Source organism: Podarcis melisellensis (genome assembly GCF_964234715.1).
Source record: "Podarcis melisellensis genome assembly, chromosome: 11".
NCBI classification, from domain to species: Eukaryota; Metazoa; Chordata; class Lepidosauria; order Squamata; family Lacertidae; genus Podarcis; species Podarcis melisellensis.
Window position 1 is genome coordinate 6,124,514 of NC_138543.1, and position 121,896 is coordinate 6,246,409.

At 42.7% G+C, this 121,896-nt stretch overlaps 2 long non-coding RNA genes across 3 annotated transcripts; both read right to left on the minus strand.

Annotated features, from left to right (window-relative positions):
- Positions 1 to 37,329: 37,329 nt before the first annotated feature.
- On the minus strand, positions 37,330 to 110,947 carry LOC309380741. Of its 2 annotated transcripts, XR_014173097.1 has the most exons (5): positions 110,730 to 110,947; positions 81,705 to 81,805; positions 68,857 to 68,979; positions 51,944 to 52,033; positions 37,330 to 37,437 (listed from the first exon to the last, which is right to left on the minus strand). It is a non-coding gene; the product is annotated as an uncharacterized lncRNA (long non-coding RNA). The 2 variants fall into 2 exon arrangements; XR_014173098.1 differs by lacking the exon at positions 110,730 to 110,947 and having other exon boundaries at positions 81,705 to 82,422.
- Positions 110,948 to 111,543: 596 nt separating this feature from the next.
- LOC309380765 lies at positions 111,544 to 118,338 on the minus strand. Its single transcript, XR_014173122.1, has 3 exons — positions 118,073 to 118,338; positions 116,107 to 116,148; positions 111,544 to 111,625 (listed from the first exon to the last, which is right to left on the minus strand). It is a non-coding gene; the product is annotated as an uncharacterized lncRNA (long non-coding RNA).
- Between the last annotated feature and the right edge of the window lie 3,558 nt (positions 118,339 to 121,896).

The following is a 121,896-nucleotide window of genomic DNA, read 5'->3' on the forward strand; positions in this document are numbered from 1 at the left end:
GGGAGGAATCAAGAAGAAAGCAAGCCAATGTCATCGTGGACTTATTAGCTCTGCAGAAAAGGAATCTGATTCAGAAATACAAGGAAACATCATAGGGAGTTTCACAGAGCAACCTCCACATCCAGTGCCCTGTGCCAAATTGCTGTGGCCGGAACATAACATGGGAGGAGCAGCTTTTAATAAAACCCCCCTACCCCTCCCATTGACTACGACAGCTACAGGGCTGGAGTAGCTCCAGGCCTATTTGGGGAAGGTTATGCGGGACTGAGGCATTTAGCATCTCGCAGATCCACAGCCTCCCACAACAAACCACTGACATACCCCATTTCTACCTCCACTGCCAGGCCAGCTGTGGTGGCAGAACTTGCCAACGATGAACTTGTTTACTATTTACTTGTTAAGAAGCAACTCAGCTGAGGCAAATAAGATTGCTATTTGGTCCAACAACACTTCTGAGATATGGACATTTGCCCCATGTATATCTCAAAGTATGCATGACATTCACAAGTGCAACATTATGCCTAATAACAGTAGACTTAGTTCTTCTTCCTCAGTTCTACTGTTAAACCATAGGTTTTGCAGATTAAATACTGTGATTTACGGTATTAAAAACTGTGACTTACAGTTTTCTAGGTGTCTTATTAGAATTAGATTACATTCATATTGGTCTAGGGTTTATAGACTTACTGAAGGGCTTTTCTCCAGCCAGTTAGCCAAATATATCACTGACCTTCTAAGAGGAGCTAGATATACAATCTCTATGCATGTTGAAACCAACTAACCTGTTCATAAGACAACTTGGGCAGGGGGATTTCTTCATTCATCTAAGGAGGAGGCCTCTAGCCCAGGACATCACTCTGTTCCCATGGATATCTGGTTGGCCACTGTGGGAACAGAATGGTGAACTAAAGAGGCCTTTGGTTGAATCCAGCTGAGCTATTGTGTCTCCCATGCTACTTAAACATCCATAGTGAAAGAGGTCACTTGGAAATTTGGAATCTATTGTCACTACCATGTGGATGACAGAGAGCTATATTTCTCTATTTCATCCCAGTCCAATGAGGCTGGGGATATTCTCAGCTGATGATTTGAATCGCTAAAGCACTGAATATACAGTACTAGCATGGGAGGCATTTACTTAATCTGGAGTAGGGGCTGCACTCCTCCAATGGCTGCATGTGTGCAGGGGCTCCATGCATTCAGGACACTCAGCTGCAACCAGGGCACTCAGTGGCATAAGTGTCGTGGTCGTATGGTGCCCCTGCACATGAGCAGCTGCTCATACATTGAAAGTGTGGGCGTGCTTGCAAAAAAACAAACACATATAACAGAGAAGCTGGAAGAAGGAGACACAAAACTGGGGACTAGGTAAAAGCATGGTCCTGTTTCAATGGCCTACATAATAATATTCAGTGCTTTTTCCCCTAAAAAAAATGTTTAGGGATACTCTCAATTTTCCTACTCATATTAAAACACTGCCCCTCAATGAGGCCAAACTTAGATTCACAAAATGTTTAGGGGTATATGTATACGTATCCCAGCGACCCCCCCAGAAAAAAGCACTGGGGATATTGAATGAATAGGGTTAATTGGTTTGATGTGGTCAAGTAAAAGGAAGTTTAGAGAAGACCAAAGTATTTTTAGTCAGCAATGGTGATCTGCCAATGGGAATACAATGTTTTGGGCAGGACTGCACTGCTACGATGCAGGGGCTTCTGGAAGCAGCTTTGCTCCTGAGTTTTCAGGATTAGCTGTGGTCAAGAGTGCCTTTGCCAGCTGTGACTGGTGTGCCAAGTGCCTGAAGAAAGCAAATCTGGCCATGGTTACCCATCCCTTAATTACATCAAGCTGAGACCCTAGGATTGCATTGTTTGCACTGGCTTTTAGTGCGTTTCTGGGCTTAGGATCAGGGTGTCTAAAGAACTGCCTCCTATTCCTACCACACGAGTCTGCTTTTGATCTAAGGTCATCTGGAGAGGTCCTGTTATGTGGCTGGCAGGAGCTGGCTCTGCAGGGCCTCCCAAGCAGCTGGCCCTTTGGCTGCCTCACAGATGTAGTTCCAAGTAAGGCTAAAAACACTTCTGCCCTGAGAACCTTTTTGGTTTGGGTGATATGTGAGGGCAAATCTTGTTTTAAAAATTGCTGCTTTGCATGTCTTAGATAAACAGATTTCTTTTAGTTGTGTTTTACTTATTTGTTGTGTGTTGGTTGTTGACTTGAACAGTTTGTGAGGGACTCATGTGCAGTAAGAAAGGCAAGATATAAAATACTTTAAATAAATAAATAATTCAAATGGATGGCCCATTTATAACAAACGATAATTGCCCTTTTATTATCACCTCATTTCCTGCAGTTACACCTCCCTGAGGAGAAAATTACTTTTCATCTCCCATTTATTTTCCAGAACAAAATTTGCTTACAAGAATGGACAACTGAAGAGCCCAAGAAATTTTCCACTGAGAAAGCAGAACATCATTGACTGTTGCCTTTAATTCAATACTACCAGAAAGCAAGATATGTATTTTGCATACTCAGGACTTAATTTTATACAGTGGGTTTTGTGAGCTGCTGTATATTAAATTATGGTTATTTTTTATCAAATAAAACATATTCCAAGACATATAAAACTTTTTTTGCTGTAATGTAAGAGATTCATTTTTGATTATCTAAAAGTTTCCAGTCCAGCTCTCAGAACTGGAGAGGTGTGTTAAGATTTGTAATTATTACTTTTTATGTAATTGTGTGATTTCTGTAAATATAGTCAACACAGCTGCTTGCATTTTGGGGCCCTCTTTGAGAATAACTCTTGGAAGCTGCTAAGATGAGCTCCTGCACATCAACATTTACCACTGAGCTTATTTCTGTTATGATGGCAATTGCTGCAAATAAAGACTAATCAGCCATTTATTTTTATTTTTTGGGAAAGTTGAACAGGAAGATCTATCTTTTTCCACAAAGAGGTTTGGATACCAGAGGGAGATTGGTTTAATGGCTTCAGGCATTTCTGTGGAATGAGAATAGTTTCTCTTGGGTTGCAATATTAGACTGCATACTTGCGGTCACCTTGACCCTTGAAATGAGTGATTTACTATGTTGGCTTTTATTACACAACCATTTCAGGGGAATAAATTACGGGCTCCTATGCTGTATTAATATTATTGTGACATAGCTACTGTTGCAGCCCTTTTGTCAACATCTTCTGCACAATGCCTGCCAGGCTAGATATGGGGCTATTGGCTAAATGCGCACTGATGCCATCATGAAAGGTCATCACCACCAGCAGCACTTTTTTACTAGTAATAGGCTGTTTACTTAGCACCAGTTTTAAGCTCAGCTCCTGCTGGGAACATGAATATGTAGGCTTTTGAATGAGAACAGGTGCTAGCAAGGAAAGATCCATATCAGTATTCGTGTACAATCAAAAATAGCTATAAAGCATGTCCGTGACCTCATTTCACCGACCCGGTTTGCTTGCCAGGTTTTTCTGGGTGTGAATCTAATCTACTCATATTATGATGGCAAAAGCTGAAAATAAAGACTGACTGACTTCTGGGTGGTGTTAATGCTTTGGCATTTAAGCAAGGATAATTTATAGACAGGCGCTCTGTCATCATCATTGTAGAGTAGACAGTCTATATTCAGCAACCGGTTGGCTTTTCCCTGTTCTAAATTTTTCTAACATGGCAAGAAGGGACCAGTCTAGTAGGGTGGATCAGTTTTAGCTATGAGGGCATAGACTCTGCCCATAAACACTTACGAAGGAGCAGCTCACCCACTGGAAGGGGCACTGCTGTTGTCCCCGCACAGCCCTGACCTCGCCACTACCTCACCCTTCGCCCTCCTGGTACGCGGCAGCAATGCCCTCGGCAGCAGACTAGCTGCCTCACTGGGAAAGCGACTTCTGCACTTACACAGCAATAGAATTATTAGCTTTTCTTTCATTTTCTTACAACATTTTTTTGCCACCCAATTACAGTACGCTCCCTGGGAGGTGCAAAACTTTTTTTTTTTTTAGAAAACAGCAACAGTGAACCATACAATATAAAATATATAACATCCAATTTAAAACCAGCTTAAACAACATCCGAATAAACCAGGCTGCAACCAGCAGCACCCAAGGTCTAAAGCACACTCAGGCATGTTTTTAAAATTGAAAAGCTGGGGGAAGTCACAGAATTGTAGAGTTGGAAGGGGCCAGGCATTGAAAACACCACAAGGTAAACCACTTAGAAGTTTTATTATGATCAAGCAATATATAGATTTTAATAAATAAATAACTAGGTGCTGTGCGAGCTTCTCAGGAGGGCGTTCCACAACTGGGACACCCATACTTTAAAAGGCTGCTCTTTAATAGCCACCTACCTCAACAAATCTGGTGGGGCACCTGGAGGAGAGCCTCTGAAGATGACCTTTGGGTTTGTCATAGGATTCCTGCTTATTCATATTTGATTTAAAATGTGACAATTACTTTAAAGAGATATCTTTATATACTCCCTTGCCCTAGTTCTCTTCCCGCTTCTAAGCCAGTAGCCAGCAACCCTGATCTTATCCTTCCCATTTATTTGAAGGCTTTATAGATGACTTCATCCAAAACCTTCTCTCCTCATCAGGACCTCCCTACTTCTTGTGGGCAACTACAGAGCTGTTGTGTTCTTTCCATGTCTTCTAGGGCTGTGCTGAAACCTGTCTTCCATTTTCCCAAAACTCTTCTGCCCCTGCTAAAGAAACTTCAATTTTTCTGCCACTTTCTGTTACAATTTATTTGTAATTTTGGTGGGTGCTGGTTTCAACTTACCTTATTGTTGTGAGGTAGATGTGGGTGTGTCTGTGCAGTTTACTCAGCTGTCTGCACTTCCTGATTTGAAAAGCCCTCATGATGTCTTCCGCTGAAGTGGTTTTTTTTCCCCAATTTTTTTCTCGACTCCCCCAGGCTGAGTTTCAATGTATACCATTGTAACAGTTTTCCAAAACTATTTTCACATGTAATTTACTTAATCCGTTAACATCTTTCTTTCCTTTCATTTTAACTTTAAACATATTATTCTATAACATCACTTATCTAAATCCTAGGCCAATCTGCTACTTGCAAGTATTTCTATTTAAATTATCTTAGCATATTTAGTTAAATAGTCTTTAAATTTCTTCCATTCCTCCTGGTACTCCTCCTCCTTCTGGTCACAGACTCTTCCGGTCAGGTCGGCTAGCTCCGAAAAATCCAGCATCTTCATCTGCCATTCCTCCACTGTTGGTACTTCTTGTAATTTCCAATATTTGGCCAGCAAAATTCTAGCAGCAGTTGTGGCATACAAAAACAATCTAGCATCTTTCTCGGGCAGTTCCAAACCTAGTCTTCCCCTGAGTTTTAAATAAAGTACAAGAAGCCAAGGAAGACTGCCACAGATTGCCTGAGATTGGTGCACTCACTCACTCACTCACTCACTCACTTACTTACTCACTTGCTTACTGTCTATATCTATCTATCTATCTATCTATCTATCTATCTATCTATCTATCTATCATCTATCTATCTATCTATCTATCTATCTATCTATCTATCTATTTATCTATCCATCCATCCATCCATCCATCCATCTATCTATCATCTATCTATCTGTATATCACCATCTATCTTCATATCCATACTGATTTCTTTAAAATTAAAAGAACACTCCATTTTTACAAACAAACAAACAAAAATGAAAACCAGCTATCCGCCACACTATGGGCAGCCTCTCATAGCAAACCTTCTTTTGCTTTCCAGAAATCCAGTCCAAGATCTCCCCCGCTTGAAAACGTTTGAATACCATTGCTTTTCTCATTAATTGCTGGATAATGTTGCTGTTGTCTTTAAAAAGAGGAGGCATTTTAAGGCAAGAGCACTACTGCAGAGCGAATCTGCCTCCTGTAATTTCAGGTTTGGTGTCCTGGCTGCTTACTCTGTTTGCAGTGCTGTGCTTACCATTTTATTCTCTTTACAAATGACCCTTTAACCAATCAAAAATCTTGTTCTGGTAGTCCGAACACTCCTTAGTTTTTAACTAGGGACTAATAAGCACAAATGGAATGTCTACAAAAGGATCCATCGCAGTCCGACCTTTTAATTCCACCGTCTCATATAAAGGGAATGATCTCTAATGTCCACTTGACATAATGCAAAACCCCACAGGGCACAAAGTCATCTCTTCAGTCAGCCTAGCAGTTTCTTGGTAGTCTGCCAGCTGAAGACCACATATACCATGGGTAGGCAAACTAAGGCCCAGGGGCCGGATCCAGCCCAATCGCCTTCTCAATCCGGCCCGCGGACGGTCCAGGAATCAGTGTGTTTTTACATGAGTAGAATGTGTCCTTTTATTTAAAATGTATCTCTGGGTTATTTGTGGTGCCTGCCTGGTGTTTTTACATGAGTAGAATGTGTGCTTTTATTTAAAATGCATCTCTGGGTTATTTGTGGGGCATAGGAATTCGTTCATTTTTTATTTATTTGTTAAATATAGTCCGGCCCCCCACAAGGTCTGAGGGACAGTGGACCGGCCCCCTGCTGAAAAAAGTTTGCTGACCCCGAAATACATTGGATCTCCCAGGCTTCAGTTTGCAGTAAATGACCAAACTTTCCCCTCATGCATTCACAGGTCATAAAGCAGTTTGATAATGGAACAACATTCTTACATAGAAATGTATATTACACTTACATAACTCCATAATACAGTATTGCTCCTTCTCCACAAGACCCAAGCTTTTCCTTCCCTGAGAATTCAGTCAGAAGTATCAGGAAAACTGAATTAATTACAGGGTAAGCCAGAGGTGAGGGGAGCTCAATCTTCACCGATGGCTGTTGGAGCCACATATGACAGTTTGGCAACTTTTCCTTTACCTTCAGCACTTTGCTCTTCTCCTCTGAGTATGCTTTGTTTCCTGTTGGGGAATCGTGACTCTCCAACTTCCATCATTCCTGACTATTGCATATGCTTCAGTTTCTATATATTGGAGAACTTGTGGCCTTCTGCATGTTGTTGGACTCCAACTTCCATCATCTTTGACCATCAGCCATACTAGCTTAGGCTGATGGGACTTGAATTGCAGGCAGTTGGAATAGATGACCCTCAATATACCTTCCATCTCTATGATTCCATGCAGGTGGGTTGGTTATACGAATTTAAGGAAAGCCATGTTAGATCAGACTAGTGGTCCTTCAACTCCAGCATGCGGCTTCCCACAGTATCCTGCTATATGGGAAGCCGGGAAGCTGTTGCTCCAAAGCCACTGGCAATTGCAGCCTTTTGGCTTCTGAACCTGAAGGCTGCATGTGGCCGTCATGTGGAGTAGTCATCAAAGGAAGGGGAGCTACTTCCACACCTAACATTTCTTGTAGCATGTCTGTGCAGAACTGTGGCCACCTTCACAACAATGCAGATGACAGTACAACCTCTTCCTTTGTCGTTCATCACCACTTCAGTTAAGTGTTACTGTCCTGACAAAACTTCTCTGTGCCACGGCATTCACTTCCTCAGCACAGAAAAGTTAAACAACGGAGTACGTTGGGGCATAAGCTCTTCAACCATTGAGATATTGAATTCTGATCTTTAATAAACCAACACTGATTTGCCGCACTGCTCCTGTTTGCTTAGTTAAGCTCCACTGGCATAAGAAAAGGTTCACATAATTTAATCAGATTGCCTTTTTCATTTTATTTTTATTAATGCAGAAAGCAGGCACTGAGCACCATGATTACTTGCTGTTCTCACAACTAGAACATTCTTTCCCTATCAAACTAGCGATGGATGGGGCGGGGAGCAATGAAGCACACAGGGCTTTAAATAAATAATTGAAGTTGCATCTCCTCCCACACAGACCTGCCCTGGGTGTTAAGATTTGCAAGGAAAGCCCTGATGGCAATACTCCTGAAATGTGAAGTTTGTGGGGTTGTTGCATGGAAGAGGGCCTTCTCTGTGGTGGGCCCCAAGCTGTGAAAATAACTCCCTTCTGAGATGCACTTGGCTCTATCTATGCAAGCTTCTTGATGATGGTCAATATGTATCTTTTTTGCCATGCAAAAAGCCAGAGGCTTTTATTTATTTATTTAGAAGCACTACAGCCTCCAACCATAGAGGTGCAGCATAGCAGACACGGCTAGTAGCCATGAGTAGTCCTCTCCTCCATGATGTCTTGTGACCTACCTTGGAGGTATGACCTGTCTCTTAAAGTTGGCATTGATAGAATAGGATCTGTCTGGAAGGGAGCAAGGAAATGAGCTCTAGGCAGGGGCAACGTGCAGAGAGAGGTGAGAAAAGGTTTGGGGGGAAGGTGGGGGGAAGTCAGGGCAAATAGTTTCTTCCCCTATGCCCACTGAGCTTCTTCAGCTTTTCCCAAGCAGTGTTCTCCAGATGTCTCTCCCCCCCCGATCTCCCCCCATTTCACTGAGTCCGCACAAGACGTACTGCTCTCTGTCTCAAGTCGTTAATGACATTTTACAGAGTCGCTGTAAATAATTCAGTTCCAACGTTAATAATGCACACCAGCGGAAGAAAGGAATTAAAAGGGATAGCCAAAAGGGAGAAGGTAAGTGTTCAATAAGGATAAGAAACAAAGCTGAGAGATAAAGGAAAGCTTCCCCCTGACAGCAGGATCACCAAAGAAACAGAATCAAGAGAATGAAACTGCCAGATGGAGGGGGAAAGTGCCATTGCTTTCTCTATGGAAGAAAATCCAAGAGAGATTGCATAGCCTGAAGTTCATTCATTCAGTGTGGGCCGTATATCTATATGCATGTGTGGGTGGGTGGGTGTGTACAGTGGGTGTGGGTAAAAAAGGTATGAAGAAAGCATACGTGGAATTGAAGTAGTTGGCCAGTGGATTATGGATACAGAATCATCTGTGGGCTAAACTGGGGGCCTTTTTAGTGACAATGCTTTAAATTGTGTGAATATTTCACAATGGCAAGTAGAAGCCATTGGGATGACGAGAACTGGGACGATGCAGTGCAGTGAGGAGGAGTTTATCCCCACCCCACAGTCCTGGCAAAAAATCACCCAAAGCTACCATTTGCATTAGGAGAGACTCTCCCATTGGTGCCCGTGGGAGCTTCCTTCCTGATGCAAATAAGAACTCTGGAAAATGGGATTTCCACTGAGAATTACGATAAGCGCTAGAGGAAAGGGTTTGACCCTCCTTTCCCACCTCCGGCAGATCCAGCCCTGAACAGCTCCCCACTCTCCATGACAGCTGTTTGTGACTGTAAAACCATTCATTCAATTTAAAGCAACACATTTCACAACACATGTAGCTGGGCCCTCTGTGTGATCCCAGTTCTAACTGTACACATCGAAAGTATTTTTGCTCCTTAGAAAATATTTTGAACTCTTACATGCACTCTAGTCAACCTCCAACACAAATGCCTTCATTTAGAAATACCGTGTTTAAATTAGTAACATCAAATAGTTTCATATCACTGTAAGGGTAGTTTGCAAGCTGACACTGCACACACAAAATATAAATACAGTGTTACCTTGGTTTTCAAATGTCTCCATTGACAAAAGTTTCAGTTTTTGAATGCTGTAAACCCAGAAGTAAATGCTTTGGCTTTCAAACAAACCTCAGAAGATGAACATGCCACATGGCTTCCGTACTGAGTTTTCCATATTGAGTTTTAGGTATTAAGGCTTATGTTTTGAGTTTTTGAACATTTCAGTACTTGAACAGTCTTCCAGAATGGATTACATTTGAAAAGCGAGGTACCACTATATTGGTTTGTTTAAGGAAATAATTTCCAGCCAGTATGAGCATATCTATCAGCAGACATAGGTCTCGTTTGCCCATAATGCTAAGTCATGGTTTATTTAACAAATCATGAGTTAACCATGAGCTATCCCAGAAATGATCAAATCATGCCTTGTTTCTTTAAAGTTTGGTTTGCTTTCCAACTCATCTTGGAACCCTAACCCTTTGTGGCTTGGTGAGTGGTCTGAGGTGGGATGGCCAAGCAAACCATGGTTAACGAAAAGTGATTGGTTCACACATGACACCAAGCCATAGTAAAAACAAAGCAAGGTTTGTAAGCCAACAATAAACCATTGTTTGTTGGCAGGAAACAAACCATAGTTAAGCTGCTAAACAGGGTTCATGCATAAGTCTAAACCCTGGTTTAATAATCCACAGTTTAATAAAGCATGTATTAGCATTATATGTGAACCAGTCTACATACTACTGCCATAACTTAGATGTGTTTGTTTTTAAGTAACCTGTACCTTCATGGCTTCTTAGATGTTATTCCCATGGATTTCAATGGGACTCGCTCCCAAAAAAGTGTACATAGGATCATTGTATTAAAGAAGCTCCGTAATTTCTTTATTGCTACTTTATGTGACTCAGTAGGACACAGTCAGTGCATTTGTGCTTATAGGCTCAATTCATTTCCCCAAACAAAACAGTATTGAGTTTTCTCCAAACTCTGCTCTGAACATCCATTAGCAATTAGCATAAGCCATTATGTCAAACAAATATTTAATTTAGCATCCTTCCTGTTGGATAGCTCTCTTTTTCCCACACACATGAAGCCTTTTTTAAACATCCTAGGCACAAATATTCTTTGTTGGGAATTTTTAGATGTGTCACTGCCTTTTACCCCCTGAGGAAAATCTCTGTACTACATCACATGTGAACTCATGACAATATGATGTGACATGATCTAGTCTCTTAATTCCTCGGTTGTCTGGCTGGAGAAGCTGATTCCTCAGTTGCATATGTTTCTGGCGAATAAAACTTAGAGCAGGAATGAGGGATCTCTGGCCCTACAGATGTTTTTGGATAAACCCCATCAGCCTCAGCCTCCCAGGTCAACAATAAGGAATCATGGGAGATGGAATCCAAGAACATCTGAGCAGCCACAAGTTCTCCATCTCTGATGGAGCCTGGCTTCATTATACTTTCAACACAGAGGTAGCCATGTGTAGTCTGTTGGCAATTCCCAAACTCCGAGAGATGGAAAGCTGGAGGGGATTGTGGGCAAACAAACAGAGAAGCAGGAGCCCCTGGTCCCTTGATCAGGCCGTTGTTTATCTTTGCTTATCTTATCTCTCCCTTCCTGACTAATTTTTCCTGGTCCTCCCATCTCAGCCCCCAGGAACAATTAGCTGCTGAAAGGGAGAATAGATAAGCAGAGTTCAGTGTAAATAAATACACTGATAAGATCAAGGTATCCAAATACCAATGGCCTGAATGTATCACTTCATTTCCATTTCTGTTAGAGGTGTGTGTGCGCACATGTGTGTGTTAGACCAACTGTCTAAAACCCAAATTAGGCAGCTTGTTGGCTGTACATGGGAGTTTCACTTTGCCCTGCCAGTTTAAACTTGCATTTTACATAATGGAGTGTGAACTTCTCAGTCAGCTTGAGTAGTTGTGCTAACCTTTTTGTAGAGGTTATATTATAAAGCTAGCCCATTGTGTAATGGGTGCAATTATTCTGAACACACCTGGATATTATTGTCTAGCATTTAAAAGGATTCATGTGCCATCGTAATGATTTTGTGCTATGTATTGGATGAGATCCAGTGTTGCACAAATAGAAAATGATTGTACAACAGGCTTGTACAACTTCTAGTCACACTTTTTTTTCCCTACCAAAAAGTGAAGCTGAAGGGTTGGGGGATTCTTTAGAGTAGATTTTGGTTGATGTGGGGAAGAGGCTGTTGGGAGAGGAATAAAGAACTAAAACTATTGCTGTGCTTGTTGATTTCCATTATACAAAGGACAGACATAACTAGATATTACCCACCTTTAGCTTTTTGTGTCCGCCCTCGTACTTGTTTTTTTTGGGAAACCCCATTTTATTTTGTACACTGATAGCTTTCTTACAATTCTTATATTCATAGAATAAAATTGTTTTGTGAGATGATATCTATCTTTTAAGGTAAAGGTAAAGGACCCCTGAACAGTTCAGTCAAAGGCAACTATGGGGTTGTGGCGCTCACCTCGCTTTCAGGCCAAGGGAACCAGCGTTTGTCCATAGACAGCTTTCTGGGTCATGTGGCCAGTGTGACTAAACTGCTTCTGGCACAACGGAACACCATGATAGAAACAAGAGCGCACAGAAACGCTGTTTACCTTCCCGCCACAGCGGTACCTATTTATCTACTTGCACTGGGATGCTTTCGAACTGCTAGGTTGGCAGGAGCTGGAACAGAGTAACGGGAGCTCACCCTGTCACAGAGATTCTATATCAATATATATAACAGATAGATTAGTTATTAGATACAAATATTAAAAGTCACTGTTGTTCAAGTCATTTGCTAAACTGCACTGGACAATTCAGCTGTCTCGATGCATTATCCTTTGACAACTGCTTGAGCTTCTCATTTCTTTTTTTTCCTTTTTTTTACCTTTATAATATTAGCATGGTAGTTTTCCTATCTTTTTCACCAATGTAGTATGCAATGAATAGACTGGAAAAATAAGACCTCGCTTAACCCATAACCCTGCCAAAATAATAAGAGATTTGTAAATGTTGTAAACTACCCTAGGATCCCAAATTAGTGGACAACAATTCAGAAATTTGTCTGAGCATATGCAATTTGGAAAGAATGCCTATAATTTAAATAACAGTACAACACATCTTACCATAGTGTTGAAGACTGTGACCAAATGACCTGTGTCCTTGCTTGGTCTGCCTTCCAGGTGTTCACATATGATAGGTATCTTCAAGGCCCTCTCTGATCTCCCTTCTTATGGTTCTTTATCTTTACAGCGGACTTGGACCAGACAGCCCTTCAAAGAGATTATTTCTTCAAATGGAGGACCAACCAATCTCCAAATAGAAGATTGTCCTCTGTAAAGCAAGGGCATATTGTCATCATGGAGGGTAGATACAGATCTTCCAGCTGGATTCTTTCTCCTCGTTGAACGTGTTAAGTTTTACAGATGTGCAACTAACCTTCAACTGCATTCTCAAATCGGATTTGAAGAGACTCTTCGTTTCAGCAGCAGCATCCAATACTCAGCAGGGCATTGAATGGGTGGTTAAACCACCTTCAGATCTCCCACCTTGAACTATTCACGTGATACATCCATGGATATGAACACCAACTCACATCAGCTCCAGCCAGCATGGCCAATGATCAGGGGTGATGGGATTGTCACCCAGCAACATCTGGCGGGCCATAGGTTCCCATCCCTGCTATCAAAACCAAAAACAGACTGAGATAGCATAACTATTTAAAATGCCTGGGCACACCTGAAATCAAAAGGATTGTAATTTATCCACCAATTCTACCTCTTTGGGTGGACTTTGCATAGTTGGGGTGCTACCACAAAAAGGGCCTCTTTTTTTGTACAAACACAAACTGCCACCACTCAGGAAGGCACTTGGAGAAGGTCTTAAGACACAGGCAGGCTGATATGGAAAAAGGCGTTTCTTTCAGGATCCTTGCCAGGAAACTATTATCAGATTTTAGCTTTCCCTGTAGATTCATTCATTGACACCTTATGCTGGCAATGAATAGCTTCATACAATTCAAAAATGTGCATAATGCAAATCAAGTCCATGTTGCTTGTTACCTGGCTCTTTAATTAATTTGTTGCACTACTTTTATTCCGTCACATTTTCTAGCAAAAAAAGTGATAGTGCCCTTCCAGTAATTGCATTTGAATCCAAAGTCATTATAGAACATGACTTAGGCATAAGGAGGAAAGGTGGTTTTTTAAAAAATGCAAACAAGGTAAATCTTTAAAAAGCTTCCAAAGAGTATTGGAGCCAAGGAGCCCTTTTACCATCCATGGGCAGTTCCTTTAACAAAAGATGCTCTTAAGTGATGCTGGCTTCTCATTTGTCAGTTCAGAGATTTCTCTTGTCTCCTCTGCTCTGCGTGCTGTATAATTTAAGGTGACTCATTGCACTGCAAAGTTCACCTTCCGTTATAATGTTTTCTTTCGTAAGCACTCTCCAGCAAGTGCTGTAGTGTAAACATGAGTAGCTACGCAGGCGAACATTTATTAAATACTGATGAATATTTCAATACCTAAGGGAGAGCAATTCACAGCTCAATCATTCAGGCCATTTTAAGTGCAGCAGAAGACAATTCCACTACATCTTCCATTAATATTTTATTGCCCATTTTATTCTGTTTACCTTTTTGGTTAATATATAATTTAAACCTCTTCTAACCCAAAAAAGGAGGGGGAGAGGGAGAAGTGCAAGGAGAGAACAACTGTTAGCCTGCTTTTAACAAACCTCTGGTGAGAGCTTCCACTTCATTTAAAATTCATTGCAAAGAATTGTATTTAATACTGGTAACGCAAACCTCAGGTATTCAAGTCAAACTTGGAAGCAAGTATTGTACAGCAGTCTACACTCTTCCATGGGCTGTGTAGAGACATCAAACCATGACTAGCAGCCATTACGCACAAAACACACACACACACCAGAGCCTGCAAAGGGTTATTGCATCCTGACCTAGAGGGAAGATGGCATTCCAACCTGGAATGGAACATTATGTCTTGCCCTAGAGAAAGAAAGCCCTTCTGACTGACCCAACAGCCACACACTCACAAACAAACAGCAAGGGATTGGTCACACAGCAGGTGGGGTTCTCCCAGATCCTCTCTGGTGCATACAACACACACAACACTGCAAAAATAGATCAATTTCAGCATGGAATATTATTTGTCCTCCTTAACAGAAACAGGTCAGATAAAAGCATCCATCCTCCAGATATTCTTTTGAGTGCACCATACACTGTTTAGATAAAAATGTATTCTATACAGATACTTATCCTTTGGGCTATCCTTTTGGAAGATCTAACTACTAGATGAGACAGTACTAGATATAAAGAATAGGGTAGTTCACAAGACTATGGAAGATGGCTATCCTTGTTTGAAATAAACTACACTCTCCAATAAATATATCTTGTTAGAAACATGATTGACAAACATCAGTCCATCTATATTGCTAACATACATGCCCATGGAGTGACAGAGTTACGCTATAAGCAGCTAATGAGCATGAATCTGGAGTTAAACCACTTAAAACTAATATTTGCTTAAAGCTATCCTTAAAGCAATGGATGAGTATATCAATTATGGTTTTTCTTTGTTTCTCTTAGGGGTGTGTATAGACTTTGAGATTTGCCTGTATCTGTGTGTGTGTTTTTTTAAAAAAAATTCTGATCTGTTTCACAGTTGCTCTTTACTCTGTCCACCGCAATCTATGTTTCTGGTTCCTAGCCGCTTTGTATAAAATAGTGCCCTTGTCTCTATAATTGGGAATCTAAAAAAGACCTTAACTTTCCTCTTTTGTCCCAAGTGGGTCAAATTTACAGACACAGGAACCCCTCCGGAGTGGACTGCCAATTGGAAGACGAAAAGGGATGCATGTAAATGGAATGCATGTTCCTTCACAATCCCTTAAATGACATGTGTATCTTTTTCAACTTGTTATAAATAAAAGATGACGGAATGGTGTGTATTCCTATTTGCACATTTAAAAATAAATAAATATTGCAGCTTTGCGCCAGTCCTCCTTTCTAGTGGCTGTGTCCCCTGATAGGATTTACAGGCCCAGGCCTTTAAATAGGCCTTTGCATCTCGTCAATAGTCCTTTTAACATGAGGCCATCACAGAACTGCCTGTGGTGTTCTGAAGAGCTCCATTATTTGTGGTTCTCATCTTTGTGCTGGAATAGATCAACATAATTTTTAAAGAATAGCTTTTAGTGAAGCTTTGAACTTTCCCCTGATGTTCACTTTTTGGAACACACTTTTTTTTCTGGAAAATTGAATCCTAAAATTTGGAGAAGTGGAAATTTTGAAGGACAGCTGTGTTTCGGTTTGTACAGTGCATACCCCTCAACCAAAACATCCCAATTTTTGTGTGCAAGAGCACAGCAGCCATTTGGGGCACTGTGATCTTGTGCTGAAAAAGTGCTTTTTAGAGGGCTGTGATCTCAGGCCGTGCCCACAAATATGTGAGAGCATAGCACCACCCAAAGCACCTTTTTTGAGGCCACAATATCACATTGGGTCACGTGAATCACCTTGGAGAGCAGCCCAGAAGATGTGTGGCCTGGTTTTTGGCCTGGACACGTTGGAAGGCATGATGGTGGTTCATGAAATATAAATGATCAGATTCACATTACAACGTGAGCTGCATTATTTTTCTCTTGCCCCAAAGGCTCCCCATATGAGCCAGTTGCGCATACTGCTATGGGTTCATGGTTCTACTTCCAGCAGCTTTAGACAAATATATTTTACAAATGGTCTCTGTGGATAATATTCAGCCTTCCCCAGCGCTACTTTAGGCATAGTAGCTATTCAAAGTGTATCTGATGAAGGTGTCTAAGAAGATGCAGAAAGCTGTTTATGAATACAAAGATAATTTTACCATGATTTCACACAAGTATTGTTTACATATCTAGCTTTTACTGATCACTTTGAAAGCATATTCATCCCTCTCTCCCAGTACTATAAGCTAGGCAGCTCCATAATACTGCCAATTTTCCCCTCCCCACCTTTGATTTTCTCTCTATTGATGAGGGACTGGTGAGTCCTTTTATTTAAAATTTGCATTGAGTGAACAAAGGCCTTGATTTTGCTTCTTTCACCCACACATTTTAAAAGATATGAATAGTTTCACTGAATTCTATGGGGCTATTCAAAAAGCAAATCATAAAAACGAATCATATACACAAGTGTATGAAGGGCCCGTGTCTAATGTAACAGTCATTCAAGGCAGACGGGGAAAATATCACAGTGCCAATGACTGAGAAATCTATTATGCAAAGGCAATTCTACCTTTGCTGAGCTCTGGCGAATTGTTACCTTTTCTTTTCAGCTGCTGTATAAAGACATAAACAAGGTTTCAGCACAAAATGAAGAAAGAAGAACAAACCTGAAGAGTGTCTAAGCAAAAAGAAAAGCTATCCTTTGTTGTTAGGGAAATGCAGCATTAATTATGATGTCAAAATCAGGTTGCCTACTACTAGATCTGCCTACTAAAATATGTAAAACACAAGGGCAGTTTTTCTTCCTTGAAAAACAGGGCTACACTCTCCCCCCACAAAACCAGTAATCTCTGTACCCCACCCTGATGGTTGGCTGAGTCTCCCAGGAGTTCATTCTCAGTATCTGCTTGACCAGTCAGTTCCCAACCTGCACTCTCATGCAATAACTGTATATACAGTACCTACAGTGGCTCCAGCAGAGGAAAACATATGTTTTCTTCAGGCAATTCCTTCCCTCACAGGTGGGGCATTGTGCTAAACACTCCCCCATTAAATCTTCTTCCCCTTGTCTTGTTAACATTCAGGAGTCCTTCAAGACACAGCCGTTACTATAGAGATAGAGTGGTCCTAATAAATGCCACTGACCAATCCAGCAGCAGCATTTAACAATAGCATTGTTCTAATGAACCCCCCCCCATCCAATCCTGTTACATCATTTCCCAATCTTAGCCTGTTGCCCATTCAGAGAACAAAGCAGCTTGATTACAGTTGGCCTGCATTTTTATGTGGAGGTTGGGTTCCAAGGGTAATGTGTATATATGAAAATCATGTACAGCCAAACCTGCATTAAACTTGGAGCAGCCCCATGGCTAGCCAACCTTCCTTCTATAGAGAGGATCCCTACCAGTCCCAGACTCAGCACACTGAGTGAGCCTTTCCCAGAAAGCAAGGTTGAGTGGGGCTATATGGATACCCTTTTCATAATCGTCCCTCTAAAATAAGATAATAATTTGAAGGCTGCTGGATATGGCAGATAGTGGTTAAAAGTATTCAGATGTTCTTTCTAGGTTCCTCATCTGACCCTGGACCCATAACTTGATAGCCCTTCAGTTGAAAACAAGGAAGGAGAGTGAGAACTGAAACCAGAGAAACCAAGAACCAAGAGCCAATGTAATACACATTTGCACTGTATGTGAAGATAAAGCTACGTAGCAGATAAATATCTAAGTTAGGAAAACTGCGACAGCTGAAGTCAAGGGGGGGTTGGAATTTCCTAATGTGAGGGAAGATACAGTACGTGAAGGAGAAGATAAACATCTAACATAAACAAATGAAACAATCCCCCCCCTGGAATTCTAGTCCACTGGAAAATTATCATGCAAAGCTGGACTGTGTTTAAAATAAACAAACTTGGGAGCAGATGCTAATCCCAGAATCATTTAATGTTCCTTCTCATAAACAATCCCAGACCACCTATTTATAAGTCGCTTTCAATGTCTTTAATGTTGCCTGCAGGAACAATGCCCTCTTCTGAGGACTTGCAGTCATGAGCCTTGTCACTCACATGCGTTTCCTTGAAACTGGACAAAGGCTGTCAGAGATGGGGGTTGTTTTGGCTTAGAAGCTCCTACGCTTCATTATGACATCGAAAATCATTAGCAGCAGTAGATTTGCTGCATCTTTTAATATGGGGGTTCTTTGCTTTTAATAGCTATTTGTTAGAAATTCAAGTGCTGAGCGAAAATTTCATCTCACAATTCCTGTAACTCACAGTTCCAGGAATGGGAGGAGCCATAATTTTTGTTGGAGGAGCAGGCTTCATGGGGTTTTTTTGGGGGGGGGGGAAGAGAACCTTAATTAGTTAAGTTTTTTAATTGATTTACTTGATTTAGGGGGAGCAGTTGCCCCCCTGCCCCACGACTATGCCCATGGTTCCAGGCTCTCCACAAGACTAGCATTTATTTTAAACATACAAAGGGAGATGACATCCGCAATCTTACCTTGAGAACTTTCTCTTTCTCAAAACCTTAGAGAAATACTGTTGCATTACAGTGTCATAGGAGAAGACTCAGCAGCATTCCTATATCTATGTTAACCGTTATACAAGAATTTGTTAACACAATGGACTGAGATTCTTCCTTAAAATGGCCAACAGACTAAAATGACTCTGAAATTGTATGGATAAGTAAGGTTAGTGCTATGGTTAGTACTATAAGGTTAGTACTATGGTTAAGAAAGCCCAACAGAGACTCCATCTCCTCAGAGTATTGTGAAAGAAGGATGTCAATCAACATTTGATGATCTCCTTCTACCGGTCAACAATAGAAAGTGTCCTTTCATACTGCATCATGGTGTGGTACGCTGGTTTGACAGAGGGTGCCTACAGGGTGCCTACAGAGGGTGGTGAATACAGCACAAGATATTATGGGCTGTCCCGTGAATCCGCGGGATGGAATAGCGGAAGAACGTTGCCTCAGGAGAGTGAGGAAAATTCTCAGGGATGATTCACACCCTGGCTGGCACTTTCTTGATCTACTGCCTGCATGATTAGTTGCACCAACAGGGTAAAGAACAGCTTCTATCTGTGGGCTGTTAGGCTGCTGAATGAAAAGAACAGGGCAGCTGTCTTTCGGGTTTGGTGGGTGTGCGTCAGTAAACGAGGGGAATTAAGACTAAGAGAGCTGAGTGGGGGGTGCTCGTGTAATCACACTGTATACAAGTTGTACAAGTGACAATAAAGTTTTTCATCATTGTCAGTATCGCCCTTGAGCCAGTGCCACCAACTGGACTCATCCACTCAGCCCCGACTGGGCTAGGCAAGCTGGGTAGCACTTCCAGAGACCACATTCTGCACAGGAACAGGTCAAAGTGCTGTGGACTCACAGCTTAGAGTTGTGAGCACCGGATTCACTCCAACAAGAAGACAATCATCACACAGCAGAGTATAGCAGAGTATAAACGACTCGGAGAGCAGCTCTGTAGAATATCTTCTTTATTCTATCTACAACTACTATACAACTATATACAGAGCTTAATGAGGTCTAAGCATAAATGAATGCTGCACTACACTGAGTGTCTGCAGCTGCTCTTAGCAGCAACCTTATCTCTACACACGATCTGTAACACTCAGTCTCTCTCTCTCCAACACACTGACTGACTGACTGACTGACTCTTTGATGTGGTGCTGGAGCAGAATAAGTAGAGAGCAGAACACCGCCCCTCTTCTCTGGACAATCAGCAGACTCCTCAGGAGATTCTTGGATATGGGAGGGGTGAAATCTCCTCAATCATTTCATTTCATCATATCACAATAAACTGAATTACCTGAACCAATAGTTAAAGACAAGAGCAATGGTCCCCAAACTGTGGTCCACCAGCTTCATTCAAGCAGCCCACACAAAGGATGACAAGCACCATACTTCCAAGTGGAGAAGCAGGATGAAAGCTCAATCTGATCTGAAAAACACTGCACCCAGCAATGGTTTGCCCAGTGGGCCAAAGCCACAGGAATAGCCTCCTGGCAGTGGTGTCCTTGTTGACTACTGACAGGAGCAGGGCGGTGGTGAAGTTGGGGCTGTGTGGCAGTTCTGACAGGAGCACCAGTTGTGCTCAGCTGGTGTGCCACACAGCCCCAATCTCACTGCCACCTTGACCCTCCGCCTTTTGATCATCAGCAGCAATACTATAAGTCTGGCTCCACCCCACTGAGAAAGCCACTCCTGATTACACCCAGCTTAATAAAACTTCACTCCTGAAAACAAACACTTCAATCACATGAGTAAAGCACTCTGGGTAATGAGTTATTGTGTGCTTTTCCCACCATAAGTAAGTGCCTGACTGAGACCCATTGAAATTTTAAAAGGCTGGGAAGGAGCTTTAAGAATCACTGGACTCTCAATCTGATAAGGTCGCCTTTAGGAGAATGCAAAGAATTAGTATGTATGACTGATATAGCGCTTCATGTCTCTCCTCTTATTAATATATACAGTAAGCTTGTAAGGGCACGCGGGTGGCGCTCTGGGTGAAACCAATGAGCCTAGGACTTGCCGATCAGAAGGTTGGCGGTTCAAATCCCTGCGACGGGGTGAGCTCCCGTTGCTCGGTCCCTGCTCCTGCCAACCTAGCAGTTCGAAAGCACATCAAAGTGCAAGTAGATAAATAGGTACCACTCTGGCGGGAAGGTAAACGGCGTTTCTGTGTGCTGCTCTGGTTCGCCAGAAGCAGCTTAGTCATGCTGGCCACATGATCCAGAAGCTGTCTGCAAATAAATGCCAGCTCCCTCGGCCTATAGAGGGAGATGAGAATGCAACCCCAGAGTAGGTCACGACTGGACCTAATGGTCAGGGGTCCCTTTACTTGTAAGGTGGGCCAGTATTTTTGTAAATAGAGAGTCAAGATGAAGGAATTCATGGCTGAGATGAGATTTGTATGGAAGAGTTTTCATCTGGCTCTTATAGGCTGCTATAAGAATATACACTTACTTGGGAGTAAGTTCTAATGGGTCGGACTTCCTTTTAAGTAGATATACAAAGGGTTGGGCCACACAGCACATCCCTTGACACAGGCAGCCTCAGAAACTGTAGCCCAGTTTCAGGAAGACTGGTCTGAATGGTCTTGGGATCTTTGCTGGAACTGAAGGAAGAACAACCACCCTCATGCAATCTCTGTCCTATAGCAGTTCCCATCGATTAAAGATCAAGATGCATTTTGAATGTTTACTCCAAATATTCTAGTTTGGCAGAGTTTTAAATAACTGAGTTGGAAAAGGAATGTTTGCTAAGTCTGTTTTATGACATTAAGTGTTGTGTGATAACAGTAATTGAGTTACCCTCTTGAACTGGAGCAGGATATAAAATGTAATTCAGGTTATTTGTATTCTTTTCCTATGTTTTTGAGTAAGAAGGGGTACCAAACAAATCATGTCCATTTTTTGAACTGAATTATGGAAATGGAAATTATACACCCAATTCAGATATGAACGTGGCCTAAGTCTGGTTTTGAGTGCAAACGTTCTTTTCTCTCTCTCTTTTATTTTGAGAAAACAGATATAAACATATGATGTGTACATGCAGGCAATAATCAACCAAGGTTCTAAACAAACTGAATGGTGCTCAGTTTATAATATAGCCAAGGTTTACAAATTTGCTCCATTGGCTACAATATGGCCTCCTTACCTAAGGCTCCTTGCTGATCTCATTAGGGAAGAATGTTAGCCACCAGGGGTGCCAACTTGAATAAAATAAGCCCCACCTTGCATAATCGATCACATGACATGGTGCACACACAGCATTTTTAATTATGTTTTTATATTTTGCTGGAAGCCGCCCAGAGTGGCTGGGGAAACCCAGCCAGATGGGCGGGTATAAATTATTATTATTATTATTATTATTATTATTATTATTATTATTATTATTGAAATGCTCATCAACTTTGTGGGAGTTGACCCCCCTCAAATATATTATGGGGGGGGCAAAGAACCCTCAGCCCCTAGGAGTTGGGTCCTATGTTAGCAACTCATGGACTAAATAGTTATAACAACCTGACAAGCCCAATTTGTGTGAAACCACCCCCCCCATCCCTGGACAGGGTGGCAAATGTGGTGACCCATGATGTCACTGGACTACAACTCTCATCAGCCCCTGTTAGCATGGCCAAGAATCTGGGAAGATAGAACTTGCAGTCCAACAACCTCTGGAGGACACCATATTGGCTACTCATAGTGTAGCCAAGAAGAAGGCTCATGTCCCAAGGCCAATCAAGAAGTGTAGCCAAGAAGTGTTGGCTATTTGCAGTATGGTAGCACTGCAGAGAGCTTGCTGGGGAGACCATGCATTAAAAAGGGACTCAAAAATAACTCAAACAAGGTTTTAATTAAAACAACTCCTTATACACTAAATACATTAACAACAAACCAGACCCAACCACCAACCCATCCCCCAGGGTAATGGGAGAGCTAGGTGCTGCTCCTTATATACTACACCCAAATGCTGACACACCTTAATCAAATACAACTCAGCAGCACATGCTATGTTTCACAGCTGTAAAGCTGGGTCTCATTATCTTGCTCTGGCCCCTTAAAGACATACACATCGGGTGGAACAATGATGAACCTTTACATTTAAAGAAACCATTCAACAAGAAGAAGGCTCATGTCCCAAGGCCAATCAAGAAGCAACAACTCCAAAAATTGTCCTCTGCTATGACCTGCTAAGCTCACATCACCTCAATGATGCTGCAGCTAAAATCAAAGTGGAGGTCTACCCATAAGCATGCATCACTGCTGGCTGTACAGCCATGGTAAACAGGACAGCCAGCTAGCTGTTTACCCATCTCCTTCCCAGGAAAGGCACATCCAGCCTTCAGTCTGTAACTGGGGAAGAGCAGAACTCATGACTGATAGTTTCTTGCTACTGTTCTGTTGGGTTGCTGTCCACTGTCCTGATCTAAAAATCCTCTCTCTTGTTCAGTCACGTTAGTAGCTGTCAGGTGGTGGTCAAAGAGGTAAAACCATCCTGCTATACTCAAGGTCCAATGTAAAGATGGTACACAGCACCGTCAAGGACTCACAGAAAGCAAAGGACCTTTCCCCAAATAGTTCTCGAGAAAGCTTGCAAATACTGAGCAAGCTCTGAATTGAGCTGAAGGAGGTTCTCTCATCACAAATTTTGAATGTAGGAACTTCAAACGGAATAATAAAAATGCCTAGCTAAGAATTGCTTTGGTGGATCTGACTGAGGGTCTGCTTTGTGCATTGCTCTGGTTCGGGAAAGGTGACAATTGTCTTATGTTGTTGATCCCACATGGTATTCGGAATATGGAAGCCCCATGTTTCGCGAATTATAATTGATAGCTGATGATTAGATATTGGGGAGGAATTCAATTCAGATCGCATTTTAAGGCAAACCACACTTTCTGAGACAATAAGCAAACAGTCACCCTTTGAAATTTGCACTTTTTCGCACTGCAGTGCTCCAGTCTATGAAATGTGCACAAAAATGAATATACTAAAGTATGCATTCAAATGTATGCATTAGTGCAAACAACATTCAGAAATGCATCAGGGAAAATTACTTAGCAAAAATGTATATCAGGCAAAATTGGATGCAAAAATTCACACAAAAATGCTGGTGAATTTTGAAGAATTTTAGAAATCCACAAACTGATATGGAAATGTGGAGAACTGAACTAAAAAAAAGAGAGAAACTGAGAGAAACTGAAATGGACACATTCACCCATCCTTAACCAGTGCCTTACCAAGTGACAGACTGTCCTCTGTGGATTTGGTGAATACTTTTTGGAAAAGCCATATAACCTTGTATTAAGGCAGTTGGGCTTTTATTTATATTGGGATATGCCATTACTTTCTGTTTTGCTTGAGGGTTTGTTATATCCTGGTTAACTGCAAATGCTGCATTCATCTTAATGACTTAAGCTTCTGCTCTAAATTAGTTGTGTTAATAATCTCAAATCCTGTGGATAGTAGGGAGGTTATTTAGTGAATTCAGCTTGATGGGCAAGTACAGGAAAGGCTGTCGTGCTCCAGTGCTCCTGTTATCTATTGCATTTTCTGTTTGCCACTCATACAGACAGGGGAATTTACAGCCAATGCTAATTTGGGTAACATCTGAAGCCTTCTCTGACAAGGTAAGTTCAAATTATGTAGTGATCCCTTCTCATACAGAGACCTTGTTAGGTAGATTAGCGGTAGAAGGGCTCTGTGTGACAGCTTGTTTGCTAAAGGTGAGTCAGGTTCATTTCCAATCCAGGCAGATTATATCATCATTTAAAGAAAACCATATGTATATAATGATGTCTCTTTAAAAAAAATGTCAGAAAGTTCATGTAATATTCCTTCCTTGGTTTTCTTTGCTGTTGACTTCTGAAGGAGAACAGCGGCAAGCATGTACCTTGGAGTGAGACAGCTAATTTTGTTATGGATGAACACAGTGTTGTGACAAAACAGTGGCACAGCTGTCATAACAGCTGTCACACATTAATCATGACACTGACAAATAGCATAATTACTTTATCTGGTATTCCTAGCATGCATTCTCAGTATGTGCTGCTTCAGTGTAGGCGTATCAACCATGCTTTAATTAAAAAGACATCAATATAGGTTAGACAGACAAGGGCTAAAAAACAGGGATATGAAATGGAAATGATACTATTTATAGAATTTTTATTTTATTTTTTAAATAAGAAGTTATCCAAAGAACAGTTGTTTAGCAGAGGATGTAATTTGTATTGCTTGCTTCTGATTGAGTCTTCCTTATGAATGTGTAAGCTATTTGCATGCTGAGCTCCGTTCCCTGGTGTGTTTCCAACCCACAATGCGTTATTGAGCAGGTGGCTACATGTACCTTAAATTATCACACCACTCCTGCAGTGTTTTTAATATTTTTCATAGTAGCAGAGAATTCAAACTGACATCTGTATCTATGGAAATGGTTTGGTGGATTTCTGTTGGACAGGAATTTGAAGGCCTATTCGGATGGAAACGCATGTGTGGTTTTAATTTAAAAGAAAATTATCTAGGGGTAGGGGAACACATCATTGAGATGTGGGATGCCCTGTGTGACTTGCTCTCTCACGAACTATGGGACCCAAAGTTCCTTAGTTCCTCCTAATAACTTCTAAGGACAAGCATGAGGAGCAAATATTTTATTTATATATTTATAATTTAGTCAATTTTTATCCCATCTTCCCCAAAGGAAGATAGGGAAGCCCTAAAGGTAAAAGACTCCTGACAGTTAAGTCCGGCAGTTTTTCCCGGTCATGTGGCCAGCATGACTAAGCCGCTTCTGGCGCAACAGAACACCGAAACCAGAGCAGCACACGGAAATGCTGTTTACCTTCCCGCCGGAGCAGTACCTATTTATCTACTCACAGTTTTTTGGCGTGCTTTCGAACTGCTAGGTTGGCAGGAGCTGGGACTGAGCAACGGGCGCTCACCCCATTGCAGGGATTCAAACCACCAACCTTCCGATCGGCAAGCCTAAGAGGCTCAGTGATTTAGACCACTGCGCCACCCGTGTCCCGACTCTGGGCAGCTTCCAGCTTCCAACATGTGTAAAAACATAATAAAACATTAAACACTTTCAAAAAATCTCTATACAGAATTGCCTTCAGACGACCCACGGGTCTGATAACTCCATACGCTCCAACATTTCTCCAATGGAAATTGGAAAAGTGGGACATTCCAGGTTCAAATCCGAAACCAGGACAGTTTCTCTTACTCAGGGACGTGCCTGGAAAATAGGGACTCTTGGAGGGTCTGCAAATGGCCTGGCAGGCTGACCAAGTTGAAGGCTGAGGGTTGAAGGCATATGTTGTGGCAGCACATTGATAGCATATGGGAGGGGCAAACATCATAATTACCAGGGACGCTGAGATCCCAGTGGCAGTAAGAACTAATAATGCTTCTGAAAGAGTTTACAGGCCCAATACCATGTATGACTAAATGAGTTTGGCCTCGGGAATCTAGAGCATGTTAAAGAATTGACGCTAGAATTCAGACAAATGTCATTGTACTTCTGTATAATTAATATACACGCCTGCCGTACTGCTATGTCTGGCTATAAATACAAAACAAGCAGCCAAGGAACTTAAACAATGAGAACTAAAAGAAGCTAAAAAAACACACCAATCAATCCTCCAGTTAAAAAAACAAATAAACGGGCAAGGCATCGCTAAAGTCTGACTCCGAAAATGCACTAACTGGAGAGCCAGAGTGACAGAAATGGCAATCTGTAAAGTAATATGGTCTATTTGTGTCACTCCAGAAATAAAATAGAAATATTTCTTTCATGACTTATGAGACCCTATGGGATGGTATTGTGGGGTGACATGGCCCTGGGCAGGGGGACGAGATATCACAAATTCATAAATAATTTGCAGGATGCATTGTTGATTTTCTTTTCCACTTAAGAGATACAGAGAGAAAACAAACAAACATGCAATGGTCTTTCACATGTAATTAATTCACATCGGGAATCCCCTCTGTGTGTTTCAACTTGAGGGTTGTTGTTTTTTTACTTTCAACACTTTCTACATCAAAATCGGTTAAGCCTTGTAATGGACTGAATTACTTATTGAATATCCAGGGGTATTTCCTGAGTTGCAGCGAAGCTGACTCACTGAAATATTAATGAACCAATTTCCATGGACTAGGTCTCATTATCTCACTGGTTACCACTGCAAAACATTCTTGCAGACAGGGCCCTTATGGCTGCTAGCAAGGGGATTTGATCAGCCCTTGTGTTTTTATGTATATTATTAATACACTTTTTTATTTAAAGAAACTGTAGATCTGGGGGTTTTTTTTGGGGGGGGGGTTATAACAAGTTCTGTGTTTTGGACCTACCTAGTTGCTGCAACATTCCATCCTCAAATAAGAAAAGGAGGAGGAAATGGTTTCTCTCCTCACTAATCCAGCTAAGTAGATCTGCTTGTTAAAACACCGGTCTTTAGGTTGCCCACTTGCACATGGACAAAAAAGTGGACAAAAGAGGGTATGGCTTTGCATGAAATTTGCATATGCAAATCTGTGTGTGCAGATGCATGCCTAGGTGTAGATGGCAGATAAATAGATAAAGTATGCAAATTTAGAAATAAGTACCATAATGTAAATAGGAATACCGTACATCTCACCAGAGTAGAGATACTGTGACCAGGTGAACTGCATGCCTGCTCACTCTGAGATATATATCTCTAATCCAGTACAGTGGTACCTTGGGTTACGAACTTAGCTCGTTCCGGAGGTCCGTTCTTAACCCGAAACCATTCTTAACCTGAGGTACCATTTTAGCTAATGGGGCCTCCTGCTGCTGCCACCATGCCGCCGCTGCACGATTTCTGTTCTCATCCTGTGGCAAAGTTCGCAACCCGGAGCAACTACCTCTGGGTTAGTAGAGTTTGTAACCCAAAGCATTTGTAACCTGAAGTACCACTGTATTAAACAATAGTTACTTCACCCCTCCCCAAATTCCATGTTTTTGTCTTGGATGGGAGCTGAAGTTCAAGTTTTGGTCCCTCTACTCTCCAGAAGACAGCTGTTAACTTGGTATTTGCTGCTGTGTAAAGGCCAAACCGGGAACCACAGAGGGCTTTTCTCAAAAAGCTTGAGAGGAAATGGGATCCATCCCAGTGTATTCTATACCCTGCATTGGAAAGGCCAGAGTCTTTCATAAGGCAGCACAAACACTAACTCTATCTGCTAACCAAATTCACAACCTGCATATCCGCTCTAGCAGTTTCAAGAGCTTTTTGCTATGAGCCTCCAAAGTGAGTCAGGCAGATCCGTTCTGCTCTCCATTTGTGATTATCTTTGACATTTACAATAATAATTTTGAGCCTTGAACAGGCACCACTTAAATAAATAAAGAACCGTGTTTTCAGCGTTGCGCTTTGGTGTCTTGTATTTAGGGATGCCTGGGGGATTTTGCTCTTTGTGAAGTCTGAGATGAGATGACATCATCTCCCCCTCCCCCTGCAACTCAGAATGTAGCCGTCTATGGGATTTGGCACTTCTATGAATGTTGCAAAATGCTCCTAAGCTCAAAAATGCATATTTTGAGGGTGGGAGCGCGCTCGGAAATACATATTTCATTGTGAATTTTCATGTGCATTAACAAAAAACCCACAAAAATGAATGGAAGTGAAAGCAGCAACAGGATTTAATGAACACATCTGGACATGGTCAGCCTGCAAGTGGTCTGATATGTCCATACCTGCTTATATTGCATTTAAAAACCTGCTGGCCCCAACCTTGAGAGAATGAAGAAGGAAATCTTTTGTTCTTCCCTTTGCTTGACACATATCCTCAGCAGCGCTTGACTCTCCCTAACAATGAGAATCAGCCAGCTTTGGGTGTAAAAGGAAAAACGAGCTGCCGCCAAGTGCAGCTATCTCCTTGAGTAAGAGGTTTATTATTTATCTTCCCTGATGCAGTGCCCATGTGGCAGAATTGATATTGAGCAGCTGGACAGATTGCCCCCCGGAGCCACATCTGCAGCTATATAGATCAACACTACTTTCATTGCCTTAGCGCCCAGGAAGTTTATCTTCTGTCAGCGAGATTTACTACTACTTACTTCATGAATTGTTATGGATTCCCACCCACCCCTCCCCTTTATTTAGTTTTGAGACTGTATTAATGTAATCTAGTATGGATTGTTAACAGCTTATTTGTTAAGCTTTTCTATACTTTCCTCCCCCCGCCCCACTTCCCCGTTTAATAGTGATTTCCATTTCGATTTAACAAGATGAATGGGGAGGTGAGCAAACAAATAGTTTCTGGAAGTCAGAAAGAATAAGAACAAGGAAGGGTGCTTAAGGCACGGGACAGAACAGCGAGAAATATCTCATCATTAGCTCATGTAACCTGCATTTCTCATGGATTTCTGAATTTGTACAGCTAAGGGGTTGTGTACCCATTATGTTTTACACAGTGGCTTTGTGTTGGACTGTGATAATATGTAGAATTGTATTTTATACCTGCAAGTTCCCAGAGAGAACATCCTCCCATATTGCAGACCAAACAAGAAATAAAAATGGAATGGATCCTGATGATGCTTATCTTTAAAGCTGCTAAAAATACATCTTTATGCCAAAACTGTATGCCACAAAACGCAGGAAAAGGATCATAGCCCAGTCATGGAGCACATGCTTTGAAAGAGAGGGACACAGGTGGTGCTGTGGTCTAAACCATTGGGCCTCTTGGGCTTGCTGATCGGAAGGTTGGCGGTTCGAATCCCCACGACGGGGTGAGCTCCTGTTGTTCGGTCCCAGTTCCTGCCAACGTAGCAGTTTTAAAGCACACCAGCGCAAGGAGATAAACAGGTACCGCTGCGGCGGAAAGGTAAATGGCATTTCCATGCACTCTGCCACTCATCAAGGTCCTCTGTGCACCAGTAGCGGTTTAGTCATGCCGGCCACATGACCCAGAAAGCTGTCTGTGAACAAAGGCCAGCTCTCTTGGCCTGAAAGTGAGATGAGTGCTGTACCCCATAGTCACATTTAACTGGACTTAACCGTCCAGGGGTCCTTTACCTTTTACCTTCGCTCTGCAAGCAAATTCTGCCAGTTTAAACCTTCACTGGTTTTATGCCTGCTGGGGAAAAAAATCTATAGAGAAGCCTACCCAGACATGTACTTGTATTATGTACATTTGTTTTTAAATCTGTTTTTATCTACATTTGGGTAATTTCATTATGCTTACTGATTTAATATGTTTTTATTGCTATTTCTAATGAGTATTTTATGCCATTTTATGTAAGCAGCTCAGAGGGGTTTGTTCAAGCAGTATATAAATCTTCTTTAATAATAATAATAAGAAGAAGAAGAAGAAGAAGAAGAAGAAGAAGAAGAAGAAGAAGAAGAAGAAGAAGAATATTTTAAAAAATTGGCCGTCTCTTGTATCAAGTGTTCGCTTATATCTGAGCCACTCAGGCATTATCAGGTCTTTTTAAAAAAGCCCAACTATCTATTTGCAAAATTATACAACCTTATACATGAAAAGAAATACATATATTTTACATATAATTCATATAAGTGAGTCAAGTCCCATGCTGTGCTATATTTCTGCTGTATAACTTTTATAAACATATCAATATATCTTAGGGTTGCCATACATCCGGAATTTCCTGGACATATCCAGAACATTGCAATCAGAAGCAGTGTCTGGGAATGGAAATCACCAAAATCTGGGCATACACCAACCCATGTGAACAGTGTTGTTTCTGGCAATTTTCCTTAAAAATACGGTAACTCAAAAACTTTGCTTTTGGGGGGCGATGTGCCAAAAAAGCTCAACAATTTTGCCTCCCCCCCAAAATCCCACCAACAACTCAACAACTACAAAGCTCAAAAACTTTTCTGTCTGCATTTTCACTGTTTGAAATATGGCAATCCTCATATATCTGTTTATGGACAATTATATATAGGTATCTGTTTATGTGCTGATTATCTCTTTATGTAAGCCAGCCCTGCTGCCCATTCCCTGAGGGAGTCCATCCCCCAAAGTCCTGCAATGATGGCACCACAAAGAATGAACTCCTCCCCTGAGGACAGATTCACTTTGACTCTTTGGGACTGCTCAAGCAAACCTTTTGCAGAACACTTCAAACATCGTTCTAAATTTAAATTAAGGAGGGGAAGTGTTTGCTCTCTGAAATTTAGAAACTCTCCTCTCTAAGCAGTGGCAAGCAGACATTCGCCAGAGGTAAGCAATTCTATAGCAGAGGATAGCTATTTATTTTGCAGCAAGGTAAACAAAGAAGAGGAATGGAAACTGGATAAATGCACAGGTTTACATGCTCATCATAGCCAATTTGTTTGGCAGTCAAGAATGCCATTCCCTCTGCCCCAACAGCAAGCTATCCAGTTACCTTTGAAGGGGTCAGACGGGCAGCAGGAGCTTAATCATGTTGCACTGCTATGGAACTTTGAGGGACTCTGCATTGTTGTCAAGAGCATTCGCTCATTCGGGTAAGTGCCAAGGCACTGAAACCCAACACCGCAAGAGAGATCTCAATAGCTGGGGCAGGCAGGTGACTCCAGGTGCAAATCTCACTCTTTTGTGCTAGCACATAACGCTCCAGCTACAGTATGGGATGCTCTCCCAAACTTCTTTCTGCAGATGGTAGCAGCAAACCACGCTTTCAGAAGCAATGGCAGGTGGGAGTCTCCCCACATCAACCGCAGGAAATCCTGTGCTGCTTTCGCAGGGGGGAGCAGCAGTATCTCAGTACTCACCCCTCCCTGTGTGGGAACATGAGGCACAAATCAACCTCAGCAGTAAACTGACCGGCTGCATCACTTGTGCAATTGACAGGGGGGGGGTACAGCTCTGTTTTTGGCAAATGCATCAAAATAAATTAGCATGCTACATAGCCAGTTGGCAAGGTAAACAGACATCTTCTCAGAATGTGTGGAGGCTTTTGTAGTGTTTCCTTATATGTCTTGATGTAAGACTGTGCAACATCCCAACATGTTTAAATAAATGACTCTGACACCGATGAATGATTGGGGCTGCAGAGATCTTGTTTAGTTGCTTAAAGTCTTGCTCAGAAGTGTGCCTAAATTTCCTTATGGTTTCAGACACATCAAGTGACCAAAATGACTTTAGAGTCTTTGGATCTAGGCCACTTTCCTACTAAGAGCAGGGTACTGACATTGTTTCAGCCAGGGCATTAGAGGAACAGGCAATAAAAAAGGAGAATTTTCCACTGAATCTCCCTCTTTGATGTCAGAATTTGATCTTATAGTTCAAATCTATCCCTGGGAGATCCTCCCAATGCCATAGACTGTACCCTAAGTTATTGCCTTGAAGTTACTGTCTGTGAGAGCTAATGATGTTGCAAATAAATTCTTAACATGCAAAAATATAACTTCTTCTCTTTGTACTGGTGGTGATAAATGCCACAGCATATGCAGCAGCATAAGAACAGAATACTGGTTTGCAGTCTGTAGTAGTGAAAGTGTTCATCCATCCAATTCAATCCAAATGACGCATCTACAACCTTTCTGGAGAAGTATCATTTTCAGAGCCCAAAGGGTTTTAGATTTTGCATCTCAAGTACATAACCAGGACATTATTTGAATTGCATAGCAGAGTCCACCACTGATTTGTCGGAGAGAATTAAGCAATCATTCCTGGCAAGATAAGAAGCACTTCTTCTCCTACTTTAAGTTCAATTATGGCCCATTTTTAATCACAGGTGGCTTCCATTCCCAGCTCGGCATTTTTCAAGTGCACTCTGCCTTTCAAAGGTTGGAACTGAATGTTGTAAAATACTCCTGAATTATGGTGAAACTGTGTTTTGCATGGCACAGAACCTTGTTACGATGAGATTTTTAAGCATAATGACATGGTCCCACTGATTTTTTCTCCCCTTTTCATCTGCATAAGTATAGTACATGGGACATTTCTAATAAAGTGGATGTCAAGTCACCTACCCACCTTAGGAAAAGGTTACCTCTCTTTTTTAAGTACCCCATCAATCATTATGAATTAGCATGGTATTCTATGTGAAAAGTGCTGATCATTATAAATTCATGTGGTATTCATGAGGATGTCAAATGTATACCCAGAGGCCTTTATCTGTTAGAAAGAAAGCCTTACACATGACCTATCCCCAGTCTTCCTGCATATGACATTGCCTTTAAACTGCAGAAGACATATGAACACTGGACTATACTGTATAATCTCCTCTGTGTTTAAGGCAGCACAAAAGGCAACAGACACCATCAATCAAGAGACATCTTGATCTAAGAATGACAGGCTATGATGACTTTTCTTTCCATATTAGCTTTCTTTTATAGGAGTAGACCTCAGCAGATTTCTCAGCCTGGTATCAATCAGTGGGTGGTGGGTGCTTACAAGGTGCTCCGAGGCTTATATTTCCTTCCTCTTTGCCTTTAATAGTAGCAATGTTAGTGATGGTGCTGTGGGGGGCTGAGGATGTAGCGGTTGCCACGATGGCCGTGGGGCTGTCAGCGTACACTCTGGACTTTGTTTTCTCAGCTGGGCAAGAAGAAAGTGGGGACATTGACATCAGTCCTATGTCCTGGTCAGATCACTTCCTATTGAGATTGTAACAACAACACAATAGTAAGAAAAACGCAGATTAAAATGCTGCCACTTTCAGGAGGACTTGAAATGTTGCAAACTGAATTAAAGATGGGGAAAATGACAATGAGAGAAACTAGCCACTCAGCTACATTTGTAAAGATAAAGCGTTTTATACGCGTTCTAACACTGTGGCACCAGATGCCGCTGCAGAGTCCCATCTTTCACCAATGGGATTTCCCTGTATGAAGTTTACAGCACATTTAACTGAATTGCTTTTTTGATGTGTCTAGATCCAGCCCAAAATGTATAGATTTGTTGATTCCTTTTCACAATTTATCTTTACAGCTTGCTAATTCTGTTTGCAGCCTCCCATCACTTCCCTTGACTTTATACCTGCAGTGTAGGATCAAGTATTATTATTCTTTCAACTTTTCCGGACTAGTAGGAAGGAGCACCATCTTAGGTAATGCAGAATCAGTGCTCATTGAAGAAGTACCCTTGTCTGAGAGCAAAGAATCGCTGTGTAATTATAATTATGAGAAGATTGGACCTGAAACATGATTTTCTAAAACTATGCAAGTGTTCGGTACTGAGTACCAACAGCAGATGTCATTTTATATTGGTAACAAGTTGTTGGGTTTTGCCACCTGCACAGCTGTTATTACAGTCTTGGTTTTAATAATTATTTTGATGTAACTGTCATTCAGCGATATTTCAACAATTGCAGCCCTGACATGACACTAGATTCACAGCATGATAACATTACTAATATTTCAAGAAAGGGATGCTTTCCAAGGAAGTGAGCAATGAAGCAACAGCTGCTGAAAGATTACCTTGAGAAATTCATACGAAAGATTGTAATTGAGAAATAGGCACGACAAATTTCTCACAGTTCTTCCTGTCAGTAATTAAATTGTTCCTTCATCCTTCTGAAAGAAAAGAGCCTTGCAACATGAGTTGTTGGTTCCTGTCACATAGCTTTGGTGAAAACGCAGATATACAGTATGGTCTGTGACAGGGGTGGTGAACTGGATTCAGCTGGTGGGTTGGATCTTTATATCTCACATCTTTATCTGCCCAATATACTGTATGTCATATACAGTATATAATGTCAGGTACAAAGCAGGTGGATGTCTTGACTGAAATGGCCTCAGAGGCTGAATAGGGAGGCATGGGGGCCATATATTCCCTATTGCTGGTCTATGATATCTGGCTAAAATATCTTACATTTGACATCTGAACAATGTCAGTTATGTGGATGATAGGTGACTAAGTCACCTAGAGTAGACAAGGCTATTGATCACAAGTAGTCTACATGCTAGTTGTGTGGTTGTATATCATCCTGTGACTGGAGCAGGAGAATTTGCATGTCATTCACTTTTCTCTTCTCTTCTCTTCTCTTCTCTTCTCTTCTCTTCTCTTCTCTTCTCTTCTCTTCTCTTTTTAATGCATCAATCTCTCCACATTTTACAGAAATGGGGGCTCTGATTAGTCCCCCCCCCCAACACAGACTAGGAATTAATGGGTGAGAATAGCTGCTGGAGCTTGGCGAAACTGCTCACCTACCATGGACTGGCAACATATGGTCTCCTTCCAGTGGTTTTGTATAAAATAGGAGTGCCTCTGTTTTTTCAGCTTATTTTGGAACACTTGGGACTGACCCTAGAGATGTGTGAGTCTGTTTCTAGTACATGTAACACACATCTTCCACAAGGGTTTAGTTCCGGGGGTCCACACATATCTGCAAAAATGTGTAAAGCCAGGAACCTCCAGAACTGCCCTCCCCCACAGGGCCAAGGTTTCATCCAGCATAAATTGTGCCACCCTGTTTCCATTAGAAACCAATATCATGTAGTCTAGGCAACATGGTTGAATCTCCACTCAGTCAATGCATGGAGATTAACGCCCATTCCCTTCTCCTTTGAGTGGGTGAGGTGGGAGCACCAATACTTCTGCCAGTCTGCTTAAATGAGATGCACAACAAAGTGTTGTTTGATCCCAGTCTTCATGATAACATTTTAGCGCAAATTTCTCCTCATGTACATATTTTTGTATGCATAAGAAATATGTATATGAGGAGAAAATTGCACTAAAATACACACAGTTTTGGAATGCAATCTTCCCTAATACAATGCATTTGATATGCTATTGGGGGGGGGTGTTAGGGGAGAGGTAGTACCTCTGGTGGGAGACATGTCATTCTTCTTCTGGGGTAGTTTTGCCACCTTTGGTCCCCACCCTGCACTTAACTCTCACCTGCGGGTCCTAAAAGCTGTTAGCGTGTGACAACAGCCACACCCCAGGAATGGTTTCGACTGGTTGGCTATACCAGGTGAGGGTAGTCAATGGGTCTAAGAAACCCTTGGTGAGTTAGTGATTTCCACCGCATGCAAAGATAGGCTCTGGTGGATTGAGCGGACGAGACCAATAGTGGGTCCAACAGTCAAGAAGGTGGTTTCTGCACGTGCTGTAGAAGGAAGTGAGAAGCAGATGGGGCTTGACAACCTGGGAAGGTAGCCTATCTAGGAGAAGGAAAACTCTGAACCTAAACCTCTGCTGCCTTGGGGAAAGAAAAGGCTAAGGAGTAAACCTGTCAGGATGCTCCTGGCTGGCTGCCCAGGAAAGTATAAAGACAAGGGAAGGTTTCTTATCATCCTTTTTTATTAACTATTTACAGATAGAGGCTATAGCCTCTTGGATAATGGCATTGTCCCGAGTGAATCTCCACCCCTCGTCTCTCCCACTTCCTCATTCGTCACTTCTACGGTGTCCTCTGTCTTTGAGCTCTTTGCTCCCCTACTTTCAAGGCTCGCCGGGTTCCGGGAGATGGAGGGTCTGGAAGGCTTTCCAATGACACCATATCCACCAGCTGTAGCCCTGCTTCCTCCTCCTTCCCCTCCCCTCCCATTATTTCCCAACTTCCCCCCCCCATTTGCCTCTGAACTGTGACCTCCCACAAACCACTGTTGTAAGTCTATGCTGCCTTCCTCCTCCCCCTCCCTGGAAGGGTCAGGATGGGGAGGCGGTCTCCATCACTCCTCCTTCTCTGCCCAGTCCCTGACTAAATCCTACACAAATCCGGAGTGGAGTCCCTAAGATAGTTGGATAGTGTCTTGTCCCCCTTCTGGCTAAGCCTCTCCTCTTCCCAGAGGGGATGTGGTGTGAGTAGGAACCATTCCCACATCGGCAGGGGGGTGTTCGGCCCACTGCATCATCTCCCCGGCTGCCGCCCCACCCTGCAGCAGGCCAGCCAATAGGGTTGGCCCAGGGGCGGGGTTTAGCCACATTCAAGCAGCCTCTGCGCCTCATTCTGCTTCCTGGAAGACGCTGGATCACTCACCGTCCCACCCCCCAGGCTAAGTTTGTGCTCTTGACCGTGCTATGGACCTTGGTTGGTTGCCCTGGTTGCCCAGGGGGTCTGGTAGGAGTTTTGTCCATTTAGCTAAATTTGCACCAGCCTCTTGGTTTTTCGCCTACCTGATAGCAAATCGTCACAACTTTTCCGGTTTTGGCGGTTAGGCATTGGAATATGTGTTGTGTGTTGGGGAGTGGGGTATGGCCCACCTACCCACCCCACCCCATTTTGGGTATTCCATTAAAGGAATCTGGCGGTCATGGATCCTGTCCCATGCGCTGGTGGTGGCTAGGGCCTGGCACAACCACCGGTGACATCAGGGGAAGGTTCCAGTTGTATTTGCATCAACACGCTCATCCCACTGGTTCTTAACCTTCAAATGACACCCCCCCCACACACGCTGCACGGGTGGGCTCGGATATAGGTTGTTTGATCCAATGCCTAAGCCAATACCGCTCACATGCTGTAACCAATAAAAGTTGTGGTCTTTTTCAGCCCATTAACCTAAAATACTTGTGTCAGTGTCCATTATTTCTCCACTACGCAGGTTAGGGTCCTCGACTCACAACTCCTGCAGCCAAGCCAGTGCCAAACATATTCCTCAGCTTTCCTTTGGACCACATCAGGAAGGCTGAGAGGAGGGTCCTATCGTCTGGGCAGCCCATGACTTCCATACAAGCTGCCCAGTCTTGCACCCCGGAGAGATCACTACAGTGCTGCTAATGTAATGGTTTGACTTCACCCCTGGAGGTGCACTCTATTGCCTCTCAAGACAGACAGATGCCAACAATGCTATTTTCACTAAAACAAAAGGCCTGTGTTAGCACCTCTCTTTAAGGCACGGGTATGAGGGTTTAAGTAAAGGAGATAAATCAGAAAGCATAAGCCTCTTGAATGGAGAGAGTAAAAGCAGTGATTTATCAGAAATGCATCTACCTTTTTACCATTCTCCATCAAGTAATAAGGGGGGGGGAATCAAAAGGGGGGAAATTAATTAATATCTCTTGAGTGGCGTGTGGTGGTCTGCCTTCTGTCGCCTTCCCCATTGCCTGCTCTTCCCCATTGCCTGACAACTCAGTGATGCACTTGGCTGTCCTGTCCTATAAATGTAGGAAGGCACAGAAGTTGCCTGTCGAGCACCTGACAACTGGCAGTTATTTTTTAAGTGAACTTCTTCTTCTTTTACTTTAAAAAAAATAACTTTTAATAAACTTTTAAAGAAATTGTTTAAGTTTTTTAAAAAAATAATAAACGGTAAAAGGGAAGGCTTCCTTTAAAAACAAAGTCAGTGAGACTGCCAATCGCAAGGAATAAGTAGCCTCAATCTGCAGTTTTCCCCAAGCTTCAATTAAAGCCCAAGGAAGGACACCATGATTTAACTCCTTAAATTTAATGGAAAGAAAAGCTCACACATCACCCTCAGCCATCTCACAAAGGCATGGTAAGCTCAATACTTCACCCACTGAAATTATAAAGTGCTCTTCCAATGAATCAGAAAAATTGAAGTCTTTTCTGTGGAGGAAGCAAACTTTTTTAAAAAACACATGTTCATTAATTTTTGAAAAGGAGGAAGAAAAACAGTACCAAAACTTTTGAGAAATTGGAAGACAGATTTTGGCACAGCACTAGCTGAAAGTGAAAAGGAACATGTTAGAAAAGTTTTCTGAATGATCTTTTAGTTGTAACCATAATATTCCAATACTCCCAGCAGTAACAAATTGCACATTGGAGCATTGTGTCCATCTGATGGTATGAAATTTTCCTGCTGCGGAATTTGTAAGATCAAGGACATTTCATTACATTTAACTTTAAACGTTTGACTTCAAGTTCTGAACTGGTCAGCAATAATATCCATTAGTCGTTGCACATAATTTTGTCTCAAGCAATATCTGCTGCATTAAATGGAAAAGAAAAAAAAACTTGAAGAAGATACAATGAAAACTATGAATTAAATAGCTCCTAGCATCCCATTCAAAACCATGTGAACAAAAGAACCTCCAATAAAAAAATTAATTGAAAAATGAGGTGGGGGTGGGGACAGGAAAAGAAAATGAAAGGGACGGAAATTACTGCGTGTTACTATAAATGGGGACAGATTGTATCACAGGATTATTAGAATTTGGAGGAAAACATTATTATTTTCTAAATTGAATTGGATTATTTATTACTGTTCTAAAAAGTATTGAACACAAAGAAGATTTCAGGCAAATATTAGATTAGACTGGGAAATAATGTATATGAGAGAAGTGGGTCTGAGATAAATCTCTATATAAACATTACAAATATTAAATTCTCCTTCACATGGCTCCAGTCTGATAATACATTTTGTATTGTGCTCTCATACCATAAGACTACAGAAGCAAACATGGGTCAGCTCCTATTGCATGAACTGTAGATTCAATATCAGATGCGTAGAAGCACATTTCACCTCTCCAGTGCCATGGTATAGAAAAAATAGTTTCTAGGGGGGAAGCTGTGATTAGAAGCATCCAAATGGGTAGGAACCATCCACAACTGAGACCCATGCATGTAGGAGCCCAGCTCAGATGTTTGCCTGCGTATGTGTAAGCTCAAAGAGGGTATGGATCAGGGGCACGTACATAAGGCAGGCCTCCAGTGTCCCTAGGTGTTCAGGCTCTCTCTCTCTTTCTCTTTTTTAGAGCTTCATGAGAAGGTATTTGGAGCAACAAGAAAATATGCTTAGAAATCACACAGAAACAGAAAGCCCAGCAAGATTCACTGCCACCAAATGGAGAAGGAATTACCGCATTTTTCGCTCTATAAGACGCACCCAACCATAAGACGCACTTAGTTTTTTGAGGAGGAAAACAAGAAAAAAAATATTCTGAATCCCAGAAGCCAGAACAGCAAGAGGGATTGCTGCACAGCAATCCCTCTTGCTATTCTGGCTTCAGCGATAGCTGTGCAGCCTGCATTTGCTCCATAAGACGCACACACATTTCCCCTTACTTTTTAGGAGGGAAAAAGTGCGTCTTATAGAGCAAAAAATACGGTAATTCCCATCAGACATCCAACACTTGTTATGTGACTCAGATGTTGAAAAGGACTAGGCATGTGTGAAGATGAGCTATATCATGGGTAGGCAAACTAAGGCCTGGGGGGACGGATCCAGCCCAATCGCCTTCTAAATCCGGCCCGCAGACGGTCCGGGAATCAGCATGTTTTTACATGAGTAGAATGTGTCCTTTTATTTAAAATGCACCTCTGGGTTATTTGTGGGGCATAGGAATTTGTTCATTTCCCCCCAAAAAATATAGTCCAGCCCACCACATGGTCTGAGGGACGGTGGACTGGCTCTCTGCTGAAAAAGTTTGCTGACCCCTGAGCTATATGATAGATGCCTTCTCTCTGAGTTTCATGGAAATGGAATACGGATAAATATATACTCCAAAAGTATCTAAAGGCACCACATTGGCCTGCCTCTGATTTAGTGTTATTTGATGCTGTCACAATCTCAGTGATCTATGCTTTTAAAAACTCAAAGGGAAAGTGAGTGTCTTTGCCAGCTCATCTGAGGATACTACAGATGATAGGTCTTTGGAAGGTACCTTCTGAAAGCAGATAGACAGCAGTTCAGATTCACCATTGAACAAAATGTTGGTAAATTTTCCCCAGATTCCAGGTGTGCTGGATAATACTCAGTACCCTGAAAATGCATCTTCAACTTACTTAGTATTCCCTCCTTCCTTACTTGCAATAGCAACTGGGGACTTTCCCGTCACATTCAAAAGGGAAGGGGGTGTAATTCTACCCCCTCCATGTGCAAGTAGGATATCCTTTGCGCCCACCCTTTCCCCATCTGGCATGCAAGGCAGCTATTAAGAAGAAAAGACACTGGACAATTAAATCTCTTAAACAGCTGCTGCATTTCAGGCTGGTGTTTCTATTAAACAAAATGCCTTAGGTCTGTTTCAGTTGTAGAGCAACTGCACAGACCTGATAGTATATTTCACTGCAGTTGTGGGGAGGGGAATGGGGGGGGGAACGGCCTACGACATAAAAAACAAGGATGCAGGGGAGAATGATGAATTAGCACCAGGAGGGAGAGGCTTCAGAATATGAAACATGCTTGCTAGTTAATTTCCTTCTCCTCAATTCATGCATCACTCAAACAGACACAGCTGCCTCTCTTTCGTTCAGAAGTTGACTGTTCCTGAAAAGGTAAACCTCCACACGGCCAAGGGACAGCTGTAGTCGCCATTGTGCCATGAGTAATGTAAAGTTACTTGGAAATGGCACCTCATTAATTACAGTGAATTCTAAGTAACTTTCAAACTGCTCCTGAGATTATGCTAAACCTGCTAATGGATGTTTACGAATGTATCCTGAGATGGTGAGATCAATTTAGCTGTATGACACATACTAAGACTATAATAGTTAATAAGGTTGTCAACCAATTAAAGGTTTTCTTCTTGAGTAATCATCTGCCTTTTAACCAATTGATTAAAGCTTCAGTCCTACAGAAACCTACCTGACCTCAATGAGGTTTCCTTGTGAGTAAACATTTGTAGGATTGTACTATATGTCTTTCTCTGTGTATGCATAATTGCATGTTTGAGACTACCAGCAGGTCAATATAGGTGCCCTTTTGAGGTGTGATAATGAAGCTAACCTCAAAAAGGAAAAATGTGCCTTTCAATTGCTGCCCCGTCAATTAAGAACTCCTTTCACCAATTTTTCAGCTTAAATTTTAGTTAATTAAAACAAATTAAAGCACTAATCTCTCATAAGTAAATTAATCTAACATGCAACATTTCATTCCTGCCTCAAGAAATAAAGAAAATATATGAGTCAACGGCAATATGAGCTAAAACTGGGTCCCCATAATGGATCCTGTTCTATTAGGCATCCATGATTTTCATTAAGAAATGGCATTTCATCAATCATCATTTTATTTCATTTCACTTACATGAACATACTGAACATGATTTAATTGCAGACATCCCAGTTTCTCAATGGAAGCGTTAAAAAGGAATCTATTTACTTTGTTAGTTACCATTAGTTCTCCTAAATAATATCAGTGATTGTTAGACTCTAGAGTATTTAACACATATTATCAACTGCTCAATTGCTTGCTTCTCCAATAAGCCAAATTGCAATACTCAATCAAATGTATGATATGAAGGCCACACAAACACACCTGCAGGACCTTACCTGTGTTTTTCTATGACTAATTTAACTCTTGGCATCTCGTGAATATATGAACTTTACTCTCTTAGTAAAAAGAAAGGAAAGGAGGTGCACTTGATTGAATAAAAATATTGCCTCTGTACTAGCTGTCTCCAGTTAGGATTCTTGCTCCATGTTTGCAGTCATGAGATTGTTGTCTATCACATGACGGTGTATGTTTTCATTCCACAGAGTGGGAATTTGACGGAGACAGGATGTTTTGTTTTTTTTTATAAAATTTTTATTGAGTTTTCACATTTTTATAGACAAACACACACACAAATACAAAACAAAACATATATAATTTCATCTCTTACTTTCTTTACCCTCTTTCATTGACTTCCCCACATCTCCCCTTCCCACATCCCAATTTCAATAATTAATTCAGCAAGTTATTTCCTCTTCTCTCTATTATATTATTATTATCTGTTCTTAATATTTAACACTTTTTATTAGGCTCAATTTTACTTATCCAATTTTTACACATTAGCTCCTTTCTCTAAGGTCGACCTAAATTCTCTCCCACGAATTCCTCCCTTTTTATATTAAACAAAAACATATCCAAATTGAAAAGTCATAAATCATAAATTTTTACTATTCTACTCTCCCCCTCCCTCCCTGACCCGGTTTCTGTCCCTTCCCAAATCAATATCCTAAAAAGACAGTTTCAGCCCGGATTTCTCACATCCGAGGCTCTTAGGCCCCAGTTAGTCTCTCTCCGTCGGTTTTGTTGCTTGTTGGCCTTCAATTCTCGAAGAGATTGTGTCCCAAGCTCCCTATTCTTTCCTTCCACCAAATCAGTCAGTAGCAATTGCTGCCAAGGATCTGCCAGTCTCCCATACTCAAACTTAAAGAAGCAGTCCCAATCATACTTGTTTGTTCTTTTGTATTTCAGATATTCCAGGGGCTTCTTCCTTTGTCTTTCTCTCCTTTTGCAGATTTATAATCCACTGGTCGTCTTCTTTAATTCCTTTGTTTCCTGAAGCTGCAGGCTTTTGGTTAATACTTTCCATCTGAACTTCCTCTCCTTCTTCTTCTTCTTTTCCCCCCATTTCCAAAGCTGTCTCTTCTGTTTCAGCTGCCGGGTTTTTTTCCCACCCCCTTTGTGTCATCAGCAGAGTTGCTCAGTTTAAAGTTCAGGGTCACAAGTTGTTTGTTCATATCCTCACTCTGCTCTTGTAAGATTCCCACGAGAAAGAACATCCTTTCTATCTCTGCCAGTAATTTTCCTTCTGCAGCCATTGCAGTATCTTTTGTTCCCTCCAGGGGGATTACCAGTCCAATAGTTCTTTTCCAACAATCCGTTACTTTGTTGTTCAAAATTACTTTGTTTCCAATCAGTTCAGTTTCAATGTACCACCTTTAATCCAGAAAAAATATTAAATATCACAGTTCCAGACTTTAACCGCCCGTTTGACAGCTCTTTTGACAGCTGTCAAACTTTTTGCTCTTTTTCCTCGGGCTCACACGCAGGGCACTCCCGGGTCAAAAAAAGGGGGAGGGGATTACACAAAAGCTTCTAAAATTCCTCTCTCCTCTCCAGCACAATAACTTTTTAGTCCAATTCGTGCAAGTTGTCTGTCTAAGCACAAAAGTCTTTCCACCTTAGTGCTCCTCTCCTTGCTTTAAATCTTTTTGTGGGGGGGGGGGGGAGTGTGGACTTCCTTTTAACACATCCCCCGATCGTACTCCAATCAATGGTAAAATTTTAGTGTCGAAATTTCATTTTACTCACGGGTTCTTTGTTTCAGTCCAAATTTCAGGAAGGAAGACAGCGCTCTCCGGCCATGGCTCGCGGCTTCGCTCCGCTGAGGTAGCGATCTACTCTCAGCACCACGCCACTCTCCGGTCCTCTCCGTAGCCTTTAAAAAGGCTCTTCGGGGGTCGGGGAGGGCGCTTAAGGTGCCCACCGAGTCACCAAGTCCGCAGGCTTCCGCGCCTGCGGTTTCTGAGGGCCCCCGTGTCACCGGCACGGCAAGACCCGTCCTCAGCAGAGCCGATCCCCTCCGGAGCTCGGAGGGAATCCGCCATTAGCCGTTCGCGCTATCCCGGAAGTCGAGACAGGATGTTTTGTGTTACTGTGTTCCGTGAAGTGGGACTATTGTCCTTTGTTCTTTCTCTCTTTGCTGTCTGATGAGAAAGAGGAAGGAGTTAAGTCAGAATGCTCCGAGTGTATTCTATGTAATTAAAGTAGATTAGCCAAAATGCTGTGCCACTGAGTTCTGTTACACAAACTGCAAATACTCTGCAGGATTGTAAGTGTGCTGATGCTTTTTGGTACCAGTCACTGTGATGTTCAGGCTGAAGAAAGCTTTTGAATGACAGACCAGAAGGGAGAAAACTTGCCAGTTGGGCATGTGTCTCTACCAGGGTCCTACACAAGTTTAGGGTGATCTAAACAACCTGATGCCCTCCAGACATTTAGGGCTACAATTCCAGTCCTAGTCAGTATGACCAAAAGCATCTGCTTAGGGAAAGGTGCTCTCCCTTTACAGCTTTGGGTCATGTTTCAGGCCTATGATGTGAGAGCACACAGAGTGGCATTGTTGTGGCTGATCCATAGATATGGACTTTCCTCCACTGGAAGATTTATCACAGTGTGTTGTGAGTACAGAGTATTGAAACTGATAGGACTTCCAAGTAAACGTACTGTATACTTAATCTGGCTACACAACTTTCCTCTTTTAAAAATATAGTTGGTGTACATTTCTACAGCTGACCTTTGATTTCAGTATTACACTTCATTACTGTTGCGTGAGTCATATTGAACATACAATGAAATACTTGGGATACAAATACTGCAGTAATTATTCAGGCTTCTGAATAAATTATGTCATTTAACATCTGCTATTAAGCTATTCCCCACATTTATTGCATCATAACAATGTCATTACAGAGGAAAGCTGTGCAGATAAGCGGCATGGCAATAAATGCACAATATGTATCTAAATGTTTGCTCCTCCATAACTCCTTCTGCTTAATTGTGACAGCCAAGGCTCACCCTCCTTTTTAAATACAGCAAGTTCTAATCAATTGTCATATATAAGTCACTGTCCAAGCAATTCCAATACTGTACACCAATTAAGCTGTAGGGAGGGAGGAGTGGAGAGAAAAGAAGCAAGGAATGAGTGATAAAATCAGGTTTTCTTGCTTCATTTGGGGGGGCTCAGCTCTGTGTGGAGCCTAATATCAGGGGGAATTGAAGGTCCTTCCCTCCCATCTCAAAGCACGTCACTAACCCCCTTCCCCCAAGTTGTATCAGGGCCTCACAAAACCTTATGTGACTGTTTCTTTGCATATCAGTGTCTTATAGCTCTGTGCTTGTCTATATATCCATGTTTCTATAGGTTCATGGGCTCACTAAGAAGTGAGGCTGTCCGAATCCTTCTTGTGGAGCACTGAAAAGCTCCAGATAGTGTTTGTTGTTGTTGTTTAATTCAAGCACAGCAATGGAGATTTTTAAAGAAAAGTTAAAAGCTTCATATAAGTTAAATAAAAATCGTATGTCTGGAAGATAATGTATTCAGATAGTATTCTCAGAAATAAGTCTGCTTAGGTCAGTGGGATTTGCACTCAAATGTGCATCTGATTGCTTCTGAAGGAGTCGGGGGAATTTGTACTCCTTAAACGGTCCAAATGTAAACGGCACTTCTTCATTTTCGTTTTCCTTGTAGCCTTAAAAACTTTCAACGAACTGAAGCACGACAGATTGAATCACTTAACCTTGTTTTGCTGCTTGTATTTTTCACACATCTGCACTCAAGAGTTGTATGCAAAATATGAACAGCCTTATTAGCCCAGAGAAGAGATGCTGTTGTAGAGCAATGGAATGAACTCGCTCAGCAAGTAGAAGCAGCGAAGATGTTTGAAGAGGCCCCCAGACATGAGTGAGCTTCAAGTTCTATGGTTTGGTTACATGATTCCAGATAATCAAGTCATGAAAAAGTGGCATACATCTGTGAGGATTCAAAAGGAATCTATTCAAGGGAAAGTACCTCTGATGGTGGAGACAGAACATAGCTATCATGACAGTCTTTTCCATCCATGATTTTTTCTAATCCTCTTTTAAAGCCAAGAATTAGAAAGGGTTTCAGGGAAGAATCAAAGTTCAGTAGTAAAGCACTTGTTTTGCGAGCAGAAAGCTCTAGATTCAATCTCCTGCACCTCCAGGTAAGACTAGGGAAGTCTTCTGTTTGAACCCTGCAGACCTGCTACCCATCAGCATGAAGCCTTCTGAGTCAGACAGACCAATTGTATAAGACAGTTTCCTATGCTTCTATATATCTTATGGCTAGAAAAAACACAATAGACCGAAGTCCAGCAGGAAAATCTGGTTTTTGTGTTTCTTAAGCTGGGTGCAGACATTTTCAGAAACTTGGCAGCCAGTCAACGGAGTTACAACTGGTCACAGATACAGTGGTACCTCTGGTTGTGAACGGGATCCGTTCCAGAGCCCCATTTGCAACCTGAGCAGAACGCAACCCGCATCTGAGTGGGTTGCGATTTGCTGCTTCTGCACATGCGCCCAACGTCATTTTGAGTGTCTGCGCATGCGCAAGTGGCAAAACCTGGAAGTAACCCTTACCAGTACTTCCGGGTCACCGTGGGACACAACCTAAAAAGATTTAACCCAAAGTGTCTTTAACCCAAGGTATGACTGCATACATATTTATTTTCTCCCTATTCTACTAAAAATGCAACTTTTTGTAGCCTGTTGTTTGGCTTGCTCATATTTTCAGCAAAAGTGTCGCCCTAGAATAAATGCTCATAATAGTGAAACCTCCTTGTAAAGTCATAATTTTCTGTGGAAGAAACACTTATTTCTCTTATTTTCAGATGAATTTGTAGTCAAAGGTTATCTAAGTAAACATGAATTGTTCAGTGCATAGCAATGATAGCCTCTGTGGCCAGCCCTTTCTGAACAGGCTGAAACCTTTGTGCGACTGTTCTATTAATTTCCTGCTGCAGAGCAAGCAGAGGTTAGTACGCAATATTACTTGCTACACCGTGCAAGTCAGATCTAATCCTTCTCTTGCTTTAATAAGATAACAGAGGGTTGGGATAGAGATCGTCGTACCTTCCTATATTTTAATGGCGTGTAGATATGACAGGTGTCAGGGAAGGAGATTGACATATAATACTTTCGCACCTTACCACACTATAATCAGCACACCTTGCACAGACAATAACTATTTTCACATGAGAAGTCTCACCTTGGTCTTCTGAAAAATCACCAAAGTAAAGTTCTACTAGCCAAGCAAATCACTCTTCTCTGTAAAATCTATAGAATACAGAATTAATATAGCATTTCCTGAAGGGTGCTTAGCTTCTGGTCCTGTGGAGCTTGCTTTGCTGACCATTCTCACCCCTCTGACTACCTTTGATTCCCAACCATCAAGAAAGGGTGATTAGATCCCCACCCTGTTCCCAGAGTAGATCTTTATTCCCCCATTGCTCCTGATGTAGATCTCCACTCACCCTTCTTCCCTGGTGGGTTTTATTCTGTGGTTTCCTCTCCGGTGCCAAAATGTCTTGGGCCTGCGCTGGTGGGTGATACTCAGCATGGCTTCCATATACAGTGGTACCTCAGGTTAAGTACTTAATTCGTTCCGGAGGTCCGTTCTTAACCTGAAACTGTTCTTGACCTGAAGCACCACTTTAGTTAATGGGGCCTCCTGCTGCCGCAGCACGATTTCTGTTCTCATCCTGAAGCAAAGTTCTTAACCTGAAGCACTATTTCTGGGTTAGCGGAATCTGTAACCTGAAGCATATGTAACCTGAGGTACCACTGTACTACAAAGTGTCTTTTACAAGGTTTCAAGTCTAAATGAGGAGATAGAAAGGTCAGTACAATACGTAAAAGATAGGGGGATAGTCTGGGAATCTGACAGTCCCTGACTCAGAGAGAGGATTTTTATTTTTGTTTTTGCAAGCTGAGTTGCATTCATTCATTCATTCATTCATTCAATCACTCAATCTATCAACCTTGATTGCAGCCAGCAGCAGAGCATATGGCTGCGCTGCCAAGGGCGGGCGCGCTCCCGAGGGGGGCATGGTGCGGAGGATGCCCTCCCAGGCATGGGATAGCCCCTCAGCTGCCCAGAGCAACATGCGTGCCCTGCAGCTGGGGCAGAATGAGCTGCCCATGGGGGCAGAGCGAGCCACCCATGGCGGACATTTGGCGCGCCACCCACCTGCATCTCCCAAGCCTCCCCCAAGCTGTCAAAATGAAGGGTGATGGGGCTGGCAAAGTGGCACAGCTCCCCTCTTAGCCTGGGTAGTAGGCTTGGGAGTTGCGGGCACATGGCACGCCGAATGTCACCCCCCTCAGTGAGGGCACCTGGGGTGGTCTGCCCCCACCGCTCCCTTCCTACGCCCCTGATTGCAGTCAAAGACCAGACAGTGAGTTGCATCCAAACTTCCAGCGGATCTCATCTCAGAAATCCTGCCTAACAGACAGCTCTTTTGCAGAAGCATCAGGCTCTCTGAATTAATCTCACAACTACCATAGCTCTTCTTCAGCTTTTCCCACTCCAAAGCTTAAAGATAATATTTTTAAAATGTGGCTGAATTTCTGAAAACCTGTTGTTTTCTAACTGAATGAAGCTTCCTGAAAAGATTCTTGGTTTGCAGGGGAAATCTTCCAGGCAGCCACAAATAATACTCTCAACATGATCCTGGCAGTTCAGAACAAATGTTCGTGGGTTGCCTTTGCTCTGAAATGCTCCCTTCCATTTATTCAAATCTCCCCTCCAATGTCCCTTTCCTCTCCCCTCCCCTGAATACACCCTTCTAAGTTGGCCTGCACAACCTCCCAGATTTTTCCTCATCAATTTATTTGCAGACATTAGTCTTGAGCTCCTCATCGTCTTCTGCTAAGTGGGAGGTTGTTCTGGCCTTCAAAATGTGATATGGATCAGTGCGCTGGATAACCAGCATCTCCCTGTGCTCCTTCACAGCTGTCTCATTAACTACCACTTCTTCTCCAAATCCTCGCATGTTCCTTATTGTCTTTTCTATATACACAGAAAGCGCTACTGCACAGCTTTGCTCCACAATGTGAACAGGATGCACGAGTCCCACCGAGCCTTTTCTACGCCTTCCTCTTCTGTTCTACCAGACCATAAAGGGGAAAGTACAGCAGGATTTGCTTATATATTCAAGGAACCGGAGAGCCATGCAAAGTTATTTCTTATGAGTAAATGAAAGGAGACCATAACTCTCCAAACATCTGTCTGCTCTACTCCAATCCTCACCATTTCGGGAGCCAATTTACAGTTGCCTTCTTGTTTAAATTATCTCCCCCCCCCCTCCATGCTGCATAATGATATTGCACAGCACTCCATTTTCATGCCTCAGCCAGACTATTGTCTATTAAAATGAGGGATGGGGAGACAATAGACTGGTGGGTCCTCCTGGTATAGATCCCTCATAAAGATCAATGGGAAATGCCTTCTTAAATACTATCAGTTGTATATAAATTAAAAAATATTACTTGAAGAAAGACATCTGCAACCTCACTGTTATACAACCCTCTTCCTTTGGAAGCTTGCAAAAACCATCTCATGGGATATTTTGGGCAGGCATTTGGTGATGGTGTTTAAGCAGATGTGAAATTATTTAACATTGACTATATTTCATACTCTTTGAAAATAATAATTATTATAATAACTTGTTAGCACATTGAGCCTCTGGGCTAGATAGGGGAACAGGATCAAATACATATTTGTAAGAATTATTATCATCTCTGTGTTAGATTTGTGCATTAATTATTTAGCCACTTACTTTCACATGCTACATTTTCGTAACTTCTCTATTAATCCAAATTAATATCATAAAAGATTTTTTTAAAAGGGTGTGCCAGGCCAAAATCAGCCATAAATCTGATACTGATCAGAGCCGAGAGACATGCTATCAAGCTCTCCTTCCCAGTTGTGGTGGTGGTTTGGTTACATAATCATGCAATTAAGTGTACAAATCCACATCAAAATGTTTGGAATCTGAATTAATTACCTGCATATGACTCACTGGCATTAGAACATGAACTATCTTCTCAATATTTGGCATTGTTGCCAAAAATATAATGGAGAACATTAAATAACTGTTGAAATAAAAAGTATTAAAATAAAGGGATGATCTGGAGGAGAATGTGGCTCTTTTCCAGGTGTACAACTAGTAATTATGATGGGTGTTGTGTGTGTGGATAGAGAGAAGGAGAGAGAGACTCCTGTATCACTGTGTAGATGAAACCCTCCTACCACCCAGGAGTTGGCAGTTTGGCCAGCTTCCGTTTGCAAGGACCCAAAAGGAATTTGGGCACATAGTGTATCTTCCAATGTCCCACATGCACACTCAAGTACAACATTGTATTCCCACTTATACAGGAAAAAGTACTAGGAGACCACTGGGCACATTGTTGATTTTATGTGCATTTTTTATTTGTACAGTGGTACCTTGGGTTACAGATGCTTCAGGTTACAGATGCTTCAGGTTACAGACTCTGCTAACCCAGAAATAGTACCTCGGGTTAAGCACTTTGCTTCAGGATGAGAACAGAAATCGTCTGGCAGTGGCACGGTGGCAGCAGGAGGCCCCATTAGCTAAAGTGGTGCTTCAGGTTAAGAACAATTTCAGGTTAAGAACGGACCTCCAGAACGAATTAAGCTCTTAACCCAAGGTACCACTGTACATCACTTTAAACTCCTATTTGTAAGTCACTTACAACTCCCCCTCTTATTGTGATCATTTGCTATGTCTTGATTTGTTGAGGCAATAGCCTGTACTGCTGACTTTTTAGACTTACTGAGTAGTGATGGAATGCATTCGTGTTGTGGTGTGATGAGATAGGCTTGTTGTAAAGTGTGGATGAGTTTTAACATTTCTGTGGGACGGCTACAGGTTTGGCACAGTGCTCTCTTGGTGTATGGTACCAAACATCTACTATTTTCAGAGCAGAAGTTGTTTTAGTCTGTCTTGTGGCATCTTAAAAACTAAAGGTTCTTCCAGACAGACTGTTGAGGCACACACTACATTTCATTCTTACACTATATTCCCCCCCCCTTTTAAAAAAAAGCTTAGATCAATGCTTTCATATTGTCATGTGGTTTGGATATCATGGCGTTGTCTCATCATTGCTGGGGGAGGGAGGTGATGCCTTTATAATGAAAAGCTGGAAACAAACAGGGAAAGAATGACACATTCCATTAGACCTGTTTACATACATAATTATCTTGATCAATCCAATAGAAATTATGTTAATATAAGAACATGCCAAAAATGCACATACGAAAAATGGAAAGTTAGTGAAAAGAGGTTGTAGTGGGGAAAAACTATTACAGTGGTACCTCTGGTTAATAACTTAATTCGTTCCGGAGGTCCGTTCTTAACCTGAAACTGCTCTTAACCTGAAGCACCGCTTTAGCTAATGGGGCCTCCTGCTGCTGCCGCGCCGCCAGAGCACGATTTCTGTTCTCATCCTGAAGCAAAGTTCTTAATCTGAAGCACTATTTCTGAGTTAGCGGAGTGTGTAACCTGAAGCGTATGTAACCCAAGGTACCACTGTATTAACAATAGAAATAGCATATCTAGGATAAAGGACAACATAGAAATTGGAAAACAAGGTGAAAATAGAGGAAAGCAAATAGAGGAGAAAGAGTGGGTTATGAAGAGGAAGTAAGATAATTGAGAATAGGTTTTGAAGGGGAGATGTTATCATCTATTTGATTACATCACTCCAATAACTTATTCAAAGGACTAATCATTCAAATAACCTATTCTCTTGTTTAGACTTCCAAGCGCTTCCAAATCTATCGCTTCTAAGAGATGTTTTCAGGGTGCATGGCAAATTGGTTAACCTACACTTTCTAACCTAGTTATCCTGCCAATTTTTGAATGACATAAATTCCAATATGCAAAGTGATGGGAAATAGCACTGGAAAGAGCAGGATAACAACCAAATACTGGCAGAGTCAAACAACTTCCACACTAGCAGATCAGGATGAAAGCTCAGTAAACAGGTGACATTGTAGAACAACTGTACAAGTTTTATGCAAATGTTTCAGCATTAATGTTCATTAAGCAGTTGGTCTGGAAGCTCCCTAACAGGTTTATTACTTACTAGCTTCATTCATCATCTGCCAGCTTCACCAAATGACTTTTCAATCTTCCAGGCCATTTTCAGAAGCAGCACTTCATTCTCTTCCTGCACCTGTAATTCAAATGCAAAATGCACATTAGCTAGAAAGTGTATATGATGTAAAACTGACACCTGTCTGTTTGCTATCTTGCACGAACAACATTCATGAGTGACACATCCCAGTCTAATAGATTTTCCTAGGGCTGTTGGTGTAAGCTACTAAAATCAGCCATTTGGGCACTAGAAATTAAGCCATTTCACAATGGGCAGCTAAAAATATGCATCTAAATCCTCTACCTGCTTTCCCCTTTGTAGACTCATTAGATCACTAAGATCATCAAGGGAGACTTTATTCATGACACTGAAATCCACAGATTGCCACCTGACAGAAACACAAAAGCAGGCATTTTCTGCCATTGTACCTGTGCTTTGGAAAAACTCCCCCTCCCCCCCATCTTATAGATAACACTCTGTATTATGTGTTTCAGACATCTTTTGAAGACATACCTTTTCCCTCAGGATTACAAATGCACTGTGTGTACATGCACACGTGTATTTCCAGGTGCTGCTTTATTGTCATACAGTTTATATTGATGATTTTATTGTATCTTTTATGTGTTTGCTGTGCACTGCTCTGAGATTATTTTAATAATAAGCTTGGAAATGTTCCCAGATAGATAAATAATTGTCCCTTCTTTAGTCATATCCCAGCACTGACAATTATATTTCAGAACCCCATAAGGCTCGTTTCTCAGGGTTATCCGTGACTGACATTTGGAAACAAACCACCACCGTTCTTATACAGTGGTACCTTGGTTTAAGAACAGCCCTGTTTAAGAACTACAGTGGACGCTCGGGTTGTGAATGTGATCTGTGTGGGAAGCACATTCGCAACCTGCCGTGTCTGTGCATGCGTGGGTCACAATTTGGTGCTTCTGCGCTTGCACAAGCGCCAAAACCTGGAAGTAACCCGTTCCGGTACTTCAGGGTTTGGCGCGGTGTGAAACCCAAAATCGCACAAGTCTCTAACCCAAGGTATGACTGTTTATTCAGTTTACAAACTCCACAAAACCAGAAGTGGTGTCCTAGTTTGCGAACTTTACCACAGTCTAAGAACAGAATCTGAATGGTGGGAAGGTACTGGCTGTGGGAGGCCTCATTAGGGAAAGCGCGCCTCTGTTTAAGAATGGTTTTGGTTTAAGAACAGACTTCCAGAACGGATTACGTTTGTAAACCAAGGTAGCACTGTAGTGGAAAGGTATGTGCATGTTGTTGTTTAGTCGTTCAGTCGTGTCCGACTCCTCGTGACCCCATGGACCAGAGAACACCAGGCACCTCTGTTCTCCACTGCCTCCCGCAGTTTGGTCAAACTCATGCTGGTAACCTCAAAAACACTATCCAACCATCTCGTCCTCTGTCATCCCCTTCTCCTTGTGCCCTCCATCTTTCCCAACATCAGGGTCTTCTCCAAGGAGTCTTCTCTTCTCATGAGGTGGCCAAAGTACTGGAGCCTCAGCTTCAGGATCTGTCCTTCCAGTGAGCACTCAGGGCTGATTTCCTTCAGAATGGGGAGGTTTAATCTTCTTGCAGTCCATGGGACTCTCAAGAGTCTCCTCCAGCACCATGTTAGTGCATCCTAATATGTAATGCAAAACATCTTTACTTCAGTATATGAATATTGCTGACATCGTTTCCAAAATTGTATTTAAGGTTTCATTTTGTTTCTTAAAAGAACCTGTGATATAGTTTCCTGAAAGGAACTCGGTCAAAATTGCATGTTGCATGAAGAAGTAATAACTGAGATATCTCTTCATTGTACAGGATGGTTTCCATCATGATTCTCAAATTACATTCTGCTTTCATATCCAATACCATCTCAAAGGGAACTTGGGGTTTTTTTTAATTGGGAAAAAGTACAATATTTCTGGAGATAAAAGCAAACAGCTGAAAACCATTCTCTCCTTATGGTCTTGGCCTGTATTCTAATCGTTTCCCTTCAAAGTAAGGGTGATCTGAGTAATACCAGGTGTACACAGTATGTGTGCTTTATTTTATATCGGTCTGTTTTGCCCTCATTTTTTAATAATTTGTACCTTCTCCAGCTATTATGTATAATCCCCAGCAGGACTTCAGAAAAAAGAGTTAATTGTTGTGGACCATGTAAGATTGGGCAATTGGCCAAAGACAACTCAGGCTGCCCAGATTGCACACTTCTGAACTAGAGAAAGAAAACAAGGGCATGTTTTTGGACACTATACACACCTCCTGGAGGATGTACATATTGCCTGGAAAGTGTACAAACTGAAGTCAAGATATGCACATTCCCCAAGGCCTGCTGAAGACTGTATAATGGCTAGATGGTATACAAAATTCAGTACTGCAATGAAAATTCCCCAAAGCTAATTGGAGAGTTCTGCATATTGGCCAGAGAATGTACAAAATACAGTTAAGATATGCACATCCCCCCATGTTGAAACTATGCATAATGACCAAAGAACATGCAATGTTGATAAATGCAAATTCCCCAAAGCTTCTTGAAGATTGTGTATATTGACTGGGAAATATGTACAATTTCCTCTCCATGGACAGATTATGTGCACATTCTCCATAAAGCCTGGTGAATCTGCATAATGACCAGTTGTTTTGCACTTTAATTATTCAACTTACATTAAACCTAACAACTACACTGTGCTTTATTTCTGCATTGGGCTTTATTTTCCCTCATGACTGGTTTTAAACTGCTAAAAGCCAGTGTCTTCTTGTCCTGGGATTTAAATAAGTCTTCCCCTTGCTTCCCTTGTCTTGCAAACTCCTCTAAGGGCCTAGCTAAATATGCTCATAAATATACAACAGGTAGCTACAGCAGGTCGGGGAGATTGCATGCACACATGCCAATGAGGCTAGGAGTGTCAGAAAAACAAAGACTTCCATTGGTGCCATTAGGCACTTTTTAGCCTAAGGCATGAGTAGGCAAACTAAGGCCCGAAGGCCGGATCTGGCCCAATCACCTTCTCAATCTGGCCCGGGAATCAGTGTGTTTTTACATGAGTAGAATGTGTCTTTTTATTTAAAACGTGTTTCTAGGTTATTTGTGGGGCATAGGAATTCATTCATTTTTTTCCTTCAAAATGTAGTCCGGCCCCCCACAAGGTCTGAAGGACAGTGGACCGGCCCCCTGCTGAATAAGTTTGCTTACCCCTGGCCTAAGGTTCATCTTTGTCTAGGTTGGAGGCAATTGGTGACTTAAGAGTCTCTCTCTCTCTCTCTCTCTTTTAGCTTTATTAGTACAGTGGTACCTCAGGTTAAGTACTTAATTCGTTCCAGAAATTCGTTAAACCGTGTTCTCCATAGCAGAGAGCACGTGTTGCGGTTGGGACTACCAGGCCTCCCTGTTATGACTAGGCAAATTTTGGTCGGAGCACCCAAGCATTAAATGGTTAATTGGGTTGCTGGGGAAACTAGGATGTTTCCAATTTGGAGGAGGGGTCAGAGGACTTAAATACTAGGGACAGACGTGGGACGTTCTCTTGGCCATTTTGCACCGGATCACCCGCCCTCCCTCCCTTTTTTAAGGGTGGTGTCTCACGTTCGCTTGACCTTGCTATGCCTGTCATGGGGTCGCTCGCCTTGGTGCGGGGGCCTGGTAGGAATTTTGCCATCTGGCTGATTGGCTGGTGCCATTTGGTTTTCGCCTACTGCGTAGCAAATCGTCACAACTTGTAAGGTTGGCGGTTAGGCATTGGTTAAATTGGTGCTTGGAGGGGTAAGTGCCTACCCCTCCAAATGATGCGAAGGGAATTCCGTTAAAGGAATCCAGGGGCTTGCCATTCATTTCGTCCTTGTCCCCGGAGTCGGACCTGGGCCGCGCAAGCCCCACCGGAACATGAGGGTGAGAGGTGACGGACTGTTTCCCGGCCTCATTTTCTCACCCAATACTTGTTTCCCACGCTGGCTTCCGTTGGTGTCCGGAAGGGCCAGCTCTATCCTTGAGGGCAAGGATAGATAGTCATAACCAATGCCTATGCAACCACTCACAATTTGTATTTGAATAAAGTTGTGGCCAAAATTATGCCAAAAACCTTAAACAAAAATTACGTGTGATGTGTGAGTTTTTGGGGGGCACTGTGGGGACTCAACACGCAACATGAAACTGTTCTTAACCTGAAGCACCACTTTAGCTAATGGGGCCTCCTGCTGCTGCCGCGCTGCTGGAGCACAATTTCTGTTCTCAGCCTGAAGCAAAGTTCTTAACTTGAGGTACTGTTTCTGGGTTAGCGGAGTCTGTAACCTGAAGCGTATGTAACCCAAGGTACCACTGTAAATTTATTTAAGATTCAACAATAACAATAATTCAACAATAACTGATACATCAGCTCACTATTTGCTACAGTTGACCATCTTTAACAATAGTTAACCAACTACAAAACATCGCTTAACAGGTCTCACTTGGGGACTTAACAGATAAGCTTCCCTATGTGCTGCCTTCGCAATGATAAATGGGCTTCTCCAACTCTGTAGCTAGTTCAAGAAAACAAGATGCATAGCTGCCTGCTATGTATTTAACTGAATGCCTAGTGTGGCCCTGATCCATGCAGCTCAGGGCTAAAATGAACCAAAGGAAAAAACAGTGGTGGGTAGGAGTCCCTACGCTTGGAGCCTACTCTGCTCACAGCCTCAATTACGTGAAGTATGGAATCCTACAACCATCCACTACAAGCATCCAGAGCCCCTAGCTAACCCAAGTTGATGATCAGGCACATAGAAGAACAGCTAATGCAGGAGGAATCTACAAATACAATCCTGGTAAATTTGAACTGAGAAACTGTGTAATCAAAACAGGGATCTTTCTTTGATGTAATGACTGTGCCCACGCACAAAAGAAACTAAATAAGAAATAAGAGGGGGGGAGATTGGGATAAGGGGGGCAATGATTTACCAAAATGAGGGAATCTGGACTATTTGGGGCACATCAGGCAGCTTTTAAGGTACGAAGCTTAATTTTTTTCTAAAGTGATTCTGTAGATAATAAACTTTTTTTAAAAAAATGTTGGGCAGTATCTCATAAGTTATTTATTGCGGATCATTTTAATATAAGTCCAGGCTGGGTGCCAGTTTATGGAGCTTTTAATGGTCTTTTTGCTTTTATTTTAAGTTCGATTTCCTATTCATGGAGAATGTCCTTTTATTTATCCACCAAATGGAACACAGTGAATGTTGAGCCAGAGTTAAACTCAGCAAACCCTGACGTTCTCCCATCACACATTTGTCAGCTCCGTCTAGAAAAAGAGGCGCTATGAAGACAGTTTGCATTTCAACAAGTTTGCCATGTATGCAAGTAGATACTTGAGTGCAGAATCCACCCATTACACCTTCTATAAAAGCAAGAACACTGGTCTCTTATCCTTTTTGGCAGCAAAGAATAGAAATTAATCAACCTGTCAATTTCAGGATCTATCAATATTTCCAGTCTTGTTTTCAATTAGTTCCATTTGTGCATCAGTCTGCATTTTTTTAAACTCCATGTGAAAATTTATCCTAATAAACATATTTTTAAAATCAATAATTTGTACATTCTTTTCACTGACGTAGGCGTCCTGCTATGCACTTTCCTCTAATTTACTTATTTTAAAAAATACACATTACAAAATTTGGAGAAATGTAAATTTCTAATGTTTTGGTTCACATATTGGTTCAGGAAGTTAGAATTAGGCAAGTTCAAATTAAAACTACAGAGGTGAGGTTACAGGGAATCAGGCAGAGGGCCTTCTCAGTAATGGCGTCTACCCTGTGGAACACCCTCCCATCAGATGTCAAAGCAATAAGCAACTATCTTACTTTTAAAAGACCAGAGGCAGTCCTGTTTAGGGAAGTTTTTAATGTTTAATGCTGTATTGTGTTTTTAATATTCAGTTGGGAGCCACCCAGAGTGGCTGGGGAAACCCAGCCACATGGGCGAGGTATAAATATTTATTATTATTATTATTATTATTATTATTATTATTATTTGAGATTCCTGTATTGCAAGGGGTTAGACTACGGTCCCTTCCCACTCTATGACTCTGTGATTCAACTAAATCATTTTACACATAGAACAACTTTTGTAATTACAAAATAACTCCACCGCCATCTCCTTCCCTCATATGCTCCCTGTACCACACCTAAATTTGCTGCAGAGGGCCTCCAGAAGAGATTTGGGAGGTGTGGGCGGAGGAGATGAAGGGGAAGTTCCATTGTGCTCTTGAAATTATTTCCATGTGCACACAACCAACAGAGTTGGTATATAAATAGCTATTTTCTACAAGGGAGTGGGAGCAGAACCTCCAGCTCACATGCCTCATTAGATCTGCCAGGCCTCTCCATTTGGTCCACCAGGCCACGTTGGTCAAGTTACGTCAGTTCTGGGGCAAGTAAAGTCATGGCACCATACTCAGTCCTCCATTTTGATGCCGAGCCATTCATGTATGGTTGTGTGCGGATACTCAGTCATTGGTGAATATACCTAACAGAAGTATAGATCAAGTCCCATTCTGCAATCTTGTCAACAAAGATATCACAGAAGACCTGATCAAACACTTTTCTGAAATAAAGATACACTATGCTCACAGCATTCCCATGATCTACCAGATAATTCTATCACAAAAGCAGAATAGGTTGGTTTGGCATGAGTTGTTTTTTTTTTTTTTCTTGATTAAGTCATACTGGCTCCTGGTGATCAATGCATTGTTTTTCTGCATTGACTGCTATTGTAGAATTTTTCCCAGGATCACCTGAGGATGAGATATTTCATATCATCTGCTAAATTATGCAACATAAGCAACTATCAAAAAATAAATCAATTTGTCTAATTTGGTAGGATAGTTAATTTGTCTTTTTCTTGGCACAGAATTTTGGCTATCTATGTGTGGAGTTCTTGTTTTTTATCTTTTTATCGCAGAATAAACAGCTCTGACATTACATTTGCCTTTTTAAAAAAGATTTTCAAAATCAGTTATCTACCAATTACAGTCAGAGCATTTCCTGGGCAACAGTGAACTTATTTCATTTGTGGAGTCAGCCTGCAACAAGATAAGAATGCTCTATGCTTTCTGCATTCTAGTAAATCCCTGGGCAAATGGACATCATCACCTTGTGTGTCAAGTATAGAGAAAAGAGATTGTAACTGAATTCCTTCTATAGTAGCTGAGGTGAGAACTCCTCTGGAATTCAGTTGCAAATTGTAAAACCACTGCTTGTGAGTATATATCCTAAGAGAGATTTTATCATAGATTATTGTACTGTGGCCTAGTAAAGGTAAAGGACCTCTGGACAGGTAAGTCCAGTCAAAGGCGACTATGGGGTTGCGGCACTCATCTCACTTTCATGCCAAGGGAGCCAGCGTTTGTCCATAGACAGCTTTTTGGGTCATGTGGCCAGTGTGACTAAACAGAGGACCATGACGAGTGCCAGAGTGCACGGAAACACCATTTACCTTCCCGCCACCTATTTATCTACTTGCACTGTGTGCTTCGAACTGCTAGGTTGGCAGGAGCAGGGACAGAGCAACAGGAGCTCATACCATTGCGAGGTTTGAACCACCAACCTTCCAATCAGCAAGCCCAAGAGGCTCAGTGGTTTAGGCCACAGCGCCACCCACGTCTAGTATATGGTAATACCTAGTATGTGGTAATACACTGGCAGCCATGTCAGGCAAATTGTAATAGAAACATGTATAAGAGAGCAATCCAGAGGGGTGTTGGAGGATGAAAGGCAGAGGAACCGCCAGATCCACAACCCTGTGGTGCTTATATTTGTAGAGTAGAACGGCAGTGAGGGCAGCCTTTCCTTTTGTGTGTGTGTGTTTCTCCAGCTTGGTCCCAACGGGAAGGAAAATCCATCTGTTTTGGTGTCAGGGAAATGGTCCAACACCTCAATGACCACCTCTTTCCATATGAACCGACCCAGACACTGATCATAATCTGAGGGCCTTCTTTTAGGGTTGCCATATTTCAAACAGTGAAACTCCAGACAGCTTTTTTTGGCAGAGTTGCTGTGCCTCCGGACAAGCAGCTTTGATAACTGGACTAGGGTTTGTGTGTGACAATTTCAGGTTTATGTTCTGCTGAACTGGCACCAAACGTCACAGAAACTAAGTGCAAACTGATTTGACAGAAGTAGTTGTGTGTGATCCAGAGGCAGAAGTACTCGAGTGTCCAGCGTTTTCCAAGCAAGCACAACTAACTGAACAAGTAAAGAGCACAGAAAAGACAAAGTGATCTATTACTTCCCCAAATCACTGTGGCTGGAGAGCCCAAGTAAAATCATTTCCTCTTATTAGATGCTATGGATGTCAGTCACAAAAGAGCCTTTAACCTCTACCCATCTGCCATTTTCCATACATGGCGAGTTTAGAAATAAATGTTTACTTTTTGCTGAAATACTGTATGAAGATTTTTTTTTTGTCAATGTTCAAATCTCATAATCACCTGAAATTACTTCAGAACCCCAAGTTCAATTCAGTGAGCTTCAGAAATAATCTGCTTCAGTTTGGACAAGTCCAAAATGTCTCTGAAGGGTTCCATTTGAGTTTTTGATTTGGAATTCTTCTAAATTTGATGCTCAAAATCTTAGTACATACATCAACACACATATACATTGGTTCCTATACACACAACCTGAAGTCCTTTTGCAGGGTATAGGATCATCCATACTGGAGCTTGTGCATGTTTAGGTGTATACATGTAGACTCCATCCTTGAATGCAGAATGGATGGAGGCAGTGTTAGCAGACACAACCCGAAACAGCCAACCAGAACAAAACAATAATCTTCATCTGATAAGGAAGGAGAGCAAGACAGACCTGCTGAGGCAGGAAGATCACTGGGCCATTTGTGCATGAATTAATACCTGAATGGAGCTCTCGCTCTCTTTCCATATATAAACACAAGTCAAGCACAGCCAAGATAATTGGTATAGATCTTTCATTCACATCACTCTGCTGATAATAATGGGGAAATGTGCATTGACAGAATGCATTGAGCAAGTTCTGGAAGTTAACAGAGATGTCCTTTATGAATAATCTGACCGTGTGTGTGTGTGTGTGTGTGTGTGTGTGTGCACATGCGCGCGCACACAAACATTCTCTACCTCCTTTAGCACATTTTTGCCTGACTGAGCTGTAAGTGTACATCAGGCAACTAGGGAGTATTATCTTCTACAGAGTTCAGTGCAAAAAGCCCTGATAAATAGCAACAATAAAGCTTTCAAGCATTACAATCAATACTTAATGGAATAATGTAAATCCAGCCCATGGATGACTGGGGGATTCTGCTATCTAGCAAAAAGCAAGAGATTGATGCACAACTGCAAAGGTGCTTCCTTTTTTTCTGATGTAAGCTGAGAGGAGGATACAATAATGCACTAAAGTTGCTTTGCTTGTATTGTGCAGATATTGCTCTTTTCATCTTCATTTTTAATGGGAGGGGGGAGCCCCAGAGACTCAGTCTCTCCCAAAGCTCTGCTTAAAAAAAGTTATGCTGTTCTCCTCTTTAGACACATTTACACATCTTCCATCAGCTTGGGGTGGGGGGTGAGGGGAGAGATTTCAGTAACAACCCCCCCACCACCACACACACACACACACAACCACCACCAAAGAAACAGATATGCCTTGAGGCAGCAGAAAATGCATGCGATAAGGGAATAGCCATGAAGTGCAAAGGAGTATTTAGGATTTAGACGTCTTTGACTGGAGACTGTATAGGCAATGTGAAGGATGTGTGAAAAATCCAAAATAAAAGCACAAGAATAAGGAGGATAATATAAGAAAGCTTGCTTGAAAGTCACAACTGTCCACAAAAGAACATGGTAAAGATGGAGTTGACAGGGAGACATCAAAGAAGACTAAAGGCATCTCCATACTAGAGAGAAAAGAGGGGGAAAGAGTAACATGGAGTCGCCTTCATTTGTACTAGAGTACAGGATCAGATAGGGACGCGGGTGGCGCTGTGGTCTAAACCACAGAGCCTAGGGCTTGCCGATCGGAAGTGAGATGAGCGCCGCAACCCCAGAGTCGTCAGCGACTGGACCTAACGGTCAGGGGTCCCTTTACCTTTACCTAGTTAACTAGTTCCATTAACACAGGAATATGGCGGGTGGCACTGTGGGTTAAACCACAGAGCCTAGGACTTGCAGATCAGAAGGTCGGCGGTTCAAATCCCCACAATGGGGTGAGCTCCCGTTCCTTGGTCCCTGCTCCTGCCAACCTAGCAGTTCGAAAGCACGTCAAAGTGCAAGTAGATAAATAGGTACCGCTCCGGCGGGAAGGTAAACAGCATTTCCGAGCACTGCTGTGGTTTGCCAGAATGGCCCGGAAGCTGTCTGTGGACAAACACTGGCTCCCTCGGCCTATAGAGTGAATGAGCGCACAACCCCAGACTCATCTGCAACTAGACCTAATGGTCAGGGGTACCTTTACCTTTTTTACCTTTACCTTTACCTTTACAAGATCAGATGGGCCAAGGGTGGTGAACCATTCTTGGAAATGCAATAGGCTTGTTGTTGTGGGGAAATTGCCTGTTCAGAGTTGACCCAAGCCCACTTTGCTTGTTTCTCTCTAGAGGGAGAGCAGGGTCACACCTTGTAGCCCTGACTCTGCCATGATATGTCTAGCTGCCATGGTGGTCCATGCATTGGACAGGGCAGACTTTATGCGCAATGAGCAGGATTGTAATTGTGAGAGAATGATTGGAGAGGGCTACTGTCGAAAGCAGGGTTTAAATCACTGCCTATCCTGCTACTGGGAACATATTTGCTGGGGTTACATTTATGAGGAGAATCTCTTGTTAACCTGTCAACAGCACAGCGCAAGCCATCAGACTTTGCTGCCACCATGTAAAATGAGCTGAAAGAACTGGGTATACCCTGCCAAAAAAAAAAAAAAAAAAAGAGGCAAAACATTCACAAGGAAATAGTCTGCAGCCCCAACTGTGGCACTCCATTTCAGCCAGACCCCTTTCCAGACCTGAGAATTCAGACTCTCAGTCTGATGTTGGCACCAATTCACCATTACGTCAAGTTAGATGAAGTTCCACATGGAGTATATCATTATTTTTGCTCCTCTTCTGACTTTAGAATATTCCTTCATTTTTACTTACCAAATTGGGATAAATATCTACATGTGTAGCTAATTTTATATTATTATTCTATAACTAAAGCCATTTTAAAGAGGATGACATTCAGTGTGACATTCGGGGTGACAGGATTCTCGGTTAGAGTTGGCCTTGAACATGCTAGGGAATTTTTGGAAGTCAGCTATGAATTTCATTTGCAGGAGCAGCTTTCAGCTCTTTCTTTCTGCCATGTTCCACAAACAGCTCAAATGCATATCTTAGTTCAAATGGGTACACTCTGCATTGACTCCAACTACCCCAACCTACCAGAGATAACTTTAAGTTCTTATGGTGGGAAGCCTTTTCAAAGTTTCATGCATACAATTGTGGCCATTGGTCCTCTCTTTGAAGCACTATCTAGTTCAAATCTGGTTTAAAGTTTAAATCAGGGCAGTTTAATCTGGCTTGCTTATTTAACGTATATGCAGAATTCATCATGCGAAAGACTGGACTGGATGAATCCCAAGCCAGAATTGAAATTGCCGGAAGAAATATCAACAACCTCAGATATGCAGATAAAACAACTTTGATGGCAGAAAGTGAGGAGGAATTAAAGAACCTCTTAACAAGGGTGAAAGAGGAGAGTGTAAAATGTGGTCTGAAGCTCAACATCAAAAAAACGAAGATCATGGCCACTGGTCCCATCACCTCCTGGCAAACAGAAGGGGAAGAAATGGAGGCAGTGAGAGATTTTACTTTCTTGGGCTCCATGATCACTGCAGATGGTGACAGCAGCCACAAAATTAAAAGACGCCTGCTCCTTGGGAGAAAAGCAATGACAAACCTAGACAGCATCCTAAAAAGTAGAGACATCACCTTGCCGACAAAGGTCTGTATAGATAAAGCTATGGTTTTCCCAGTAGTGATGTATGGAAGTGAGAGCTGGACCATAAAGAAGGCTGATCACTGAAGAATTGATGCTTTTGAATTATGGTGCTGGAGGAGACTCTTGAGAGCCCCATGGACTGCAAGTAGATCAAACCTCTCCATTCTGAAGGAAATCAGTCCTGAATGTTCACTGGAAGAACAGATCCTGAAGCTGAGGCTCCAATACGTTGGCCACCTCATGAGAAGAGAAGACTCCCTGGAAAAGACCCTGATGTTGGGAAAGATGGAGCGCACAAGGAGAAGGGGACGACAGAGGACGAGATGGTTGGACAGTGTTCTTGATGCTACAAACATGAGTTTGACCAAACTGTGGGAGGCAGTGGAAGACAGGAGTGCCTGGCGTGCTCTGGTCCTTGGGGTCATGAGGAGTCGGACACAACTAAACAACAACAACAACAAAGAGTTGTGCTAAAATCAACTGGTTACAATAATTGTAGTAGAATCATCCTTTCCCAAGCAAAGAGCTGCATTCGCCACAGGTTTGTGTATACCTTCTCATCTCATCTTATCACCACGATGCATAGAGGCCAAACAAAATTGTGGACAATGAATTAACATACGTCTAAAACAGTGCTTTTTTCTGGGGGTACTCCAGCGTGTACAGTACCAGCATCTTTTTTCTAGAACAAAAGCACTGATTTAAAAGTGTGGCACATCCTGTGACAACTTCATGCTGAGTACCGGCACGCTTTTAAATGGAAGAAATGCACTGATCTGCACTGTGGAAAAACAAAATCCACACTAAATAGTCTCCTTGAGGAAGAAAAGCCATACTGGTTCTCAAGTCATAACCCACCCTTATTATCCATCAACAGAGTTGCCACATGGCATGCTAGTCTCTGACCTAATTTAGCAGAGGGTTGTCTCGTGAGACTGCTTTTTAGTGGCTCGGAGGAGGAGGCAGGAGAGAGAGGGACCGGGGCTGAAATTCTGCCATATGCCATAACATATGTACAGTCAGCTTACACTGAACTGAATTTATGTCAACATGTGGCCTTCCCATTTAAGCATATCATGACAAATCCCAACCTCAGTTACACCCTCTGCAACCACATTGCCTTAGAAACGCAAACCACTGGGAAAGATTTGGGCTATAATAGCCCGTAGACGCTGCCAAACGATAAAAGTATTTTAAATATAAATTCAAATATTCTTCACAAACCCCCAGTCTCTCCCTCTCTCCCTCCCCCCATGCTGTTTCTCTCGCACACAAGCACAACATGTCAAACCAAGTACATTTTCAACCGGCTTGTGTATGACTCTTTAAACATGACCCAGACTAAGTCACTTTGGGATTTGGAAACGAAGCCATGGGGCCGCTTATGAGATAGAGTTTGGGCTCTGAAAATAACTATTTGCTCACCAGCCTGTTTTGAGTGTAAGAAGAGGGAGACAGAAAGTAAGTGTAGGATACATGGAAGATTATGGTGAGTGGAGGGGTAAAAAGCCCACACGGTTTAGTCCACTGCTGGGCACAAAATGATTCCTCAAGAAGTCACCTCAGATCAGAGACAGCCTCACTGTTAGACAACAGAGGGTACTTCAGGCAGCAGTTGCTAAGGGACGGAGAGTTGTGGCAAAGTGTTGGAAGACAGGACTGTGTGTGTTACAACGCCTGCCCTGTCCTGCTAGCCTGCTGCACTCAGGTGAGCTGGAAAACACTGCCCCATTGCCAGTGTTGAAATAAGGTTCAACAGGAGCTCAATCTTTTTATTTGCCTTGGGTAGGAACATATTTTGGTCTGGCCTTCCCTGTGAACCTGTTGAAGGGCAGGATGTAAACAATGTTATAGCTCTCACTGAGACCATTTACCAGCCAAGGATAACCCATAATGGAAAGATGCAGGAACACAATGAAGACGAGAAGCAAAAATCCTACACCCACTTTCTATCTATAGCTTGCTAAAATTGCAGAAAACAAACACCATCATCTTTGTGAGAAATGGGTCTGGAGAGTAGTGTAGCTTTATGAATGTGAAGACTCCACACCCTGACAAATCTGAGGGAGAAGAAGACAAGCTGCCTCTACATATGTTACAGCATATGGCAGAAATTCAGAACCACTCAGTCTAAGTTATTCTTTGTCCTCAGAGTCAACAAATGTCTGTGTTAAATTAGGTCAGGGTCTGCGTGAATCTTTGTTTGCTCCAGCACCAATTAACTGGAGGTAAAAAATGATAAACCATGGATGACTAAATTGGGCATTTCAGCAACAGAAATGATTTAAAGTAGATTTATGGGGTATATTTAACTGTGACCAAAATTTCTATGCAAGTTTTAAGAGTTTGGCCTCAATTCCCATGATGTTGAGGGAAGCTCCTTTGTTCTTTTAAAGGGGTGTTACATTCAATAACTTGATCTGAAAATATTTAATATTCATTTGACTAAATAGCTACAGCTTTTAAGATTTTGTTGAATGCTTTGGTTGCTCCTGGACTATTTTGCATAGGAACTTTATCATCATTAGAAGTACCAAGTACCAACCTTTTCATTTAGGTTATGTATTTTGTAATGATTACATATATTCCAATGGTGATCTGAATATATATAATCATTATGATTGCTGTGGCACAGAGTATTTAATATACCTAGTTCTATCTCAGAATAACAATATTTTTATGATATTCAACCTCACTAACCTAGATAGCACCTTTGCATCACCATCTGCCTCTGTTTCCTCTCAAACTTACCTAAGGTTGCTCAATGGTCCTTAATAGGAAGAGTTATGTCTAATGCTCGTAGTGCCAAAGTTAGAAACTTCCAGGCAAACATTACAGATGCCCTTTTCACATGTCTGTGAGACATCCCAACATTTTCTATTTTAGGCCAACATTGAGACCTACAGATTTTCTCAATGGATTTTTTTTTAAAAAAAAAATCCATTTAACTGGACTATCTGAACAACTGCAGTTGGCCCCTAGTACACGTAAAGAAATAAAAAATGCTAAGGACAATAAAATACACTAGTAAAGTGACCAACGAAGGCATTAACTGACTTTACATGACTATGAATACTCATTGCTTTTTAAAAAAATAGGTGGGGATTAGCAAAGGTACTTGGATTGTGAGAGTAATGCACAGGTCACAGTCAAATTTAAAAAGCTAGATGCCTCATTTTACATTATGTAGAGCTTCAAAAAACTAAAATTACTTCACCAAATACTTAAAATACTTAGTTAAGTATGTTTCCTAGGAAATGAATCCAGTCTGGTTGAAGCAGCAGTAGGTATAGTACGAAGAATCCCTCAGAGTGGAAAAAAAATATTTACAGAGAGTGAGGAGCAAAGCTGCCTTTCAAGCCCCTCATTTCCTCCCACCTCCCCTGTTTTATAGATGGATTTTCTGCAGATGCTGGTCCTTTGTGCTACTTTAGAGGCACACTGGAGGCTATTCAAAATTTTATGTTCGCAGACAAAAAAAAATCAGTTTTCTAAGACCTGAGGTTACAATAAATATTATTTTTCCAAACTCTACACCACAAAAGCAAGCTGCAAACATCAGCTGCTTCACGGAAGCAGTGATTTAAGGGTTTGTACTACAGTGTTCACTTCTCATAAGCCCCTTTCACATGTTAATCCTGTGATGGCAATCCATAGGTTTACAGGGAAGTGGATTGACTTTCAGTAGATCACAATGAGGGAGCTGCTCTGCTATGTGTTAAACCTGGACCCATAACTAAGTCATCTATGACTGATATAGCAAGACCTTTGGCCTTGACCCTGAGGTCACATGGATCCTTCCCATGGCCAAAGAATGAGTGTGGCCTTCTGAGAGAGAAAAGCTTATGCACCCAGGCCTCAATGTGCATATGCTTCCACAGGAGCTAGAACCCTGTGTGAGTAAAGGTGGACTCACCAAGACTTTTCCTTCCAGGTGTCCATGTTCAATGTGTGGACATTGGTGGAAGGAAGCTGCACAACATCAGGGCCAACTCTGCCATTCCACTGTGCTTTAACTTACGAAGTTTGTAAGTATAGTGAATTATAATTGCTGAGTTTCAAAACTAGTAAAAGTAGATTTGTCCCAGGAAGAGAATCCATGCCATCTGAAGATAGCACCCAGGAAGAGAGGGAAAACTCCTAGTGTAGTATGCACAGTGTTGCAGTTCATGAGCCCATGGGTTCAGAGAGCTCTCTGGAAAGACATGGACTTTGATTTTATATGCCATGTGTGCTGAAGTCTGTCTTTCTCTAGGTGAAAGCACATGATTGTACATCAAAGTACTAGAACTGTCACAAACTGCATGTCATAGAGCAACCATAGGGAATCTCTTCCCCTGTCTGATGGAAGCAGCAGAAAATATCTTCTCTGATTTTGTTTTTGACAGGATGGCTTCTCTGACAGTAGTTCCAGAAAAAGAAAGGCTTGATCAGATTGCACATAATTGATTTAATGTCATAGTTTCCCAATGTACTGCAAAAAAAAAAATATATTGTATATAAGAAAACACTAGGCCTCTTTTAAAAACAGATGGGTCAAAATAATTGAACTCATTATTTTTTATTTTAAAAAGATGAACCAGGAAACCCAGAAATAATTTATTACTGTTAACTTAGGCCTAAGTTTCTTTCAGATCACATGCAACCATAATGCGCACACACACGCGCGCACACACACACACACACACACACACTTACTTCCCTTTATGAATTTTGTATTATCGTAATATTGAGTGAGGGAACCTCCATGGTGCACTGAATATACACTTTATAGAGTCTAAAGCATTTCATGGCAGTGACTGTTCTTCAGGCACACTGATTAATAAAAAAAAATCCCAAGTTATAAGTCTTTGAGGCAGTATTGGAGACTTATTTGTTCCATCATAGCTGTGAAGACTCAAAATAATAGGCTCAACACCATACCTCTTCAGTATATCTTTGAGGTTTCCTTTCTCATAATTCTGGGTTGGTGCCTTATCTCTTTTCCTTCCTCTTACTTGATTTGACCTCCAGAGGCTCAGGTTAGGTAATGGTGCATTAGAAAACCTACAATAAACATAGTAAATAAAGACCAATCACCTAGGGAGGTATATTTGACTAAATAATGGTGTGAATGCATGAAGGCCACCACTGAAACAACAGAAAGCATGGTGGATACAAGACTCCCACCTATGGGAGAAGTAGAGCCACAAAATGATGGTCAAACCACCCCATCTGCTGTTCTGATGGCTTCTTCTTCTTCTTCTTCTTCTTCTTCTTCTTCTTCTTCTTCTTCTTCTGGCAATCACTCGTAGCTACGGTAAGTAAGATTGTCTTCCATAAATATGGTTTTAACAACGAGTCCCTAAGTGACTGTGGAGTTGTGGTGCTCCACTGCTTGGCTCCCAGCTGATGTTTAGAATTGCTCTTTTGGGTTGCAATCCTATATGCATTTACTAGGAAGTAAGTTCCACTGACTTCAGCAGCCTTATACTTACAGCATTATAGCGTCATACCTATGCATGTCTTTTCAGATTCTATTTAATCTGTTCAGAGCAGAGCTGGCCCAGCCATTAGGCAGAGTGAGACCACTGCCTCAGGTGGCAGAAGTTCCCAAGATGAGACCCCACAGCCCCCCATCTGTTTCAGTGGTGAAGAAGCAGTGTCAGCATCAGTGCCGATTTCAGGCAAAATTGTGTTCATTTGGGGTGAGATCTTGCCTGAAATTGACACCATCTTTCCCAGCAGCTGATGAGACAGGGCACATGGTGGTGGCAATGGCAGGGTGTGCTGGCGGCAGGAGTGGCGGCTGCAGCAAGGCAGAGAGGCACTTCCTGTTTCATCTCCTGTGGTGAAAAGGGACGTGTCACCCCTGATTCAGAGTCTGTTGAATCCCACACCTGCTTACCTGTGAGTATGTCCAACTGAACTCAGTGGTGCTTACTTCTAACTGGATGTACACAGGGCTGTGCTATGAAGGTCCTAGATTGTGCTCATATTGTTACTTCTGAAAAGTCATCACTATTGCCCCAAACACCTTTATTTTTGCGTTTCTATTTACTTTTCTGCCTTACTTTAGTGTCCACTGCAACTACTTATAACTCTTGTAAAATCTAAAGCTAGTCTGTTTTCTTAAAATAATAATAACAATAATAATAATAATAATAATAATAATAATAATAATAATGTTGTTCCCCAAAGCTGTAAAGATAATCCTTTTTGTAAGGCTCTGGTGCAATTGACTTGCAGGGAGGGGGCGCAGGATCAAGCAGTTCATTTAAAAAAACATTGCCTATATCTTATTTAACCAAAGTTTAATCGCAGATTTAAAAAAACAACGGAAAGGAAAGAATAGATCTGTTTGCCTTGAGAAGTTTTGGTTTCCCTGATTTAACAGACAGAGAGCTTCTATGGCTGGGGGGCTACTTTGTTCCTCTGAAAGTGGCTACTGAGGAACCTTGGAACATAAATACATTCAATAAGCCAATAATTCTGCCTGCATTTGCTGCTGCTCTTGAGGGTATCTCCATGCTGGCAAACAGAAGGGTAATGGGAATTAGAAGGAGGGGGGAAAGAGTAATAAAAATATAAATAACAAAAGGAAGGAAATCCATTTGGTCCTTGGCAGAGGAGACACCGCTCAGCTAATCCATGCTGAGTGCAATCCAATACTCCTTTATATAATCCTGTGCTCGTGGAAGAAAATTAAAGTTTAATGCAATAACAGCTGACCCAAATCACTTTTGTTGCCCAGAAGCAGATTAAAGAATAGTTAAAAATCATACAAATCTAATTTCTTCAATTTTAAAAAACTTCACTCTGTAGCATCCTGATTCTTTAATCCATACCATCAGGTTTTGATTATTATTAAGCATATATTACCCATGCAAGACAGAGGAGGAGGGGGAGGGAGAGGAAAGAGGGAGCAACAGCCAAGATATGATTTCTGCACAAATGGTACACCCTAAAGCTCTTTGGAAATCTGTGCCTTTTATATTGGTGTATATACAGGACTCATTTTCTACCCCATCTGTGCCTGTGATATCTCCTTTTAAAAATTGTTAAATTTACTGAAATAGTATACATTCTTTGGAAGCCACCCTTGTGAATCATAGATCACTGATAAATAGGATATGAATAACTTACGTCTGGATGATATCTAATTAAGTCAGGGTTGGAGAACCTCCATCCCAGGGCTCAATGTGGCCCTCCAGTTTTCTCTATCCGGCCCTCAGAACTCTCCCCAGCAGTAGTGTAGCATGGGCAGGGCGAGGAGAACCGTGGCCACAGGCTCAGAATTCTGAGGGGCACAATCTGGCGCCCCCACAACAGGCTCCGTTGCTGAGACCACGTGGCTGACACCTTCTGGAGCCATGGGGAGGCAAGCCGCGCCTGGGCCGAGCCTCGGGGGCTGTGGTGGCGCCTCCTTCTCCTTGCAGCTGGTGAACAGATGCCTGCCCATGTGTGGATTTTCCCGACCCATGTTAGTCCTTCCCTGGGGCCTCCCTTCTGGCATGTGTCCTTAGGTGAGGTATGGAGCCACCCAATCATGCAGGATCCACCAGCACTCATCCTTGAGTTGCACAGCCAATGAGAGGCAGCTGCGCTTGGCACCTCGACCTGCTCTCCACTGTCCTCTTACTTGACCTGCTGCAGCTGTGACTCTGGCACTGCTGAGATGCTACCAAGCCTACCAAAGAGTGCCAGCTATCGCTCCTGATAGGATCTGATTGAGCTGAGAGGGTGAACGTGGTAACCTCCATGAGGAGTAGGGTCTGTTGACTCCCATACAACACCTGCAATAAGGTTAGGGGGCACACCCCTTGTCTTGCCCCGGGAGCTGGCAACGCAGCAACACCACTGCTCCCCAGGCTACACTCCTCGCTGCCCCCCAAGTGTTTTTGCTTGACTAGAATGCTTGACTTGAACTCTGATTATGCCTCTGGTTTCCTCGGATGGAAGACAGAGAGGGTGAGTGTGTGTTTATAGAAATGAGCCTACTGCACAAAGATAAACTTTACATTTGTTGCTTTTGCCTCAGGCCATGCCCACCTTGTGGATCTTGAAAGATTGCCCAGAAACCTGATTTTCAAGGGGAGTGCAAGCCCACCCCAAGCAGGCTAAATCCCAGCACCCTGAACTGCCTCCCAACTGACAACGAGGCCCATCTGTCTTGTCTGGTTAAGTTTCCATTTTTTCATCCTCCTCCAGTCCATTTTCAATGCCAGACATTGATTCAGAACATCAGCAGTTGGTGATGGAAAGGAGTAATAAGAGTTGAGTGTTATCCACATACTGATGACACAAAGCTCCAAAGGCCTGGAGAGCCTCCCGGAGGCGCAGGCCACAGGATTGGCCTTTGCTATATGAAAAGAAGATCATTATGTACCAGAGGAGATCTATGCAAAGAGCTTCAACCCAGCTCTCCCCATTTCAGGTTGCAGCTCAGGGCAACTTGACATCGGCTGAGCTATTTACTCATTGGCAAGTCTGAAAGTACAGCCTATAAATCAAGCTGCATTAGATTACTCACAGCACCCTGTGGAAAATCTAAGTGAAACTGCATGTGTAAATGTAGGGAGTGGGAAAAGCTTCTGTCTCTTGCCATTCCCACCCAACAGTGGTCATAGAGCAACCGCATCCTTTATTAGCCTTTAAGAACAGTTATTGTTTCAATCTGTTCCAATGACTCTGAATCAGCCAGCAGTGGCAGCAATGCTCAGTGTACAAGTCTCCTGAGTGTCACTGTATCCCAAAGCCAGTTCCTGGTGCATTTGGCCACTTGTGCTGCCGGCTTCCTGGGCAGGCTGGAAAATATATTAAACACAGTTGTAGAGAGTCCCAGTTCCCTGCTCTCTCCCTGTCTAATCCCTTTGCAGGCTTCCAAGCTTAAACTGCAAATGTCATCACCACGAACGCAGTAGTTGAATCCAACAGGTGGGGTAATAAAACATGACATTTCCAGCCAGTTTAATTGTACAGAGTGTGATGGGATAGCTTTTCAGTACAAACAGGGGTTTAGTTTATGTCTGTGACAAGGCCACAGACCTACTCCTCTACCATGTAGCCACATGATCTAGGGTGTTAAGTTCCCACCTGCAATATACTTTATGACCTTTCAGGTGATGAAACTTCTGACCTATAGCATTCTCATCTTTGCTGGTTCAGCTGTTGGGTGGTGACAACTCGCTAGACTCTGTGCTGGGGCTAACTGTGATTTACTGCACATTAGAATTAAAGCATTAGCATGAGATTCCTGTCCACCCAACCCTAAAGGGCTTTGGCCGCCGTACAGCTGACTCTCTAGAGGAAATTACAACAAGCCAGGATTTGCTGTGAGCCTATTGCCGCCTAGTGCCAAAACAGTTCATAAATTTAACTGCAGTGCATATCTACCATGTGTTGTGTTCTCTCTCTCCCCCCCCCTCCTGCTGCCCCCCTCCCACAGCCCTCTTTCAGATATTATGACAGTTTCACAGCCTCTCTGAAGGCTGCCTTTAACAAACAAAATGTTCTGGTTTCAAAAATAAATATACGGCGTCTGTACAGGGCTGCTTTTTAAACACTGATATTAAATATGAAACAGCTATTAATCTGGAAAAGCAAAGATGATGTGCAGAAACTCCATGATCAGCAACACAATAGTTCTAAGCAGCCAAGGAAATTGATTCCTTCATCGTATGAACCTCTGATGGAATGGTATCTGCAGGAGGGGCTCTCCTTCAAAGCACAGTGACTGGTTATAAAAAGAGGTTCAACAATCTCTAGGTATCCAGGCACCCATTTGTAGAGGACTTTGTATATCGGCTGGTAGCTGATTGGGAGCCAGTACCAATTGGTTTAAACTTAACCCGTGGTTTGACCCTCACACGGGGGGGGGGGGGCGAGTCTCACAACAGTTCAAGCTAAGTAGTAAAGACAAGAAGGACAATCCAGATTGCCAAAACCATGGCTGCTCCACTTATCTCATTAAGCTCCCCTAATGTATCTTTGATGAGGGGGAGCCATTCCAGAGCAACTTCTTTGCCTGACTCAAGGCTTTTCATTCAAGAATAGGGTACAAGAATGCCAACTTGAATAAAAAATTGGGGGGGTAAGCCCCTCTCTGCAAAAACAATCACAATAAGTGGTATGTGCACACCATTTGAATGGCAAGCCCATTAACTTTGGGGGGTGGCCCCCTCAAATATTTTTTTGGGGGGCAAAGAGGCCTCATCCCTAGGAGTTGGCTCCTATGAAAGGGAGCCAATTTCTATCAAGCCCACTTCAGTTTTCAAACGTTCTGAAGCTTCTTGAGCAGGGAAGGGCTTCTGTCCAATCAGAGAATTCTACTTAACCTAAGCAATCTTTTTCCCTATCCTTTTTTAAAAGGGGGGAGGGGGCTGAAAGTATCATTTTCAGTATTCTGCTTTCATAACAATATAACAGTTGGTGGAAAGGCTGCTTTGTAGAACAATTCTATGCACTATCTTCATAATACTATAATATTAAGCCTTTTTGGTTTAAGCAAAAGCCCAACATGTACAATAGAATGTGATTATTCACCCACCACTATTGTCCTTAGAATCTATTAGAAGGTTGAAATTTATGCCATTTTTAAAGAAAGGCTGATGGTTGGACACTGCGGTCTACAGGACTGTGACAGCACCTGCTGTTCAGAAGTATTCAGGCGCACTGTAAAATTGCTTTGCTTCTCTGAAGTGTCTCTTGTCTAATAATTCTATGCCAGAGCTTAGAAAAATCTTAATAGACTAGAGACACTGGAATGTGGGTTGGAGGGCATGTCCATTGTTTTCTGATACAGCACGTTTTAGTTACAGTGTGTCTGGTTGACAACTGCAAGCATCATTCAAAGCCCATTGGTCACAATTTGGAGTAGACCAAGGTCACATTCACACCATGCATTCAAAGCACTTGAGATACCACTTTGAGCTGTTATAGTTCCCCCCATGGAATTTGAGGAGCTGTAGCTTGATAAGTGCGCTGAGAGTTGTTATTCATTTCACAGAGCTACAGTTCCCAGAGTTCTTTGGGAAGGAAGATTTGATAAACTCCAGCTCCCAGAATTCTTTGAGGGTAGCCGTGTGTGGGTAAAGAGGTATCCTAGAGTTTGTAATGTACGGTGTGAAGGTGGCCCAAGTGAATTTTAAGAAAGAATTCTCCAAATTCTCCAAAAGAGCAAACACCAAGCACAGCCTGTACTGTCTTCAGCCTTCACTACCACTTTGACCCTCTTCCTCTCTCCCAAATTGAAATTTACAAGGAGATGGAGCTCAATGGCCGGGAAGGCTGGATACAGCATGTTTTCATTCAAAGTGTTCTCAGCAAGCATCCTCAGAAATTCACACCTCCACTTAGGAAAAACTATAGATCCCAGCATTCTTTCTCCTGGATCTTTCCAAACCCCTCAATTGTTGTTTTTGAGCCTCCCAATTCCAGAGGTCAGCACCATCCATCTCTCAAATTTCCACACAAAATCCAATGTTAGGCATTGATATCAACATCCATCAGGCTTATTTAGCTTAGACACTTAAAAGAATCAAATCAATGCTTAAAAATCACAAAAATTATTCACACAATTACTGGGGGAAAGCCTGTTCCTTCTTATTAGCTAGCTGTCCTTTTCTGATATATAGATAGGGATATTCCCTCAATTAGTAAAGGTAAAGGTACCCCTGCCCATACGGGCCAGTCGTGTCCGACTCTAGGGTTGTGCGCCCATCCCACTTAAGAGGCCGGGGGCCAGCGCTGTCCGGAGGCACTTTCGGGTCATGTGGCCAGTGTGACAAAGCTGCTCTGGCGAGCCAGCACCAGCGCAGCACACGGAAACGCCGTTTACCCTCCCGCCATAAAGCGGTACCTATTTATCTACTTGCACTTATGAGTGCTTTCGAACTGCTAGGTGGGCAGGAGCTGGGACCGAAAGACAGGAGCGCACCCCGCCGCATGGATTCAAACCGCCGACCTTACGATCAGCAAGTCCTAGGCGCTGAGGTTTTACCCACAGCGCCACCCGCGTCCCACAATTCCCTCAATTACTCATCTTTAAATAAATCCCTATGCTTAGTACAGTTATCTGTCTTTACTAATCAAAGTCAGCAAACAATGAACAAAGAGGATATAGAATTGCTACCCGGAAAATCTCAGAAGGTGCAAAAAGCCATTTTTTTCTTTAAAAAAATATTAAAAGGCTCTCAGGCATGTAAAACAATAATGACAAACATTATATGCCACTTTCTACCCTCTCTAAATTGAGTTGCACTCTAGGGTTTTCCTTCCCTTAAAAGAAAAAAAATTCTTTGCTTAAAATATTTAATATTGGTGGCAAGTTTCATCTTGATGTTAACAACTTATCTGGCTGGGCCACTATTGCCATGTATTTTGCTTCCTGATCCCACTAAAAAAAATCAATGGAAATGTTGCCATTGGCTGCAAAAGGAACTGGTTAGGCCCCCAAAGCCTGCTACAATAGTAAGTGTTCTTGCGGACTGGCCTCTGTGTGTCCAATCGGAATTGTTATGAATGGCCCTTTCAAAGCTTGATTGATGGGTCAGGACATGCCTGCCTTGTTACTACACAAATGAGGAACAAGGTTGATGGAATTCTAAAGAAAGCAATCCCTTATTGAAAGCCTGCTAACAGGGCAGCTATTTACTACAGCTCAGTCAAGCAGCCCCTATTCACAGGAGCAAAGCCAGGAAGACAAAAGAAATTACACGTTCATGGCTCTCAGGCAAAAGCCATCGCCAAGCCATCTCGGGGGCAGGATGAAGCCATTAAACAATGAGACATACCAGAGCAATTATGGTAATCACTTAGCGTGTTTGAAGGCAGGAGAGAACAGAAGATCTGTGCCATCACATCACTTACTTGCTAGCAACCTTCTGTTGTTTTTACCATTCTCTTTCCCTGGCCCCCATTGAAATTCTGGGTTTTGTGAGATTTTTGAGTTGTCTTGCCAGGTTTAGTCGCACAACGGTACGCAAATTTGCTAGCAATCAGAAAAGGTAACCACTTAGGATATGATTGCTGCTTTCAAATCCCTTATCACTCGACTCACCCATGATGGAAGGCAGTCCTCTGTATGCTCTGGCCACACACAAAGATGAGCTGCACCAGGCCTGCCCCCACCCCTTTCCGCTTCCCCACAGCTGCAGTAACATGGTAGCACACTTGGCTCACGGCGTGGCCAGATCCTGCAAACAAACAACTCCCCACACAGTATGAGCTGCCATGTGGGTCATTTTTTAAGCAGCAACTCCCAACTGTTTTGACCCTGAATTCTGGCAGCAGAATGATATGGCTTGATTGCATCTTTGGGCCTATATTGTTTTAGGAAGTGCAGTCCAAACACTGGAGCTGCATGTTATTCTGCTTTCAAAAGACCCTGCTGTTTCTGATTTCATTATGAAAACTCCCCGTCCAACGAGAGTTTTTCAGACTGTTTTCCTTATGGCATGCCAGGAAAGAACAGCTGTAAGTCAATACATACAATGCTTCATCAAAATTTAAGCAATCCAGGACCATAAATTTTTAAACTGGCTTGATTAACTTCGCAGTGAGAGAAAAAGTCCTGAAAGAGCTCAAAGGCAGCTCCCAACAAACATCCATCAACAGGAGCATCTTATTGCCACTGACCTGGGAGAACATTAGCTTTGAAATACCCCCAAATGGTATAGGCTCTCAATTTGGGCTATTCTGGGCGACCCATGTTCACCTTTTCTGCATCTAACACCATGTGACATGAGGCACAAGAAAACACAAGGATAAACCAGAAACACACACAGAGAGCAAGGCTGATTCTTCTTTTGCAGCTCGAATTCAGTGGGGGGTTTTTGAATTTTGCGCCTTTTTGGTCACACTGCACAGTGACAGAAAAGGGGACCAGATTCAAAAAGCACAAAACTCAAGCCACAGATGCAAAGGAAGAACTGGAGGCACTATCTAAGTGTGCTCCCAATGCTTCTTCACCAGCCATGGTGTGAACATGTAACGCCTGCTGCAAATACTTTTTTTTTAGTGGAAGTTGCCATTTAATGGAGACTATCCCTCCTAAAGGGACGCGGGTGGCACTGTGGGTAAAACCTCAGTGCCTAGGACTTGCCAATCGCATGGTCGGCGGTTCGAATCCCTGCGGTGGGGTGCGGTCCCAGTGCCAGCCAACCTAGCAGTTCAAAAGCACCTCCGGGTGCAAGTAGATAAATACGGAGCGCTTACCAGCGGGAAGGTAAACGGCGTTCCATGTGCTGTGCTGGCTCGCCAGATGCAGCTTGTCACGCTGGCCACATGACCCGGAAGTGTCTGCGGACAGCGCTGGCTCCCGGCCTCTTAAGTGAGATGAGCGCACAACCCTAGAGTCTGGCAAGACTGGCCCGTACGGGCAGGGGTACCTTTACCTTTATCCCTCCTAAAACCCTCAACATTCCACTCTTTCAGACATTTTTCATGCTTGTTTTCAGCCATTGATTTCCCTCATCGACTGCTGCTGCTTTGCAGCCATTTTTTTTTTAAAAAAAAAAACTTGAAAGGGATTTCATAATCCCAGCCAATCAGGGATCACATAGACAACATAATGATGTCATGGCCTTGTGTAGATAAATCAGATTTGGCAATGTACTAATGTTACCAAGGGTAAACTGCTGAACTCATGCATCTGCTTATTTCACCTTGACATGCTGAAAATGAGTTTTCTACAGGCTTCCTACCCCTCAAATTTAGCTCCTGAATTCTTACCCAAATTGGCTACTACCACACAGTCACCCTTGTTAGTCTGAGCTCTTTTTAATGAAATAATTAAACAAATGGGTGTTACTTACCCTCTTCTCACACATCTGCTTAACTCACCTTGGCATTTTATCAGTTAGGGCTCCTCGTAGCATGAGGGTTCTCATGTGTTGGTGTTGACCTTTAAAGCCCTACACGGCCTCGGCCCAGTATACCTGAAGGAGCGTCTCCACCTCCATCGTTCTGCCCAGACGCTGAGGGCCTTCTGGCGGTTCCCTCACTGTGAGAAGCAAAGCTACAGGGAACCAGGCAGAGGGCCTTCTTGGTAGTGGCACCCGCCCTGTGGAACGCCCACCCATCAGATGTCAAAGAGAAAAACAACTACCAGACTTTTAGAAGACATCTGAAGGCAGCCCTGTTTAGAGAAGTTTTTAATGTGTGGCATTTTAATGTATTTTTAATCTTTGTTGGAAGCCACCCAGAGTGGCTGGGGAGACCCAGCCAGATGGGCGGGGTACTACTACTACTAATTATAATAATAATAATAATAATAATAATAATAATAATAATAATAATAATAATTTATTAAAGCCTTATTGGGAAATGCAGAGCAGAATCAATGTGATTAGTTGTCTTAAAGTGATCAGAAGTGGGGAACCTCTGTCATTCTGAGCACCACATTTATTCATGGGCAACCTTCTGGAGAAAGCATGCTGGTAGTAGGCAGGGCCAGAGGTTAAAAAAAAAAGCCAGTGGGACAACAGATACAACTCTTATCCTTTGTACAGCCCAACAAAAGTAAGAGGTGCATCTTTCCATCCTCCATCCATGAAAGCAAGAGGAACTGCCTCAATTCAAGGACACACTCCAGCCAGGCATGGAGCAAGACCAGCGAGGAGGCATCTGCCTGGAAAAGTCCCAAGGGCCAGACAGAGAGCCCTGGAGATCTGCATTTGGACACCAGGTCCAAGGTTCCCCACCCCGTCTTAAAGTATTAATATTAAATGACTTGGGCAGGAATCCTGTTCAGCAACCTACCTTATCTAATGAGGTTTTCAAGCAATTTTTGTTTATTCCCCTTTCCTCCTGATTCCCCCCTGCACCACCTAGAACACTGTTCCAGAAGGTGCATGTTATGTACGCCAACCCCATGGAGGCATGAGGGGAAAGGGGAGCCAAGAAAGTACCTTATTCTATAAGCAGAATTCCACACACAGAACTCTGGATCAAGCCCCTTATTCGTTGGGTAGCCCATGTATCAACTTTTGGTGAAATACATTGTTTTGTTTTTCCTCCGGCAATGGCAGTAATTTTGCTTTTCTTAGTTGTCTACGTCTGGGAACTTCACCGTAGTTGTCTACGTCTGGGAATAAGTTTGATTATGCACGAAAGCTCTCCTCTAGATCCGATGTCTTGCTAAGGTGTTTTCAAAACCTTTCCATCAGTATGGAGGGTTATGTTTGCATGTGTGACGTTTATGGAGAGTGAAAACACAGAATATCATAACAACCTCAGAAAAGCTCTTCAGAGCAGTGCTTTATAATGGATGCGGTCATTGTAACTTGTATATTCAGATTGAGGCCACATCATTTAAAAGTCTTCACTGAGGATGTTTAGCACAATATAGCTACTATAAGATTATCAAGAAACCAAGGCACTTTTGCTCCATGTAATCTTATTCATTTTGTGGTACAATATCTGTATTGTGAGTCACTGAATCACACAGGCATATATACCTCTATCCTATGCTGCAGGGAGCTTATGTTCTCTTTATTATTCTTTTTGAAAAATCTAGTTTTACAATGTGCCCAGAATGTGAATATGGGAGATAATTTGCAAATACAATGATTGCAGAACAATCATTCATTCATTCTTCTCCCTCATTCATTGAAAAGGGAGGGGTGATCATTTTTCCTCTGTGGAAACATCTTAAGATTAAATGAAATGTTCTCAGTTCATCATCATAATGTATTAATTGCTTTATAAATAATATGTGCAACTTCCTGTACTACAGGGATGAGGAACCTGTGGCCCACCAGACGTTGTTGGACTCCAGTTCCCACCAGCCCCAGTCAACAAGGCCAATGGTCAGGGATGATCAAGTCCAAGAACATTTGGAGGGCCCCTGGTTCCTCATTCCTGCTTTAGAGAAAACACACACAAGGCACTTTCCACAGGTTCCCACCCGCTTTATTTTTAAGTGAGGGGAATCTTTGTACAATCGGAGAGAGAGGGAAAGGAGGAAAAAAGTTAAATAATACAATAATTAATTTGGAAATAAGTAATAATCTCTGCACCAAAGCCAAATAGTACATGAAGAGGGGAATGAAAGAGAGAAAAGATGAGTTCTAAATAATTTCTGAAAAGTGAAACACTGAATAGGCCATGCAATATTACAAGGAAGATTATTCCACACATACAGATCAAACCAGTACTCTACATTTATTAAAGCTAAATTTTCAGTAGGAAAGCAATAAGCAGTAATATCATGCCAAAACAAAAACATAACCTACACTCATTGACATATGGGAGCAGGGATAATTTCACTTAGGGAAACCACTGAATTTACTTCAAGAAATAGAGGACACCAACAATAGCCCCAGACATGTGGGCAAGCAAGCTGCTGTTGAATCCAGAAAAAGGCAGAAGTAATGTTGATACGGGGTTCTGTTCTACATTGGGCCAGATTTTGGAAAGCCTAGTAAGTTCAAAACACAGCAATCAGAGTTGTATCCAATGCTAGTCCTACTCAGAGTAGATTCATTAAAAATGGTGGCCATGGCTAACTTAGGTTCATTAATTAACTATGACTAACACTGGCTACAGCTAGCATTATAATAAAACCCCCGACTTTTGTCAGATCATATTACTCCATTGTTATTCAATGTTTCCTGACCCAACTCAAAGTCTTGGTTTAAACCTACCTTTGAGGAGGTTGTAGACCTGAGGGCCTTTGGATTCTGCTGGACTACAACTCCCATAATTGCTGACCACTGGCCATGCTTACTGGGGCTTTTGAAAGTTGGAGACCAACTACATCTAGAAGTCCATACGTTCTCTATCCTTACCTTGTGTTATCTAGGACTGTCCCATGAAGTGTTTTCTTCCATAGAAGCTGACTGCAGGCATGTCTCATTCAACATCTGAAGTCCTGTGAATTGTCCTCTTCCTATTTGAAGTAAGTGGGTGAGAACACAAAATATTATTTTAATGTGGCAGCAGATATGTGGAATGCCCTCCCTAGAGTGGCTACTTGCCCACTTCCCTACCTGCAATTCAACAAACAACAACAACATGGCGGTTAAAGAAGATGTTCATAATTGAATTATTCATTGGCTGGCTGTGTTCTGTGACGGCTGTGCTTTCATGCAAATTGTTGTTGGTCTTTTTTAATGGATACTTTAGATACCTTGATGGGTATCTGATGGAAATAAGGGATACCAAATGTTTTTTGGGGGGTTTAATTTAAAAATGGAAAGGCAGTGGATGAAAGTGAAGTGAAGAGATACTTGAATGGTTTGCATGATAGGGCTGATTTATTATAAGCAAACCCATGACTCAGTCTGGCAATCTTGACTACTGCACACACAGAACAGGTGTTCCACAGATGCAACCTCTGTGGGATTCCAGTGCCTGAGATGAAAAAAGAAGAGTACAGGAGGAAAGGAAAGGATTTGGAAGAGGAACCTTATTCCTTTCCAAAATGTGTGCCCTGAGAGAACAGCTAGTGCTCTGTGAGAAAAACAAGGCCTGGAATATTATAGGCAGTATGTTATTAAAAAGGATTATTAAAACAGAGATGGTCAGTCAGCAGACCTCTGGCCCCCACCATTGTTTTCTTTTCTATAAATGGATGAAAGTAAGCTTAAGGCTTTTCTAATGAAAGCATTTAAAACTGCCCCTTTTGTATAATACTGTTGCACAGCACCCCAATCTCCAGGTGGTGTGAGATTGCAGGCGTTCCAGGCTCTTACCCAGGGCTCGTGCTTCTTTTTGGGAATGAGGCACAGAGGAGATTGTGGTGTCTCTATAATATATGGTTTATTTACACATATATACCACCTGAGCCTACAATGCAGGGGTTCACAGCACTAACACCCCACAGAGGCAGAATTAGGACAGTGGGACCCGTTTTGCCGTATTGGGTGCTGAGCTTAGGGGGTGCCGCAGGGGGGTGCAGCTCTGACATAGTGAATTGAACATGATGGAAGGTGAGAGGCAGGGGGCACCAAATTTTGAACAAAATCTGCCCCTGCACCCCAAAAGGGTCTTGTTTGTCCCAAAACCACAGCCTTAGATTGAAACTGAAAGCAAACATCATTCTCTTCCTCTCTGGCTTTTTTCAGCCTGTGTCTTTTCCATCCAGTTTCTCGGTCGTATAACACAACTCTTTCCTAAAACTCCTCTTTGTCGTACTAAGAATCTAAGAGGGGGGGGGGACCCACCCATTTGCCATGAGGCACAGAGCCCCCTTTCTTCTGTTCTCTTAATGGCCCATCACCTTTCCTTTGTTTTCCCTTAATGGTCCATCCCCCCAGGCAACCACCTCATGAGGAAGCTAGCCTGGTTTCTATTTTAACACTTGCTCAGATATTTTAACACCTGTTGGGTCCAGGGGTTAGAATATGTCTGGCACTCACACACACATAACAATATATACATATCTAAACCACAGGCCTGTTTTTTCCTCCTAAGTGTTTCAGTAGCAACTATATTTCCAGCAAAGAAATCCTTGATGGAGGCATGCTGCTATATTGCAAAGATCACTTTGATGTCTGAAAATGCTAAGAACAATACTAGAACTTAATAATAAACAGATTTGTTCAATTACAAGGTAATTTTCCCTGTTAAAAAGCTATAAGTAACAGCTAGGAGTAGCAGACAAATTATTGTTTCTATGAGTAATACCCATCAAATTCATTGGAAGGCAATCATAGCTAAGTTAAAAAAACATTTCCCACAGTTCCATTAATAAGACAAGAAAACATTCTCAAGGGGTGTGTGAGAGAAAGAGAGAGAAAGGTGTCCTTATTAGGGATGGGTGAGAAATTCAATTCAGTTTGTATTGACTCTGCCTAAGTTGCACACACAGTCATCCTTTGAAAATCACACACCTCCAGATTTTGCAGTGGAGTTCCCCAGTCAAGTAATGGGAACAAAAAACTGCATATATTGGGGTAAAATGTGCATAAAAATGAATAATTGCATTCAAATCATAAAAATGCATTATATTAGGGAAATCGCTTTACAAAAACGTGTTTTAGGGGGAATTGCATACAAACGTGTGCATATTAGGAGGAATTTACACTAAAACACTGACAATTTTTCATGAAGAGCGTTTCCTAAAAATATTATCAAACCAATAAAGAAATGTGGAGAACTGAAGAATGGAAAAATGAGAAACAACAATTGACTGATTCGCCCATTCCTAGTCCACATTTCACTGTTAGATTTCTTTTTAGATTCTGCATTATGTACAGTAGTGTACATAATTGTAAAGCACTGATAGATGGCACCATAAAGTTGCGTAAATTATCAGGAAGGTTTTAGAAAAAGAAAGTACACTTCTGGTCACTAGACAGAGAACAGGAGACCATCCGCCCCAGCTTGGCAACCTATAGCCAAAAGTATGGTGGCCCCATCCAAGCTTGAAATGGACTCTACAGGATCAAGAAGCAAGGTAAAAAGGTTGGTTTCTCCTAAGTCCTATCCTTGGAATATTTCCTCCTCCCCATTCCCATCATCCACCTTCTCCCTTGTCCACTCCAGCACTTCAAGACGTTCAGCAATGAAAAGTGAGACCCTGAAAAGTCTACTTGCGGCAGGAAGGGAGAGGCATGCCCTACCCAACCATTGCTCTCATTAATTCTATGGATATTTGGGTTATCACCCACCCTCTCATGCAGTCCAATCCAATGAGATCTCTTGGATTTCAGAAGCAGGCACACACACATGCAAGCAGGTATATAAACAATGTTTTGTTTTTAAAATGAGGCAAAAGCTTGTTTCTCAGTCCTGTGTGGAACCATGAGTTTATTTTCTGCTAGAATTATCACCACCCCTTCCCCAAACAAAAGGTCATGTGTTTCTGTTGAAACGAAAACAAAAACAAAGGGGAAATTATCTCATTGTAATTACTGCAAGACAAATGCAATCTTTTAAAAGGCTAACTGTATTATTTGTATACCCAGGGGATGCAATGGTACACATGTAATGCGGCCTAACCAGTTTGTCTTAGCAAGACCTTACAGTGTTGATTTGAAACAGCTGAACTAAATCAACAGCTACCTTGAGCCAGAGGCCTTTGGAGAGCAATTAGAGCCAAAGCTTGGGTTTTGAACCCAATATGCTCTGTCAGTCTCAATGATTTGTGTTTGTTGTACTCAGCCTCATTTCCTGCATGAAACATGAAGCTGTATAAAGAGGAAAAATTCCCAAGATTCAAAAATATTTGACCTCAGTGCATTTGCTAGCATGAAAGTACACATGTCTAAATGACCATTTTGGTTTGTAGTACAAAGTTCTATTGATGTTGGCAGACTGAGCTTCCCCATGTCAAAGCCACATGAATGGTTTCAGGTTTCAGCCAAAAAATGTTTTCCACATGCTTTAGTGTGGGCCAATTTACACAGCGGATTCTGCAGGGTTGTGGCCAAGTACTTCATAAAGGGCTGCCTTCTTTGGGATCAGGGAAACCACAACAGACACATTGCTAATGCAATCTAATTATCTGCTTGGATATTTTTCCAGATGTATCCAGTGTCTAAAAATACTGCAATAAAAAAGGTATTATTTGTTCTCCCTTGGACTGAAATAGTGGCATAAAGAACAACCTGCTTGTCTAGAGGGAAAGTTATGACAGTGTAATTCTATGACAGCCTTTAAAAATCAGTCAAACAAAACAGAACACCCCGAGGGCTGGCTATCTGATGCTTCTCATTTGAATTAGCCTCTGAAACAAAAGCCATGACTACATGCGGAGATTCTTTTTCATGAGAAGATGCATGCCACAATTACAAGTTCATTTCCTCCATTTGTGGTTTGTAATTTGATTTTGGGTTGGTCAATTTGATACATAACAAAGATATACAATGGTGTGTTTTGTTTTTTTCTCTTTTGCTGGAACAAGCCCAGTGATTATTGTATCCTGTGCTATATGACAGTGGTGTGATTTCATTTCCTCTACGTTGCTAAAACATGTTACCCAGTAGCCTCTTCGCTGCCATAGTCATTAGTTCTTTGAGCAATGAGGAAATGGTTGATTGTGATGAAGTCTTTTGGTGGATTGTGATGTTATTTGTGCACAAGCAACACATACAAAACATGGTTGTCTCTCAACTACCTGTAACAGATTCTACAAGGAGCTGCTTTTCAAAAGGGCCCAGAAAGTGCAGCTGGTCCAAGATACGGCTGCCAAGTTGCTAACAGGCAGGATATATTAATTCCAATTTTGAAACAACTTCAGTGGCTTCCAGTTGGTTTCTGGGCACAGCTCAAAGTTAAAGTGATGCTTTTGATCTTTAAAGCCATACAAATACTGGGACTGCCTCCTTTCATGTAAGCCTAGCTCAGATCATCCGCAATTTCCTTCTCCATATTCCCTGATCATCAGAGGTGAGCAGGTGGGTGGGAAGGACAGGTCAACTCTTTCAGTAGCTACAATGAGGTTATGGAACTCTCTTTCCCAACAAAGCTCATCTTACACTTTTTCTCTCTACTAACCTTTTGGGTTTATTTCAGAGGGCCTTTGGGATCAAGCAGGAGATATTTTTTTCTGATGACGATTGGTTGTGGTGGGTTTGGGCTTTTTTGTGTGTTTTTTTTTTTGCTGGTTGTTTCATGACAGTTTATGGGTTTCGAACTATGTCATAAGCTGCTTTTTTGGGCATACATGGTTAAAAAATGGAGCAAAGTATTGGTAATTAGTTAGTTATTAGGAATTTGGTATGCAATGAGGTTCATGGCTGCTATTGTTTCATTAATCCCCATTTTTAGAGTAGCTGAAACTAAGGAATTTCTAAGTTGCCTTCATTCTCTGTGGAAGTCATTGTGTACAGCAGCAGATCCACTACAGTATGTGATGGAAAAATTCACCTCCTGGATCCATTGTTAGCAAAGGTTATGTGTGTTTTGCTCTGGAAATAAATTAATCACTTTGGGCAAAAGACCATGATTTATTTTAACTCCACTTATATCTGCATGTCAGGTTGAGGTAATGCACTGAATTATGAAGAAGAGATGCTTTTAAATTCTAGTTCTCTTCTGGATTTAGGGGTTCTGGTCTATTGTGTCCTGGACACTGAGCAATGCCGATATACTTCCTTTTTGTCATTCTGTGTTTCCAGAAATTGTAAAGATAACTGGTGGGGTTCCAGTCTGATCTCTCCAAAATAATGGCTCTTATTTTGAAAATCTGATTGTGGAGATTTTATAAAATTGAAAGTATTACTACATGTACATCCAGGTCGGTGTACATACATCTATGACATATTAAACAACAACAAAAAGCCCTTTTGTTTTGCCTTAATGGTTGGTTTGGAATAATTGCTAATTGCACAATTAAACTGATATGGTCAGGAGAAAACATCTGTTTTGAAGTATTTTTATGTATGTATGTATGTATGTATGTATGTATGTATTACACTATCCTTGTAGCAAATGTCTAAAACCCATTAGGGCTCCTGCTGAAACTGACCAGATATATTAAGATATCATCTTTTCTTTTACTGCGTGTAAAAAGAGAAGAATCATGTCAATGACAAACCTCCAACTCAGTTTCGTATTAGTCAACTACAAACTTCCTGCAGTCTTAAACAAATCGCTCTCAACCACATGCAAAGGGGTTGGTAGTTAGCCAATCTGAGGAAGGCTGACAGAATGCAATAGGAGAAATCTGTCCAGCCCTAATCAATATTTGCTTTCTTTGAAGGATAGCCTTTCTCCACTTTTGTTTTAATCAGACAGGATGCACTCTTCAATAGCTTTACCATGTTTTCTCGTTCTTTATGCCCATCTTGCTGTCTGTTCAACGGAGATTTGTACCCAATTTACATAAATTCACATTTTGAACGATTTCTCAGAAATGTGAAATCTTCCATTTTTTAAACCTAGAACAAATTCATTCCACATTTTGCATAGTTTATTTATTGAAAATATTTATATTCTGCCTTTGGGGCCTAAAGGGCAGCTAAGAAGCCCAACGTTAAAGACAATACATTTTGATATCATGAACAACGTTATCATTAGCAGGCCTGTAGACTTTCAGAGTTATACATGTCCATTAATCTGAGTCAAACTACTCTTGAGTATCTGTGCTAGGATTGTTCTGCCCTTTCTCTCATTCCCACAGATGCTTAGTTATTCCCAGCTAGTTGTCAGGGAGCATTGGAACCCACATACCAGAAATTTCAGACTTCATTACTGTAGTGTTGCAATATTCTCCATGGTTTTAATCAAGGTTAGCTTTTTTAAATAACACCCGTAGTTTCACTCACTGTCTGGAGTGAGCCAGAAGTCAAGAACCGGAAGTCCAATCATTTTGATCATAGAATCACAGAGCTGGAAGGGACCCTGTGGATCTCCTAATCCAGTCCCTTGCAATGCACAAATATGCAGCTGCCCCATATAGGGACCAAACCTGCAGCCTTGTCATTATCAGCTGCACTCCACGTGTCAGGAGTGTGTGCAGGAGCCAGGCCCTGTGACTGGTAGGGCCTCACAGGACTGGGGCCTTCCTGAGTTTGGCCTGGAAGGACAAGGCACGGCCGCACAGGTGAGGCTCGACAGAAGACTCGTAGCACCTGGTGGCAAGGGCCAAGAGGGGTATATAAGACCAGCATTTCCCTCTGGCTCTTTGCCACAGCAACACACTACCCACCTAGCTGTGCTTCGGTTTCCTGGCTCCTGGTTTCCTGATTTGTGGACTCTTGGCTTCCTGACCCCTGGACTGCTGATTCCTGCTTCCCAACCTCTATCCCAGTCCTGACGTGCCAAGCCAGGACTCCGACTGCCTGTAAGCCGGATTGTGACACCAAGCAACTGAGCTTTCCAGGCTCAGGACAGGAGAAAAATCCAAGAATTGAATGGAAGGGCTGTCAGGATCATACCAGAAGCAGGACTAGAAAACAAGCCAGGAGTCAGGACTAAAGAGCAGTCACAACAGTCACATCAAAGCAAGACCAGATACCAAGTAAAAAATCAAGAGCAAAGATGACTGGAAATACAGAGGCCCACGAGCACTCAGGTAGATGTTGTTGGCCAAGCAATGAAGCGGATGCTGCCAGGACTTTGCATCGTTTCAGCCACATCCCACAAAACCACTGTGAACATCATTCCTCATTTCCCCCATGAACCACCAGGTTGAGCAGAGATGCCAAAGTAATTGGACTTAAACAGGATCAACCGGCTACTGTGGTTGGCTTAAGTAAATGCCATACACGTAGCATGCCAAATACACCAGTCCTGGCAAGTTCGCTAGGAATATTTTTGGCATTTCAGCCCCCCTTGATTCATCCAGCCCATTTCCTGGCACTAATGGTTGGTTATCCGGGAGCCAGACTTTGGGGTTTGTGGGGTTTTTTTGTGTGTGATCTTTTAAAAACATGCATTATAGACAGCATGTACCAGTCTTGTGACCTAGGAGTGGTTAATGTCGGGTAAGGAAATTAATCCGAAAAGCATAGTGCCTTAGGAGATATTTCCAGAGCTTTGTATTCCAACTACTATTTAGAAAGCAAGGCATCTTTTGGCTCAGCCTCTCTTACCACAGACATGGTGTGCCTTGTCCTTTTTCACTAAATCATCATTATTGTATAATGTTACATAATAAACAGATTCTGGAAATCATTGAAAATGTTACCTAAACTGATGCTCAGAGTCAGATGCAGACTGAAGGCCACACACTAGGCCCTCAGCCAAGCAGATACAGAGTCAATTAAGGGACATTATCAAAAAACAAGCTGACTAGCAGTTACCACATATAGCATGCCTGAAGTTTTCAGAAAATATATATGTTCAACTAAACTTTGGCATTAGCACTAAGGTTGAGAATTACTCTCTCTCTCTCTCTCTCTCTCTCTCTCTCTCTCTCACACACACACACACACACACACACACACACACACACCATATGCTGCCTTGGGGCATTTGTACCATGATTTCAGAGAAGAGTGATCATACCAAAACATCAATAGTGTTGCTTTATCTTGCCCATAGAGGCAAGTGGCACGGGGCGCCAGGGCACCAAGTTCTGGAGGGAAGATGCAGAGGCTGGGCACAGCGCCTCCCGGCATCAGCTCACCGCCCTCGCCCACTTCGCTGAAGCAGCGCTGCGCTCGGAGCCTCCACCTCTTCCCCGCTGTAGGAGCTGCCCTCCAGCTGCTGCCCGCCTCCTCCAGCCCCCAAAGCTGCCGGCAGTGCTGTAAAAAGGTTGGCAACTCTGGGAAACAGGGAGGGGGGGTGCCGGAGGGATCTTTGCACCATGACGCCAGATATACTTAAGACGGCCCTGCCATCAAGTCACCTTTACTGATGTGAGGATGATTTTAAAAGCTGTAAAGCAGCATTCTCTGATGCAAGATTAGAATAATGCAAGATTGAGCCAATCTAATCCAGCATAATGTTCTCACAGTCCAAACTATGGGAAACCTGCAAGCAAGACCTGAATGCAATAGCATACTGCCTCCAGCAGTGGAAGGTCCAGTATGAATTCTTTTTGAAGGAATTCTTTTTGAACCTTTGGCTGCAGTGGAGTGCACTCTTACGCTTTCGGTTCTTCCTTTGCAGCCCTGGTTTGAATACAAACCCCAACTGCGAAGGACAATTCTTCCCTTGCAGTAATAGCTTGAACTGCAAAGGAACAATCTGCAAAGAAATAATTATTTGGAGGAGAAGGCAATGCTCTGGCTCCACACTTGGAAGCAATAATGCCTCTGAATAAAAGGTAAAAAAAAGTAAAGGTAAAGGACCCCTGGACGGTTAAGTCCAGTTGATGTTGTGCTCATCTCGCTTTCAGGCCGAGGGAGCCGGCGTTTGTCCACTGACACTTCACAGCTAAGATTCACCTTCTGTTGTGTTGGCAGGGTGGTCCCTCCCCCTACCTGGCCAATCTCCTGGAAACACCTCCCCAGGCGGGATTGGGCAACTGGCTGAGGTAGGCAGAGACCTCCAGGTATCCAGCCTGGGGAGGGCGAAGCCAGCCCGTACTACCGGGAGCCACACTGGGATCTGGGGGGCTGCGCGCGACCACGCAAAAGGCACCCTCCATTTGATGTGGGGAGCGGTCATTCCGGGGCAAGTAGCCAGCATGACTAAGCAGCTTCTGGCACAATGGAAAACCATGACAGAAACCAGAGTGCACGGAAATGCTGTTTACCTTCCCGCCACAGCGGTACCTATTTATCTACTTGCACTGGTGTGCTTTCGAACTGCTAAGTTGGCAGGACAGAACAACAGGAGCTCACCCCATCATGGGGATTTGAAGTTCTGACCTTCCAATCAGCATGCCCAAGAGGCTCAGTGGTTTAGACCACAGCGCCACCCACGTTCTGCTTCTGAATATCAGTTGCTGGAAAGCACAGGAGAGGAGGGTGCTTTTATGCTCATGTCCTTCTTGCACCTTTCCCACAGGCAACTGGTCGACTGCTCTCAGAACACGATGCTGGACTCAACATGACCTTGGTCTGATCCAGCAGGCTATTCTTATCTCTCTTTTTTGTCTTCCTCTGCAGACTTTGGCACTTTTTGAATTTGGAACCTTTTCCAGCTGCCAGGAACCAAATTTTGAGTACAAAGGAAGAATCAGGAGTGCACTTAAGAGTACTTCCTTTTCATCTGTCACAATCTGAACTTTCCTGCACCATGCCTAATTTCATATATGTCATAAGGCAGGTGTGATGGGACGATGAGCTGCTTGTGCGTAAAATGCAAGTCCCTCAGAGTTTGATCAGGTTTTCAAACCTCTGCCTGTGACGGAGCCCCTCCAGCATGGCTGCGTCAATCACTAGTAGAATCCGAAAGTGGCTGCTTTCGGAAACGTTTCCAACATAAAAGCTCCTTAACGGAAACACGTCGTCTGGCCTCTCGGCGTGACAGTTTCCGTCGAGGTGTGGGTGTCCCTATAGGAGGTCCTGAGACCTCCCCACTGGTTTCGCTTGAAGCGTCTCTGAGCCATCCCTCCGACTCACTTTCCCTTGGAGTTCTTGCTCGCCCTCTACTGGTTCCCTCTTCCGCTGCTACTGCTCTCTCAACCTCAGGGAGCCTTTGCACCTGCGGCGCTTCAGATGTCAGTTCCCTGACATCCACCTCCCCTCCAGGGCCCCCTTCACCCCCTCCCGTCTCCTCTCCTACTGGCGGTGAGGAGGTAAAACCCCTGAAAGAACCTCCCTCATCTTCCGACGTCGCGAACACTTCCTTCCACTTGTTGCTGTTCCTACTCTCTAGGTACTCTTCGTCATCAGAGTCCACTCCATCTTCCAACTCCGACTCCGCGAACCCTTCCATTTCCTCTTCCTCATCGGTGGTGCCGAAATACTCCCTCCTAAACCTTGCTATAGGCTGAGGTTTCCTCGGGAACCTTTGGTGGAACGTTTCTGTTAAAACCTCGTCATTGACTTCCTCTGCACTTACCCAGGTGTTTTCTGACTCCGGTTCCCCTTCCCACGCCACCAAATACTCCACCTGATTACCCTTCCACCTGGAATCGAGGATTTCCGCTACATGGTTGCGGCGTTCCCTCTCTTCCAAGGCTGGTCCCTTGACGTGCTCCCCTTCACGTCCCCCCCTGTATGGTGACAGTAACGACCTGTGGAACACTGGGTGCAATTTCATGTGGTTGGGTAATCGGAGTTTGAAAGCTACCGGGTTGACCTGCTGAATCACCTCAAAGGGTCCCAATCTTCTGGGCCTCAGTTTCTTACAACCCCCTTTGAACGGCAACCCTTGGGTTGACAACCACACTTGATCCCCCACCCTTATGGTTTCACCTTCCCTTCTGTTCTTGTCTGCCTGCTTCTTATATTGTGCCTTGGCCCTTTCTAAGTTGAGCTGGAGCTGCTGATGGATGGCTTCCATCTCTTCTACAAAATGTTCAGCCGCTGGAACGCTCCATCTCTCCCCTCCTTCCCCTGGAAATGCCCTGGGGTGACACCCGTAATTAGCCAAAAAGGGACTCATCCCTGTGGACACATTCTCCGCATTATTGTAGGCAAATTCTGCCAACGCCAACTTTTCGACCCAATCGTTCTCTCTGTCATTGACATAACACCTAAGATATTGTTGAAGAATGCCATTTGCCCTTTCCGCCTGCCCGTTGGTTTCAGGGTGCCGGGCAGTTGAAAAATTAACTTCCACGTGTAGCAAGCTCATGAGCTTCCTCCAGAACCTGGAAGTAAATTGTTTGCCTCGATCTGAGATCACCCTCGAGGGAGCCCCGTGCAACCTAAAGATATGTTCCACAAACAACTTCGCCGTTTCTTCCGCTGTGACTGCATGTGAGCATGCTACAAAATGGCACATCTTAGTTAACAGGTCTACTACTACCATGATGGCTGTTTTCCCCTTGGACCTTGGCAGATCCGTCATAAAATCTATTGATATCGCTTCCCAAGGCCGTTCTGGTGTGGGTAAAGGTTCTAATAACCCTGCCGGCGCCCTTCTTTCCCCTTTGGCTCGCTGACATTGGTCACACCCTCTTACATACTCCCTTACATCTTCCCTCACCTTAGGCCACCAAAATTCCCTGGTAACCAACCACATGGTTTTGTGTTGCCCAAAATGTCCCGCCGTGGGGCTATCATGCAACTGCTTGAGTACTCTCCCCCTCAATTCACCTTCGGGTATATACAGTGCCCCTTTGTAATACAATGCCCCATTTCTTTCCTCAAAACCTCCGGGGCTCTCGCCCTCCCCCCTGAGACCTCTGAGCTTATCCTGGGCATATTCATCATTTTCCGTTTCCTCCACCAGTTCCCGTTGCCCCACCAGCGCCGCCCCACACACCCAGCGGTCCTCCGGGATGACATGTCTCTCTTCGATCACCTCCTCCCCTTCCCAATATTCTGGTTTGCGTGAGAGCGCATCCGCCCTGACGTTTTCTGGGCCTGGCACATAACAAATCTCAAAGTTAAATTTGGAGAATTCCTGTGCCCATCTCACTTGTCGTTGGTTGAGCACTCGAGCTGTTCTCCAATACTCTAAATTTTTGTGGTCGGTGCACACTTGCACCTTGTGTTGTGCCCCAATTAATAAATGTCTCCACCTCCGGAATGCTTCGTGAATGGCAAGTAGTTCCCTGTCATACACCGTGTAATTCCTCTCGGACTTATTCAGTTTCCGCGAGAAGAATGCACACGGTCTCCACTCCGACGCACTCCTCCCCGGTTGAAGAAGGACCGCCCCTATAGCCCGGTCGGATGCATCTGTTTCCACTCTCATGGGTTTTTGTAAATCCACATGCAGAAGTTGTTCTTCCGAGGCGAAAGCCCTTTTCAGTTCTTCAAAGGCTCGATCCGCCTCCACCGTCCAAACGAATTTCTTCTTGCTGCTGAGGCAGTCGGTGATGGGCGCCGTCAAGTGGGCAAAGTTCTTGATGAACTTCCGATAAAAGTTCCCAAACCCCAAGAATCTTTGCACGTCCTTCTTGGTCTTCGGTGTCTTCCATTCCAGTACCGCTTGAACCTTGCCTGGATCCATGGCCAATCCCTTGTCTGACAAGCGGTACCCCAGGAATTCCACCTCCTTGGTATGAAACTGGCACTTCTCCAGTTTCACCCACAGCTGGTTGGCTTGCAGCCTGCCCAACACTTCTCGAACGTCCCTCACATGCTGTTCCTCATCTTCCGAATACACCAACACGTCGTCTAAAAAGGCCACACAGTTCTTGTAGAGCAAAGGTCCCAGAACGTGGTTTATAAAAGCTTGAAAACAGGCGGAGCCCCCTTGTAGACCGAAGGGCATAACGAGGTATTCAAAGGCTCCCAAAGGGGTAAACATGGTGGTCTTCCATTCATCTCCCTTCCTTATGCGTATCAGATTGTACGCCCCCCGCAGGTCCAGTTTTGTAAAAATCTTTCCCTTCCTTACTCTGGTCAAAATGTCGTCAATTCGGGGCATAGGGAAAGCCAGGGGCTCCGACACTGCATTGAGGGCCCTGAAGTCACACACCAGTCTCGGTTTGTCTGTGTTCTTTTTGTCCACAAAGAACACTGGGCTGCCCCCCACCGCTCGGGACTCTCTGATGAAACCTCGCTTCAAGTTTTTGTCAATGAACTCCCTCAGCTCCTGCATCTCCCTGTCTGACATGGCGTACAGCTTGCCTACTGGGAGTTGGGCCCCTGGGAGTAGGTTGATTTGACAGTCAAAGGGTCTATGCGGTGGCAGTTTGTCTGCTTCCCTTTCGCTGAATACGTTGCTCAGATCTGCGTATTGCGGGGGCACCTTCCCTTTGCCCATCACTTCCATCCCCGCTAGGGTGACTCTGTCTCCTCCCGAGACCTTCCCCTCCTTGCAGTGTTCTAGGCAATGCGCTGACCCAAAGGAGACCACCCTCTGATGCCAGCCCACTAGCGGATCGTGTAGCGCCAGCCAGCTCATCCCCAAAATGATGGGCGCTCCTCCCAGGATGGCCACATTAAACGCTATCTGTTCGGTGTGCCTTGCCACTCTCATTATCATCGGGACAGTCTGTTGGCTAACTTCTCCCCCCAACAGCTCTCTGCCGTCAATCGTAGTCACCTGCAAGGGGTTACTTAAAGGGATGGTCTGTATCTGGTGCTCAGCTGCAAACTCCTTGCTCATGAAATTACAGGAGCTGCCTGAATCCAAAAGCGCCTTGACCTTTAGTGGGTGTCCGTTTGGCAGTTCTAGTAACACCTCTATCACTAAAGCAGGTCTGGGAGGTTCTGGCATGGGCACTTTCATTGCTCTTTGGCCTGGCTGCTGTGCCCCGACGGTGGCAGCCAGGCGTTGGCTTTTACTTGCTCCTTGCTTTCCTCTTCCTTTCCCCCAACAGCTCCTGCCATCCCTTGCCATTCCTTTCTTTGTGGGCAGACTCTGGCAAAGTGCCCTGGCTGTTGGCAGAGATAACATCTCTTGGCGCTCTTTCCCTCCTTCTTCCGCCCTTCACTGGGATTTGAAACTGCGCGCGCCCGCGCTGTTCCAACTTCCATCGGCTCTGCCGGCGGGAAAGATGGCTCTGGAATGTCTGGAATGCGGAACTCCCTCCAACGGTCTCCTTTCCCTTCCCGCCTTTCCAAAGCCCTCGCCTCCTGGCGCGCTCCTATGGCCAGCGCAGATTTGGTTAATTGGTCCATAGACTCCGCCCTGGGCCCCCGGGAAAGCTCATCTTTGACGGTTGAAGAAAGCCCCTCTTCGAAAAGCATTTGGATGGGCTCCGCCGATAGGTCCCACCCCAATTTATGAATCAGCATAGTAAATTCAGTCCAGTACTCACGGACAGATCTGCTTCCTTGCTGGCAAGCCATTAACTGCCTTCGCACCACCCCCTGCTCAATATCGCTGGAAAACATCAGGTCCATGGCACGAAAAAACTTCCTCGTGTCCTTTAAGATCTCATTATTCGCTGCCATCAGGGGTCTAACCCAATCTTTCGCCCCGGATTCGAGATGGCCAATCACATACGCCACTCGCGATTCCTCGTCGGGGAAGTCATCAAACTGCAAGTTTAGAGCGTATTGCATCTCTGTTCTAAAGGCATGATAGTTCCTGGGATCCCCCCCGAATTTCTGCACCAATCCTGGTACCTTTCTGGCGAGCGGGGTGGTTTTCTCCTTTCCCTTTTCTGCATCCTGAGCCCTCCTCTCCTCAAGCCTCGCCGTTTGCAGCGCCAACTGGATCTCCAACGCTCTGTACCTTTCTTCCAGGCTTGGACCCCCTCCAGCTGCTCCTGCACCCCCGGTTCCGGCTGGGTTGCTCATGATGCTTCTCTCTGCACAAGCTGGCTTTCGGTGACTTTCGGATTGCTGTGATGGGACGATGAGCTGCTTGTGCGTAAAATGCAAGTCCCTCAGAGTTTGATCAGGTTTTCAAACCTCTGCCTGTGACGGAGCCCCTCCAGCATGGCTGCGTCAATCACTAGTAGAATCCGAAAGTGGCTGCTTTCGGAAACGTTTCCAACATAAAAGCTCCTTAACGGAAACACGTCGTCTGGCCTCTCGGCGTGACAGTTTCCGTCGAGGTGTGGGTGTCCCTATAGGAGGTCCTGAGACCTCCCCACTGGTTTCGCTTGAAGCGTCTCTGAGCCATCCCTCCGACTCACTTTCCCTTGGAGTTCTTGCTCGCCCTCTACTGGTTCCCTCTTCCGCTGCTACTGCTCTCTCAACCTCAGGGAGCCTTTGCACCTGCGGCGCTTCAGATGTCAGTTCCCTGACAGCAGGCATAGGCAAACTTGGTCCTCCAGATGTTTTGGGACTACAACTCCCATCATCCCTAGCTAACAGGACCAGTGGTCCGGGATGATGGGAGTTGTAGTTCCAAAACATCTGGAGGGCCGCGTTTGTCTATGCCTGTCATAAGGCATAGGAAAGGTGTGTATGGATCGTCCAAAATAGCTTGGTTGGCACTCTCCAAAGCCTAGTGTGCCTACTTAGGTCTGTAGGCCAGAGATCTCCCATCACTGCAATAAGATTAACCCAGGTCTTCTTTTCATTTACTTAGTAAACATACATATGCATACATTACTAAACTGCAGGATTGTGTGCATCTTAATCTCAGGGACAAAGGTTCGAGCTCCACATTGGACAAAAAGATTCCTACATTACAGAGCATTGGACTAGTTGATCTCACATACCCCCCAACATTTATCCAATGGAAATAGGGACGTCCTAAGGAAAAGCAGGACATGCCAGAATCAAATCAGAAACCGGGATGTCTTCTGTATATCCAGGAATGGATATCACGTATATCAAATGTCCCTGGAAAATAAGGACACTTGGAGGGTCTGCCTTCGTGTTCCCTTCCAACTCCACAATTCTGTTATTCTACTTACAAAATATACATGACATTAAATACACCTTTCCTTTTAAATGATTGGGGGGGGGGTGTTTCTTCTTCAAAAAAATCATCATTTAGGGAGGGAGGCAGATAATTACCGTAAATAGAGCAGAATAGGCATAGAGGGAGAACTTAACTCTTTCCTCCACTAAAGCCCCTCCTCCAAAACAAGTGTTTTCATTGGGGGGAAATCCGAAATGCTCACAGTGTGGAACATTCCATCCAAAGCAAATACCAACACACACACACACACACACACACACACACAAATATATATTCCTTAGAATATCCTCAGCAGGTAAGAAGTGAGTTAAGTGCCCCCCATGCCTGCACTAATTGTGATAATTATTGCACACGCCCAAGCTGATGCAATTTGCATTTCTTAAAAAAAAACACCCTGCAAGTTACAGAGGCATTTAACATCACTTTCATCCTTCAGACAAAGTAATCCATATGCAGAAATTCAGTGTGTTTACAAAAAGAGTGTATGCCTAATTCTCAGAAAAGTGAGGATTTTCCCCCTCTATTGACTTTAGTTATACAAATAAAAGCGACTTAAATAAGATCAGCTCCTGGAAGCCATTGAGGCTGTGTGTTGCAGGAGTTTTGGGAAAACTATTGTTATATCATCCTTTTTACAAAATGGATACATTCCACAAACAAGTTTGGATGAACTGTGTAACAGTTTCTTGGCTGTCCAATCCACTGCAGAACCATAGAACAAATGTTTCAGCCTGTCATGTACAGTTGTACCTTGGATCCCAAATGCCTTGGCTCCCAGTCGTACCTTGGCTCCCAAACAATCGAACCCCGGAAGTGAGTGTTCCGTTTTTTGGACGATTTTCGGAAGCCGAATGTCCGATTGGCTCCTGTAGCCAATCGGAAGCCGCACCTTAGTTTTCGAACGGTTCCGGGAGTCAAACAGACTCCCAGAACGCATTCTGTTCGAGAACCAAGGTACGACTGTATTGGCAAAAATATTGTCCACGCGCACAGTGATTCCAGGAGTACAGACATCTCTCTGTATTCTGGCATAGCATGGTAAGCACTTGAAGGCAAGTGTGGATCACACACTGTAAGAACAACAACATAAGTCCGCTGAAAGTAGCCTCTGCGCAGATGTCTCAATCCTGGAGAACTCCATTTTCATATACTGTGATGTTAGCCTCTTATTTCAAATAACATTTCCATGTGATTCGTGCCGTCCTGATACATTGTCAAACAGAGGGACAAGTGTTTTCAATTGCCACAGAGAAAGGCAGGAAAACCTTCAACATCCTCAAGCTATTTCTAAAGGCAGCACTTGCTGACACAAGGCACAGTTTAGAAACAGACAGGCATACACTCCACAAGCCCTAGAGACGATTGACCTTCATCAGGCTTTTTCTTCTTCATTCAACCAAGCTTCCTGAGAGGAAGAGGAAAAAAATCAGGTTCTCTTCAGAGAAAGCAAACATATATAATGCTCGGTGTCACGGTAAAGGCCTAGTGATGGTGCTTAAAGCTGTTTTGGAACATCCTCACACCCAAGAAAGTTATCAGGCTTGCAGTGTCTTTGTAAAGCTTAGCTGTCATTTCATTCAAGAGGAGGCCTATGGGTAATCATTTAATCAAAACCACGGCTGTGATTGCTACTTGTGATGAAAATTACAAAGCTGAGGCAGCTTCCAAACCAGGATTACAAATGGGCCTTGCTTTTTTTAATCCCCTCCTTTTTCCCTTTTGCAATTGAGTAAAAACAAACTATAGTACCCTTAAATGTAGCAGGATGGGGTAGGGGAGATTCATCTGGACAAAAGCAGTATTCCCTCCTTTTTCTTCCCCAGCACTTAAGAGAAAATGGCATAATTGAGAATCCGTGGAAAGCATACCCAACAGCACATCACACAAATTAAGACTCTCTTGTACTAGAAGACTCTTCCAAGTGTTTTGCTGCTTTCGGTTATATCAGAACATGGCAAAAGGGTATGTAGCATTTAAAATTACAAACACACACACATACACATCCACACAAAGAGAGAGAGAGCTCCTCCCCTTGAGAAAAAATAGAAGAAAAATGAATTTTTTAAAGCATTTAAATCAAGTGACTCAGAAGCAATAATGGACAGAACCAATACTCAGTCATGGATTCAGACTAATCTAGCATCATAACACCTGGAAAAGACACAGTGGATCATTTAGCCCCAACCTATGTAATAAAAAACATAGTGATGCATTTCCAAACTTTCTTGAGCATTTCAAAGAAAAATAAATATGCACCATCAATTGGCAGCTGTACCTTATTGCAAAATAGTTTTCCTGGTTTAGAAATTTCACCTACTATCTTATCTACGTGGAAGGCTCTATTCCGAATGTTAGATCAACTCTAAAGTCCTTTTCATGTGGTCAAAACACTTTTTGTAGGTCTCTCCATATGAAATATATAGGGGTAGGGCTTGCCACTCAAATCTCATTGGCTGCCCATTGTGTGTTCACTCAAGTTGTTTTGACCATATGCTAAACCAGTGCTCTGCCCCCACCCTTATTTCCCAATGGGTAGCATGCATAATTCTTCTTATTTGCTTTACAGTATCCTCTAGTTCCTGTATCATCCTACACCTCCTCTTTTGGATCTTCTAAAAAAATGTTACTGCAGTTCCCAGAAGTGAAAACTGTGCCCCTGATGAGCTCTTTTCAATGTTGAGTCCCATTATGTACTGAGTTTTGGAAGCGACGCTCCAGTTGACGCAACCTAAGATGACCCTGGCCGATACTGCTACAACAAAAAAACATTCTTTTCTGCTTGTTACCTACTGACACCCTTCAACTGTTCTCTGAAGAGCTTGGAGGTCATTTATTTCTTTAACTCCAGCGAGTGCAGAATGCTGCAGTGAGGCTCCTCACGGGGTCTCTGCCATGGGAGCATATTCACCCAGTTCTTTTCAAGCTGCACTGGCTCCCGGTGGAGTACAGGGTCAGATTTAAGGTGCTGCTTTTGACCTTTAAAGCCCTTCACGGCCTAGGACCCTCGTACCCACTGGACCGCCTCTCCCGGTATGCCCCACGGAGGACCTTAAGGTCCATAAATAGCAACACCCTAGAGGCCCCGGGCCCTAAGGAAGTTAGATTAGCCTCAACTAGAAATGCCCAGTGATTCCCTTATTTTATCTCCATTACCACACACAATGGAAGAACAACATAATGTTGATTATTTGTGGCATGCTTAACCTCGGTTAAGCTTAACCTTGGAGCCAGGGTGGTGTAATGGTTAAGAGCAGTAGTCTTGTAATCTGGGGAACCGGGTTCACGTCTCCGCTCCTCCACATGCAGCTGCTGGGTGCCAGTCAAACCTCTTTGAAGTCTCAGCCCCATTCACCTCACAGAGTGTTTGTTGTGGGGGAGGAAGGGAAAGGAGAATGTTAGCCGCTTTGAGACTCCTTAAAGGGAGTGAAAGACAGGATATCAAATCCAAACTCTTCTTCTTCTTCAGTGTCAGGTGCTGGGATAACTGCATTTCTCTTCAAAATGTCACAACTTTTGCTTCCCATTCTTGGTCTGCCCATCACCCCATCCTCAAAGAACACACGTTTGGGAAGGCCCATAGCTTAATGGTGGAATAGATGCCTAAGTATTTAACAGGCTCAGTGGTAGAGCACATGCTATCCATGCAGAATGTCCCAAGCTCAATTCCCGGCATCTTGATATTGGTCTGGAAAATCACCTCTCTGAGCTTCATTGTATACAGCACTGAGCAACTTAATACAAAGAAGTTTGCTGTGTCTTCTTCATGGAATCTACATGCATATAGTTGGACATGTATAGGGTTTGCGCAGAAAAGCTAATGAGCATGTAGAGCAGGAATGTTCAACCTGTTCCTGTGTGTCTCCCCCCACCCCAATGTTGTTACACTTCAACTTCCATAAACCCCAGACAGTATGGCCAGACAGTATGGTTAGGGACAGAGAGTTGTAGTCCAACACCTGGATAGCAAGAGGTTATGCATCTTTGAAACAGAGCTTCTGGCCAGCTCAGCCAGGAAGAGCTCAAATTTACCAATCCACCCATGCACTCAATCAGTAAGGTTGTGCATCTTAATGAGGCACATATAAGGTAGTTCCTTGCCTTTATGCTATCCTGCTCTGATAAATGAGCTGACCATGAATATGCATATAGACACTCATTGCCTCACCCATATAGTTACAGGAAATGAGGCAGTCCCAGTCCTAGGACAGGTGACAACAAGTAAAACACAAGGCAAGGGTTTACTTTGCAGTCATCAGGTTTGTTCACTTGGGAAGGTAATCCAGAACCAATTTGCACATTACCTTTGGTTACTTATTTCTTTCGCAAGTTGTCTACATGCCTCTAACAAGGGAGCCAAGAACTCACACACTGCAGCTGCAGCACTTTCCACATCTACTAGACCATGGGTAGGCAAACTAAGGCCTGTGGGACGGATCAGGCCCAATTGCCTTCTGGATCCAGCCTGCGGACGGTCTGGAAATCGCTGTGTGGATCGCCAGCATGCACGTTCATTCCCTCTCCCTCACACGGTGGCGGCGCCTCCTCCCTCCCTCCTCCTGGCTTCTCCCCGCCCTGCCTAGAGGAGGAAGGAGGCTGGGCTTTGTTGGTGTCAGCAGCAGCAGCACTCGAGCGGCTGCCATTTTAAGCAGCCCCTCTCCAGAGTCCTTTCGTGTGCTGCTCATCATCCCGCTGCAGCTGCCGGCCCCTACCGCTCGCAAGACACAGGTAAGCAACCACCGGGGTCTGTGGTGCTCTTGCATCACCCCCCCTCCCAAAATATAGTCCGGCCTCCCACAAGGTCTGAGGGACAGTGGACCAGTCCCCTGCTGAAAAAGTTTGCTGACCCCTGGACTAGACAGATCCATGTTGGAGTCTTTATAATTGTAGATACCACTATAGCTGCATAGAGCATATTCCCAGCTTACACATTACACTGCACATGAGTGTATGCAAATGAGGGAAAGGGATATGGACCAGTAGACAAACTATGGATACACTTTTAATATCAAGAAAGGGACTATTTTAGGTGGGCAAATGATAAAATATAGATCCATGACTAGTTGTTATTATTTATGGTTTGAGCATTCAGATTTGTTTTCACTGAGGTTATACATTGTCATGTCAAGCAATTGTCACCACATACATCCATGTTCGCATTTTCTTATTGTAAAAAAGTCTGATTTGGGCAGAGCAATCAGCTTTAACTGAGCGTGATCTGTTGCATGGCACCGTTTTAAGTGAAGATGTCTGGCATTGAAACTGAGGACACCCATGTGCAAAGTACATGCTCTGCCCCAAAGCTGTGGTACAATAAAAGTCTGGCCATTTATTGAGTGCACTATGTCTAGGTTAATCTGGAAGGACCATTCCTTAAATGCTCTAACAGATTAGAATCATCAGTTGAATTGAAGCTGGGGTGTGGGTCTGTATTCATTGACATCAGGACTAGGAGTGCTGGCAAGATGGAAGAAGAGAGGCAGGTGGGGATCCTAAACATAGTTGCAGCAAGACCACATTTCAGGAGACTTGACAGTTGCTGTGTATATTAGTATATTGTGGCATTTGCTGCGCAGGGCAGCTGTAGGCTAGATCCAATGGTAGTTACTGGAATTCTTTAGTTCTGTGCATGTATTTTGCACCAGTTCCACTCAGTGAATCCCAGGGTTCTGGTAAAAAAGAAGAGAAAAGAAAAAAAAACAGCTATCACATGCCTGGACTCTGTCCACCCTATATGTTGCTGCCTCAAAATTTTTATGGATTCCCCAACTTCCCAAGATATTTATGAGACAGCGGCTTTCCATCTGTGGATCCAAGATCCTTCCCCTATTGAGTACCAGTACCAACATTCAGCATATAGAAACAGGAGCTTTCACAGATAAGAGAGAGTCACAATATTGTTTCTTTAAACAAATAATAAATTATAGGGTTTTGTTTATGATACAAGATGGGAGGAGAGAGATCATTAGCTATTAACTATCCCCTGTTTTACTAATTTCTAGTCATCATTTTAGATGCTACAATTGTGGCTATTATCATTCCCCATCCATCTTATCATTTCAAATAAATCAAGCAATGAAAATTTTATAGCGCATCCCTAATTGTGCACCAGACTGGAACTGTTCATACAAATTCCAAGCAATTATAAGCCTTTCTGGGAAACATTGGCAGCAAACACTAGATTAAATGCTTGTAGCAGCAAGCCAGATGGGAAACACAGATAAAAAGAATCCAGTTTCATAAGATTCTCTACTCTAAAATTACAGTAGCATTCAAATTAACCTGAGATGGGGAAACATATTTTCAATACCCTGGAAAGAAGACTTTCCCCCTGAACGTAATAAACTAGGATTAGAAGTATGCTAAACGTTTGTTATTAACCCCCAAAACACATATGCATGTGGTACACTTGACACATTCCACCTTCTATTTTACCCTCATACCAGTCCTATGAGTGAGATAGACTAGATTGACTGTGAATGGGCCAAGGTCACACAGCAAGGATTAGAACCTGGCTTTCCTCATTTGTAGTGATCCTAAGAAGGGGTAGCTGATGTGTGGCCCTCACCATGTCGCTGGACTACAATTCCCATCAACCAGCATGGTCAGTGATCAGGAATGATGGCAGTTGGAACCAAGGCACATCTGGAGCCTCAAACATTAGCCAATCCTGATTTAGAAAGTTTGATAATATTACTGACACTGAATAACCGGATACTGAATTGAGCTGAGCTCAAAGGGCTGGTTTTGAGCCTGCATAGCTCAAACCTCCCATTTCTACAAGGACCACCTTTTCCCACATGAATTTCCCCACACCCTGATAGCTTGGTGTAGTGGTTAAGAGCGGTGGACTCGTAATCTGGTGAATCAGGTTCGCTTCCCCGCTCCTCCACATGAAGCTGCTGGGTGACCTTGGGCTAGTCACACTTCTCTAAAGTCTCTCAGCCTCACTCACCTTACAGAGTGTTTGTTGTGGGGGAGGAAGGGAAAGGAGATTGTAAGCTGCCTAGAGACTCCTTCGGGTAGTGATAAAGCGGGATATCAAATCCAAAATACACCTCCTCCTCCTCCTCTTCTTCTTCTATTCTCTGAGAGATGTTTGGATGATGGCAACAAGACAGCAGGCCTTTTCTGGGAAATGTTCTTCAAGGAAGCTTGCCAGCTGCCACCACCACCTTTTTAGCACCAGGCAAAGCTGTATTTATTTCGTCAGGTATATGGGCATTGATAATGATCTGGCAATCAGTGGTTACTTTTTGGTGTTTGAAGGCAGGGGTGGACATCTTGGTTTAAAGCTATTGTGTATAAGAGTACTTTTAGTATATTTTCATTGTTTTTCTGGTTACACTGCCTTAGTTTGTATTTTAGGCCACAATCCTAGCCTCACTTACCTGGGAGTAAACCCTAATGGAACCCATAAGACTTATTTCCGAGCAGATGTGCCAATGGTACTATGTGCCAATAGTATTATGTGCCAATAGTATTTTACCGGTAATTCTCTTTTTGTAAGTTGCTTCAGGACTTCCTTTGCTTGTGGGAAGTGTTGAATAAATTTAATAAACTAACTTAAATCATATTGCTGGATGGCATAATTTGAATTGCATCATGTTGCTGGAGGACATAAACTGGTCCTTGCAATACAATAACCTTGCTGCCACTTGCTTGACTTGTAGAAAATGGGAGAATGGCAATGGTGTTCTTTCTACTAAGACGAGTAGGGATATTAGCATTGAAAAGTTTCATTTCCTGGAATCTCATGTATCTCCAGGGAGCATGGCATCTATTCAGAATAAGGACCAGTATGGTGGTTTGTACAGATTTTTTTGAGTGTTGAATCCTGTTAACAAATATCTGGGTCAATTAAATCATAATGAAAATATAGCAAACTGCAGGGGGGTGAATTTTGAATTCGTGGGTGGTATAGGAATGTTAAAAACATAGTAGTGGGAATGCAACTTATTTCAGAAAGCCTCTGTAATCCAGATTTTTTTATATATATAAATATTTATTAAGATTTTTTAGATACAAATGCACAGATAATAAAAAGTATAACATGTATCATAACACAGTGTCATAGCTTCTTTGGACTCCCTCACATCTCCCGCTCCCACTTTCATCATTGTAAATTTTTACCAGCAATTTATCATCTTGTTTACGTTCTTGCGTCTCACACATTTAAATGTAGTCTAATAATTCTCCAAAAGGTTTATATTTTCCTCAATCTCACTTATCATCCTGATTCCATCTAGTTTAGTGGTGCTCAATTACTTATGATCTAGCATCCTTCTTAACATTCAACCAAATTACAGTATTTTTGTAAATAAGTCTTAAATTTCTTCCAGTCTTCTTCAACCCTCTCCTCTCCCAGGTCTCGGATTCTGCCGGTCATCTCAGCCAGTTCCATATAGTCTATCAGTTGCATCTGCCATTCTTCCATGTAATCCAGATTTATTTTTGAAGCTGACAATAGCCTCCCTGTATGTGTCTGTTTCCACCACTCTGCCAATGACAACCATCCAGCTCTGAGATAGCAGCAAAGGTGGAAGTAACCACAGGACAGGATAGGATACCATATTTGTATTGCCTAAATAACATGTCTGTTGAGGACATGGCAATTAACAGCTGCAATTTCCAGGCATTTCTGAGCTTGACTGAACATGGAAAGCCCTTAGCACAACATTTTTCAAAAAAATAATTTACTATAACACTTCCTTGACATGGGTCCCATGGCTGAGCTCCTCATAAATTTTCTCATTCAGTCATCAACCCTGCAAGATAAGCTCCTGTTATTTCTCCCGTATTACAGAAGGCAGGCTGACGCTAAGAGATAGAATTTTCCAAAAGCCACCCAGTGAGTTTCATGGCCAAAGGCCAACCTAGATGTGATGTTAAATGTGTCTTTGCATTAACATGCGGTATTTCTTTTTAACACAAATAAGAGATGCAGGGAGCAGGGAGGGTTCTGATAATTATCAGGACTGCAGCAGGTGCAAAGGGAAAGTTTAACCCTTTCATCCCCTACTGTAGTTTTGACGCAAATCACTCCCCCTGGCTCATCAGTACTGTACTCTGCTTTGTACAGGTTTGTAACTGAAATAACTTTCTGTGATTACCTATGTTGCACATAACGTTGAATTAAAATAATAACAACAGAAAAATACCATAAAAGGAGCTCTTTGCAATGGAAAGAAAGCAACTTTGGCCCTAAGTGGAGATATGACCTAGGAGATTTCCTTTCCACTTTTATTCATTCATGTGAACCAATCAACATACATCTATTAGCAGAGGTCAACAGAGTTTTGCTTCCAGTCTTATTATTCATATATCCAAGCAGGGCTCAGAATCTTTGAGAGATAAACCAGACCCTCCACCTGTCCCTATTTTCCAGAAACGTCCATGATTTAGAGAACCTTTCCTGGTTTCTGATCTGATCCTGGAATGTCCCACTTTTCCTTAGGAGGTCCCTATTTTCATGGAAGGAATGTTGGAGGGTATGGAGTTATCAGACCCCAGAACCATCTGAAGGCAGTCCTGTATAGAGATTTTTAAAAAGTGTTTAATGTTTTGTTATGTTTTTATAAATGTTGGAAGCTGCCCATAGTGGCTGGGGCAACCTAGTAAGATGTGTGGGGCATAAATAGTAAAATTATCATCATGGAATGGGACGTCCCTATTTTCATTGGAGAAATGTTGGATGGTATAGATAAACTATTGTGAGGACCATGCCTGTACACAAAAATCAACACATACTAAAATTCATTACATACTATGCCAACAAAACCTTCCCACAAAATAGAAAAGGAGGGAAAACGAGCAACGAGTTAAACAGACGATGAAGGGGTCTTTACATTGTCGTCCATAAATCTTTCCCTGGCTTTCATGGCCTTCATCACAAAAACCGCTACCACATGGGTAATGCGTGGGTTTGCATCAACTAGCAAAAATTTTCAGGACTGGTTATAGAGTTGGGTATAATTTGCAGCAATGCGTCTCTGAAGCCCGAGTAAATGGGGCAATAGAGGAAGTAATGTGTAAGATGTTCTACTGGGGTTTTTGTGTATCTACCGGTCAGATAAGCAGTTGGCAATGTTTGAAACCGTGCCATAGTGAAAGCTCTCCGAAGGGTGGGATCAGTGATCTCCACCAAGTAGTTGGCACAGATTTTGACTGCTTTTACTCGGGGGAACCAGTAGGAAAACCCAGAGTTTTTTATCTTAGCGGAGTCCAAAAAGGCGTCTTTTTCAAAGATCCATTCCCGAACTTTATCAGGGCTCCACAATTTGAGAGTATTAAACTCAGGTAGGTTGTATCTGGATAGAATGTCTAGTAGGCTTTTATGCCAAGTGGTATTATTTTGTAATGATACAAAGGCTTGTTTGGCCAATGAGGTGTTCGGGGCATCTATGAGGTTGGTGAAAAAACGCAGGAATCTTAAGTGGGCCCTGGCAGACACAGAAGGTAATCCTACTTCCACTCTTAGGAGAGCTGCCGGAGTACTCTGGGGGAGGCCTAGAATTCTTCTGAGATAAAAATTTTGGAAGATTTCAAGCCGTTCTAACAGCTTCTGATTCCATCCCCAGAGTTCTACTCCGTATAACATCTGGGGAATCACTTTTCCAACAAAAGTTTTTAGTGCCGGGGTCACCAGTTGCCCTCCCCTCGAATAAAAATATTGCATGGTTATCATGGAATTCAGGCCTTTGTGTATTGCCTTGGTATTTCTCTATTGATGCACGGAAAGTAATTAGGAGATTTTCTCCTAGTAAGGTAACAGCACCACAGTTTAATACATTTAATAGTATTCATTCTTAGGGAAGTGAGCCAAACGTTGAGTAGTGGCAAAACGCCCATCATTATGACAAACAGAAACATGTAGTCAGTGTATGCGCAGAATGCATATGCATTGAATGGTTGATGGAGAATGGATCACTCTGTGTCAAGAAGGTAGACAGCTGAAGCAGGAGATCCAATGCATAAGCACATATGTTCTCCTTTTGATGATTTTTCAGAAAAGGAGGCAACCCAGAATGAGGGAAATGCTTCCTGCTCTCACTCTGAATGGCTTTTGTGACCTCATAATGTAGTCAAAGCCCTATACTGCTAATTATGCTCTGCTCGCCCGGTCCTATAGGGGTAGTGTCCTGGTTTGGTCTAGTCTCCTCTCTGAAATCCCTTGTTTTATCAGAGAGTTTATCATCTAGGGGAGCAGAAATTAAGTCGGTACAAGTTTTAACTATTATTAGATTTTCCTTCCATGGGTATATCATCTTATTTATATGGCCCAAGGGGTCTTCTGTCCAGTCCGTATCGATAGCAGATTGGACTTCCAAATCATCAGCTAGAGATTCCCCGTTCGATAATGATGACTCCAGGTCAGGCATTGAGGAATGTGTCGAAATTTTGTTTATATTTGGCTGTTCTTTAGTAGGTATAACCATTTCAGCAGATGCAGAAAGAGCTGTATCCAGATTAACTAATAGGGGTGGCGAGACAATTGTCTGTATCGTTGTCTTGGCTTTTATGGACCTATTTTGGGGCTGTGGGCTGAATTTGAGAAGGTCCACTGAGCCTCCAATGGCCCTGTTGGTTTGAATTCCTTTGTTTCCTATTTTGCTTTTGGCCTGAGACATCTTCTCTCTTAATTTAGCTAATTTATTTATTATTTTTTCCTTTTCTTGTGACTGTAATTCGTCAAATGAATTCATAAGTGCGCTTTCATTGTTGGATATTCTGGATCCGCCCAAATTCATCCCGTTTATCCATCAGAATTAGGTCACAAAGCATTGTCCTCCCTCTAGATTGGCTTTGTAGTATTGGCTTCTTGGCATCATGATGTTCATACATATTCTCTGACTACCTGTATTCACCTTAGCATGGAATATTTTATCCCCTCAAGCCCCACCTTATAGTTGAACAGGAATGAATAGCAGTCACACACATATTAAAGGAACACAGAGGCAGGGTACAAAAACTTATCCCTGTCATCCCCAGTGATTAATAGTCGAGTCTGCTCTTGCTGCATGGCCTAATCTTAGGATCTGCATCTTATGCAAGAGTGTGCTGGAAAGTTGAGTGGGAGGTAATGTCAGGAGCTGGCTTTTATCTTAAATATATATTTGCAAATTGGGAGCCCATGGGGATTCGCAGCAAGAGACACACTTTTGATAAATCTTCCCTACATAATGTAGTTACATGAGATGGTTGAGTTTTGAGGCTAGATAGTTGGTTCCTGCACACCTAACTCTGAATAGTAGCACTTATAACATGAGTCCAAAACCTAGATAGTACATTCGTACAGTGGGAGATGGAGGTGGGAATACAGGTCAGAGGATGTATTCCTCGTGGTAGAGAGGCGCTTCAAATGACCATCATTTCATACTTGATTTTCAGTTATTTGAAGCTGCCAGAGTTTTGGCCCACTGCAGCTTTCAAAAGGCCAGAGAGGGGTGTTTAAATTAGCACCAGATGAAGCATTGTTCCACCTATTCCAATTAATTCCTTCCCAAAAGATGTCCTTACTTCAGAGTATCAGAGACCTTAAAGGCTTATATCATCTTGAACTGGAGGGGATATGATCAAGGGTTCCATACTTCCATTAACCCTAATTACACTGCCAGGATACAATAAGATGTCTGTATGGAAGGGCAGAACATCCTCTTTCCAAACCATATTATAAAGCTGTTCCATCCTGTTTCTCCATTAATCTCTCGCTGTGTGTTTGTATCAATATGAAAATTTGTATTCAAACAGATGTTTCATTCACACTTAATTTCATATTTTATCACTGTATATATATATTATACAGTATATATATATATATTGTACATATTTGTATTTTCTTAATGTACTTTATCCCAAAATACACATTTTTCAATGCATGTATTGAAGGAGGGAAAATTAAGGTCAGTTCTCTTAAAAAATAGGGACCAAACAAAACCCTCCTCGACCTCTAGTTGTTAAAGAGGTTGATCAAGCCAAAACTCCTGCCCAGCTGCCTCCAACAATCTTTACCTCCTGGAGTGCAATGACCCTTCTCAGCCCTTATCTGGCCTTTTCTTATTTAAAAACAAAACCTTTTTGCATACCTGGGATTGCATCCAGTGAATGTGCAAGCGGAAGACAGCTTGCAAAACCAACCTTTCCCTTCCTGTTCACCCTCTTGCTTCCCTCTGTATCCCCCACAAAAGTCTCTCTGGAGGGTTGCTGCCCTTCCAGAAGATCCTTCTGTCCTGTTTCAGGGGATTCCTTCCTTGCACTGCATTGTTCACGATGGAGGACCAACATGACCCTCTGGAAAGGCTTCGGGGGGGGGGGTCCTGCAGAGCGAGAAGAGTGGGGGAAGATTGGCCGGGCAAGCTGACTCTCACTTCTGCAACTGCTGGATACAATTGTATTTTTGCAACCCTTCGGTACAACAAGCAGAAGACCAACAAGAGACCCCTTGACGCAGAGATCACCTTGACCTGAGCCTCCTGTTTTAATTGCTCTTCTCTTTTAATGTGATTGTGTTATGTTATAGTTCTGTTATGAACACTTGTAATTTAAAGTTTAAATGGGGTTGTTGTATATCATATCGTAATTACAGTGCATTTTTAATTAGTATGCATTTTAATAATTGTTGTGCAATTGAGAGTTTTAATATATATATATATTGTAAACCACTTAGTCATCCACTAGGCATTAAGTGGTGTCTATATATAATAATCAATAATAAAAATTATTGCATAGCTCTTTTTTGCCATCCTGCTGGAAGGTACAGGGTGACCAAGTTGGCTATTAGGGATCATAACTTAGAACCCAACATATAATATGAATGCCCACTCCATCCTGCACTTTGCAAAAGAATGGGACATATTTCTTCATCAATAATTTATTTCAGTACACTCCGAAAAGTACTTACAGCTCTATTCTGCAGGGTTACCCTGTTGATATACTCCTCCTCCAGGCCAAGGGCCTCACATCTTTGTAAGTTGCAGAGTGGCTGTCAAACAAATTACAGCAAAGTGGTTCTTATCAGGCTCTTGGTGGATTTTAACAGGCAGGCAACACCATCTGACCCATCTGATTTCCTTTGAATTTAAAAACGGAGCTTATTCTTCTCGTGCCAAATGTAAATAATTTCGCTTCCATTTCCCATCCAGAGAATCTGACTAGTTCAAAAGCATTTCAACAAATCTTATCTGCCTCATATCCTGCTGACTGGCACAGTCCTGGACTTCAGCCTGAAAGCCAAAAATGTTTTGGCTCCAAGACGCAATAGGAAAGAAACAACAAAGAAAACTGGGAAAGTCTTAGTGACTTATAATGGAAGTGCTGAAAACTGTAGGGATTGTTATGTTTATATGGTTTTTCATTGAAGTATTGTGGGCTGCCATTTTCTATTATTTTTTCCCCACAAAATCTTTTTGGAGGATTGGAAGAAGTTCGTTCTTCTAAAAGTGTATTTATATCAGCCTCGTTCTTCTAAAAGTGTATATATATCGGCCTCTATTCAATTCTTCGTTCCTCCTTAATGAAGTGGTTTTCCAAGTTTTCTGCCCGGAGGGAAAACTTTCCACCCTGACACATCTGCCTGTTGGATCTCACTGCTGTCTTGTGTAAGCTGAAAGTGGGATCTAGAACTCATCCAACATTTGGAAGGAAAGATCAGTGACAGACATTCAAAAAGGCTTGTTCTCAGCTGTTGATCTTCTCTTTAAGGAACCTTTAATAAGCTTCTAAAAGTTGCCTAGAACATAATTTGAAAACACTGCCTCAATGCCAGAAGCTTTCTGGGCTGCAGAAGAATGTAGTTATTCTCCATAAGAGATGAAAGCCAGGGGAAAGTCAAGGATTTAGTATTCTCAAGCAGCTAAATGATCCAGCAGGAACAGTGCCGAGTTCATAAAATGTAGCACATTCTGGCTGTTATTGCTGGCCGGGAAGCTAATATGCTCATGTATAGCAAACAATGGCACAAAACAAAAAGTGTCTTTGATAGTACATTGATTCTTAAAGCAATACCTATGAATCATTGTATGAAGTCGGTGGAGGATATCCTGAATTTTAAAGAGTGCAAGCTTTATGGAAGGACGGAAAGGAAAACAAAATACCATAATTTGGAAAAGAAAAGCAGTCACTTACGGGTCACGTCCACACAATACATTTAAAGCACATGGCTTGTCCCAGAGACTCCAGGGAACTGTAGCTTAGCCCACACAGAGCTATAATTCTCAGCACCCTTAACAAACTGCAGTTCCCAAGATTCCTTGGAGAAAGCCATATGTTTTCATAAAGTTAAAGGACCCCTGACAGTTAAGTCCAGTCACGAACGACTCTGGGGTTGTGGTGCTCAAGTTGCTCTATAGGCCGAGGGAGCTGCTGTTTGTCCGCAGACAGCTTCCGGGTCACGTGGCCAGCAGGACTAAGCCGCTTCGGGCAAACCAGAGCAGCGCACGGAAACGCCGTTTACGTTCCCACCAGAGCGGTACCTATTTATCTACTTGAACTTTGACATGCTTTCGCACTGCTAGGTGGGCAGGAGCTGGGACAGAGCAACGGGAGCTCACCCCGTCACAGGGATTCAAACCTCTGACCTTCTGATTGGCAAGCTCTAGGCTCTGTGGTTTAGACCACAGCACCACCCATGTCCCTAACCCAACCAAACCCACCCTAATTCAGTGGTGAGTTTGCCATCCTAATCTGTAACCCTTCTTTCACCATGGCTTGGGCACTCTGATTATATTTATTAATATATAAATAAACTATACCCCACCTGAAAGATCCTAGGGAATATGGACAAGAAACATAAGAACAATATACAGTACACAGAAGCTAAAGGCATATATGCGCTTAAAAAAACTTGGCAGTAAATCATTAAGACAGAAGTAGAGACATTGGTGGTGAGGAGTATACCTCCTATTTGCCAAGTCACAAGAGCCTGGGTAAAGAAAAATGATTTCTTTGTTGAAACCAAAGAATGCAAGAGACACACACACCTCCAAGGAGCAATGATTCTGTGTGCCCCCTCATCCAGTTCCTAGTGGGGAACATGAGGACAGCCTGCCTCCCACCAATTTTAAGGAACCCACTGGTATTACAGGAGGAAATCCTTAAAATATCTGGGCCCTGGGCTATTTAGGGCTTTATAAACCATTGCTAGCAGGAACGCAGGTAGTGCTGTGGTCTAAACCACTGAGCCTCTTGGGCTTGCCAATCGGTTGACAGTTCAAATCCCTGTGATGGAGTGAGCTCCCGTTACTCGGTCCCTGCTCCTGCCAACCTAGCAATTCAAAAACACGCCCAAAAAGTGCAAATAGATAAATAGGTACCACTCCGGCGGGAAGGTAAATGGCGTTTCCGTGCGCTGCTCTAGTTTTGGTGTTCCATAGAGCCAGAAGCAGCTTAGTCATGCTGGCCATGACCCAGAAAAACTGTCTGCGGACAAACGCCGGCTCCCTCGACCTGTAAAGCAAGATGAGCGCAGCAACCCCAGAGTCGTCTACGACTGCACTTAACTTTCAGGGGTTCTTTACCTTTACCTTTACCTTTTTAAGCCATTGCTAAGAAACATCTTGAATTAAGTCTGGTAGTGCCCAGAAAGCCTGTAAAGAATATTCAAGGTAAGTACTACACAATCCCGTTTTGCTTCTGGTAGCCCCATTTTATGCTAGCTGCTGCTTCTAGACCATTATCGAGGGTAGTCCCACACAGAGCACATTACAAAAATCAACCATGGGTTACTGATAGCAGGCTATCCAAGCCTAGGAATAGCTGTAGCTGGAAATAGGCAATTGTTGACACCAAAGCCACCTGGGGCTCTAGTGTAAACTGTGAGTCAATTAGTATGTACCTGTTCTGTTGGGGAAGTGCTACCTCATCCAAAACAGCCCACCTTCCCAGTTCCCAGAAAAGCCCATCCGCTGCAGAAGTGGTGTTCCTTCTATATCTGAAACATGACTGAATGAAAAACGCATGCACAACATTTCCCCAGCATTCATATAACTCCTGAGTACAAGCTCATTCCCCACAGATAAGTCTATGACTATGGGTTATCTATGACCTTCAAATAAATATATATATACTTGTGGCAGTTCTCCAAGAGCAGTTCCTCCAATCCATGCTCTTCCTGGCATGCTGACTGCTGTTGTTTTTAGGGAGTCACAGAATTATTTCATTTTGTTTCAACAAACGTTCCCTATTATGCCTTTTCTAAATAAGCAGCTTCCTGTTACAGCCCTACAGTGCAGCATGCTTCCGACTATTTTGAAGAGCCTCAAAAGGAAAGGAAGTATGTAAGGCTCTGAAGCAAGTGCCCTGTATTACGGAATAGATTTGAACAGGAGGACAAATACCACGACTCTCAACAATTATGCTCTGCAATGCTGATGATAGCAAACTGAGCAACTTAGCTTTATAACTCCTCTAGTCATAAGACAAAAGTGCATGTGATTATTCAGGAATGATCTAATAAACATTATTGTTTGTATCGCTGTATTGTTTTTAACACTTGATTGGAAGCCGCCCAGAGTGGCTGGGGAAACTCAGCCAGATGGGTGGGGTATAAATAAATTATTATTATTATTATTATTATTATTATTATTATTATTATTATTATTATTATTGGATTTTGAGTGCATCGTTTCACAGATACACAAGGGAAGCATGAATGTTACCACCCTGGGCTTCTTTGGGAGAAAGGGCAGAATATGAATTCAGTAAATAATAATCAATAATACTATGGGAATTCTGGTTTCTAAAGACAGGTAACCATTTTCTGTGCATGCTCCCTTAAAAATACAACCCTCTCCAGGCATTCTTAATTTGTATGTTTGGAGTGATGGAGGCTACCTGTGCTCCTGACCTTCCAGTGTTGAGTGAGGAAGTCTAAAGGACTATACATGTTTGACTGAATGTGCTTACTATGCTTTGTGGCATAAGGAACCCCGATCCAGATTAACCATGCCCAAATGCCTGGCACAGGCCAAGTCCCCCCTCTCATTTTTCACCCAGAATACCTTCTTTCCACACTGAATCTCCCCCCCCCCCCAGGGTGGAATACATCATCCCAACCTTCGAAAGGAACTAAAAATTATCAGAAATAGTAGTAATTCACTGTTCTTGCCATTCACCATTTGATGATCTTCTCATACAATGATAGATGGGTACCCGCTCCTTGTGCTGAGACAGAAAATTGCCCCTTTACTTCTCATCCAAGAAGGGAGTCCATCCTTTGAAGGATTTTATTTCAAGAAAGTATGTTATAGGGAAAGAGAAGCCTGTGGGCACAGCGCCCTTCAAAACACAATAAACATAAACTCTTCAAGTGGGAATGTAAAATGTATTCTGCTGAAGCCTTTGGCCTTATCAACTGCAGCGTAGTATATAACAAGGTCATTAGTAACAAGCCCCACACAATGGAGAACATACATCAGCAGCAGAAAAGCAAACATTGGTCCAAAACATCACAATAACTTCCTGTACCTGTTCTTGTTTGCTTGCTGAGCTCTCAAACATTGTGAGTCTCTGAAATACATAAAAGCGTAACAGCTTGAGTCAATATTTGCTAACCAAAGTGAACGATTTTATTTAGCACGATGACTGGACCTACTGAACAAATACATTATCTTGTATGCCAGCATAACAAGCAGAGACCAGCCTGCAAAAACAACCGGCGTTGTTGAGCCATTTACGGCATATGGTTGTATCTGGGAAAAGCTATTGACTGTTGCAAACTTACACACACCAGGAAGAGATAGAAACTTAAGTGAATCGCCTTCTGCTTTTACCTATAGTTCTGTTAAAAGAGTGTGGGGTGCCTGGACCCCCCTTCTAATTCTGGGGTGACAGGCATTGAATTTAGCATGTTAAAATATAAACCATGTTGTTGTTTTAAAAAAAAGCCAGGCTTGCTTCCTGGTGAAGTAATTACCTCAAGAGACGCACCAGTAAAAGAGCTCAAAAGACGGAGTGATGGTCTGGCAAAGTTTCTCTGCCGGACACAGAGGGGTGGAGCTTTGCCCTGGGCTCTGGATAGTTAGCAAAAGACAATGCAGAGTTGGGAGGGAGCAGTTTCAGAATTGCAGTGGGCTGATGCAAGCGAGAGAGAAAGAGTTGTGTTTTTGCAAGCAGTTTACAAGCTGCAGGGAAGCAGAGTCAGAACACCATGGGGCCCGGCAATATTTGATCCAACACTGTAGCCATGAGAGAGATGAAACCTGCTTTGAACCCCTCCACAGGTTGTATAATTTCACACCGCTTGGAGCCTGGGTTGACGTGTAATAGTTTCTTCTATGATAAAGTCAACCTGATGCTATATTACTCTAGCAGGGTTGACATATGTCCTCTTTTTCCAGGACACGTCCTCTTTTTCATGGGTAGAGCCATCGTAGCGATTCATAGTTAAAAGTAAAAGTCGGCAAATGTGTCCTCTTTTTTGCTCTTCACAATATGGCAACCCTAGAAAGGATTGCCATTGGTATTGCTTGCTTTTAAGTCTGTACACACACTTTGGCCTTAAATTTTAAGCAATGCAACAATTGGAAGGCCCCGCTCATATAAAATCATCTTCTTAAGTTTCCATCATATGCAACAAGTGGTTCAGAATATGGATGATCCAAGTGATTCATAAAGAAAATAACTGCTTTTTGAACATAGCCGGATGGGAGAACGGGTTGATTTTAACAGAAAGAAAAATAATAACATGCAGGAAATCAATAAGGAGGCCCTGGAAAAGAGTAGCCATTCTTTTCCAGTGCAATTAAGTCTGATCGAGGGAGTCTTTTAACCCTCCGGTGTAGATTTTCAGGGGACACTGACTGCAGGAGGAAATTAGAAATTGCTCAAAATTCATCCATGTACTCTATAAGTAGAATTTAAAACAATGGTCATACCTGATCTTATCTAAATGGATGTGGTTGCAGAAAGATGGATTGATGCCAATGTGGTTTTAAAAATTTCCAAGCATTGTGTAAATATCAAGAAGATAAGCTTCCAGATGAAGGAGAACATTGGCGTATTTAATTTATGAATTCACAGTTCTAAATTTTGGCATGAGTACCAAAATTGTCAGTATTCTAACAGCCATTTCCAAAACAGAATCTTTCCCCGTAAAATTCATTGGGAAGAAGCAACAACAGGAATGCAACTTGAAACTGTTGCAGGAACCCCCCCCCCAATCATTCAGTTTGTACAAACACCACACACACACACACACACACACACGACATACGCGGCACTTCTGTTATAAATTCATAGAAAATCAGCAATACATCGGATCTGTACCGTTCAACTTTTATTTTAGACCATGAAGGAAGGACTATCAAAGGGGGGAGACTAGACAAGGCAGCCATAATCCCCAAGTGTACCGACACATTCGCAGCAAGCCCTACCCAGTTGGCATGCCAACCTTGATGGTCCTAGAAACAAGATCATTACACTCACAAAGGACCTGCATATGGAAGTGGATTCAGTACAGACTGAAACACAGGACAATGACCAGCCCTTCCCTCTGGGGGCAGGAAACAGTGAACTCCTCTTTGTCCTCAGGAATGTAATCATGGGGAGGGGAAAGGAGGAATCGGACAGGTGACAAGACACTCAGGTTACCACCACAACTCCTCCCTGAACCCCTCCTCTTTGTGATGTATCAATGATGTAGTCATGATGTAGTTATGATGTAGTCTTAGGGGTGTAGCATGGGCGATTAGTAGCTAATAAAAGTAGGGTCTTCTTTCGTTCAGGGATTCCATCTTGTTCCACCCTGTGGCAGGTGGGAGTCCTGTCGCGACAGTCTTCAATAAAGACCAAGCCTACTGGCTGCTGTTTTGCTCTGGTATTCCTGGCTGGTGTCCTTGTTTTTTTGTCCAAGGGAGCCCTCAGATTTTTCCGTTTACAAAACTACTGAATTACAATACATCAGGAGAGTCAATGTTGTGACTTGCAGATTGAACAAAGAATGCTTAGCACATTGTATGTGTCAACAATGATATAATGCCAACAGAGAAGTTGTCTAACTTCTCCCATCATCCATGACCACTGGTGACATGGGGCGCATGGGAGCCGTGTTACTTCCATGCTAGGTTCCTGATCTGAATTGCTCCCCCAAAACTGTCATTTACCCTTTAAAAGCTATTTACTCAACTAGCCATTGTGTGAAGGGTCAGCTTGTCTAGTCTGGCCCTACTCTTAGGCAAAATGAGGGGGGTGAAGTGCTGGAGTACGGAGCTATATGTGCTTCACAGCCTGCTATGTGCCATCTATGTAAGCCCGCTGTCCTCAGGCATGGCAGAGGTTTCTTTCCCACCACCAATTTTGAAGTGAGATTCAATTAGCCCTCTCTTGATTTCTCTTATCTTTATACCTTTATAAGTATAAAATTATGGGATAAGATAAAGAAGATGAGCTTGGGCACACAGCTGTCTCCAGTGGTAGCCAGTGACATGGTGTGACTTTCTCTTGCTGCTGCTGCTGCTGCTGCTTCTGCTTCTTCTTCTTCTTCTTCTTCTTCTTCTTCTTCTTCTTCTTCTTCTTCTTCTTCTTCTTCTTCTTTTTCTTCTTCTGTTTTTGTGGCCAGGGCTTTCCAGCCCACAACAAATATGGCTTAAGGTTTCAGCAACTTTCCAATGAAACTCAACAGTTCTGGATAGATATCCAGTAGTGACCTCCTGAGTCCTCTCTGCCTTGGCTTCAGTGCCTTTGTGAATTGCTCGACCATAGAGAACTTTAGGTGCCTGATGCAATACCAAGTCCTTTCACAAATGCTTTCTTTTCACACTTTAGATGACTTTCCTGGAGGAAAACTCAAAATACAATATTTTAACATACATTAGAGATTAAATATAGGGATCTTTAAAAAAAAACCAACACCTGTTTTGGAGACTCTTAAAATTTCATCAGTCAATAAGCATTTTAGCCATGCTTCCTGCAAAAGGTGTGCTACAGTTGCCCTTTTCTGCTTTGCAGCCAATCAAATAGGCAAAGCTAGCAAGAAATGAAGAACTATCCAAAGCACACAAATAACTTTCCTCATGAACAGCATTGCAGATTTATAGGACAATGTGGTCTAAGAACACCAATAGTAAATCGCAGGCAGACACTGGAAATAACTCCATTCTAAGAAATATTTTTTTGCAACCAATCATTCTCCTATATCTTGATAGCAACAATGTCCAATTAAGACTCTCTTTTGTGATATAGTAAGCTTTCCCTCTCTCTCTCTCTAAAAAAAAAAATATTTCTTGTCATCTGGCACTAGAAAGGGGTGTTTCAAAACCCCATGAAAAGAAAGATATTGAAAAAATTCCAGCTGAGTTTTTACAGACATAAACTTTGGACAATGTTCAAACAGCCCACAGAATGTCTTGCTTATGTGATCCTTTAATGTTTTTGACCCTTGTCTACTGTGAACCTTTATCTTCTCTGCCTCTTGGCTGCCGAGAGTTTTATCAAGCAATAAATCCAGAAAGCCTATACTTAGTTTCCACCAGTTTTGGAATGCAAGCCAGGTGAAGGTGGTAAAAAAGCGTCTGAGCAACAAGCCGAGGCAGGCGGGCAGGGGGAACCCTAAAATAGCACACGTTTTGTAATTCTGCCAGCGGGTCAGGGAGGAGATGGGACCGAATAGTGTGCCAGTTTTGCACTGTGAAGAAGAGGTGGGCCAGGAAGAAAAGAGAAAAGGTGGGCCTCAGGGGCAGGGTGGGAGAATCAGCAAAGCACAAATCTCACCTGAATGCTGCAGGAGGGAAACAGAAGAAGGAATAGGTGTGTAACTGGGAGCGAGGCAAGGAGCCCTTCAGTGCTTTATGATGTTCATGGCTAGTTGCCAACACTCTGGGGGGTTGTGGGTGGGGAGGCACTGTTGCTGTGTTTGCATAGACACATGCAGCATCTCAGTCATAAGTGTGAAGGCAATACATTAGTTATTGATTGGGAATTAACACCAAGTTGTGACTTTTCTCTGCTATTTCCTCACGATGCAGCCTTCTTTTGAATGTGGCCACAAAAAGCCACTTTGAGTCAAACTTTCCCCACCCTTGTCTCCACACGATTGCTCAGAGAAACTTTTTCATAGGCCAACTAGGAAACGTATTAAATAATAATAATAATCTAATGGTGTTTTTTTTAAAAAAAAAAAAACAACCTGCTGGTTTGAGATCACAAGGATATATTATGCCAGCTCACGCTCCGTAAAAGCAGAAGAGTGGAGACTAAGGCCAATACTTTAAGAAATGTGCCTTGCAATTAGGGATGTCTGGATCTCTCCATTTCTGTTTCCCCATTTCTCAGTTTTTCAATCCTAAATTCAATTCTCCACATTAGTGCAAATATCTCCTAATATATACACTTTTATGCAATTTTAGCCCAATAGGCATGTTTTTCGCAATACATTTTCCCTCCTATAATGCAATCTTTGTATGTTATCTTCATAAATATATGTGCTTTTCTGCACACTTTACCCTAGTATTTGCATTTTTGTATACACCACTTGGCTGACAGACAGTACTGCAAAAGTTGGAGAAGTGTGAATTTTGAAAGGTGGCTTTTTTCCAGTTCATGTATTGTTTGGGGGCATGAATTAGGTAGGTTTCGCCTTGAAATGAACTGAGTATCTTCTCCATCCTTACCTGCCATCAGCAGCAAGGTTGCGCAATGTCACAAACTGTGCTTGCTTACAATTTACCCTCCAAGCTCCCAGACTTTCCTTGGTCTTTCATTTTTTAAAAAAATAATATTTATTAAAGTTTTAAAGGTTACAGAATTAGAAAAGAGAAAACACCAAATTAAGCAAAAACAAAAAATCACATCACAATAAGAAAAAAGAGGAAAAAAGGGGGGAAAGAAAAAACAGAAAAATAAAAACAATTAAAAAACACATCAAACCTTCCCATAACTTATCTTTCATTTGCTTGTTTCCTTGACCTCCTCACACCTCCCTTTTTTGTATTCTAGTTCGGTTAGCTATTTCAGCAAATCCTTTCCATCTTTCCCAGTTTTTGTCCTATAATTTATCTTAATATAATATAGCTTTACATTCTCTCCTTTCGCCAATTAACAATCTATTTTTACTTAATCCTTTATAACATTTCTGCTAAAACCACATAACTTCATTCCAACATCCTTCTAACATTCCTTAATTTTACAATGTTTCTGTAGATAAATTTTAAATTTTTTCCAATCTTCTTCCACCAACTCTTCTCCCTAGTCTCGGATTCTGCCAGTCATTTCCGCCAGTTCCATGTAGTCCATCACCATCATCTCCCATTCTTCCCGGGT